A 141,041-nucleotide genomic window follows, 5' to 3' on the forward strand; every position below is an offset into this window, starting at 1 on the left:
TAGATCGAACAGTAAAGCCACCACACTGCTGGTTGCTTCAGGACACTTGGACTGGGTCACAGGACCCTCCCTATGCAGAAATGAGACCCATAGTGGACCTGTAGTGTTAAAAGAGCAGCAGTAAATAATAGCAAGAGAAAATTAGAGCAATGGTTTGTGTGACTCTGTATCAGAGCTCACCCACCAGAGCCTCCTTCAGAGCTACGCTTGGTTTTGCAGACCTGGTTCCTTCCTACCCACTAAAATTTGTTTTCAGCCAAAAACTGCTAATAAATGTAATGCCTTAAAATAGCAGTATAATGTACACAAATGCTTGTAAGCTGTACACGCCCAGTCACAGTGCTACTTCTCAGGCTGCTGCTCTGCTAAATATTAGTACTTTTAATGATTTATGTGGTGTCACTGAGCTGTGTGACACTTCACAAACATGTAAGAAGACTGGTTCAACCGTAAAGTCAGAATAACTTCCTCGGTTTCATGAACTGAGGTAATGGGCCTCCAGGGGAGGTCAGTCCACCTGGAGAGTAGGTGCAGACCTGCTTGCGGACAAGACCCCCACTAGTTAAGCATTAATTTCAACAAAAGGCATTACAAGAATTTTCCTAGAATAAAGAGACTTTTCCATATGTCTTTCTGAACTGGGTACTGAGAAATGCAGCTTACAACTCTCTCACTTGAAGAAGCAAGTCCGGTTGTTATAAAAAGAAAACCAGTGCTGAGTTGGTCTTTTGCATTGCATCTGTGAATGTACAAGATTATAGATTAATAATGTGAAGAGGAAATTAAGCTTGATAAGGCTAATGACATGAATTGGGGGCAAAAAAATAAATAACCTATTGCAAATACTTACTAACATGACTAAAGCAAGATCTACTCAGTATGTACTGGCAAAGCCCCCCAGCATGCGTGCAGGCGCATGAACGCACACACGTGTGCTGCATTTTAGACCAGTATTATGCATTTGATACAAGCACAGAACGAGTTAGACTACAGCTTTTTCCACCTAGAAAATGTTTGCAATTCATTCAGCTGCAAATGAAAGGATAGAAATTGAAATGTCAAGGAGAAACTTGATAAAATATTAAACAAGTCAATTTGTTTTCAGCTGACCCCTTCATTTTAGTAAAGTATATTTCACAATGAAAGGATGTTGCAAATAACAAAAAGAATAATTTTGTTCTAAAAATGGCCATCTTTTTCATTCTGGCATTGTTTTCATTCCCTTTGGAAGGCATGAAATTTAATGCAAATCAATGCAAAAACAACCATTAAATTGGAACTCTGAGTTCTTTAACAGCAAACTATTTTTCTGAACACTTTCCACTTAATGCTTTACAGCTGTTGCGGCCAGACAAGTGTTAATTTAGAGGGCAAGCCAGAGCTGCTCTGGGAGAGCAATGTTTGGAAGTGAACTGGCAGCCAAAATAGGGTTTAGCACCCCCCTGCCCCTCTGGCTCCCCCCACCCAGGACCCTCTCCAACCCCCCTGCTCTCACGGCTGCCCACAGTCAGGGCTCACCCAGGGCTGTCGCTGCGCCCAGCTTGGCTCCTAGCACGGCTTTCCAACCAGGGTGGTCTCTCCTCCCTCTCCCACCTCTTTCTTCAAGTATTTACTGGAAACATGTTTGCTTGGAGGGGAGGGCTGATCCTTTTTCACACAGAGCTCCCCTCCCTTTTCCCAGGAAGTGTGTTCCTGAAATCATATTTTATTACAGATAAATAAAACACTGCTAAAATTAGGCTCAGAAAGTGAAGTAGCAGGGTTTCTTGGCTGTACTCTTTCCCCTGTGTGGTTGTTATCTGCTCCAGAGAGCTGCCACTGGTCGTTAGGATCCCTTGTTAAACCAGTGGTGCTCAGAGGCAGCCTGTGTCCCTGTTTCTGTAATGAGGTGCCTTTGCAGAGATTTCGCCTTGCTTCTGTTATTTCTGCCATCCCAACATTTTTCAGACACAGTTCAATCTGGTTTCAAGGTATGCTAACCATAGCCTCCAGCTGCCTCTAGGTAAAAATCAAGGCAACAATATTTGCCAGTAATACAAAGGTATTCTGGATAGTTAAAAACAAACTCTACTTTAAAGAACTACAGATATACTTTACTCTACTGCCTGACCAGAAAGCAAAATAGCAGGTCACATTCAGTGTAGAGGGAGTGGTGTTCAAAGGGAAACCAAATCCTACCTTCATATATACACTGACAGACTCTGAACTGGCTGAGGTTACCCCTCAGGACTGAGATTTTTTATTATAATACATAGACCAGTAAAATACCAACTCAGTGCTTCACAGATGATAAAAAAGCAGTTAAAATTCTAGAAATTATTACAAGGAATTAGAAAACAAAATCATGTCAGTATGACGGTGTAGCAAACTGTGATTCAGCTGCACCTTCAACGCACTGCAAATCTGGTCTAGCCCCCATCTGCCCTCATGGTAAAAATGGTACCTGAATCCTAGAGAATGCTTCAGGTACAACATGGATTTAAAAGAAAAAAAAAAAGTATACAAAGGTATACATCAGACAAGGGATGACTGAATATATTAGGGACTCCTCATCCTGGAAAAGAGGGGGCTATGATGAAGGTGTACAAGACCAAGAGTGGTTGGAGAAACCAGGTGGGGATCCACTGTTTGAGAAAAAACCTGGGGGCATCGAATGGGGTGGTGTCAGGTTTGAATGAAGGTTAAGCACACTTACTGTACAATGTCTTGGATGTTAAAAACTCTGCCTGGGTTAAAACTGAAACCAGACAAATTTACAGAATAAATACATCAACAGGTGTTAGATGCAAAGGAAATCCCTGAAATCAAATTGCTGGGGTGTGAGTGCATTCCTGAGCTTGCTTTCCCTGTCCCTCTGCTCCTCCCCAGCTTTCCGCTGTAACCGAGAGGTGATGAGACTAACTCAACCTTCAGGCTGATTTACTCTTGCTGGTTTTAAGTCCTTTTTGGTTTTATGTCTTTATATTATACTGCTGCATAGTAACAAAGCAAAGTCTCCTCCAGACCGACACAAGCATTTCAGTGAGTTTCCCCTGCAGTAGCAGTATCAGCAGCAGCAGCAGCAGCAGCAGCAACAGCAGCAGCAGCAGCCTGGTGCTGAGCACAGAATGTCTCGTGTGAGCCCGGCAGCCACCCGCACCAGCACTGCCTGCTCTGGTGCCTCTGCACCCTCTACTCAGTGCCCAAAGAGCTGCAAGAGCCCTTTGGAAGGTTTAATTACATCCAAAATTCATTGAAAGTAATTTAGGCTCTCACAGCATTTTCACAAGCCATTGTGTTTCCACCTGCTTGGTTTCTGCAGCCTAGGGTACGGCATGGAGTGATGCAGGCAGCTTGCCAGTACCAAAATCAGGCTGGCCCAGCTGGAGGCTGTGTTTTCCTGAGCCTCGGGTGAGGCTCTGGCTCTGTGCTTAACCTCTGTGCCATGATAATGCCCAGGAAGAATGACTGCAGTGTAAATTGCAGCATTTGAAGTCCGATCAGGATTAATTCATATTGCTGATGCACCCAGTGAGGCCAGAGAGCTCCCAGTTCATGCAAGAGGCAGGTGATTTTGACTCTAAAATCCTGGATAAGTGGTTGTGGCAGAGAAGATACCAGTGACCACCAGCTCCCAAGCTGGCTGCACATCTGGGTGTCACCAAGCATGTGACAACAGCCTAGGTTGCCTCAGAGAGCTTCAGCTACATGGCTACAAGCAAGCAACAAAGTTTCATCTTCCTTAATTCTGAGTGCCAGTTCACCTCATCTAGATTTAGACCAGACAAACCTTAGGTAGGAGCCCAGTCAAGCTCCCTCAGGGCATGAATGAAGCCTATGAACTCTGGGAGCAAATGTTTTCATAGGCAACTCAGTCTTCCAAGCCCAGCAATCCCTTCCAGATATTTTTCTTCACTATGCAAGCCTTTTCCATCATTTTTCCACTTCATGCCATCTGCTTAGTTTCTGCTGGTTTAGGGGTGGGTTTTTTCTGGGCTACAGAGCTACCTCTACCTGCTATGGAGGAGGGATTCCAAAGTCTGGAATGGTACCCTGGTAGCTGGAGCTTCAGGGGAAACTACTTGCTGGGTCATTGCTATGTGTGCACTGGCTGATTTGCTCTAACTACTTTAAAATATTGACCAATTAGCTTATAAAATTAACATGATTAGAGTTGCATTTTCTTCCATAAGAGAACAAGTCATATTGTATTGCTAATAATAAGGCAGGCTAAAAATCTGTACACAATTCTGGGTGGTTTTCTCACATTTTATTCACACTTTGAATCTGTTGCCTCACTGAAAAGATGATGAGATTTAAGCCATTGCTAGTTACAATGCATGTGTGGACAAATACTATTTTTATAGAAACAAGATCTTCGTTGTTTTGATGTTGTTTACTGGGGTGTTTCCACTGTGGTCTCCACTTAACCTTGATACTGTGCAGTGAGCCTGTACTCTTCTGTTTCCTCTGAGCAGAGCTGCTTCTATGCCTTACTGCATCACAGCCACCAACAGAAAGTGAAAGCTTTGCGAGCTTCTCTAAGCCATAAGAGCTTCAGGACATTTATCTTTCTCTTTTGCTTTTCTAACTGAGATTTCACTCTCCTCAAAGTAAGTGGAGGGAGAAAATGGATAAGTTACACAAGGCGCTGGATTTCTGCATCCGCCACCAGACCATTCTGGGTTACAGCATTGTGTCCCTGCTGACGGCTGCCAGCGAGCACATCTTCTCATCTGTGGTGTTCAAGTGTCCCTGCAATTCTAAGAACATGCTGTACGGCTCCGTCTTCCTCATAGTGCCTGCCTTCATCCTCTTTCTGCTTGGCTACATGGTGAACGCCAGGACATGGCGCCTGCTGACAGGCAGCTGCCCCCCGGAGAAGCGCTGCAGCTGCAGCCCCTGGGGAGTCTGCGCCCGCTACTGCCTCATCCTGGTGCCAGTGACAGCCAAAGCCTCGGTGGCCCCCCTCACCTGGATCGCTGTGGCCCTGCTCAGAGCCAGCTTCTATGAGTGCGCAGCCAGCGGGAGCAGCCTGATAAAGAACCTTGTGTGTAAAGATAAAGGACAAGAGTGCCACAAGCTGATGGTCAAGTTACCCTGCGATGAGAAGTTATCGGAGAAGATATCGAGTGAATTCCTCGCCCTTCAGGCACAGTCCCAGGTAAAGCCTCACCACTCTTCACCCCATGGGCTTCAACCCTGGCTGCTCAATGAATGGTTGTGCCTGCTGGGGACTGTAAACAGTCCTCTCTCATGCTATATAATTTACAAAAGTACATGATTAGCAAAAATTCATTAGCAAAAAGACACTAACAGAAAGGTAGTAAGTGCATATTTATGCTTTTTACTGGGTTTGCATGTTTGCATGGCAATTGTTTGGCACTGTTATTTACAAAACCTCTTTCAAATCTGGGCAGGGAATCAGCCTAGAGACTAGGACTTTCCACAGCAAGTTTTCTTCTCTTTTAACTTAGTAATGGTGCGAGTTCTCTTTTTCTACTTTTACCCCTCTAAATAACTCAGACTTTTGTAAATAGACATTAGCTGAGGGGAAGCTGAGGTCACGAATAAAGAAGAAGCTGATGTCTCCTTGCAACAGAGGCCTGGCAAGTGAAACAAATAAGGACAGCTTGTTTGACTACAAATCTCAGTGCTTGAACCTATTAATAATTTCACACTTGTATTCTCAAAGAATGGTTAATATAGGTATCTGGCTTGTTAAAGTTTTCTTGAGCTGAAGGAAAACTGCATAATCAAAACAATAGCACTTGTGGGTGGATTTTTTTTTTTGTTTGGGGTGAAATGAAACCCCAAAATTTTGGCAGCACTCCAGTTTTGTTTCCAGGTTTGTTTGGTTGTCATCTTAACTCCAGTAGAAAAATCAGGCTTTATCACTTTTTCTCAGGAAAACATAGTTAAGGGACTTAAGTTTATAAGAGTATATAATATAAGTTTATAATTACTTGGACTTGTATAAGTCCTTGTTTAGTACAAATTTGTTAAATATTTAGCATGCTGCTTCTCCAAGAAAAAAGCTGTAAAGGGGCAAATTCTATACCATTGAATTCAGGTAGGGTAAGAAAGGAGCAAAATCAAGGCAGACTGACTGTTACTGATACTGCAATGGCATCTAAAGAAAACCCAACAGTCAAACAAAACCAGAAAAAGTGTGAGAGCATTTTTATTATTGTCCATTATTTTTAATATGTGATCTACTTTCAACAAAATTAAGAACCAAAAAGGACACAAACTCATTTCTCTTTAGCATTCAATGTTTTTCACTTCAAAAAAAAATCAGCCTGAGGTGAAAGGGGATGCTGTGAGATCTCTGCCTGGAGCTTCCAGCTAAGTACCACTGGGTACTGGAGGGACCAGCATCTACTAGAACACCCGCTTTAGGTGGGGCCTCAGACCTATCTAGGGATGTTAAAATCATGTATAAAACAAGAATGAATTTCCATATTCCATAGTCAAATCCATGTCCTGCCTACCAAACATATAGGACACAACTTTTCCTGTGTGCTGTGGCAACTGGCTATTTTTTGCAGGCTCAGACATCAGGGAGAGGAGGTACTTTCCAAGAGCAGATAAAACACAGTCAGTAGGTCTAATTCGCAGCACCAGAGGTGGACAGGGTGATTCTGCACCCTCTGCACCATAAATCTGACCATAACTGTAGAATCTGCTGGTCAGTATATCTTTGGTCTTAACTTCAAAGTTAAGAAAGCTGGATATAACTGAGGAAAGAACTTCACCTTGTCTTTCTTTTGGTATTCATCCTCAATCCAACAAGATCAGCCCAGGGGTGCAGAAGCTCTGTAAGTCTGGCTGAATTGTGTGCATGGGATCCTCTCTTTCCACAGCAAGAAGATTGTTACAGGCACTCCAGGGTGTCTTTTCTTACAGTTTTTTGTGGTTGTGCTTACAGTTTTTGCTTCAATGTTAAGTTCTATACTCCCACATATGGCCATGCAAAACCACCATTAACCCATCTATCTCTTTTCCAAGCTGATAGGATGGTTCCTGATAGCCAGCATCATGACTGTGGCACTGATTTCAACATGTATCAGCCGCTGTTGCTCCCCGGTTAGCTATCTTCAGCTCAAGTTCTGGAAAATTTACTTGAAAAAGGAACAGGAGCTCTTTGAGATCAAGGCTCAAGAGCATGCAACCAGGCTGGCAGAAATAAACATGAATTGCTTTTTTGAAGCCACTGACCCAGCACCATTTCAGACTCCCAGCAATGAAGACTGGCGGAAGGTTTCATTCTTGTATACCTTCAATTCGCAAGAGCAGTATTACAGCATGATACACAAGTACGTTAATACAAACAGAGGCAACAGCGTCAGATTCGGGGAAGGACATCAGAATCCCCCAGGTTTAGGATTTGTGGATGAAGAAAATGCAAGCGAATCAGGGTTTTAATGAAACAAATCCTTTGCAACACTGGCAGTATTTTAACCCTGCTGATATAGGAAAAGGCTTATTCTGTGCTCTTACTGAAGTCTGTCTGAATTGTATGTAAAATCTGATAGTTGTAACCCTCAGCAGATTTGTTTTTAAATACACTTTATTACTTTTGCTTAAGTATATTTCAATAAATACATCTGTCACGATCGGAGCTTTCATATCTTGTTGTTCATTAAGAAGAGTCACATGTGTAAAATAATCAACATCCACAGAGACGTCGGCATGTACTATGTCAAATTATTACCAAACATCTTAAGGGCATTTGGCAACTGGAGTGACAATACCAAACCATTGTACCCGGCAGTATCAAAGACACAAGAAGGAATGGAAGTTTTGATCAGAAATTCAGCTTACTTTATAAGCTCTCACTTGACAATATATCTTTTGGTGGAGCAAGCTGTAGACTAAAATATTTACTTTCAGTCAATTAGTTTCTCAAGGCAAGGACCATATCTTTTAAAATCTGGGAAGCAATTAGCATTTTGGAACTACCTGTGTGTAACAAAGGAGTCCATTGGAATGACTTCAGCTGCTTATCAGTCTGACTAGATGAGCAAAGAGATTCCAGCCATTTTACCCCTACCTGCTCAGCAGCTTTAGGTAATAACAGTGAAACTAAAAACTTCCATGGTGGTGAATTTTCTCTACCACTGCCTGATCTTGATCACCTTTTGAAGCAGGCCTACTGCTCATTTGCTGTAATTGTAAGGCTCTTTAATGGAAAAAAGTAGGCAATTGAATGCTTCAGGGAAAACATACCAACAATAAACTTCATGGGTTTATTCCATTTATATATTTTTCTCTTTTTTTCCAGAAAAATACATAATTATTATGGGTTTTTTAAAATATATATTACATATAGGATTTTGGCCCTGGCATCAGTACCTAGGCTATACCTGGATGTCCCTGCCAAATACAGTATTTAACTTGATCCAGAATGGAGTCTAAGTGCAAATTAGAATGTCTTGAGAGGTTAGGCTTATGCATAACTTGGCAGTATAGGCGAAGCTTATATCAACAAACATTTATAACACAGCTACATACTTAAGGACATTATAAATCTGCAATCCATATTAGCAAATAATAATGTTCTTATCAAAGAACATCTAATTATAAGAAACAAAGATACCAGTTTTGAGTGAAGAGTGATAAAGTTCAGTTTTTCTCTGAAAAGCCTTTTTTACAGAGCATTTTAAACAGATGAGTCAGATCGTTTGGTCCAGGCTGTCCTTTCATTCTTCACAGAAATCTTCTCTTTCTAGACAGTAAACTAACTTGGAAACTATTCAGACAGACAGAGAGGAATCCCATGAAGTTGTTTGTTACATTTTCCAAGGAAGAAGGAAGGGAAGAGCCTATTTTAACTAGCTGAATATAACTAGCTTGGAAGCTTCATTCTTATTATAAACTGAAAATAAAGCATATAAAGGGAAAAAAATTAATTCTGTATATAGAAAAGAATTTTAAAAAGCATTCATTTTGTCACAGAGTCACTGACTTCCTGAGTGCTCTTTTCCTTTCAGAAACTTGATGATAATAGAGTAACAAGTGTCCAATTTGTTACTTGTGCCTCCAGGAAGCATGGTTCAGTTAAAAACGTTCTATTTTACCTCTCATATTGAAGAGTGCATTTGTTCATTGACGTCTGGAGAAAGATAAATCTACTCTGGAATGTCGTAAATGGAAGGGAAACAATGTCCTGGCCCCGTTGCAATCAGTGCCAAAACATTCCTTGACACAGTGGGGCCAGGCTTTACCTTAGAGATATAATAAAATACTTCAGGATAGACCGAAAGCCTCCAGGAACAAGCCATGCCTTATTTTATTTCCTGATGAGAAGCTGCGGTGAAAACATCTTCAGAATATGTGTTAATCCCTTCAGCTGCCTCTGGGTGGGCTTTTGCCACTTCCCACTCACGGTCACAACTGCCAGGGTCATTACCAAAGCCGTCTCAGCTCTCCAGGGAAGACACAGAGACAGCACTTCTAATTAAAATCAAGGAGCAAAGACTTCAAATGGAACTGCAAGACATATCTTCAAGTTTGCTGGCAGTGATGGCAGTCTATTTTTCACAGCTAATATGACTTTTGGGGGAAGGAAAAAAATTATATCTATGTATAAGGGTAGAAACAGATGTTTATATACTGGTTTTGTATGCCGTCATATTTGAATTTTGATTTTTCCTCACCTTTATGTAACACTCATATCTTCTGTATGTAATTACATTTATAAGGAACGGAATTTCAAAGAGAAGCTTCAGCACACTTGTGAGTGCTTCATTAGACACATTCAAAAGAAGGGCCTACACTAAAGTAAGACACTGAGGAACACTGTGAATATGCTACCAAGCGAGACAAGCAAAAAAACTGTATGTGCATAAGGTAGCTAATGTCAGCAACTAATGGTAGTGTGGGTCACTGTTTTTTCTATTGTTTATTACCATTTTTCTACCTAACATTTACTTACTTCACCTTTAGAACACAATGGACAAGGTGATCCAGCGTAAGAAGAAAATACAAAAAACACTAACAGCAAAGCATGTGTGCATTGAGCATGTCTGCCCAGCACCGAGCTGAGCCAAGAGGAATGATTGCTGCATGACCAGATGCACAAGCGGCATATGACATGAGTATGAACTAGCACCCAGCCTAGTCTGGCAGTCTCATGTCGCCTCTTGGCTTGATCTTAAATCTGTGCTGCCTTGAGTCGCTCAGGCATTTCTGCTATGTACTCATTTTCATGGTGGAAATTTACACTTCAAAACTTACCGTGTCCAAGTAGAAGTAAAGATTTCCTTGGGCTGTTTATTCTGAAATGCTGAAACCTAAAGAAACAGCTCTGGTGTCTTACATGGTCTATCACTGCAATGTTTGACACTGAAGGAAGGGGAGGAAGCCTTGGCCACACCAAAGCCAGTGTGGCAAGACTGCAAAGGCCCCAGGACGACACTAATGGTCCTTGCCTTAAAAATGTATTATCCATCCCTGACTTTGCTGGCTAATGCCTGCAGGCAGAAAATCTTTTAACAGGCGTGAATACACAGAAGTCAGCCTACGTGTCACTGCAATGCGGTGACTGACGGTTTTTAACTGGCACAGACCTCGACAGAAAATGTTACCATAGGTGTGTGCATGCACACACACACCTGCGTCCAAATCTAATGCAAGAGAGGTTTAAGTAAGAATCATAGAATCATGGAATCATTCAGGTTGGAAAAGACCCTTGGGATCACCGCGTCCAACCATCAGCCCTACTCTACAAAGTTCTCCCCTACACCATATCCCCCAACATCTCATCTAAACAACCCTTAAACACATCCAGGGATGGTGACTCCACCACGTCCCTGGGCAGCCTATTCCACTGTCTGACCACTCTTTCTGTGAAAAATTTTTTCCTAATGTCCAGTCAGAACCTCCCCTGTTGCAGTTTAAAGCTGTTCCCCCTTGTTCTGTCACTAATCACCTGTGAGAAGAGACCAGCACCAACCTCTCTACAATGTCCTTTCAGGTAGCTCTAGAGAGTGATGAGGTCTTCCCTCAGCCTTTTACTTCTCGAACTAAACAGTCCCAGCTCCTTCAATCGCTCCTCACAGGATTTACTCTCCAGGTCCTTCACCAGCTTTGTTGCCCTCCTCTGCACTCGCTCCAGCACCTCGATATCTCTCTTATATTCAGATGCCCAAAACTGGACACAATACTCAAGGTGTGGCCTCACCAGTGCAGAGTACAGGGGGACTATCACCTCTCTACTTCTGCTGGTAAGAGAATTGTATCTTACAAAACAAGGACAGTATAGGCTATTCACTTTCAGGAGAACTATAAAAAGAGAGAATATTTGGTTGGTAGGATGTGGCTGGAAAAAGGAAAAATGGCCACTGCCTTGTAAAGAACCTTTTTGTGATCAGCCAAAGGTGCCACATGCCCATCTCAGCCAGCTGAGCATAACCAGCAAAAACTGCACTGAGGGCTCCTGCACAGGCAGTGAAATCAGGCAAATTCCACAAGACCTTTCAGCCCTGATCAAAAAGAAATATTAAAAACAAATAGGGAGACTTGTTACTGGTTGTAACACATTGTTACATGTTGTAACTAGTTATTGGTAGCAAATAACAGCAGTTGGGCTGAGCCCAAAGCTGGGTAATGAATAGCTTAGCTTTTGTTCTGTACAAAATTGTTCTCTTAAAGTTCCATTACACTGTGCCAGCACTGTATGACACTGCTAAGACAAATGAAGGGAGAAGGATTATCATGAGGATTGTACAGATCTGGTGGGAATGAACCCTGCTGCCCCCAAGGTAAGAGGTGCCCCTCACTTAGCAGGATTAAGAGGTAAACAGACTGAGGGAAAAATAGGAGATGAGGGGTACAAATCACAACAATAAAATCAGAGTTAACTCTGGGCTTCACTGAACTGGGGGTTTGTATTTCAGTTTAAAACAAGCGCTTTGGTTAGAAGAAGGTGAGCTGGCTTCGTGGATAGGGTACTGTGCCAGGATTTGGGTTTTTGTCCAACCCTTACCCAGGTATCTTGCATTATACCAGACAATATTAAACCCTTCCTATAACTCAGGTCTCTGAGAGGCTGCTATTTCTCTACTTTCCAGTCATGTTGTGGTAACAAGTCCACTGCCAAGGGGAAGATGTTCAACAGCCAGTGATGAAGGCCAGGTAAGAACAGACACAACGACCAGCAAACCAGTTGTGTGGCAATCTCTGAACTTTTATTCGAGTTTCCTTAGATGAGTACAGATCCACAGTGACTATACATAAAATACACCATGCTTTGTTCAGTTTAGTCATAAAATCAGTGTTCTTGAAGAGAAGAGTGACTTGAAAAGGCCCATAGGTTGAAGCAACACAAGCATTGCTGCAGTTGTCAGAGTGCTGCAGCCTGATGTATGCGCAGGGCGGAACAAGCAGGCCAGCAAAACCGCATGTGGGGCCAGACAGAGCCATAATGAACCAAACCGGCTCCTGGCACCAGTGAAGCTGCGTCCCTCTCTGGTTTCAAACGGAGCAAGATGCCTGGTGTGGAGGACAATGAATGGCAAATGATTATGCATCAAAATAGGCACCTGACAGCAAGACATTGCATACAGGAGTCACAGCAGATGAATTCATTACTCCTAACTACAAACAGCCAGGGAAATAAAGCACCTGTTAGCAACTATGCTTTGAAACCTTACAGACACTCAAACTGGGAAAAGGTGGTCATGTTTAGTTGAAAACAGTTGGTATCTGAATAAATATTTTGCATCCAGCATGCACTAAATACTGAGATAAAACTTTCATTGAGCTCAAGAGCATGGTTATGTGAGAATGAAGGGCAGGTCATTTTGATCTTTATACTGATACCTGTGTCATTATAACTAACATTGTTCTCCCCCTGCTCTGCCCCCCGTTTGCTGCCTGGCTCTCTGCACCTCTCAAACATGTGACTGGTGCAGTTGGCTCAGCAAAGCCATTTTTACCCTGCATGTCTTCTTCAGAAACAAAAAGCGCATGATATCCCTCAGCAAGCATTTCTCCCAGTATTTTTTTCATTTATTTCTTCTGTGCTTTCTGTCTTCAGCCTTCCTTAAAAATGTAATTCCTATTTCTGTCACAGCATCTCCCTTCAGCCTGTCCTGGAGGAAGGTAACTTCTGCTGGTAAGTGAACCTAGAAAGAATCAGATCTGATCAGTTAAGCAAAGAAATGCCCAGTTTTTCCCCTCCTCCAGTATAAAGAACTTCTCCTCTCTCTCTTACCACAAGGGGACTCCCTTTCTCAGCTTTCATAAGAAATGGATTTCTAGATTGTTTTAAAGTATCTTTCCCAAATGAGTTAATAAAAAGGAAGTTTATATACACTGGAATTTGTATAATACATTACCCTTCATTTGAGTGCTTTGCCTTCTTCCAAGAACTTAAATTGTGTACTTGATGATTTTGTGATCACAAAATTTCCCAGTCATGTACTAATACTTATAATATTTTTGTTAATTCCTCCTATATCAGATACTATAATTCTGAGACTGATGCACATATATAATACTTGTACATCTTTTGCTTTCTTGAAACGTAAGATATATGACGAATTAGACACTGACAGAAAGATAAAGCAGCCCAAAAGTTATCTTTCAAAAAATGCCACAGAAGCTCCACAACTTAGTGACTTTCAAATGATGCCCTTTGTTTACTTTTGTAAAAGTCTTAAATTTAAGAACAAAATTTGTAACGCCATCTGATACACTTCTGATGCTTTTAACATTATACTCATCCACACTTTGTTCTCCCTTTCAGCAGGCACTGCAGTAACCTGAGAATATTATTTATCTTCACATATTTGTAAAGAATCATGGATGGCTATTACCGATTACACCTATGCAGGAAAATGAGATGGGCTCAAGGAGCAGCAAAGTCATCCAGCATGCCCCCCTGGCTTTCCACATTACGTGTTAGCTGGCTGCCCAATCCCACCTGGATTTTGCACCCGAGTCGGCCACGGAAGAGCCAAGCAGGGACAGTGTGGAGGTGAGCCAACCTGTGTGCTTCTCTACCTCTGGATCCAGGATCTGTCTGGCCCTCTTTTATTTAGATATAGACATTTACTCTGAGAGAGGTTAAACACTACTAAATTTCCTTCATTTATCTGAGCAAGTGGTTTTGCTTTCCTGTGCCTCTGCATATTAACAAAGAATGGAGAACACTGATATGCACTTCCTTACCATTTCCAAGGCACCTCGAATCACCCCGCAGAGGAGGTTACAGTAGCAAAGCGATGCTCGTTCTGCTGGCAGCTCCTCCACAAAGTCCACCAGTGGGTTTTTGTCCAGGATTAAGGAGAATTCATTTCCTGCGGCACTACTGCAGCTCACAGTAGGGGTGACCCCGAGGTACATCTTGAAAGCAACCTGCAAAAGGATGAAACTCTGCTGCTTGAATCTGTTGTGTGCAAACAGAGGTGAAACTTTAGGATGCAGCATTCTCATTCTGTAGACCAGCTTTACCCCAAGAAAATAGGGGGAAGGGCCAGACAGGCTGGAAATCAAACTAGATGTCTCTTCTGTGATGAGAGTCAGAGATGTAAATCTGGAGCTATAGGATACTCCAGGGAAGTATGGCAGAAGGCTGCTTATTCTGTCTTTGATGTTCCTACATTTACAACCCCAGAGTGGTTTCACTGTTATCACTGGTCTGCTTTCAGTCATGTCACACTCCCCTGGGACCACTAGCATCTATGTTAAGTCCTTCACTACATTGCCGGCAACTTTGATAATCACAGCTCAAGAACTCCTGCAACTGATGAGTGTGTGTTTTTACTCTGATCTCCATCTGCAGTCACAAAAAGAAACAACCACCCGCCAAGAGTAAGACTGCCAAGACTGCAAACTTGATGATATAGAGCATTGCTTGCTTTCCTTCCACCACCAATGACGTTACTGCAAATGTACAACATCTGCTCTGCTAGTGGAAGGGTCCCCTGTGAGCACGTTTCTCCAGACAGTGACATCACGGTGTTATCTAGACAGGGCGTATGCAGGCAGGCTAGCAGCAGGCTGCTCTTCCTCTGGAGAGCTCTCTCTCCCCTGCTACACCACTACAGACTGCTACAAACAAAGATAAAGTGTCTTTTTACCTCTTTAGTGAGTGTCAAACATGGATGGTTTCCAAGCAATGATGGCATTCTTTATGAACCGGAAAACTGCTGTAGGTTACAGTTTTATGGTGCTGCTGACAATGGGAGGTGAACGTCTGTTTTCTCTTATTGCTTTCAGATGCCCCTGCAGCAATGAAAACTTCAGGTACGGTTTGGCATTTCTCTTCTTCCCAGCTTTTGTTTTGCTAATTATTGGATATTTCATGAATCGCAAGACCTGGAAACTTTTTACAGGCTGCTGGGTGAATCCCAGAAAAGTATTCCCCAGAGGGAATATCTGCCATTTCTTTTACATCTTTGGACAAATCACTTTAAATGCTCTGGTAGCGCCAGTGATGTGGCTTTCTGTGGCTTTGCTCAATGGGACTTTTTATGAATGTGCCATGAGTGGTGTGAAAAATCCTGCCTACCTAAGTGCAGTTTGCCACAGCAAATCTACAAAGTGCTTTGAAGAGCTACACAAGGTAGCCTGTGACAGAGGCTCCATGGTCTTTCCAGAAAGTGATGAACTGAAACGAACTCTTCAAGCACAGTCCCAGGTAAGAAAAATAAATAAAGAGCGTTATGCAGTTTGTACTGTCTCTGTGATTTATCTGTGAAAGATTCCGATGTCAGGTGCTAAGATAAAACTATTGGTTTCAAATAAGCAAAGTTTTGTCATGATGAAGCCTTGCAAAACACAATCAATACACCTGTTAGTTCAGTTTGAGCTGTGCCATACTTCCTGTGGGTCCCCACTGACAGCAGGATCAGTAAGACCAGATAACTTAAATCTTTCTTCCTGAATGAAGATTGCTCTAAGGAGAAAAACACTGGATTGTTTAGGAGGCTGAATTAACAGATGTCACCCCATTAAAGGGGTCTGTCCTATTAAAAAATCCATATCACACTCTCCTATTTTATACCATCATGACAACTGTAATGAAAACTTAGGTCACTAACAGCAGAAAAATACTGGAAAATAAGATTTCTGACAGATTTGTGACTGCTTACATAACATGTTTCTGTTTGTGTTCCTCATGTTAATGATGCCAGATGACAGCATGTTTTTGTCCTACTTGGAGGAAGGAAGAAACGCTAAAATAAAACAAGCAGAACATGCAAAGCTTAGATCGTATTACATTTTACTATATTCGTGTGATACAGTTTTTCTCAGTGCCTTGTAAGGTAAATAAACTCAGAGACAAATAAATCAAAACAAAGGAAAAAAAAAAAAAGAAAAAACAGGCTACAGAAAATGATGGAAAGATGATTGTTAGCAGGAAGGAAAAACACTCTGTGGAGCCAGCAAGTTTTTGTCAAGACAATTTTTTCCATCTGGAACCATTTCCTCCCCAAGAGCTGGTTTTATTTTCAAGTCCTCATGCAAATAGGACTGGAATGCAGATAAAGCCTGCACAGCAGACAAATAATTTTATTTGAGAGTTTTAGAAGGAAATAACAAATACTGCTTAAGACTTTAAGTTGTATGTATAGGAAATACTGAAAGACCAGTGTCTCAGTTTATAGCATGAGAATACAGAGGTTCATTCTCCAAGCTGTAAGAAAGTGAAAAGCTGCTAAAAAGAGCAGTTTCTCAAATACCCACAGAAATCATCAGCCAGTACAAAGTGACTAGACAAATAAAAGAAAGTGAAGCTATTCTTCCATACCAGTCCATAAGAATAATTGTTTGTCAAGCTTCACTGTTTCACATATTTCCCTGAGGAAACTTTCTATATTCTCTCATCTTAATACAGATATTTACTGGCAGTTATTTTTTTAACATCAGTGCAAGAGTTCACATGAGAAAGGTTACAGCTCTCCATATCATCACCACTAAAGCATGGGAAATCAGTTCCAGTTTCTATGGGTCTTGAAACCTAGCAGATTCGTTCCACACTGGAATTTGTTCCACTGTTTGAAAACAAGTAATTTTTTTGCAAATGTTTCACATTGCAGTACAGTAGGTGGCTAAAACTATTGGCTAGGCCAGTGGCACCAGGCATGAAAAAATTGTGTTCACACCTCTGCTCTCCTTAGAGGAGAACATCCCACAATAACAATTTCAAAGCATATTTTTCCACCCTCAGACCTTGCTCTAATCCTGGAAGTAGCTCTTTCTTTTAAAATGTTCTTAACAGAATTTTGTCAAAGTCTGAATTTGCTACAAAAAAAGTTGAGTGATGCTGGAAAAGCATATTTCAGCAAAAACAAAGTTCTCTGAAAACACAACAATGATTTTTAATCAGTGTGTAGATGAATTGAGCTCTATTCCAGTGCCAACACAGACCTGCCAATGCACACGCTATTTCTTCTTTCTCATGCACTCTCCTCCCAGCATTCTCACAGGATTAGGCAAGAAGGTAATTTTAAAGCAGTTTTGACATAAAAAAATATTTTCCACTACAAAGGGCTGATTCATTAAAGACAAAAAAGTTCACAAGAATAGCATAGATTTCACTGAATCTCCTGATAAAAGAATTGGGGATTACTTTTTAAATTTCAGACCATCTTTTATATTTCTGTTACCTAATTAATGCAGTTGTTGGTTTGTTTGGGGTTTTTTTCATTAAAAAGAAGTCTGAAAACAACACATCTAAAAATGGTCACAGTTTAAAAGGTTGATTGAGCTGGGACAAAAGTTACTTACCTTTTTTGGTTTTGTAGTTCATCACAATTCAGAATTGTGTCTTAATCCTGATTTTTCCTTGTGCAATTTTATTTAACGCTTTCAGGAGATAGAAAACCATTTACCATCTAGTGATTGTGATATTTTATTCTCCCTAGGCACTTTTCCCTTTGTGTGACAGAATCCAGTGAGCCAGTCCAAGACACTACATGCCAGATGGTTATAGTTTTTCAATAAACTCTCATCAATATCCTAAGTTACCCAGATGCTACTCCTGATCTCAGGTCCACTGTGTTTTCTGAATAGCTCTATTCAGCCATAACATTATTTGATTGATCACTTAGACCTCTCTTAGACTTTTCTTCATACATAGTCTTGTAGTTGAGGTCTGACTCAAGATCATCTGTCCCTGAACCTGCCATTGCCGTTGCACTGGACATGTCTGTTCAGCTGTTGTTATCTGTGTTCCCTTTGTTGTAAAATAGGATGGGGAGGCAGCCAGACTCTAGTAAAAGCCAACTTTTCTTGAGTGTTTTATCTTCCACTGTAAAAATCAACCAGCTTTTGCCTTCCTGAAAAGAAGACTTCAAAATGAGTGCTACTGAGAAGCCTCAATCCTGACATCTTCTGCTTCCCTTTGGTCCCCATATGGTCACTCCATTAACACCAATGCCAGGCACTGAATGCAAACTGGGATGAGACGCCCGCAGTGGGGTCCCAAGAGGAGCAGCAGGCCCACTGTACAAAGTGTGGTCACTCTGTCAGACACTCTTGATTTAAGTAGCATTTTCACTTGGGCCTTTTTAACCTGAAGCTCCTTTCTTTTGTTTTCCCAGATTTTAGGCTGGTGTGTGATAGCTACCACAGCTCTTCTGTCCCTGCTAACCACTTGCTGTGCCAGCTGCCAGTCGAAAGTCAGCCACCTCCAGCTGCTGTTCTGGAGGGTGTATGCAGAGAAGGAGAAGGAGCAACTGGATCAGATTTTCCAGCTGTATGCCACCAAACTGAGCGAGCGAAACCTGCAGTGCTTTTTTGAGAACAAGGAGCCAGAAGAGTTTCCCCTGCCAGATTTTCAGGAATGGGAAGCTGCTTCCCAGCTCTACTCTTTCAGCAGTAGCAAACAGCATTACAGCACAATTCACAGGCTAGTTGAAGAAGGCCCAAAAGAAATCAAAGTGGAAAGACAGACAGTTCTAGACTTCGTAGACAGAAGGGAAATAAAATAGATCAAATACATTTTCAGCTTTTTAGTATCTTGATAATATAACATACTTCTGGCTGGTTTCATGTCTATGTTTTTTCACAATGGTCTCTTTCTTCTTCATGACATTCTCTCCCAGTTACAAACTTGCTCCAAAAGGATGGAATGAAATTACTTCCCTACATCAGTGAAAAGGCTGCAGTCCTCCATGGCACCCAGGGTTCATGCTCTACTAATGTCACTGGCTCTGGATCAAGAGCTGACAGCAAGAGATGAATATTGACTTCTACAAGAGGGTTTTACCTATACCCTATGTAAAAGGAGCTATAGTATGCTCATCTTACGTAAATCACAGAATCATCTACGTTGGAAAAGACCTTGAAGATAATCCAGTCCAACCATTAACCTGATATTAACAGTTCCCAACTACACCATATCCCTAAGCGCTATGTCACCCCTACTCTTAAACACCTCCAGGGAATGGGGACTCCACCACCTCCCTGCGCAGCCCATTCCAACACCTAACAACCCGTTCTGTAAAGAAATGCTGCCTAATATCCAGTCTAAACCTTCCCTGGTGCAAGTTGGGGCCATTACCTCTTGTCCTATCGCTTGTTACTTGGTTAAAGAGACTCATCCCCAGCTCTCTGCAACCTCCTTTCAGGTAGTTGTAGAGGGCGATGAGGTCTCCCCTCAGCCTCCTCTTCTCCAGACTAAACAACCCCAGTTCCCTCAGCCGCTCCTTGTACGACATGTGCTCCAGACCCTTCACCAGCTTCGTTGCCCTTCTCTGGACACACTCGAGTAATTCAATGTCCTTTTTGTAGTGAGGGGCCCAAAACTGAACACAGGAGTCGAGGTGCAGCCTCACCAGTGCTGAGTACAGGGGTAAGATCACTTCCCTGTCCCTGCTGGCCACGCTATTTCTGATACAAGCCAGGATGCCATTGGCCTTCTTGGCCACCTGGGCACACTGCTGGCTCATGTTCAGCCGGCTGTCAATCAACACCCCCAGGTCCCTCTCTGACTGGCAGCTCTCCAGCCACTCCTCCCCAAGCCTGTAGTGCTGCTGGTGGTTGTTGTGGCCGATTTCCAAGCCATTTGCAGGTACGGTATTGTTTTGAGGCACCAGTGGTCACTCAAGGCACCTCAGTGTCTGCACCCAGAACATCACGGATGGTCACAGTGATCAGCCCTGGTCTTCTAGTCCCTGAGACATCTGCCTGGGACATGGGGCAGTGACCTCCATTGACAGTGAGGTGCCAGGTAATTTTTTAGACAAATCTTACAGCCAAAGTGTAGGGTACCAAGAGCTTGAAACTTTTGTGGTTATGTTAAAAAATAACATGCTATTTTGAAACATAATCAGTAGTTGTTAGTGCTTTGCTACAATAATGAAAATGTATCAGTGATATTTTGCCTCCATAGAGTACTTGGTATTATCTTCTCCAGCTGAGAATTTCTCTTTGTACAGGTGTAAAGCTCCTGTTCTGAGTGGATTTCGGGCACTGGGTGCATCCTGTAGAGCTATGTAACACTGTTTGTACTGGGCCTGCAGCCATTGTATGACAGAGGGCCTGGAAGGAAATTCCACATTTTAAGGCAAGAAAATATTTTTGCAGCAGGCTGATTTTCATTTTTCTGAATATATTAGGAAATTTGTCTGGAGCAAGAGGAACTGTCAGAGAATACAGGTGAGGTGACTGCATGATCAGTGCTTCTGCGCTTCACCCCAGAGCCCTATGCTTTACCTCACCCACTTGGAATTCATCACGTGGCTCTCACACAGGGTGTCCAGAGTCTCTGCTGTCTAAAAGGAGAACAAAATTTCTGCCAAGTTTCTTTCCCTGGGGTGAATGGGCAGGCTTTTATGCAGCATTTTACTGCCAGTCTCCCTGAGACTGCAAAAAATCCTATTTCTCCTCTGCTTGAATCAGGCTCTTAACAACAAACCAGGGTACTCTGCCCAGCTGTTCTCATACTCACTGCACTTCCTCAGCAGAAAAAAATATCTATCTGCATTTACAGACCATCACTCTTTTTAAAAATAAATATCAAGAGCTAATTCCACTGTCTGCTTAGAATTTTCTCTGTGTGTTTTGAAGAATTTGTTGTCTTTGAGCAAACGTTTTAAAGTTTTTTATTCCAGCTGACCCACCCTGCAGCAGACTTAGACATGTTATACGCCTAAACGTACCTGCTGCAGCGGAAAGCAGAGAGGCAACACTGACAAAATGAAAGCCACAACAACAGGTATGTCTGACACCATGTCTGGCATATATGAATTTTTCTCCCCAGGCTCCTCTGCTGGTATAGCAACTATCTAATTCAAGGGTACATGTCCGTTCCCATTTGTCTGCTTTTCTCTCTCTTTATCAGAGATGTCCCAACACCTACTGCCCAGCCCCAACTTGCCTTCTCTCTACATGCAAGGGGAGAGGAGATACCACCTAACAGGATGTCCCCCTGCCTGGGCCAAACTTCCCTTCCCAAAGTCATCTTTCCACCTCCTTCCTCACTAGTACGACAGAAAACCAAAGCAAGTTGGGATGCAAAGGGGAGGATGCTAAGTAGGTCAATGAGCTGATCAAGGAATATGGGAAACAAGTGGGTTGATGGAAGGATGAGATCTCAACCGTGATATAAGAGCTGGGACACAGATGCAAAAGCATAGCTGGCAGAGGTGGGAAGACAGAGAGTTGCCACTTTGGGTGTTTAGCACCCTCTTTTTCATCAGGAGAAAGTTCAAAGCTCTGCACCTGAGTATTCAGGACCACCTGAAAAAGGAGTGTTTCCCAACCTGGCCTCCTCCTTCACTGTGGAGGAGCAAAACCAAGGTGCATTCTCTTCTCCTCATCTTCACCCTGCTTCATGTGTGCAGGTAACTCATGTTGAGAGTGTCTCCACCTCCAAGAGCAGCTGCTGAATACTTAGGGCTGCAACATGTACGTGGCAGGAGCCAAAGTCTCACTCTGACCCTCATTCCCAGGGCTGTGTTACTCTAACTCTGTTGCCTTACCAAAATATTTGTGACTTAATGCAATTGCACGTGGATGCTGGTATGCTACAATAAAAAATAAAAGCCAGTTTGACCCTATGTTTTCAACTGGAGTCTGGTTTTGGCAAATTTAACCCTGCCCTTCAAGCTATCGCAAAAGCTGTTTTATATCAACATTGTCCCTGAAATTTCAGCAGCTACCATGGCAGCTCAGAAAGAGGCGAAGACTACTGTCAACACTATCGAAAACAAACTGGGGAAAAAAAACCCAAACAGCAGAATCAACATCTTCTCTTGGAAAATTTAGATTTTGCATTAACTCTGATGTATATCAAAATACGAGTGCACAAATAAACAGGAAAAATCTGCTCAATTCTCTGTGCTTTGTCCCTCAGTTTACTATTTCTTCTCTGTGAGAACCCAGTTTTCTCATTTAGATTCTCTTAACTCTTTTTCCGCTACACATCTGCTGCTCCATCAAACTTTAAGTCTTTCTTACAAGAACAAAAACTGGTTAACTGTTCTAGGCCCTCATATGCTTTCAACTTAGTTTCAGCTGTACTTTGCATTATGGTATGACAAATCTGCCCAAATTCTATTGTTAAAATTTCCTTTGTAAAAGAGAACTTGCATGGAAACTATGCAAAACCAGTAGCTGGTTTGCAATGAAGCACCAAATTAAGGCAAAACTGCAAAGCTATAAAGTGAAAATTGTAAAAATGTCTCAGCAGAAAAAATAATTTAAGTACATAAATAAGTAATTCCATTAATAGGTATGAACATTGTTTTCGAAACCAGGCTATGACTGGACAGAAATTCCTTTAAAACTACCATACACAACTTCTCAGAGAGTAAAAACAATCTTTCTTTGTGACTCCAAAAGACAGGGAAGTAAAAAGAATGAGCGGTTTTGAAAGTTGCATCCATAAATCTGTCTCATTTCTACCTATATGAAATGGAAGAAAAAAAGAATATCTGTTCTTTTTGAGTACATAGGCTCAGCATCAAAATGACACCCATATAAAGCAAAATCTCTTGAAAATGTTACTTGCAACTCTATGGGATTATATATTGCTTAATGTCAAACAAGAAATCTATGCAGTCAGAATTAAAAATGTACCACTGCCCTTTTTCAAAGTCTTAACCATCTCTTTCAAGCAGCAAGAATAAAATTCATTAACATTTTGATGGTGCTTAAATACAATCTAGAATTACTGAAATAATTAGGAGGCTGCTAACTTATCCCTTTATATACTACTGGAGACTTTTCACTACAAAACATTGTATGCATAAGTAATGTTGCAAAGCAAGAGATAATAGAGACTGTTAAAGAAAATGAAACCATGTTTCAGATAACATAATAACAAGATTAATAAAGGACTAGAATTAATCTGCATAGAAGGGGAAAGGCAGCCAAAATAAAATTTTTGCTAGCATACTTTTCATTCTTAGTACTTTTCCACAGTCAGTGTTTGGGAAGAGCAAGATGCTTTAAAGGTCTTGCCATCTGTTGCTGATTCCATGTGCTCACAAACTTTTCTTTACTGTTTACTGTGCAGCACTTCATATTTCAGTTTACTGTCTACCACTTAGCACAGCAACCTGCTGTATGCATTTCCCTCTCACTGTTGAGATTTCAAAAGCAACATTCACCAGCTTCGTAAATTCTGCCAGCTTCTGTCAGACTTTCAAACTGCCCGTATGTCAATATATAGGGACCTTGTGTGGCAGGACCTCCCAAGGGAAGGAGAATCACATCTCTTGTCCCACAGCTCTGGGTCTGGGGGTGACACGGTTGGATTACCCCAGTGCTGGTGGTCCCCAAGGGCCTCTCTAGAAGCAGCTGCAGAGATATAAATTTGCTGCATTCATGGGATACTGAGCTTCCACCATAAAGCCCATCTCTCCAGCCACTGCTTTTCAGGGATATATCCTTAGGCACAGCACTGTATTAACACAGCTATGGAGCTTGTGAGCTCACTGTGGACCAGAGGTCACGGCCCAGTGGCTCCCACCTGTAGCACACACAGACACCTCCTGGGGCATGGTGACTTTGAGCTATAGAAGGTAACATTGTTCTAGCATTAGATCTAAATCCAGAAACTATTTTTTATTTGCACCTCTTTTGATCAGATCAATGATGCTAGAGGTCTTGTGAGAAGGAATTGAAGTAAGAATTAGATTTTGTAGGATTATAGAGCAAAATTATCACCCTCACTTCAAAAGCAATCCTCAGTTATAATTAGATCCAACTTCTGAATCCAGCCTTGGACATTACTTCTTCAGCTGAGCTTTGTTTCCTCAGCTGGTTTCCATTTTCTTATCCCAATTTGCCAGTGAGCAGAAAGACTACTTTTACATGGCCTGCTTTATCTTTTGTTATTCTACCCTGACTGTAACCATGCAAAGTCACAGCACCAACATGAGAAGTCAATGAGCACCATGGGAACTCAGTGTAGAAGGACTCACTTTGACCTATCATCAAAGCTTGTTGGCCCTTCTCCAGTCCAGTATAAACTAGCAGTAAATTCCAGGCTTTGCAGTCTCAACACATAGTTGAAGTTTTAAGCCCTCAGTCACTGCCTTAGGTGCATCTTTCCTTCAGTATTTATTTCTTAATATGGCAAACTGGCTCTGTACTCCTCATTTTATGTTTTTTCATTTGCTTAACCTCTTTCCATTTCCACAGGGAATACCCAGAGCCTAATCTTACAGACTTCTCCTTTGCTTTCCAAAGGACTGCATGATAACAGCTATGTTTACAGGAAGTTTGGCTCTAACTACTTGAACTGCTGAACTGCCTTAATTACTTTAACTTTGAACTGGTTTTACTCTATATGCCCACCCTCAAACAGATTTCTACCTCAGAAGCGTTAGTGCAGTTAAATATTTAAGTACCTTCTCCTGGCTGAGAACACTACTGCTGAAGAGTTAAAGAGATCATGTAAACAGCTGTGTAATTCTGAACTGATAACTTTAATAGTGTATTTGCAGTTACTTGCTGGGTCATTTTACATATGCTTTGTTGATATGTGCCTCCGACAAATGTGCTTGGAGACTATTTAAAAAATGTTTTGCCAAAGAAATGTGAAAATGCTTTCCATATCACATTTTGCCTCAGAAAGGTTACACTCCTACTACAGAACTCCTTTTTTAGTTTGCTAAAAATAGTCTTTTCAAGAGACTGTGTGCTTTAAAGTTTGTTCTAATCTTTCCAAGTGATTTTATTTCTCTCAGCAAGTCTCTTTTGAACTAAAACCTGCAGAGAAATAGTGTCTTCTTCCTTACTTTGATGGTTAATTTCACACTGTATTTTGTTGAATCCCCTGTACTTAAGAATGATGGTTCATCTGCACTAAAGCATTTGTAAATAAGGGAACCATGAGTAATAAGACCCAGAAAACCAGATATCTGGCATATATGTGAAAATCCAGACAAAATAAAATACAAATACCACCCAAAGAATAACATAAAAGTGAACAAAACCATGATTTTGCAGCCTGGTATCATTCTTTTAAAGAGACAGTGTATTTTAATACGGTGATTGAAATGCTGCTTGTCTCATGGTTTTCATTCAGCTGCTCTCACTGTCTCCAGTGGATGTCCTGCCTGGTTCAGCTCCTCCAAAGGAGGAGCTTTGTTACACATCATCCTGATCTGAGACTCCAAAATACACTTTACTTCAGGAAGAAATTTAGTTTCCACTCTTCTATGAGCTAATGGGATCTGGCTGGTTTTTAGTAATGTCACCTGCTTCTGCTTTAAACTTTGGCAGATCACGGTGTATGTGTGTGTTGTGCCTATGTGCACTTTATGGCCCTACCAGCAACAGCAAGTGCAGAGGTCCTTTCTGTATTTCTGTAACAGCCATCAGTTTCTCTATGACAAGCATTTTGGAGTGATAACTTCTGTCCCTCCATTTCAGTCAGATGTAACGTAGGTATTTCTGACATGGTTAATGTGAGCAGGATCACACATCATCTGATAACATCATATGGTTATGTGCGGAAGAATGGCAAGGAGATAGGCAATGGAGGTCAATACAGCTGTTTCCCAGATTCTTTATAATAAATCCCTTTATGCTCTGTTAAGGCAACAGAGATTTCTATTTCACATTGTAGCATATTGTTGCTTATGTTGTCCTTGGCTGGGTTTCTCCATATGTGTCCACCTGCAAGGCTATCCACTAGCCATTGTGTCACCTAGATTTACTGTGCATGCACATTCTTACATAAAAACTTCATGAGCCCACACCATTGCTCCGCAGTGCCTTGGACCTCCCCACTTGCTGTTTACCTCACTTGGGTAACTGTTGGGGAACCCCTGCTGGGACGCCGAGATAATAAAAGCCTTTTGATCATCTTTGCGTGTATTGTTTGTGTATCCGACCCTGCTTGGGTCCCGTAAGGTGTCACTGCTGGCAGAGGCCAGTCCAGTGTCGCTGCCTGGATCAAACATCCATGTACACTTTGAACCAAGATACTCCTGTATAACCAGCACATACTGGTGCACTGTATAGAAAGCCTGCTCTTTCCCAGTTCTTCAGCCAGCAGTTAAACATAATAATGTTCACATTTAGTTGATGCTGCTGGTAATTCTCAAGCAATCAAAAAGTCTGTCAGGCATATTTTTGTCTCCTCAAATGAGCCAGTGGAAATGAGTCTCAGTTCAATTAACTGATGCCCTGATCTCTCCTCTTAAAACAAATGACTACCTAGCAAACAGTTCTTTGTTATAAAGTGTGGTTAATTTTTGCCATTGGGAAAGCCCAGGCATATCTTCACTGGTAACACTTCATAGCTGAAAATCATACAGGATAAAAGGGATCATTCGCCATTACCTGAGCAGGTATTAGTCTGAGCTAACTCAATATTTACAGTGACTCAGCAGTCTAAAGGGGCTGGATGTCCTATGGATTTCTCTTTAAGCTTCCCCAGGAAATCTGACTTGCCCATGAGGGCAAAAGTACATCTTTAGAAGCCTGTGTATTGCCACTTAATTTTCTCCTAGGTCTTTCTTGTCTGACAGTAGTGTGAAAGACTAATCAATAAAAGGGAAATTTCCATCAAAGAAGGCAAAAGTAACCACTCTGATTCTATCTTTTTGATTTTATTATTAGAATTGTGGGTAGTGAGGAAAATGTTCCTCTCATTTTCCTTTCTTACAGTTCTCTGCCGACTCTTCCTTTTGCAGAAAATTCTGCAGTTTATTCCTAATATTATCAATTTAAGGTTAAAAAACATCTAAAATAATTATGGAGATGCTGAGGAGATTCAGATGGAAGGAGTAAGAATATCAAATTTTAAGATCCATATGAGATGGTTAAGGTTTATGTTCCTAGAAAAAGGAAAAAAGTGAGGGAATATATGATTTGAAGTTTGTTAAAACTGGATCATTTTTTGTTGTTTGCTGCATTCTCTGGCAAGAGTAGAAGAAATCAGCTTAAGCTGCAACAAACAAAAAGAAACTTTTTAATTCTTCTAATGGCAAAACACCTCATAGGCTACTAGAAATTGAAGAATTTTAATTTCAGCTTAGCAACTGACTTTAAGGTCAGTTTAGGTCGCGGGTTGGCAGCCTTTCACAGGTGATATCCCATTTTCTGTCCTCAACTCAGATATAACACTATACCCATGTGAACCAATTCTGTGGTTCTGACAACCCTTTGTGGTAAACTTACCACTGTGGGTTTGTCAAGACCATCCGCAAAAGTCTTATCTCACTAAACATCACATTTTTTTGTTCTGTTGAATGTTGGTTTTTTTCCCAGCCTGACGTAGCACTATGTGTCCTGGTTCAGCTAGGATAGGGTTAAGTTTCCCCAGCAGTGGGGGGAAGCTCTAGCCGGGTTATTCAATACCATGCTGACGTCACCTCCTGGCGCCCAAGCGCGGGAGAGTCGGTGAACGCGTGTGTTATGCCATCTCTCTGTTCTCACTGCTGTATTGGTAGATATCTTGCTCTGTTCATTGTTATTACTGTTATTGTTATTGTTGTTGTTTGTTGTGTCGCTGTTGCACTGCTGTATTAAACCTCTCCTTATCTCAGCCCCGGGGCTTTGTATTTCACTCCCTTTGTGGGGGAGGGGCAGCAGCCACATGGTCTCGGACCCCGGCAGGGACTAAACCACCACACTATGCTACAGAGGTAGAAACTGGTGTCTCCTCTCAAGGCCAATCTCTGTGAGCTACTAGTTGATATGAAGTTGTAGATAAGGAAAATGCTGTACTTCACCCAATGGAAGCATGGGTGTGATTGTGGAGATGAGTGGTTTTTGATAAGACAATTATGATATAGCAGAAAATGTAGGTAACTGTTCTGGAGCAAACTGATAGAGGAGGAGGGAAAAGCTAAGACCATTGAAGCTGATGAAGCTCTAGAGAATGTAAATCTTATTTACCTGTGCAATCATGTCTGCAGTTTCAGAATAACTGCGGCACTTTTTCATGGCTGAACGAGCTAAAAAATCATCAATCAGCCTTACACCAATGCCATATCCCCTGAGGAGAAAACAAAGAACATTAACATTCAAAATAGGGAACTTCTTTCCACTTACCATCTCCCTAACCTGTCTCTTGTGCTTTCTCAGCAAAACAGCTGCATGTTCCTACATGAATGGCTTTGAGGACAACAGATTTTGCTGGTCTAGATTCTTCTTCCTACCACATTTTGCAGCACAGTGGGATTGCTGTTCATGTAGTCATTTAAGGAATCATACTCCTTTAAGCACAATACTCCTGGCAAGGACAATATGAATGTTGTTTATATACACACTGTCTAGATATACATTTATATTTACACATATAAATAAATATTAGATGTTAGATATATGAGTACAATGTATGAATAATATACAAATAATACACCTGATTAATATTGCTTTGTCACTAAAAATAGGACAGGGTGACAGAGCACAGGATTTTCTTCATTCCTCTCTGATTCCCAGAGTTCATCTCACACTGTCTCTGTCAAGGAGAACAAAGCAACTGCCCCTTCAGGTCGCAGCATTCACCTCTGGGCTGGTACGGAGTTCAGCAAATCCTGGGCAACCTCATCGCAGCGTTCAGGTGCCAGGAAAACCCACAGGAAATGGACTCACACCTGATCTCTTTCACTTTATCCTCTTATCTCTTCACCTCATTTTTCATTCTTCCTCCACAATTGCCTCTTTGTCTTTTTTCTAACCTGTTCTCTCCATCTACTAGTTGCAGAAACAATCCAAATTTGCTAGTTAATATACAGTTTCAGTATAACACCATCTTCATTTTGTATTTAAAACACTACGGTTTCAGAGAAATTAAATAAAAAAGGATGGAAGTTAATGGAATTCTTTTATAAAACAAATATTCATGCCTAGCTCTCACATATTAACAAAGGTCAGTAACTACAGTGTGCAAAATAACTATGCCTCCAAGCATTTTTTGAAACAGGGAAAGAGATTGACACAAATGTTATCAAAGAATGTGAATTCAACTCAGAAATGTTTCTAGGGAATTTTTCATTTCCATTTACGTGGATGTTGGCAGTCTCTGCCTGTTTGTCAGAGGCACCCTCAGTGAAGCAGCCTGAACTCGATGGATTTTCTTACTGATTTTGTACCATGTATTTGAAAAGAAGCCAAAAACTGATCTGATGTCTAATGTGATGACAGGATCAAAAAGTGGTTTTGGCATCATGAAGTTTAAAATTGCAGTATGTCATGCATCAGAAAACAGTGAAATATTTATTTATTGCCTAAGTATCAATATCAGTAATGTTGGTAAATATGTCATCAGCAGTTATCAAGTCATTTATTGGTGATGTACATGACTACTTAGATCCTTTTCAACTTTTATGCCTTAGATTTGCAAAGTCAAATGAATAATAAATCAACAAGTGGCTATTTGGCAACTGTACAATGAAAAACATCATTCTCACTATGGATTATATATGTACTAATATATAGACAGAGATCTAAGAATACTGTTCCCAGTTGTCACAGGTCTGCTAAACTCTAAGGTTCCTTCCTCGAGCTGAGCTGTTTTCATCTTCACAGAAGTAAAGATGGCCATACTGTTTTAATTAAACCTGTCATTATTTTATCAAGTCTTTATCAAGAGAAAAACAAAAAGATTTTATAAAACCAGCTACAATAATGAAAACACAAGAAGCAAAATATGTCTCCACATCTTCCAAAATTACCGTTTAGTAACTTCTATCATAGCATCAGAAATAAGTCTAAACTTCTTAAATGTATGATTTTCATCAGAGCTGAATGAGGGATTAATATCAAAAAAATACCCAAGGGATGTTGCCCCTTGTTAGTCAGTGAATAAATTATTTTTCCTTTTCCCAATCAATAATATTTTTTCTCATTTCCATTGCTAGCTATTGGACTATAGCTTGTTTGCAAGCTTTCAGATTAATAGTAAAGTGGTTAGGTATTCTGTCCACTGTGATTGTTGTAAATCCATTTTGCATGTCTGTTTTGCCTGAAAACACAGGCCTTATTCTTCTGCTGAAGGTATTAGTATATCTTCTTGTTAACCAGCTCAAAAGTTGTTTCTTGCTTATTTTCTCTGATATTATTATTTTTATGGTGATAACGCCTAGGAATCTCAGTCAGGATGGCAGGCTCCTATAAACATAGGAGCTTCATCTTCCAAAGAGGTTATCCATGTAAAAATCAGTTCCTCGTTAACCACCTGTGCCATCTCACTCATGGCTCTATGGGCTTTTAAAGGCGAGAGGCCTGTCTGTCCCTAACCCAGGGAGTGGGGAAGACAGACAGGCCTCAGGGGACAATTCAGAGCTCCCAAATCAGACACCTGAATTACACCCCTGGGGAAGGTGACTGACTACAAAAAGATTCTGCCTATTGACTGAGTCACCTAAGCCAAGTCCCTACAACCTGGAGTTGTGACTACTTCTTAGCTGTCCAAGTCACAAAACCACAGTGTTGCTAGATGAGGGGGAGGCACAAGAAGGCCACAGAAAGGCATGTTAACGAGAAAACACCTGTAAAAAAGAAAAAGCTTGTCTAGTTTGAAATAACATGGGTATGAAGAAATAGGAGAGTTAACATGGAAGTTGAAAATGAATACATGGAAATAGGAGACAAAAATTAGAATTTTATATTATTAGTTAGCTTAACAAAGGACCAATAAGAAACAAGTGTAAGCTGTCAAAACAACCCTCACACTTTTCTTCTGAGAATGCAAAAGCTGATTGTTGATCTTCATTCACGATTACTGTTATTTCTGTTAACAGAATATTGAACCTTATCCCCATAATCTCTGCAATTCTAGACAGTGCTGGAACTCCTATGATAACAGACATAAAGCTGAAAGGTAACAGACAGGTGGAAAAATAGCATTATCGATAAAGTTGATCATTTAAAGCAGTACTTACATTCTATCTAAACAGGTGTTGACATCTTCATCTTTTTCATAGTCCTTGCACAGCTGGGCTACCAAGGCCCCATATGTCAGTACAAAAAGTTCTCCGCTCTGCCAGAAAAGGTGGAAAGGGAAAATGAAGCAAACTAGAATCAAACATTTTCACACTTTTAGGCTTCTACTGTATTAAAAGCAAGCAAAAATAACATTTCCATTGTCCATGGATGTGTAATCACTGAAATCCACAATTCAAGTGTGACAGTCTGACTTGATCATCACCTGAGTCTCTGTGTAGGGATTTTGCTTGTCAGAAATACCGTTTCTTGGGATACAGCTACTTTCATCAGGTACATTCTTGCATCCAAGATTAATGATAAGTTTTTAGTTGCAGGAGAATAATTGAGGCAATGAGCTATTAGTCCTTTTACAACAGGAACAACAGTATATACACTGCAATTCCAGTTCCTTCACAAACGTGTGGTTGATCTGATTCAGTTCATCAGCGTCTTTGCCCCCACCAAAAAAAAAAAAAAAAAAAAAAAACATTAGCTCAGAATAATGAAAAAATACTGTAATTCAACACAAGTGTAAAGAATAACAAGCAAAGTAGAAAAGAATCAGCCCCATTGAGATTTCCCCTTCTTTATCAGACTTTACAAGTCTGAATCACTATCAATACTAGTTCTCCAAATGCCTGTGGACAATCTCACTGTGACATTATTTCTGTATCTTAATACAGAAGACATGGTGGGTATGGCTCCACCAGATGAGCAAGGTGAAGGGGATGGATGAGGATTACAGCCACCTGCCCAAGGAGCATGGAGAGCAACTGAAGAGGTCAAAGGCATATACTTGCACAGATCCTGTCACAAGTACTAGTCTGGGTTCTTCAGCTGTGCACCAACCTAGAGGAAAGTCTTCCTCCCTCCCTCCCCTGCCAGATCACTCTGTGGCACTGCAGAATTGACTATATTTAGCAGGAGTAGCAGCTGGCCTTTAGGGGAGAAACTCGGTTGACTCTCACTAAACTTCTTGGACAGGAATTAATTAAAGAAAGTACTATAGGCCTGTGTCATGTAGGCAGACTAGTGGTGCTTTTTGTTTATAGCTTGTGGAAAAATAATAGTGAATGCCAATAAAAACAATAAAACAAATCACACAAGGAAAGGAAGAATGGCTTCCTTTTCCTGCTTCCGTTGCATCAAAAGCTCAGAGTTTAATCAATGATCCCATTTTAACAAGTCACTGTTCAAAATCTTAAGGAGCATGGAACCATTTCCTAAACTTGCCTTGGTGATAACTCCTGATTACAATAATATTGCACATTGACAAATTCCCATTAACAAGTTTTTAATGGAGTAAATGGATATCATACAGGTTCTGTATTGTTCTAGTCTCAGCAAAAAGTCTGTGCTGTAGTAAGACAAATACTGTAGAGAAACTTAAGCATGCTATATCAACATAATTATATTTATCAGTCACTTTTGCAATCAGTTGGAGTATTTTTCCCATAAACATATGTATATTAACTTTATATTATAGTCTCTTTTTTTCAGTGCAGATCTCTGTCATCTTTTCAGAAATTGGCACAACCTCCAGTGCTCCAACTCCTAGCAAAAATCACCATTAACCATCCAGACAGCCCTAAGGCTCCAAGTTCCTGAAGAAAGACTTGAGTGGAATTGAACCATCCAACAAAGAACAGAGATCGCTTTCTCTCTGTGTTTCATTTAATGACTATCTAACCACAGAGGCACATAAACTTACCTGGCATTTTTATCTTTTACCATAACTCTCTCTAAGCACTTAGACCTCTGCTTCTGAACAGACCCCAGTCTCAGGAACTTTATCCTCATCTTTCCTAAATCTGTTCAGAATCTCAGCACTAGGGATAAAGTAAAAAAATGCAGTTAAGTGGCCAGTGAGCGAGACAGTCACTTTGGTTTTGTTACCAGTCTTTTACAGTTGTGTATGTTCTCTCTTCCTTACTAGCAACTTCCTCTCTCTTCAGTTTGTTATACATATGTATACATATATACTTGGGTCATAACTATACTTTTAGATGCAAACATATTCTCTTCAAGACACAATACTAGTGGTGGATTTTCAAACCACTGTGGCTTTATTTCTGCATTATGGAACTTTGGTTTTTTGGACTTGTCATAAAATATTCCTAAACAGTTAGAAATTTTTAACCACAGATAGAGATTCTGAGGAAACTTTCTATCTAAATTTTTTGTATTTAGACACACCACTGCCAGAGAACAAGAAGGAGAATAACAGGTATCTTTAATGGCACGAAATACTGCTTTTTCGTGACCATGAAGTTTAAGAAGGCCTCTTAGGAAAATCTCACATGCAACATATTTAAAATAACTGCTGGAGCTTTAGGAGAATGTGCATGAAGTGCAGAAAAAGAAGGAAGTTTTGGTCAATGTAACTTCTACTTGATAGAATTCTGTGCTATGTGATCAATGCTCAAAGCCAACATTCAAAGACAATGGTTACAGTTTTACCAGTTTCCCCAAGAATCAGATTTTGGCCTTAAAGCCAGATGTTGAGATCCTGTGATGGTGCACTCCCTGTGCATAGAAAAATTGCAACATTAGGAGGATGAAGAAGGATCCCTGCTCATGCAACATAACCCCCAAAAGAAGACATGGTCTGGTACGCAGAAGGCACACAGTGGGTACCAGATATACTGTTCATGAGCTAGAGATGTGGCCAGTGCAGCTTTTTTTCTCCAAAACAAGAACAGTGTTGGCCTCAAGGATCCATGTTGAGGGCAGGACCACCTGAAAATCATTTCATGTCACAGGCAAGGTAGCGAGATAGACATGAAGGCTCCTAGAGCAAATCTCAGTATTACTGCTGAGTCAAACAGACTCCAAGTTCTGTGGAGAGGCTTTTTTATGTCAATGCTTAATAGATGTCAGCTTGTGGGCAGCTTACAAGGGGGTCCCACAGTAGCCATAAATGCTGTCAGCGCTTCTGTTCTCATGCTGGCAGACTCATCCCCATCCTTTCAGTACTTTGAGGGTATTCAGAAACATGACTGTATAAAACACAACAATACAATAACAGCTTATTCTTACTCCATGCACAATTTTAATCGCACATTACAAAAATGTCTTACTATTTTGTGGTTCTCCTGCTTTCTTCCCGGTGGGCGAGACATGTTGCTTGTGTAACACCTGACGTACTTGATTGTCAGTTTATGTCTTGTCTTCCTCAAGCAGCACAGTTTTCTCTCAATCACTGTATTTCCTCTTTCCCTTCTCTAAAGTTTTCTCCTCTCTGCTCTTCTGCCTTTTGCATGAGATGTGTTTGCTGCAATCTGTAAAGCTGCTAATGCTCCTCCTATTGTGTACCAAGCCCTTTGGGAGGAATTTGACCGGCAACAGATCTGTCCCTGTATACAACATAAATAAGCACTCCATCCATAAGAATGATTTGTAATCAAATACACAGCAAACAGCCATGAGAAGTCAAACAGGGCAGCCCCAAGAGATTCACAGGTCTTAAGTTTTTAGGGACAGCAAATTAATTCTGTTGTTTGTCTCAGATTTTGGTGTTTGGAGGGTTAAAAAAAGCTCCCTCTCTGAGGAAAAAAAACCACAGTTGCAAGATACTGCTGCATAAGGTAATAAAAAATTGATCATTTTCAATTCGAAGGAGTGAGTCTTTTGTCAGCTCTGACTGCTTTAGTCTGGTGAGTTCATGTCTGCCAAGGCAGCAGCAGTATGGGTTACAAAGCACCACTACCACCATGTTTCTGCAAAGCTATCAGGACACATCTAGAGCACCCAGATTCCCAGAGGAATAAACTGTGGACCTGCTACAGCTGCCAGCTTGTGCAAGTGGCGCTCTCCTTAATGGTGTTTCTAGGGGATCTTACGTCATTCTTAACCTGTGATAACCCCTATTTGTAAACATCCCTGCTATGAACATCCAGGAAGGTTCATCTTATTTTTTTGTTTTCCCCTGAGGTAAATTTGGCCTATTCTCTTAGTTTACATTTGCAGTAAATTTAGGCAACGGTCACTAGTGAATTTAGAAATTAATCAGATAGCTGTCTTTCCTTTTAGGACTTATCTCTGCATATATTCCCACTGAGTCTTCTCAGGAAAGGAAGTAAAAATACATGGCCTCATCTGAATGCTATGCTGTTATAAAATTTCAATTAATTGATTCAGTGCTAGAGTAAAATCACAGGTACTTACTACTCCAGATACACAGAAAGCAGCAGATGTGATTCATTGGGGATAAGAAGGATTCATTTACTTTAAAATATGGTAGTTTAAAGTTATGACACAATTCAACAACAAAAAATAGGACAGATAAAAGGATTTTCAGCTTTGTGAGGATGAGAATCTTTAACCAAGTAATAAGTGATAGGACAAGAGGGAATGGCCTCAAGTTGCACCAGGGAAGGTTTAGACTAGATATTAGGAAGCATTTCTTTACAGAACGGGTTATTAGGTGTTGGAATGGGCTGCCCAGGGAGGTGGTGGAGTCCCCATCCCTGGAGGTGTTTAAGAGTCAGGTTGACATAGTGCTGAGGGATATGGTGTAGTTGGGAACTGTCAGTGTCAGGGTAATGGTTGGACTAGATGATCTTCAAGGTCTTTTCCAACCTAGATGATTCTATGATTCTATCTGTGGAAAACATAGTCATCCTAACAGCTTTCATTTTACACAGAATGATGAGCCGGTGTTGACAACTTTACAATATAATAAGACTCTTCCACTTTTTTCTGGGCACTTTTCCGGCCCTGTAAAATCCAACTCCATTTTATAAGTGAAACTGTTGTAGGTATTTCCCATATCTAAATTGAAATAAATTATAAAAGCCCGACATTACAATTCCCTTGATAGTTACTTGCATTTCTAAATTGAGTCTGAGATGGGTTTGTTTCTCAGATTGTCTCTAACTGGCGACAAGCACCAAATAGGTCTCTCATTGCAAGAGATATCACATATTCCATAAGTAAGTGTACTGCATTGCATTTTAAAAAGCAGCTCTAAAAGATTGTCATTAGCATAATTTAACTGAAGTGAAACCATCATAAAGCACTTAAGGCTACCCATAAATAGGCACCTTTTTTTTATCAAGTTCTGAATACAAAGATGAATTACTTCAGCCTGCATTATTAATATTACAATCATGAAGGAACATTGTGGACCAGACAGTGCAATGAATGGTAACCACACATCAGCATTGTGTGGCAAATACATATGTGCACACGTGTATACATGTAAATTCACACATATAATACGATGTATCAGGTAGAACGTACTACATTCTGAAAGGTTTGCACGTGACTGAGAAAGTGAAGCTGAAATGGTGTATCCAAATAAACTGGGGATTCAATGGCTCCAGGGAGGGAAACAAGTCAATGATGGACTGCATCCACATCTTCAGGAACAGAACAAATCCACCTTTGTAATACCCAGGAAGGTTGGTCTTGCACACTGCTTGTGCACTAGACTCCACCAGTTCTCTTCATTCATATTAAACTGAAAAAAAACTACACAAAATATCTCCTGAAGTTCAAAAGCATGCATAAAAGTGTACACCAGCACCCTGTCTCTTATAGTGGCCTGGTTATTAGGCAAAAGCTGAAACCTGTAGATCTCTTTAGTAGTCCAGTATCTAAGGATTTTCCCAAACATGAATATCCCAGAGCAGAGAGCAATATAAAGGTCAGTAATGAATTAGGTGTCAAATGCCTAAAAAAATACCTAAAAAAGTTCTTTGAGCCAAAACAAGAACACACTTGCAACAGAAGATGGGTGTCCAAGTTAGTACAATACAGGATCAGGCTTTTGTTTGCTCTCCTCTCCAGGGGAGAGGAACTTCTCCCTTAACCAGGCCAAAGAGACCGTGAAAATGACTTGGCAGCCTGAAGCCAACCTGCAACCAGGCAGAACACAGGACGTGGGCAGTGCTCCCCTACACTCCCACAGGAAATCTGTCATGCAGGTACTGTCATAGGATGCTTTCTAAGATGCACAGGCAGGCTTGATATTCATGCAAAATATAACTCAAAATGCAGCTAGAGGAGGCACAGAACGTCAGCCTTTTGACTGCTCAGTGATGAAAACACTTGCGCAGGACTGGAGAGACCAGGGTTCAGTCTCCTCCTACAAATATTCAGGAAGCAACTTTCAGATGGAAAATAGAAGAACACTTCCCTCTTTCTCTCTACCTTTTCCTGGCCATTAGATAACAAAATCCTAATTTTCTTCTGATCCAGTAAATATCTGAATCCTCTCTGTGGGGCGGCTAAGTACAACTGGTAGAGCTATGGCAGGAAAGCTGGAGAATACAGCTTCTTCCCACCACAGTCACACCACATCACTAATAATAACTGAGCTCTTGGAAGAAAGAGATGAGTGAGTGAGTTTTGACAAGATCGGGTGGAGAAGGGAACTGAAACCAATCTCTCCATTTTTCCATGGCTGCTTTATTTCAATAAAAAGCAAACAAGAGAATATAACCTGCTTGCTTGTGTATGGGAGGATAGGAAGGTGTAATATGTTTTCCAATAACCATGGTTTAAAAGAAAATGACAAACCATTCTCAGTTCTTCAAAAAAAATCACTGACTCTCATAAGTGAGGTTCCTGGCAGTGAATTCAAGCTGACAGAGCGCTGCAAAACGACAAGCAAAACTGTGGCTAAGGTTTGCCCATGTATCCTGTTTGCCTCAGACATGAGCTATAAGCATCTCTTTGCCTCAGAGGCAAGCCAGCTGTCACCTCAGGTAGTGGTATGTTGGATTGCATTCAGTTGTTACTCTTCCTAGGCATTGGATAAAGAGCCTAAATGTCTGCCTCAAGACTCTGGGTTCCTCTGCAAAGGCAAGTACTTAAAGGTCTGACATGCTGCCCAAGCTCTTAATGGAATCCAAGCCTGTATTTTGTTCTACAATAGGATGATCCAGCAGGATTATTTACAGCACGACATGAAAGCAAATGCCAAAGAAGTGACAATGCAGCACTACAAAGTTGTTGTATTGATTGTATAAATTGCCTCATTCAACAGCCTCAGGATGACTGTGAATATTTCAGTGTTGCACATCTCTTCAGTTTCACATCTAATCTGTTTCTTGAGTAAACAAGTGATGCTTGGGAAAGCCTTCCTCCCTTATAAACAAAATAAGACATGGGTTCCCAAAGAAAGCTCAGCAGCAATCAATCAGAGATTTTAAAATGAACTGAGGCATAAAACATATCTTTGAAATAATTCTGTAATAGCCTGTTGGGTTAATTTCACTGAATTTAAAGCAGGTATTTTTTTTCAAAATATAATGCCACTAGTACAAAAAAAAAAAGTTATTGAAGATCCTCTGACAGTGAAAGAAAATGAAGATTCAAAATGGCAGTGTTCAGACAGCACTGGGATTTTGTTGTGCTACTACTCTGCGCAAACAACCAAGAACTTAACAACAGGTTCCAGAAAAGCTGTAAGAAAGTGCTGCTGGATGTTTCAGCATATTTCTCTATCACCTTTGTGTAATAGTGTCACATAGTTTTGAGAGCCAATTACCAGCAATGACCTTGTTTGTAGACTGTGACTGAGGGTGAGACAAGCAGGTGTCCACCTTAACAGCGCACTGGAGGAACAAGGTCTTGCCTAGTATATAGGCAAGGCGTGTGTAACATGCCATCCATGTGTATAACAGCTGTGAGAGTGTCTCTGCCATCCAAGCAGATACCAGGCACTAAAAGTACTTTTTGAGCTGAAAGCTATTATTAGCAACCTTCTCTGCAAACGGAGAGAAGAGGCTGTACAGTTAGACACTATTATATCATGCCACCAAGTCCACACATGATGGAGATAGCCATCTGTAATGGGAAGACAATTTTCCTCATAGACTTTCTGGCTAATTTTTTTTTTCTGTTCTTGGTAAAAATGTTTATATTACAGGCAGTTAGACCTCTCAGAACTTAAACACAAGTATTTGCATATTCAGATCAGCCTGGGGTATGTAATGTACAGCACTACTGGATAACATGACCGTAGACAAAGTGTGACCCGGAGAATATCATCAGGAGTGAAACGTTTTAAATTAAGCTCTGTTTAAGGCTTGATTTGTAAGAGATGCTGAAAGCTCAGATCATACATCCCAATATTCAGAAACCAGCTCCAGAAATGTTTAACTGAAAAATTTCTATCTACCTCTGTCCACAGAATGAAATTGATACATACAGAAAATCTCAAAACTCTGGATCACAAGCATACTATATAAATATCAGTTATTATCATGGGCACATCTTAAACTGGCTTGACACCGTGTGAATAGCAGATTACACATTACCCCAAAAAAAACTTTACAAAGGAAACATTCAGCACTGTCTGGAAAAGAGAGATGCTAGGTTTCTTGCCACCTACAGGTGAAACACTAAAATCCTCATGGTCCAGCAGCTAACTACATCTTGGACTCCAGAGTCTGGAGAGCAAATTGCCCCAGAACCAGAACTGACATTAAAACATGAACAGAATTGGGATTCCAAACTCTGTGCAACTTACAGAATCTTTTCTGGTTTTATTTTAATGTTGAAGCATTTTAAATTTTAAATGCTTCATTTTTTACAATCAGTCCACTTGGCAAAGCTTTGTTTGGTTGTTTTTTAATGAAGAACAGTTGAAAGCTCTTTTTTTTTTTCTTTTTTTTTTTTTTTTTTCCCCCTTCGTCCCACACCATGCTTCTTCTAATTGCCATTGATTAAGAAACAGCTTGCCAATTAACCCTGATAGCGTAGTCATCAGTTTGATAGCATTGCCTGTCATCCAAAAGGTAGGGAGAAATTACTGTCAGTTTCAGACAATTAGCAAGGGGCTGGCAGAGCTCACAATTGCCTAAAAGCTAAATGTTCCAGAACCACTGAGATAAATTATTGAATCAGTTAAAACACATGATGGGATCTTTTAAGTATATTTAAAGCTAGCAAGCAAGCTTTCAGCTGTTATAGAGTAGAATCAAAAATTAGCAAGAGGAAAAAGAATAGTAGGGCTCTTTGGGGTTGTTTGGGGTTTTTTTTAAGCTATTGGAGTTTGTTCTCTTTTAGTCTGCTATTAACATTAGTTAAATATAATTAAAAGCTAGTATTAACTTAAAGGAAAAACATCTGGTAAAGATTAAGACTGAAAATGACTTTCCTTCCACAGTGGTTAACTTTTTTAAAAGGCAAAGAGGTTGTTATTGCTAATGCTATAATTGCAATATTGACAATTGGTGGGCAGCAACTTTTCTCTTTTTTTACATTCAGCTGTCCCTGTCACGTTGGGCAGAACCTTATCTATGGGCTAGCTTTCCTAGGAGTTCCTGCACTGATCCTTCTTGTTGTTGGTTATGCCCTGAATAACCAGACTTGGAGGCTGGTTACAGGCAAAAGTTCTCCTTTTCAGGATGAGACTACACCAAACCGGTTACTGCAATGCAAACTGATCTGCTTTGTCTTGTGCAGCATCACTGGGAGAGCCCTGGTTGCTCCAGTAACATGGCTAGCAGTCACCCTAATAAATGGCTCATACTATGTCTGTGCCATGAGTGAGTATGTCTCTGTGCATTATTATGGAGCTAATCCTAATGTGACTGATAGCGAACGCCAAAGGATACTGGCTGAATTTCCATGCAGTCAGTTAGTTCCTCCGGAGCTGACCCGGGCAAGAGATGAAGTGATTCTCCTACTTCGATACCAGTCACAAGTGAGTAGCTCATGTTGCTTCTGTTGCCTGCAGACCTGATGATGAGAACTGGAGTTAATTCAGCAGGCAAGGTGTTAGGATAAAACAGGATCGGTATCTTCGGCCTTGAGTGCCAAATCTCTGTGTGTTTTGAAGCCTGCTTTGATCCTGTAAGTGGAACTGAACTTTAGGTATATAAATTTATATATATATATAAAATACTATGTCTGGCTGTCCCATTTGTTATCTGCTACTGGAGGATATATTCTTCCTTGTGTAGTATCTTGGAAAATACTATCAAGTAAGACAGATGGAAGTTCAAGAGCCAGGGAGGGTATGAAGCTTCTGCATTCAAGTGTAAGAAACATGTGACTAAGGGGCCCAGGCTGCAAGAGCTCCATGTGAACCAAATTAAAATCCTGTTTTAATTCTCAATTCTCTCTCAATTCTAAAAGCTTACATATTGGGTAAATAATAGGGGGAACATTAAGTTGTCACTTCAGAGAAAATAGGTTTTAAACAGGCTAGAAGCTAACATAGGCTAGGAATTAGATGGCTTCTCTTCTCACAACAATAGCTGCGGAGGCAAAATCCTTAACAAATTGTACAACAAAACTTCCTTAAACTTGACAGAAAGAAGTGACTTTACTACATGGCTACCTCCAGTAGGCAGGAACTGGCTTTGATGGCAACAGACCCTTACCAGGCCTATACCTTAACCTTGTTATTCAGGAAAAGCAAGTAAAGATCATCTTATGGAGTTTCTGATGCTCAGAATTTACCACTGTGAGTATTTTCAGCTATAACAGTTTTTTCTTTTCTTTTTCTTTGCAAGGTGGCTGGCTGGCTTCTCATTGCTGTGGTAGTCATCACTGTGTTCCTGTCCTACTGCCTGGCAAGCTGTTTCTCCCCACTCAGCTTTCTACATTTCAGATACTGGAGCAGCTATGTCCATAATGAGCAGGAGCTCTTTGATGAAGCGACAGACCAGCACTCTAGGCTCTATGCCATGCAGCACGTAAGGAAGTTCTTTGGCTTTGTCCCAGGAAGTGAAAATGTAAAGGAAATCCGTATTCCATCTCTCCGAGAGTGGCAAGCCATTTCTGGACTGGCCTTTCTAAAACGAGTGGATGAGGAGCACTACGACTACAGCCTCCTCCATGACTGGGCGCTCAAGGAGACTGTAAATGGAAAATACCTGAAGACGGATGAAGACCCTGTGATCAGAACACAGCCCTGAGGGTCCAAGCCCCCGCTGACACCTTGCAGAAAAGCAGGAACACATCCAGCTCCACATCAGGCCTGAGCTCTCTAGAACTTCCTAATGCCTTATTACATTGATATATAAAGTGTGTGAGCAAGTACATTTTGTTCTTGTAGTCCTTTAGCACATGCTTGCAGACGCCTTTCCTAATGGTGTCTGACTTCTGTGGGATGGGATGGTCTACATCTAGATTAGGGTGAGCTCTTTCAAGCTGCAGCTTTCTGCTTCCTAATAGTTGTGTTAAAAGGTTGAGTATGTACTGGGAGGAAAAGCTATTCCCAAATGCTTTTTCCTTCCTCCCATTAAAAAAATCTTTAAAAATTAATAGCTAGACTTTGATTGGATCCTATGAGTCAGCCCATTCTGTACAGAGCAAAAGCAGATATCTAGCTTTATCTTAGTGACCCCTAGCAGAAGTGCCTTATTTCTCCTCTTCCACATCTTTATTGTATTATGTGCATAAAATATACTGAGCTAACTACGAGCTAAGTCTGTGGCTACAGCAGCACAGAAGAAACATAAGGGGAAACTTCAGCAACAAAGGCTGAGTCTAGATACAGTGATGAGAAAACTTTCAATTCTGGTAGTGAGATAAAATGCCCACTGAGAGGCACAGGATGGAGGGGGGCAACAGGTAGCAGCTGTATGAACAAACACTTTACACATGAAAAACTGAGTTCAAATGTATTCTGGCTGAAAGCACTGGCAAGGTTGGTCCTCCTATTCCTTCTAGATATACCTCAAAATCTCTCGGGTGTTTGTGTGCTTGCCTGCTGTACAAATAGCAAATCAGGATAGGAAATAAATCTCACTGTGCAGTAAGGTTTGATTTGCGTGTGGAAAACTTACAACTTGTTTATGGGCACAGTTGTATGACTATTACTGTGATTAAAACTACAGAATTTAGTGAAAGAAGGCTTAATGATGTTTTTGTGTTAATTCAGTGTGGCATGATGTGATGTTACTGCACCTCATCTCCTTTCTAACTCCCTGTGCAGATGTTTCTAACGGGGGAAAAATGCATACCATAGTTTCTCCTAATGCTTCCTGTACTGCCTTGCTGTGTACACAAGGACAGACAGGTGTGTGCTACAAAGCCATATGCTGTATTATATGATGCTATCTGCTGTTAATAAATGACCCCAGAGTGTTGAAGTGAAAGAATATAATTTAGTACATTTTACTAGAAAATGAAGGAGCCAGAAGTAAGTTAAATTGCAGATCTTGGTAAAAGTGTTTGGTTGTGAAGATTTAAACTTCTGAATAAAAGCAAGCACTTCAGCAAATGCAAACAATGTATGTGCTGAATAACTGGAGAATGATGCATATTTTACATAAGTGAACAAATTCTTACAAATTCCCACATATGTATTTAATCTGAATCCTAAACTTTCACGTATGTGGTAGGTTGACCCTGGCTGGATGCCAGGCGCCCACCAAAGCTGTTCTATCTTCCCTTGTTTTATAGTACCAGTATAAAATGATGCAATATTTGCAGCTAAGAGTGAGCTGTCAAGTTCTTTTAACTTCTTGCTAAACTAACTTATAAATTAAACTTCATGTTTTGCTATTTTGTACCAGTTACTATTTGCACTGTACATTCTTTTATAGCTTATAATTTAAAATACTGAGTGGAAGTACTAGCTCTATCTGTCATTGTGAAGTCAGCCTGACAATATACAAATAGACTATCACCCTGTTAGTGTCTATTAATTAATAGTACTAAATACAGCTGTAGTACTGTAGGTGATTTGGTGTATTTTCCTTCACTCCTCTGTTCCCTGAAACATATCATGGATTGGTAGTGGAGGCACAGCTTTCAAAAGAATTCATGATTACAGAGAAATCAATGGGTTGTTACTGAATAGTCTAACTGTGCCTGCTAAAACCTGAGTCATCTTACCCTAAATCAATTTAAAATGGCAGTTTGCTCACTTGAAGTGAAGATTATTCTGTCCATGGAAAAAGTTTTCTGGAAACTCTGAGCTTGTAAAATGCACCTGAGGGAAAAAGTGCTGGCTATACCCCCAGGAAACTGATGCACCTTAAAATTACTCTGTGTACCAAGTACCTATCAGGGTTTGCTGTTGTTTAACCCTCAAGAGTCTTAAATTCATCCTTGCAGGTAACCCCCAAGTATGGGAGCTCCCAATGTTGCTAGCCTTGACCACTCCTGTACTTAAATAATGCTATCGCTTATGCGGTGGAACTTCTGAAACCACCGTGAACGTTTCCTGGAAAGTTTGCAGGTGCTTTTTAACTCCAGACTGTTACCACCAACTCATTTTTCCAGCTGCTTCAAACGAACTTCCAGTCTCAGGCTGAGACAGCGTTCAGCTGCCTTCATGGCACCCTTCTGCTATTCCTAGAGCAATAGTTTTGAAGCCCCTTCGGTTTGCTGCCATCTGTAAATTTTCAATTAAAGAATCACGAATAGCTAATACCTGCCTAACCATCAGCGCACTTTTTACAGTCACTCCGAAGGCTGCCTCTTTAGGTGGGAGCCCAGGCACCTTCAGAAGTCAAAGTAATGGAGCCTGACTACCTCACGTATTCAGAACACTGCTGCTCCCCGCGCGGGGAGGGGGCAGCCAGGGCAGGTGTGGCGCAGATGATGAACACGGGGCTTCTTCCAACGTGCCAGCTACAGCTGGGGCAGCACAGCCCGGTCGTTCTGCCCCCAGAGCTGAGCGCCAAGCACCAGGTACTGGAATGGACGACCAGAGGGCGCCGCACTCGATCACTCTTTGTGAAGGCAACCGAAGTTAACCTCTCCCTGCCCTCAAAACCGCTTTTCTGCCGTTCAGCTCGAGCGCGCCCTCCCGCCCCATCCGAGGGCGGCGCTGGCCACCACCCGCCCGCCTGCCTCCCCGCCTTCCTCCCCTTCAGCCCAAAGGCATCCACCGCCGATCGAGGCCGGGCGCTCGCGGGGTGGGGGTGGGGGACGGCGCTAGGCATGCCTAGCCGATGCCGGAGGAGGAGCGCGCACGCGCGGGCCGGCGGTGAGTGGCGGGGGTCGGGTCGCGTCGCGGGGGGCCCATGGCCGTTGGTGGCGGCGGCGGGCGACGATGACCGACTACAGCGAGGAGCAGCGCAACGAGCTGGAGGCCTTGGAGTCCATCTACCCGGACTCGTTCACGGGTGAGCCGCGGCGGGGCCCGCGCCTCGCTCCGCCGCGCGGCCGCGGCGAGCCGGTCTGAGGGAGGAGCGGGAGGCCCCGCCGGGCGGCAGCCGCCCCCTGCGCCGCGCCGCGCGCCTGCGGCCGCCTCCGCGCTGTTAGCTGCACGGGTTCAATATTTGTTGGTGGTTTTTTGGGGTTTTTTTGTTCTTCCCTAGGCGGGAAACTCAAATCGCTTGACGGCGCTTCACGGCGGGTAGGCGTCGGTCTGTGCTGGCGGCGTGGGCGATGCCCGCCTCAGCAGCCGTTCACGCCGTGGTGCAGCGGCCCGGCGTCTGAGTTGTGGCTGGTGGAAGGATGCTCTTTGGGGAAACCTTTCAGAGGACGCGGCCCTAGGTGGAAATTGGGGAATGGGCTTGCGTGCCGACCGGTTTTTCTCTCTGGGAACAGCTTCTCGCAACCATGAGGCACGGGATGTTTTGGGGTACTTAAGGATGCTGGTTCCTCTGTAAGTGCATTGCCAGAATCTGGCTTATTCCGTTGCAGATCTATGGTGGAACAAAGGCAAGCTTTAATTTCCAGGCGCAGTATGTGATATTGCTAAAACTTTAATATGATGGATACATTGGTTCGTCAGAGTTTAGGACTTCTTAGTTACCATCAAACAATTAAGAGTATCAACCATGCTAGCTAATCCAGCGTGATTTGTGGTGCTCATCAGCCAAAGAATTTTAACAGTGGAAAAAAAAGTGCATTTTCAGTTTCCTTCCTGCACAGTATCTACTCTGCCCGAGGTCCTGCAGCATCTTACTTGGCAGTAACTTCACCACACCAACATTTGCCAGTACATTTGCCCATTGCTTTAATCTGAAAATCTTTTAGGTTCTTCAGTTTTGTGTTAAAGGTATATTAATTTGTCTCTGGTAGTTGGGGATGCTGAATCACTGATACTCCTAGAAGTAATATACCTTCATATAGTCTCTACTCTGATGCTTACTCTGAGTTACTGTTCATTCATGTGATGCTCTTATGCCCAAAAGAAGAGGAAGGAGAAAAGATGGTGGTAGTAGTAGTACATTAGCAATTAGGCAAAATTCAATTAATACAGTGAGAGCATATATACTAGATTGGGCATAGTTTATAACAGTGATACAGAGCAGTCCTTATCTGAGGATATGGTCTGCAGCCCACAGTTGTGCGATGAGGTTTCTAGTCAGTAAAATTTTAGATCACAGGGCTTACATTTTGTGCATCTCTGTAGACCCACTCATTGCCTGTCTTCTAGCTGCCTCATTTGTGCAATTTTGTTCTAGTACATTACTTGGGTAGTACATTCTTGAAGGAAATCACCATTTATTCCTTTTTAGTTTTAAGAAGCCTTTGTTACATTAAGCTGTCCTAAATATAGAAATAGGTGCACACATACTGTAAAAAGAGTCCAGGGTCAAGAGTGCACCGAATGTTCATCATACATGTCCAGTGCAATAAAGCAAATCAGCTTTGGGAGCTTTCTGCACACATTCAGTGCATGAACATAAGTCATCTGATGGTAGGTAGATTTGTACTTTTTTGAAAAGTGAAACTTCCGAAAGATAAACTTCTTGGTGTTGTTGGATGTTAGTGCTCTCATTCAAAGAGCACTCTGAACATCACATCATATGGAAAGTGGCTGTTAATTGAAAAGGAGTAAAATTAATAGGCTAGAAAGGCCTTTAACACTGTATCAAGAGCTTCCTTGCTTAATTAGTCCTTGAGAAGTTCAGTTTTAATGATGTGAAGAAATAGTTGTCTGATTTAATGGATCTTTCTCTGTCCCTTTTTTTTTTTTCCTTTGAACAGTATTGTCAGAAAAGCCAACGACTTTCACAATCACTGTGACATCTGAAGCGGGAGAAAATGATGAAAGTAAGTTGATCGTATCTTAAACATATATAGGATGAGTTTCTGTGCAAGCCTAGTTCTGTCACCAACGACTAGATACACCTCCACTTAAGTCCTCTTAGGGGCCTGATCCAGCAGACATTCCTCAGAAAATGTAGTTCAAGGATTCTGGTGATCTGTGTTTAGTTGACGGAAATGTTGAGCGCTCTCACTAGGACTACTTTCTGACATGCTGCATCTCAAATGTTTTGTAGCAGAGCTTAAAAAAGTATGGGTTATCATCATCCCCGTAGGAGCTTACAGCTGTGTTGAGGTGGGTTTTTTTTTTAGCAACTGTACATATACCAGCCACATGGGAGAGTTGAGTGTGTATTGTGAGTATGCAGCCCTTAAGGAGCAGTTCCAGAGCAACAAGCTGTGGGTCCCAAGTCCCTGTGTATTTCTTGGGTATCAGTGGTTGCATGGGCTTGTTGTAAGCAAGTCTTGCTCCAACTAAGTTTGAGAGCTGCTCTTCTGGGTTAAGGTATCAGAAGAAAGAAACTGGTACTGTCTCCTTCAGCTTTAAAGGCGTGAGTCCTGCTCAGAGCACGTGTCTGTGTTGAAGAGTCTGCTGGGCTGCCAGGACTGAGAGTCTGGAACTCAAGGAAGACTTCTACCTGGCACTCTGGCGGGATGCATGAAAGGAACCAGATTCTCTTTTGCCTTGTTTCCATATTATCCTAGCTCTGGGTGCCTTCAGGTTGAATGCGTTCTCCTTAGGCAGTTCTCTGCTTAGTAACTTCTACTGGACATTGTGTCCTTGTCATATGATTTATGTGGAGCCTGGTACCCAACACAGAGGTTGATACTCCGGCCAGACACACAGAATTTAAAGCATTGATATACTGAGGTTCTCTCTAGATCTGTTGTTAGGACTCTTCCTCATTTTCTCCAGCTTTAAGTGGTATGTGAGGGGGGAAAAAAGATTACTGCTGTAGTACCCACCGCACCACAGAAAGTTTTCCAGTCTTTGTAAAGACCTTTCAGACATTAATAGCCTGTGACAGTTTATGTAAGGTTAAACTTCGTCTTAATTTCTCAGAACTCTTGCACTTAAATCTGTTCATATAGTTTTAACATCTGTGTAAGGTGACTGTTCCTTTAAAGTAATAATAGTTTATATTTTAAAATCTTTAGGCTGCTGATGCATTATATAGAGTTATCACCATAAGAATATGTGTTTTTATCTTGCAGCTGTCCAAACAACCCTTAAATTTACCTATAGAGAAAAATATCCTGATGAAACTCCACTTTATGAAATTGTCTCACAGGAGAATCTTGACGATAATGATGTCACAGACATAATAAAACTACTAGAACAACAGGTAAGGAAAATAGAATATCTCAATTCCGCTTGATACCACTCCACACTTTAGCCAGAATTTCTCTTCCACATCAGTTGTTTTCTGACATATGTGCTACTGATTTGAAACCTATTCCATACTGTAGGGACTGACTTTGAGGTTTGAGTTGGGTGAATATTGTGGAGGTAAATTATGTTAATGAGGTAAAATACAGGGCTAATTCAATGTGCACAGGTGTGATAATGAAATGGCAGTCCATTAGGGCTTCCCCTCTCTTGCAGTTCTAGCTTACGGTGAATTTGTTTTAACCGTATATATATAGTATTTGTGGAAATAAGTCACTTTAATTTTATTTGGAAAGATTAAAAAATGCTACATTGATTTGTGATTCTTTTAAGTAACGTAACTATGTGGGGAGGGATCTCTTCAACTTTTGGGATCAGTGAGAGTGCATTGTTAAAGAATGAGAGGGAAACACTTCCTTGGTTTCTGGAATTCTTGACAAGAACTCCCTGCCTTAAAATTGCCATAATACCTTCAGTAGTAATTCTTTCTTTTCAAGAATAAGCCATTTCGGAGAGATGTCCTGAGTGACTGTTGTCTCTTATGATTTATGATACTCAAATTCTGGAGTTGTATTCATACTATAGGTTTTGTTTTATTCATGAAAAAGCTTTCCAGATGTCTGGAAGACAGACATCTGGAAGGCTTTTTCATTCTTCATCTTCCAGATGTTGATAGCCTGAACACAGGTGTTCAACATTGGTGTTTTGCTGCACACCCATTTGGGGAGGGGTAACTTAACTGGATTAACTGGCCAATTGACTTGAATTTTACAGTGAGCTCTTGAGACTGGTGCAGAGTTCTTTATCTGCATTTCTACAGCCTACTGCTTTCTAAACATACTTAAGCATTCATTGCTAAAGCTTGGAGGTTTCCTGTTTGAAGTTGCCTTCTTTGTGTTGTAGGCAGAAGAAAATTTAGGAATGGTAATGATCTTCACTCTAGTCTCAGCAGTACAGGAAAAATTAAATGAAATAGTGGATCAAATAAAAACACGAAGAGAAGAGGAAAAGAAACAGAAAGAAAGAGAAGCAGAAGAAGAAGAGAAAGTACGTAAAATAATGTTTTCAACTAAAAATTTCTTGCTTTTTTTTACTGTGTGGGTTTGATGCAGGAGCAATTCTCAGTTACAGTGGGAGAGGAACATCTATCCCAAAGTTGATACAATTAAAACTTAAGGACTAGAAGATTCTGTAGTGCACTTAAGCGATTATTTTTTTTCCCTATTTTCTAAAGCAGTCTTTTCAGAGACATGTTGCATGTTCACAATCCCTTCTAGCATTACTTCCTAATGCAGAGGCAGGGATTTTTCCCCAATGAAATCAAAGTTGCTGTAGCCAGTTTTTTCTTGAAGAGGCAAGAGGGGATGGGGAGCAAAAACGGGTAGAATATGGCATGCTGCACACAGGCTGCATGGTCTGAGGAAGTATCTTTTCTTTGGTAGACTGAGTGGGTAGGGTGGAAGCAGTGGGACCAGTCTTCAAAAGGGGTTTGTCCTCCCTGCACATGTCCTTTCTACCAGCCACTATGAAATAGTTTTTCCATTCATGGAGTGTGCTGTGGTTAAGTCCAACTACTGCGTCTTCACTTTCTTCCTCAGAAATAGCTAGAGGGCGACGGGACTTGGAAGGTTCAGTATGTCTGAAAATGGCAGAAAAATAGCTGGAAGAAAATAATTCTTTTTTCTGTCTCAACAAGATAGAAGGGTTAATGTATTTTAATGGAAAACATTTCAGTGTAGATTGCACTTAAGAGTTGATAAGAAGTGCTCCTACTTATGGATAAGTGGTGTGTTGCTAACTATTGCAGTGTAGGTCCAAAAGTAGTACACAGGGTTTTTCCATAAGAATTTCTACCTCAGTACAGCACTCTGAAGGGAGAGTCCCATGACAAAAACGAGTAAGAATGTGTTCTTTGTATATTCAGGGTTAGAATTAATTTCTCAGAATACTTCACAGCAAGCAGTGCTTCTGTGATGTTGTAATTTAAATAACTAAGAGAACACTCACCTTCACTGATAGCTTTGCAAGTTGTGTTTGCAGCCTTGTTTTCTGTTCTTTCAGCAACGTTTTCATGGCACTCCTGTTACCATTGAGAATTTCTTAAATTGGAAAGCAAAGTTTGATGCAGAACTCCTAGAAATAAAAAGGAAAAAGATGAAAGAAGAAGAACAAGCAGGCAAAAATAAATTAAGCGGTATGATTTAAAACTGGTCCTGAAGTTTTTGCAATGTTACCCGACTATAACAGCAAGCCTAAAAGTAATTTTTACACTGAAAGATGATGGTAATAAATAAACTCTTAATGCAGTGTTTGATTATTGTCCTCCATGTCACATGAAGTCTTTCTGAGTGCTGATTTTGGGCTAAATACAAAGCTAATAGATTCAGGATTTCTGTTGAAGTCATTAAGGTTCCCAAACTGTGTTTAAGCTGCTTCAGTTTTGTGCCAGACAGTATACAAATGGGACCTCTACTGACAAGCATTGTTCTGGCAGAAATACTTGGGGTTTGTTAAGCAACAGAAAATCTACATCGGACAGTTTATCGATTTGGCCTTTATTGCACTGGATCATACAGTGACTTCAGATTATTCCAGCGTATGTGGGAGTTTGGGATGCTGTTGCTAGACTGAAGCAACACAGGCTGGCTGCTGCATATGGCAAGCTTACAATAACTAGTGAGAATGGCTCTCATGTTTTGGGGAAGAGCTTGTCATAGCAGTGGTTCTGGGCCCTGTATTTTGCAGATCACTTTGTCCAGTAGAAAGCAAACTCTGTATCCAGTGGGCAAAATGTGGAGGAATTACTTTTCTTATGAGAACCTGTAGGTAAGAATTAGATCTTGGGCATCCTCCTTCACATTCCCCATGGCTTAACTTTGGACTGGTTCTCCTGAGATGTTGGATCTACTTTTTAACCTGATTACCTGAGAAAACACGACCAATGTGATCATGCTGTATCACTGTTATCTTTTCTCCTCCCTTCTGAAGGCTTTTGAAACTTTTGGCTAGTTTTGATGAAATCTGACGGAGAGATGGAAATTTTAATGGTAATAAGTTTCTTGAAAAGCTGTACAGGGCAGGGAACATGCTTGATTCCCCTCTGAAGGGAATGCATTTGGGAATCTGCAAAGATGAGATAGCAGAAATCAGGCTTCTTCTAGTTTTCCTGTTCTTAAAGTTATTGTTAGCATAGTGTGTCTGTCTTCCTCTATACAATGTAGTCTAGTTTATAAACTAAAATTAGGCTTATTCTCAGATGTCATGAGTGTAACCCCAGTAGAAGAAAAAGGCGTTTTAAATGTTTTAGTATGAACACCAACCAGTCTTGTCAGCAGAAGCTTGCATAAGCAACGCAAGTATAGATGGAAGATGGGTAGTTTATGTGGAAAGAGTCCTGAGCTTTTCCCCTACCTCCCAATTAGAAAGGCTTTACTTTGCCTTGTGTGATGTTTCCTTCACAGATGTGTGTGTGTAGGAGCTGGTGATTTATGTGTAGATCCAAGTTGCTTTTTGAATGGGGAGGATATATGGAAAAATATGGAGGAGGCAGCTAATTTCCGTTCCAGTTCCCACAGAGAATTTCTTGTGAAATGCAAGATGAGGACTAAAGCAATAAGGACTGAGCAAAGCCTGTGGGGCAGTATGGTGTAGATTTTCCCACCCCCCACTACTGAATCCTTAGTAACATTGAAGTGACTATAAGAAACAGCAACCCATTTCACATGTAAGAGGAGGAAGCCTGTTGGTGTGGAAGAATCCTGAATCAATAGTCAAAAAATCAGAATGCGGAACTTACAGAAATGAGCAGCTTAAAAAAAAAAAAAGACTGCTCAAAAAGCCTAAAATACACATGCTAACTATTGTTGCCTTAGGTTGATAATTACTTCAGAAATCTACCTGCTTATATGTTGTTTTTTATTTCTAGGTAAACAGCTGTTTGAAATGGATCACAACCTCGACACCTCTGACATCCAGTTCTTGGAAGAAGGTAAATTTCCTTTTTGTTTCCACAACTGAAAGACAGTGGCTTAAAATAGGTCAAAATTCCGAAGCAAAATCTGCATTATATTTCTGACTTAACATCTTACCTCAGCATCACTTACACATGAGAAGAACTTTCTAAGAATTACTGTTTTGTAGATTGAACAGAAGTGATTTTAAACAAACAAAACATTTTCAGGATGCTAAAGCATATTTATTTGCAGTTTTGAGCTTGAGTTGATCTTATTTTTGTTGCTTCTAATCAAGTATTTGGACTGGAAGCAAAATCAAAGCCAAGCAAAACAAAAAAACCCACAACCAAACCCTGCTTTTTCTCTTTTTCTAATAGCAGCCTTCTTAACTCTGACTTCAGGCACAGATCTTGAAGTTCTGTTTCCTTCTCTCTGAACCTCAACACCAATGGTAAACATCTTGCAGGTCAAATTAAATGCTGTTTGCCTCTGTGCAACCCAGTTCTTTGTGGTTTTGTCCAGATTTGTCTATTATCTTGCCAAAAATACCTGACCTGGTGCCAGCTGAAAATTTTGTAAGCCTGTGGAAAATCTGTTGGAGAGAAATCAAGTAAATCTACTTACAGTCACATATCTGTTTAATTTTCTGTACTGCTTTTTAGTATCCTAGTTTAAAAAAATTATGTTTAAGTTAAGGCAATTCTTTAATGTAGCTGCATTGTCTACTGATATTGCAAAGCACATGCAGAAGAGAGTCAAGAATTTTCTCTGCAAGTAATAGTTTAAAAATAAAAAAGTTCTTTATGAATATTAGTGAGCATGAACTTGAGATGGCAGTAATGGATGAGTTGAGTTTCGTTTAGTTAGAGGCATAATTTAACCTTACTCCAAAATGCCTAAAGTGAAGATGGGTTGTTGACAGAACGTTTGGCTGTCTCGAGGGAGGAACAGACCTCTGTATTTGGGCTCTGTGCCCAAATGATTTGGGATTAATGTATTAATTTTTAATCCTGTTGCTATCAGTGATTAAAAACTCCTGTTCTTATTGCTGTTTGCATTCTATCATAAATGCAGCAGGTTACTAACTGCAGTTTAATATTACAATACTGTGTAATAAGTAATACTAATTTTCACAGCTTAAACAGGGTAATGGCATTATCGTTTAGATGGAAGCAGTTCTAAAGAAAGGCTCTTAAAAAATCCGGTGAAAGAATAGAACCTTATTCAGTGGCCAGGAGATGTCGCTGCTGATACACACAAATAAAATAGTAGTCCTCAAGTTTCATCCTTAGGTCAGCAGCATCTCTTTCAGAAGAAAATGTGAAAGCATGCAGAGCTTCATCTTGCTTTTAAAATTTAAATCTGAAAGCAAATGTATGTATGTAGGCATATAAGTGGTGTGTAAGGGTTTTTTTTTTAAATAAAACATGTGTGTTTCTGTGGCTATGATAGTTGTAACTATTCCAGCTGTGAGGTCCTGAGCTCCTACTTTGACACCTGGGAGAAAGTATCTCTTCTTCTGGAAACTATAAATGTTAATTTCATTCTCCCAATGGGTTCTGAGGTCCTGTGTGACGTTTTTCTTGACTCGGTTTTGGTATGAGGAAAAAAAGCTTCATTTTAGTTGTAAAAAGATAAAATGTGACATTTCCTTTTCCATATCTATTTGATATATAAAAAGCCAAGTAAGTTCACAGCTACCTACCTACATTGAAGAATGAATATGAAAAAGTGTTGTGTATTTTGTTGTTCAGATGTTTTTCTGCTTGGATGAAAATAAGTAATTTTTCTGTTCTTTGCAGCTGGTAACAGCGTGGAGGTTGATGAATCTTTATTCCAAGAAATGGATGATTTAGAGTTGGAGGATGAAGAGGATGACCCTGACTACAACCCTGTTAATTTAGATAGTGATTAGACTTTTTTTGAACTGGCTCTGTCATCAGTATGGACATATGTAAGGAGAGAGGGGCAGGCAGGAAAGCCACAGCATCTGTGGTTTTAGTAATGTGTATTTTTTCTTTTTTCTTTTTTTCCAAAGAAAAAAACCAAAATATTTTAAATCCAGGAGAATGGTCTTCTGATGACTTTCATCGTAAATAAATTTACTTTAATATTACAAATTAAAAATTTGATGAATAGTTATCTGTCTGAAAATGCTATTCTATTTTCTCTTATTTTTTCCTTCCCACTTCTGTAATATACCTTGAAGAGATGTGACAACGAGCAAAATGGAAAGATGTTACAGCAAGTGCTAAACGCATTGCATCTGAAGGCTGAGCAGCTGTTCTGCTATCTTCCACCTGGGATATTATACAGGGGCAGCTTTGGTGAATAGAAGGGATCACATACTATGCAGGGGGGTTTTCTTGTTTTGTTTTTTCTTCTGTGGAATTTTATAACACTTCGAGTCAATTCTGGTGCCCCAGCCTATCAGCTGTAGATAGGCAGCACTAGTCACCTTTTAAGAAGGCATAGACTTGTTAAAGTTTAATGGAAAACATTTCCATACTACTAGAGTAAAATCTTTTGCTGTAGTCGAGGATCATAGTTTCAAAATGACTAGTTCAAGTTTGTAGGGAAAAAATCAGAATGAGATGAAGTCCTCTTAAAAAGTTTGGTTGATTTGTTCAGAGAGGGTTGTGGGGGGTTTTTTTTGAACTTGTGCATCAATGAACTTCCATGGGGGGAAAAGAAACCCACCACCCTAGGAAAATTAATTTGCTTTTGGCAACAGACTGTGTCAAAAGACGTATCAGTGAAGTGCAGATTACAGTACCAGGATTTACAGAGTGCTTATAGGTTTGAATGTAATGGATGTTGTTTTAGAAGCACCTGTTGTCAGCCTATAAAGGTTAGCACAACGTACAGTAAAGCTACACATCAACTCGGGGATGTTGACCAGCCTGCAGAGTTGCTTATGGAGGTTACAGCTTGATGTTAGACAACTCCTCACTTCCCACCTCCAAAAAAACCCAAAACACTGCGAGAACTGTGGTGTTTAGACATGCTGTGTTTGAGGCTGCTTCAGCTAGAAGGATGACGGTATGGATGAAGGTTTCAAAAGACAGCTCTGGAGAACCACCAGGCACCTCAATGATTAAACACTGTGTGCTGAATTTTGAAATACTGTTAGTAGACTGCCTTAACTGTGCCAGCTTCAGCCTTTGAAGAGGGTTGCACTAAAGTGTCACAGTGCTTAGAGAAATAATAAATCTATGAACTTTAATATTTGGAAATTCCATGTTCAAAATGAGAAATTTAATTCCGGAAATAATGGTGTATAAGATTCTCTGCTCATATCACTTGAGAACATCTGTTTGGGATGATCTCCTTTAATGTGTTTCAGTAGTCTTTTTGTATTAAAAATGAATGAGTTTCTAGTAGATAGAAATAAATGTTCAAGTACCCTGTAAATACTTTTATAAATTAACCATGTGCCTTTGTTCCTACTGTCCTCTATTTGATCTTTTTAGTTTTGGCTACTGTGAACTCTAGACAAGCATCTAGGTTTCAATGATGACATTGTATGTTTCAAAGCAATAAGCAGGATCTGTGTTCCAGCAGAGTTACCAAATATATTAAAAAATTGTGAGCTAATGTGATACTAAATCTGACTTTTCCAAAGATACGGTTGGACTAAAAGCTTCGTAGTGACTACATTCAGCTTCCTGTGTAATTACTAGGATGCTTTAATTTGCTCTTCAGCACTGAACTTAATTTGCTTCTGGTTATGTCTCAATTCAGCTGCATAAAAAACATTTACTCCTAAGGCTGCTTTCTCTTTTCAGCTATGTATCTTTAAAACTGGTGTTTTTTTCTTAGGAGGAGTGAATTAGTTCTCTTTAAATCTGGACTGAATCCAAGAATGCTGTGTAGTCTGCAAAATTTGGTAATCTGAGAAAATTTTCCAAGTGGGTCACTAACAAGAATCATCGATGTATGAAAAAAAGTTTCTTGATAATGGTATTTCTAGATTAATGAGATTTTCTAGTCTGTTTTCACACTAATATATTTATTGGTTTTCATGCAGAGGCTGTATAGTTTAAAAATGTTAAAACAATGTCAAACAAGTTAAAATGTGAAAATGTGTTTTCACTGCTACACGTTATATTTCAAAGCAGAGGAAATAATAAGGGTTGAAGTGACAAAAAATTGCGTAAAGTCCATTCCTCCAAGTCCTTGCAACAAGTTTCAGTGACTCAATCTGAACTTCAGATTTGTTTAGCTTTGTTAGCAATTAACATCTGTGAAATAAAAGGGAATTTGAGAGTTAAGCTTGGCTATGTTTGTGTGTTTTAGTTTGCTGAAATGGGCTGAGATAAGGGTTTTTTGTTGGAAGGAGTTTAGGTATTTAAAGTTTATTTACGCACTTTGGATTAGATTGAAGTCTAATTCATATTAATGTAATGAGATTCCATCAATAAACTTTGATGGAATTTTAGTAATTCAAAATCATGCTGCTGACAACCTTGCTTGTATCTTACTTTTAACTCTCTAAGTCCAAAGCGTACACTTGTAATGCATGTAGGGAGATTGTTATGAGTTGCAAACTGTACTGCGACCAGAGCCAATTTAGTTTGATTATGCTGAGCTGTTTGAATAGTTGGTGCCTGACCTCAATTAAAATTCAGAGGATGGTGCCCACCACATCAAGATGCTGTAGGAGTGCAATCTCAGGTGTGCTGCAAAGCCTAGGATTTTGCATCCAAGTTATGATTGCATTATGGTCTGCCTTAAAGCAGACAAAACCCAAGGGTTGTAAATGGGGGGGGGGGGGGGGGGTGGTGTTTGGTTGGGGTTTTTTTTGCCTCCCTTCATATTTTGGCCAAAAATGGAGAGCTTGAAGTACATTTCCTGGGAGGAGAACCAACTTCAGTCTTTCTACTAGGAGATTTATAAACATCAGGCTACCTCCAGTTTTTAAACTGTGTGGTTGCCAAAATAAATTCAAAGCTTGTTGGACCAGACAGGTAGGCTGTGCCTGGACCCAAGATGCTGATACCTAAGGAGCTGTCATGTGAGTGCTCTCTCGTGTGTGGCAGAATCTGACAGGGCCTGAAATACGTTCTTTTAATTAGCCCTTCAGCGCCTTGCTAGTTGCCTGGAGTAGGAGGGAGAGGGAAGAGCTTTCAGGTTCATTTCTTTGACAATTGCTTTTATTGCCATGAACTTGATTTTACTTTGCGCTGCATGTTCATGAAATCTACAATGATAGAGTGAGCTGATACCAGTGGGCTGTGGTGTACTGTGCAGCGTGAGGTTTATGTAGCTTTTATTACTATGCTGGGACTTCCTGTCATTGCAAAGAGTAAAGATCAAGGTTCTACTTGTAATCAGGAGTTCTGTTTGTACTTAGGGCAAGCTTGGCAAAAGGCCTGTGTTAGGCTTCTGACTCTGAACTAGTTTTACCTTTTCTGTGGCCAGGGTAAATATGTACAGGTGAAAAGATCAGTGGTCCCCCTGTTCAAACTCAGATGTCAGGGAATGGTTACATAAGTCATATAAGGGTGTTTGGTTTTTTTTTTTTTTTGTAACTTACTTTCTTTTTATCAGGGATGCAAAGTTCCAGATGGAAAGGTGATCTGACTGTACAGTTGAAGGACGTGGAAACGTTCTTCTTGTAGACTAATTATATGAGGTCACCTTTGTCTAATAGAAGCAGCTAACTGTGTAGTGCATGAAGTAACTCTGTCCAGAAAAAAGCAGGTAAAATGTATCAGAAGGTGGGTTAGATGGACTGAAAATGAGAAGATCGAGCAGGTCCCTTAGGACCAGTGAAAGAAGCAAAGCAACAAAAAAGGCATTATGTGAACTGGAAGGATATTTTATATTTTTGAAACAGTGTTATGGGTAACCCAAGGTTAGATGCTCTTTGTCAAATCAAAATGATTATTTGGAATGTTTTTTTAAATTAGAAGTTACATCCTGCTGTGGCTGGTTCTTAGAACATTGATTCAATACCAACCAAAAGTGGTCACTGTAGTTTGTTGATGTAGACACTATAGCAGGAAGCAGGGATGAGGGTCCAAAACTTGCCTTCCCCACCAGGGAAGTTCAGTTGGTGCCTGAAAAAAAGTGGGAACAGTTTCCTCCCTCAGATCATATGCTTTGCCCTCCTGACTGAGGCTGTGCTGAAAGAGATTATTGGAGGGGAAAATGCTAGAGATGTATCAGAGACTTAACCATGTGTACATGGGGAGGAGAGGAACTTCAGCGCTAGTCTGTGAGTAGTTTCAATGGATAGAGTTGAGAAATATGCAGGAGTTGGACCTCCCTTTGTAAGCAACATAAAAGGCATTAATGTCTACAAAGGTAAATATATCGTAGATGCATGTCAGGAGTGGAGCTGTTGAACTTGCAAATGTTTTTGAGTTGTTGATAGTTAAAAATCTTGAGATGTGTCACTGTACTTACCTTCTCAGAGGAAGCCCTTGGGCAAGCTGCTGCATGGAGTTGAATGATGGATGGGTTACCTGTGATAGTGAGTCAATGAGTGTATGAGGAAGGAGATAGTCATAGATAGCTGGTAGCTTTTTACATCAGTAGCTCTAGCACATCATCAGGTATGATAGAGTGGATGTTCACTTAAAAACTGCTGTGACTATGGCTTGTGGTTTTTCTCAATATTTCAAGTAGCAAATTGTCAGACATGACCTTGATAACCCAAACAAACAATGCAATGTAGTGTTTCAGTCAATGAGCAACACCAGAGAATGCAACATAAAGGTCACTTTAATAGCAAATGGTTGAGTATTGGTGTTTACCAAGGAAATAGAAACTCAAACATATCAAAGCATAACCATACCCAAGCTGATCAATCTTACAGTCTGGACATTGAAGGTTCTACCAAAAGAAGCCTCACAAAATGCTTAAGTGAAACGTTTTTCAGAAAGCTTTTAACAACACCAATCTATCCTCACCTGATTGTCTACAAATAAAGCCAATGAAAGAAAAATCACACATGAAGGAAGGGAATAAGTTTATTAAGAAACTTAATTAAAATACCTTGTAAATTTACAAACAGGAAACTGGTGGAATTGAATAGCTTCCTCAGATAACTCACATTTTGTGACTGAGTTGTCATCATTATTATTTCTATAACAGAGCTGAAAATGGATGTATTTTCTTAGCCAGAACTTCAGATATGTCCATTCAGTGTAAACATCAAAGGATGATGAAACTCAAAACCAGCCTATATTTCATCGTTAATATCCCAGATGAATTTGATGGGCAGGGTCTTCATTTTCTCACTAAGAACTTTGTCAAACCTTTCATTCTGTGCCACTGTCATGATGTTTTTCCAGTCTCCAACAGTGCCTGAGGAAAGAGGCAGTAAAGGGAGGTGAGAAGCAGAATGTGCATCTCTCCAAAGCCCACGGCAGAGTGCTAGTCTTGGGAAGCAATTCCTAGCTTCCTCAGCATTTCCCTGTTGCTGGCCTGCTAAGTGAGGCTCCCTGTGCTCTTTTGAGAACGTGCTTCCAAATCTAGGTGCTGTGAATAAAACACAGCATAGACCTATAATCCTGACTCCTCATAAAGTTATTAAACTTACTTGTTCTGTTGTTTTACTGATTCTTTTGAGCTCAAAGAGGAAATTATTAAAAGCAACACCTCTTGTTTTTCTCTCAGTGCACCACTCTAATCCCTCGAGGTTTCCTCCTACACTGAATGTTAGGACACCTTAGCAATGCCTGGGAGCCCAGGGATGCCATGTATGGACTTGGAAGGTAGGTGGTCAAGAAGGTCTATGCTCACACAATCAAGGTGATGCTTGCCTTGAAAAGTAAGAAACAATAAAAAAAAAAAAAAAAAAAAAAAAGAGTTATCTTACTCCTGGTTGGGTAAAACCCTTAAATCCTTTCTTGTATCTGACAGGCCTGTACAATCACATTAGAATGAGTAAAACACTAACTTTTTATTATCCTTAGGAAAATAAGGTCAAATCACTGATGCCACAACAATAAAACTGCTCTTCTAGACCACTAACCTGAAGTCTCCCTCTGAAAATGGGGCATTCCAGCTGAGACCAGAAACCCTAGGTTCATCTCACACCAAGAAGTGTGGGATTAAATAGTTGTAGCATTGCACTGCTTCCATCTTACCTTTTCGTAGAAAACTACCCTTGTTTTTTAGTGCGATATCATCTGGCAGGTTCTCATAGTTTGCCCTGGGATCTTTTCGCATGTTCTCAAATGTAGCTTGTCTCACAACACTGTCCACTTCCTCTTCACTCAGCTTCTTGCCTAGGAAGTTGCAGATCTTCAGCACAGCACTTCTGAGATCCTGCAATAATGTTACTTTGAAGAGTCTTGATGATGCAAAGAGCTAGATGCATACAGTAGTTGGAATACAGGATAATAAGGGACGTATATTTGGGTGCAGAACTGACCACAATTTTTGTGGGAGAATAGTCTCGCTTGCACCAGTTGAATACTGGAGAGCAGTGATGCTGTAGCTCACTGCAGCAGCGTGCCCTTAGAGATGGGGAATTCTGTGTTCTGCTCCCCATGTTGCAAACTCTGCATCTCTTATTAGATGCCCTGGCAGTGTCACCCCTGGAATTGCACCTGTCACTGCGAAGGCACTCAACCCGTGGGGGCTTTGTCAGTCTTGTTGTCCTAGCAAGGGTCTCGACCTGAGCAACCTGAGGCTCCAAAGTGTGAGAGACCAGTGCAGTGGCATGTGACATGGGCTGCACTGCTGTGGCTGGGGCGCTCTGGGGCTTGCTCATGAGGAGAAGGGCATCCACCTTGGAGAAACGAGAAGTTGCACAACGGCATGAGCAGCCACCAAGCAGGAAACATCTAGTCGCAATTTGAGAGCTCCTCAAGCACTTTAAAGCCTGCCTCTTAAGCACTTCTTTCCTTTAGTGGAACTGTTCCTATGAGCACAACATTCCTGTTGAAGATAATTGTAAAAGTCTTGTTCTTGACTATGTCAGAAAGGTTTTTTTGGGGTGACAGTGAAGATAACTTCTGTCATATTGGAAAGTGTTTTACCTAATAAGTGTCTAGTAATTGATAAGACCTTGAACCAGTGAGAGAAATTACTTCATCCTCTCAGAAGTCTCAATCTGAATCTACTCCAAAATGGATTAAGCACTTTCTGATATAAAGTGTAATTATTAAAGAGCTGTCTGAAAATGCACTCAATATAAGAAGAGAATATCTTTAATATAGTGATACTAATTGACCTCACCTTTTTCATTTCTTCATAGGTAACAAAGAGTATATTGAAATCTTCTGCATGACTGTACCAGCCTGCCACATGATCCAGCCACGAACTGGCAAGTACTTAGGAAGGGAAATTATTAAAACAAAAAAATAAAGAGAAATACTATTAACAACTAGCAGTAAAACAGTAAAATTATCGGTCTTTTGGGTCTTTGAAAGGGTTTTTTAGAATAATTTTTTTTGATCATTTGGGGAAGCTTCTCACAGTCTTTGTGACAATTCTCCAAGCTGACATGACAAATGCCCTTTGGGTTACTAGGAACACTAGTAATCTGAACTAATACCTGCAGAAGCAAAAAAACTACTTCTCTATCTTTGCTATACAGTGTCTGTCTTATGGGTTCAGCTCCACTAACCGAGTGCAGAAAGTGTTAAGAGACTTTCAGTCATAATGGTTGTATTCTGAATCAGCATCCAGTTCAGATAAATTAAGCAGCTTGCATGTTGTTGTGGAGCAGCAAAGCCATGACTATGCTACTCCCTTTGGACCAGCTTTCATCAGAAAATGATGTCAAGCTCAGACAGCCTCTGCAGCTTTGGATTCAGGTTACTGCATAGCTGAGGATTCTGGTAATTGATATTTAGTGATATAATTAATCTCCATTCAATCTGAGGTCATAGAGTAGGATTTAGGCTCCTTAGTAAAAAAGACATCCTACCTTTACCAGCTAAAAATCTCTCCATAAAAAGATTAAAATCTGGTATTTCCTCTAATGTGGACATGTATTTGGAGAAGTGGTAGTAAGAAACCATAACATCCTTAGGGTTCCTGGTAACATAAATAATCTGCAAAACAATAAGAAGACTAGTCTCAGAGATATTAAAGGACTCCATTACCCCGACCATCAGTGCATTTTTCTGTACAGGTCCCACTTAAAATGCGTGAAAACCATTTGAAGGTGACAATCACATTAGGTGAATTCTGGATAATGTAGTGCTGTCAATTTGTTTTATCGGCGGTATTTCTGTAGTTGCAGTCATTCAGTGGCAGCAGCTAAATCTCTTCCAAACTTCACTGGTACTGTGAAGAAAATGGTGAGCATATTGCAGTTTCCCGTTACACCTGTATCTGTGAAGAAGGTAACAGCAGCACTAAGAGCTTGCCTCCATAGCCCCTGTGGGCAGAGCTCTGCCACAGCTCCTGCTCACTCAACCATGGGAAGCCTGACATCAGAAATAAGGATGGAAGGGGCAGAAGTCATCGGGACCACTATAAGAAAGACTAGCAGAAGTTTGAGATTCTTCACCAGGCAGCAAAGTAACAATTTGCTGTAAGGAAGCTAAGGCAATTCTCAGTGTGCTGTTAGAAGTATATATCCCATATATATCTTCAGACTTGCCCATATGTCCATGTTCTGTCAGTGAACCTTAGTGTAGTATCTTGGTTATACCTGTCTCTAAGGAGGCATTTTCCATGGGTGACAGGGCCTGAGCTATGGCACAGTTCACGATGGAGAGTCCTATTTAGAAACTCACAGTCCTAGGAAGCGAGAAAATGCAGTTCTCACATTCCCTCCTACCTACTATAGGCCTGTCCTACTCATATTTTCAGTGTGGGAGACTTTTTTTCAGACTTATAACTTCACTGGAATAGGACCTTTTCGCAAGGGGAAAATCAGTGCAAGTCTTTGACCCTGGCAGATCCTCCTAAAATGCATCACCGCTCTCTCTAACAGTGTTGGAGCTGAAAGGAAACAGAAGAAATGGGCTTTAGAATGTCCCTGACCTCCCCACATATACAAAGCAGGTGATATTTATTCCAAGACATGGAGAACTGAAAGAGGAAAAAGGTAGGATTTGGACCAATTCAGTGAGGCAAACTGGCATGATTGGTTTTAAGGAAATTGTAAAAACAACATCACTTACACGTCCTCTTTTGTTTCTCAGGTCTCTTGGAAGTAAGTAGTAAGGCAGGTGGGTGGCAAAAACACGAGGCGAAGGAAGAACTGTATAATCCCTATTTTTTGTCCTGTATTCCAGCCATGGGATTCTTTCCATGGTCTCCACATTTTCTGTTCCATTACGGTGGCCTTCATGAATTATTAAGCTCAAAATGTTCTGAGTCCACACAGTTCCTGAGAAGGAAACCTTTTTATTTGAACCTTGCTTGATTTTTTTTTTTAAATTAAAGATAGTATATTGTCATAAACAGAGCCTCTGCACTGCTATAATGAGGTTTAGTTTTTGAATACAACTACAACTTCACATACTGAAGAAAGCAAACATTCTCGTGGTGATTGTTGACTGCAGAATGGAAGCATATTTTTGTTTTGTCCCTTCAGAAAAGCCAAGGAAAGTAACTAAACCTTCAGTTCCTTCACCGAGTATACTCAGCTTCCACACAAATTATGTCTGTCCTCATCCTCTTGTGGGACTATGAATTGCTGCATCTCTGTGGACCACACACCTAAAAATACCTCATACTGAGTGGATTTGGAAAAGACCTTTGCTTCTAGAACTCCTGCAAAGTGTTGTGAGATGTCATGAAACAAACAGCAGATAACACCATGTTTGTAAAGCACGGATGAGCCCCACAAAGCAAATGTTTGTGGCAAGAGGGTCTCTAAAGTTCCTTGGGGAAGATCTGACTCCTGAGTCACAGCTGCTGGCAAGGATGATCTAAAAAGGCAGGATCCTGCAGGTGGCTGACTGCTGTGCCAGTATGTGTTCATGTGCCAGCTGGTAATGGTGGGAGACAAATCCTGAGTGATTAGCCCACTTGGGCAATGAGCAGAACTGTTTAACTCCAAGTCCTCTGGCCTTCTCAGCCCTATACTAGTACTGGTTCCTTTCCCCTTTTATACCATAGGCCTGTAAAGATGGACACTTGAGAGCATTCAAACCAATGTGGAAGAGCACTAAATTACTGCTGTAGGTTACCCTGAACAAGTACAGAGAAAGGAAGGCATCTGAAACTGAAGCCTTCCCCTTCCTGGGAAGGAAGCTCTTCATTCTGGAGATTAGACTGTAGGCATGTTGTAGATATAAAGTCACTGGGCAAGAAAAAGAAATATCCCTAGGATTCACAGGAACAATACCTAGTGATTTCACAGCTGTGTTGACTGTCTTGCTCTGCTTGGCATAATCAAGCTGGACAATTTTTCTGTGCAGTGGTAGAGATTCAACAGAAGGATTAGAGGGTACCTTAGATTGATAACTGGTGAGGAAGAAACAGGATGGTGGGGCATGATAGAGGGAAAGGTGTGAATGAGAGAGAGATGACATTCTGTGCAATTCATAACTCAAAATCATGTTCCAACTCCTTCCTGTCCCAGGGTAACCCATCAGTTTGCAACATGAAACTCCTACTTCCACAGATGTGCTCATCTCAGTGCCATAACATCTTTACCCCTTAAACACTGCCTTCTTGTCCTCCCTCTCTGCCTTACTCAGACAGCTCACCCCAGTGCTGCCTGATGATGAGCTAGCATTTCCTGGGCTCCCAGTCCCCTCTCTTTGTTGTCCACAACCCCTTCACAGGCTTCTTGTATCACATCTACCTTCACTACGACCACACCTGGTGCTCCCTGCCACTCCTTCTGGGCTTCGCTTAAGAACGCCTTTCTGCCTCAGGCACTTTACTGAATACCTGAGGGAATAGTGAATTCCAGCAAGGTGTTCAGTGACCCTAGGAAAAGGACATATGCTAACAAAACACCAGTTATGTTGTGCAAAGGCTGCATCTTGAAGGCTGCTGAAGAACACCAAAGGGTAATGGCAGAGGTTTCCAAGAGCACAAACAGCAGAGGCCTTGGAAGTACAAGCATGGATTGGTACCAGAGATGTCAAGACTTTAGTAATAAATCGCTGCTTAATGCATGATCAAGTCATTAGTTACTAGTAACTTATGAAATGCAGTGTTGAAAAATGGATAGACCAGTTTTAAAGCATCAAGTGAACCTGTATGGAAACATGTCGAGGCTTTAGATCTCCTGTAAGATGACAGTGAAGCCAGCTGGTTGCTCAGTTGCATTTACTGCAGAAATAGGAATGCAAAATTCATCACACTAGTGTATGTATGACTATGTGGGTAAATAGTACTTCTTTGTCCTTGAAGGGCTTATAGCATTGACTCACGTTTGCTCTGATCTCCTGCTTGGTTGCAATTTGGATGCAGCAACCCCCAAACCACCTTCCATGTGAGCTCACAAATCATTTCAGATATCCCACAATTATCTCCAACACTCATGCACCCAGCCCTACCAAAACTATATATGTGTTTTGTGAGGTACAGGAGGTCAGTTTTGTTTGTGTGTAGCTTGCTCTGAGTACACCTACAAGATGGAGTCCAAGAATGAGGTAGACCAATATGGTTGGACACAAGCAGGAACCTTGTGTCTGGCTGTTCAGGCCATGGCTATGCAGGGTTTATACTTAATGCTACACTGCATATACTCAGAGATGATTCACGTCTAAAAGAAAAACTAACAACCCTAGGTACTTCTAAAGTTAGATGGCTGAATAAAGGCAGATTTTTCCCCCCTTTAGAAACAATTCCATTCTTACCTGATTTTGGGTAAGTAGCTATAAATATGTCACTGTCTTTGATTTCAAAATCCTCCAGGGAAGCTACGTACTCAGGTGAAGTTTCTACACTAAAATAAAACTCTTTGTATTTGAATAGATATTTTTTTGGTGGTTCCATTGTTAATCTGTTGTTAGAGGTGAATAACCTGCAATGAGAAAATACAAAGTTATATCTTTTTTAAGATATAACTTTATATCTTGTTATATCTTGTTCAACAAACAAAGAGCAATTCAAACAAAGATCCAGTGCTGGAAAATTTAGCAAAATGCATTTCAGCAAAATTCTGGAAACAATACACTGAAATTTAGCTTTCAAATTTTTCACAATAATATTACTTGGGATACATTTCTAATGAAAAAAAAAAAGAAAGGTGTAGAGCATTACCCTTTATTCATATACAGATGTATGCTACCTGCATGGAAAAACTAATGTAACTGAAGGCAACCTATGTAAAAATCATTTGTCAAGATTTCTGTAGGATCTGAATGACTATGAAGTTTTCTTTGGGATGTCAATAGCTCTTGAACAGAGCTAGCTTAACTACCAAGCTCTCATTCTGGATTTTGTGACTGAAACTGTGTTCAAAATGTCTTATTACAATTTCTGCCTCCTTCTACTTATTCTCTGTCTCATTACTAATGTTTCTCCCATAGTAAATATGGAATATTTCTCCCTGCAAACTAGGATGGGTAATCATGAACATGTGTTTATTTCTTGAACATGTCTACTGGTTTCATGAGATTGTGTCTCATTAGCACCATTGCCATATATTTGCCAGAAAAAGACATTAACTGTCATTGTTGTGGTGACGAGGGAAGAACAAATGCTTGGGGAGATACAGGCAGAGTAAAAGAGAGACTGAAGAGAGAGACTGACTCTTGTAGCTGAGCCAGAGCCAAATGGAGCATCTAGGTTTGAAGGTTTTGGTCTGTGTCTCTTCTGCAGTCTTTGAGCTGAATGATACATCCATGGATTTCAGTGAGCTTAACATCCCAGTCTCTCCCTCCCTGATCTGTAGATGAACTATTTATTAATACCATTAGACAATGTACAAGCCTTGGCAGAAATGACATAAGCAAGCTCACTTCCAGACTTGGATATCACAAGCATTGTCTTATGTGGGTTAAAATATGTTTGGAAAGAGAGACTTTTCTATCTGGAATTTCATCTAGGTTTCTGTCCCCTGATTTCCCTTTGCAATGTGACCATTCCCATCTCTCTTGGACTGCTGTGTTTACATTGCTCCAACATTGGGACATCACCCTTGCTCAGATTTGTCAAATCAGCCAATTGTGCAAGACATACCGGCCAAGTGATCTGAATTCACCACAACAGGCAGACCTTGGAAACGAGGCTGCCGATCCCACCTGTAATCATTAGCTCCTCTCCAGTTCGTGTTCAGCTTCCCCTTTGCCTCCTTGGCATGTGAACCCCCTTGGTCAGGTGTGTGCCCCCCACCTGGCCCTGCGCCGCCCCACTGCGTCGCCCCAGTGGTGCTGCCTTTGGCGGGAGCGCTGCCCTTGGGCCCGTGCAGCTGAGGACATGCCCTCCTGCTCGGACACCTCAGAAAGCACCCAGGCAGCGCTGCTGGTGTGGCTGCTCGGGCTGGTTGACAGGGCAGGGGAAGGGACACAGTGGCCACTGCCATGACCGGGGACAACCACTGCCCACCCTGCCCCAGGCAGAGGGGGCTGAGTTACCTCCAGCAGCCACAGAAGGACACATGGATGTCCCTCAGATGTGGCAAAGGCTGTGGCAGGCCCTGATCTAAACAACTCCTTGGGCATGCAATACTAGCAAGTTTTAAGACAAACATATGTCTTTGTTTTATTAGATTAATCAAACTTAGTTTCTCCTATTAACACCCACACTTGGTATTGTTAGCCAACAAAAAAATCCTTTGCTTTGGGAGATGCACGAGCTCAGTTCTACTGTCAAAGATTCACGACCAAAGAAATGTGGCTGGATGTCTCCTTCCTGGGAGCACTGGCCCCTGTGCTTGTGCTGCCTTCCCTCCACCAGTGCTGGTGGCATGGGCCATGGCCAGGGCAGCGTGGGGAGCAAGGGCAGGGAGGGGAGGGAGGGCAGCAAGGGGAGCCACCGCTGTGTGTGGTGAGGGGCTGCCTGCCTCATCTCATGGTGACAGGCACCGCCTGCATCAAAGCCTGTGAGGTGCTTCAGCTTCACGGCAAAGCCTGTGCTTCACCGAGTGAAACAGCCCCCAATGAATCAGTGCTCTAAATGGAGAAAAACCCATGTTTAGAAACAAAGGGATTAGTACAGTTTTAAATTCAAGTTGTGATACCAAAGCTGGGGAAGTCCTAAGAGCACAAAGATATGGAGAAGGAGTGAAAAATGTTACTGATACAGGAGGAAGAGCAAGGAATTTGTGGAAAACAAAAAGTGGACACATTCAATGCACAGTATACAGAAACCTTCTTGATCTTGTTCTTTCAAAAACATGAGTTTTTACATTACTTTGGAACAAAGGTTATTGCACTGCTTGTTTCTTACAGATGTGTGAATATACCATGAAAAAATATACCATGGAAAAAAAGCCTTGCCCTGTTTCCTGGAAAGCCTATTCGTAATCCGCTGTATACGATGGGAGAAAAATTAAACATTCAGGTATGCTCATACCAGCCAGCTATGCATCTCAAAAATGTATCTCAAAAATCTATCTCCAACAAAGGTGTCTGCCAGTTCATCTCCTAAATCCACAGTGTCTATGCACTTTTACTCTGCTTAGTTAATTATCTCACAGCTACAACTCCAATTTCTTTGTGAATGATACAGAAAAGCCCATGTGAGACTCCAATTCCCACACCAGCAGTGAGATAACTCTGCTCTGGACAGCCGTCTTCCTCTCAAGCACGGACCAGCTCTAGCCCCTAGCTCTCTGCAACTCTTACTGGCAGTACATGCCAAAATGTTCTACAAAAGAGTTCTATGTACAATTATTATTTTACTGAGAGGGTAATAGAGCATCATTTAACTCAGAGATCTACTGTTCTAATAATTTCAGGCATACTTACCTCCCCTGTTCTCTGTTCGGTGCCCACGGAGACGTGTGCTACTACTTCCCAGCTCAATGAATACAAGTAACTCTAGAGATGAATACGAGTAACTCTAGGGATGCCTGAGCCGTCACGTTTCCCTTTTAACTGAGTTGTGAACCCACAGACACTATGCTGGTTGGCTTGTTTTCAATATTGGCTTATCTTTAACGCAGACAGAGATTAGAAAACTAATATAACTTGCAAAAAACTGAAAACAGTCCAGAAAGATTTTTGAAATTATTTAAATGCTCATTCTGATTTCTGTTCCTCCTTTTTTTTATCAACAGCATTATTGAGGAAAATTGGAGAGGGGCAGAAGTGAATAAAATCTTTTGGTTTTTGCTACGTTTTGGGGTTTTTTTCTCACCTTTCACTTCTGCTCAAATTGGTTTTTATCTTCAAGCAAAGTGTGACAGTAGTCCCAAAGAATAGCCTGAATCCACTACTCCACTGAAGTAGTTGATCAGACCATTTCAAACTGATCTCAGCCATGAGCCTGGAATAAGCTGCTTGGGTTAGTCACGTGTATGGTTGTGTTCATGTTAAGTTTTTCTGTGAGATATTTTATAACTGAAATTAAACAATGCCTAAGACATTTCTCACTGAAACCTGAACTTCAGCAACATGACAAAGAACATTTTGTTCCCCAGTTCTGCATTGTGTTTTGTAGAGGATTACTTTTTAACCTGAATCAAATCCTCAGATAGTCCCCAAACTTGCACAACCGATCAGTCAGGTTGATCAGCATATGAATGAGCCAGAAAGAGGAGTAGGGTTGTGGTTTTTTTCATCACAGAGCAAACCCTTATGGTGAAAGATTAAGCCTGTTCTGCTTTGCTTTCTGCATGCCAATCAGGCATGCCTCTAATATTCTGTAACTGCAATTTCTATTCTAAGTGTTTAATAATAATGACAGACAACATCTATTGATCCCAAAACTAGACAGGGAGGTGCTCCACCAAATGTTCCAGCCCTGGCACACTGCTCTGAAGAATCCAAAGAGTAACAGCTATGGTCCCACATCAGCTTTGTGAACTAGCTGGAGAGCTTGTTGACAAGGTGTGAGTTAGGGCAAAAATCAATATTTTCCAGTGAAAAGAAACAGTGTGTAAAGCCATTTGGCCTCTGGACAGATAGTGAGTAGGGAAAGCATATGAATCCTAAGGATATTGTAAAATGACAGCATCCCAAAGTTAGGATTTGTCCCTGCTTGTCAGTAACCCTGAACTACAGTCTATCTGCAGTTAACTGAACATAGGTTTCATGTGTATTATCTTTTTTGGGATAAATAGTCCATCTGCTGCAATATTAATAATTAACTTTGGGATCCAAATACCCAGCATATATTATATTGCAGGTGAAGTTGCACACTGTTCAGTGGGGGACTGGAAAAGGAGATGTATGGTTTATTGTATAATTTAAACAAAACCAATGTTCTTGGTGCTATTAAACTCTTATGTCCTTCTCTGGTTGTTTCCTCTGGTACTTTGCACCAATACATTTCTGTTCATACTAATCATAGTTCTTTCACAATCCTCTACAGTGACAGCAAACTGGTGTAGCTCTGAAGTTCCCTATACAGACAATAGACAGGTCTCCTGCCTACCTATACTGTAAAATTAAAATGTAAAGTAAATGCCTAAATAAAGCACATGGAATTCCACAATAAGTTTCATATAAGTTTTTGCAAAACACATTCAAAATGTCATAGCAAAAAAAGGGCAACTAAATTAGACCACTTCAATACTCATTTTAGGAATCTGCGTAGGAACAGACTGTTGCCCACCAACTGAGGAGAAAAGAGAAAAGATTTGTAAGGCATTCCTTTATTTTAGACATGCCTCAGATACTATTATGTATCAGTAACATCTACTATTGACTCTTACTGCATAAAATCCATGCTGAAGATACATGGTACCTGAATTACTAGAGAAGCTTCTCAAAAGTTAGCATTACCTGAGGGCCACAGTCGGTGTGGAAAGCTAAATGTGAATACTGTGTCTGCTCCTTCCTACAGGATTTCTGTCACTGGCACACTTTGCCTCCCTCTTTCTTTCATTCCTGTAATTCACAACTGAATGTGTTTTACCTGTGTATCTTGTATCCTAGCTCCCAAGTTCAGCAAAGTGGCAGGGGGATTTTAGGTTGCCACAACAATTCTTAAACACCATGAAATGGATTTGTCTTGGGAAGATGAGGTGTTTGGACAGTTTTGTTTGTGTATCCCCACTAATGCACCAGAGCAAGATTCCAGCAGAGTTGCTTAAACAAGTGCTGTTAATCTGAGGGTACATTTTTTCTTTCTCTGAGAGACAGTTTTCTCTCTGATAGCCATAGTTTGTGTTTTGTACCCAAAATTTTCTAGCGAGAAAGAGGGAAGAGTTTGGTGCATTTTACATTGCAGAAAAATGCAGAAAAAAACAGTGAAACTGAGGCCTGAGAAGCTTTTGAAAGAGTTACAGGGATGGTGTCAAAGCCAAACAACCCCAAATGTACATGCTGCATAGTGGAAATCACACACTTTCACATACCAAGAGTGGCACGTGAAAAGATGTTGCCAGGGCAAAGTGTATAGGCAGTGACAAAGAAGATTGGGTTAATTTTCCTCAGCAAAGGGTAGAGAATGGTGAACTAAAGAGCTTTATTAGTTGGTGAAATAAATTCTGAATTTTCTACTATTATGTGTATTATTTGCACGTTTTAATTTGCAGCTATGTGTTACTTTTCTTCTGGGAAAACAAAGTAATGAACATAAATTTCAGTGACTTAACTGTGGGCAAGCTGTGAGTACTTGCTCCAGGACTCATGTGCTCCAGGGGGTATGTCAGTAAATATGAATTTCCATGCTGATGCAAATGGATCAAAAAAACCCCTAGAAAACAAACTAGCCCAGCTAAAAAAATGTGCTTGATCACCCTAATATTTTTCAGTCTTTAGATACAAAGTCATTTTACAAAGTTAAGCTCACAGGAAATGGGATGAATCTTGAGTAACACCTTGGTAAGGGGAGTGGGAGAAAAAGGACAGGAGGTAGTCTAGAAAATATAATTTTTGTTATACTTTGCTAAATTTTTACTAGATTCTGACCCCCTGCTTCAGTACATTACTAGTCAATGAAGGTCAGGGTTCTCAAAATATATAAAATGAAGAATAGTATCAGCTATTTAAACAAAGCAGACTAACAGTCTGAGCACAGGATTCCTCTCTTCTAGTTTCAAAGATAGTGTCTTCCTTTTGACTATGAGGATTTGACTAGTGCTGCATTATAACCCATTTTTCATAGGTTCTGATTTTACTGGGACATCAAAGTCATAACCAAACTCAAAGATTAATTATTTACAAGAGTGTGTTAAATTCTGAATGGAGAATCTGAGAACATCATGCCCATGAAAGCAACCCTCAACTGGAAAACAGCTTTTTAAAAACTGTAATGACTTTTTTCCAATAATTTAATATATTAAAATCCACTAGGGTAAGAAGAAACTGAGAGGAATGTTAGAAATTATAAGCAAAAAATTTTGTAAAATATGTCTGGCCTAAGACGTGACAAAACCAATGATATGACAATAAAATCGCCTTTGAATTAGACCTAAAACTCTCTCTTTTAACAAAGTCTAGCCACTTATTTTGGCTAGAACTGAGCATTGAACTCTCCATTTCATACAACACTATGGAGTTATGTCCTTGCATTTCCTGCCTTACAGTAAAATATGCTTGTGGTCACAGTTATCTAATTCACATTTGTGTGTGCGCGCACATGTTTTAACAGAAATTAAAAACCAAAAAAACTTGAAAAGCCCAGGGATTGAAGACCATGATGTTCTCTTCCTTAAGTTGGAATCTCAAATCCTTCCAATTGCTTTGCATGACCAGTAGCTGAAAAGCATTACACCATCTACACAGTTTTTCTGTATGCATAGCAAAAATTATCAACTAGATACCTTATTACTTCTGTGTTGGCTATTCCCCTCTAAAATTTCTGTATCTCCTCCACAAGTCTCCACCTTCTCAAGAACCATTTAAAGTGTTGCTGGCTTACACTGTTGTAATAGTGTTTGCTTAACCCTGTTACACTATCTCATATTCAAGGCATTTACGGCTGTCTTTTACAGCTCTGCTTTTCTCCTTTTAGCCTGATTCAATTTCTGCTATATCAGCCTAACACTCTTGTTTGCCATTTGAATAAAAACCTTTGTCCTTCAATCTGTTTGAGAAGACCTCGTAGTTTGCCTTGGGATCATTTTTCGTATCTTTGAATGTAACCTGTTCCCACCACAGTCTCTGGTTCATCTTTTGTTCAGATTTTTTTCTTTAGAGCTGTAGATTTTCAACACAGCATCACTCAGATGCTGCAAAGGAAGGAGTAGATGGGAACTGGAGGAGTATACCATTAAACATCCCATTATACTCCATTCAAGACCAGGTTTATCAAGGCACTTTGACATTTTACCTCTCAGTGCCACTTTGAACAATGTTAAGTGCCAAAAGCTGTATTTTGTAAAGAGGAACTCTTGATATCTCTAGATTAGAACCAATTCATAGAAAAATCTTTGTACGCTAAGTCTGTCTACTTTGAGACTATTCTTCTCCAAATGACTGCTGGGCTAATGCTGAATTTGTTCTTTAAAATCTTCAATTTTTTTTCCTCAAAATTCTACAAACTCTCCAGTTTGTTAAACCACTGCAAAGGACACAGGTTTTTTTCTGTGGAATTTAAGCTAGGATGTCACAAACCCACAAAAGTCAGAGCTGTAATCTTGTGGCCACTAGCTGTCCATAGAGGAATGAAAAATATTACCCCGCCGTAAACTGCTGAACATCTAGGAATGAGGACAAGACTCTGCAAGTTTTTCACTGATAAGCCTTGCACACTGTGATCCCACTTAGAATATGATTTGTCCTATGTTATCATGTAGCCAACAGTCCAGTAAAAGTTGCAGCTCATTGCCTACATTGCACTGTAAGTTTGAGGTGAAAGGTAAATGAGAAAAAACTGTAGTGAAAACATGATACGAAATTTATCCCTGTGAGGAAACATACTGCCTGAAAAGTGCACACAAAAGAAAATTTCAAACTGCAGATAACAGAATTCACTCCATAGCCCTGCTTCTGAGGATAGCAAGGGAAGAGACTGGAAAGGTGACAAAAATCCTTATTTGTTTATTATGTCACTATCATGCAATTATTTTTATCAATTATAGCTTATTTAATTATTCTTCTGTTACAGATGATTCACATCTTTTAACAAATATATTCTTTTGTCACCACTGCCTAGTTCATGGATGGATCATATCATGGATCTGAGACTGATACAGCCATAGATATGACTTCAAGTATCCTCTTCCTTACCCTCAAGGGAATTAAGAAGGGGAAGACAATGAATATCACTTTACTTAACATATTTTATCTAGTTTTAATTTGCTCACAAAACATAATGTACAAGAGACTGAAATATATTAAATGCTCAAGTAAGTAAGAGCTATTGATCTGAATTACATAAAGTTTTTGGGAAAAAAGAATGGTAAGTAACAGTATCAAATTAAGAACCAGGTAGTGACATTTACAGAAAAATTTTATTTGGGGTTTAGACATGGACTCCTCCTTGCACTCTAACACTTCCACAAGAAGAAGGAGGATGTGAGATCATTCCTCACCACGTCTGTCACCCCACAATCTTCCTTGCTTGTCGGTGCAAAACTGTAGGCATGATGCACCCAAGATGTAGGTGGCTTTGTACGTTTACATAGCTATATGAGCTGCAAATGTGAACCCCCTGGGATTTATAGTATATAGATACACAAGTAAACCCCCTGGCAAAAACAGTTTCTTTATCAGATGACAGCCAAAAGAACAGTGCCTTGAGCTGAAACTTTTTTTTGTCCATTTTGTTTTGTTTTTTGTTTTCTTTTTTCTGTTGTCAGGCTCTGGAGGTGGAGAAGGCAAGGCTTCAAAAGCTCCTAAATCCACCATTCACATGGAGGAGGAGTTTATGCTGGGAACATGTGTTAAGGACGAGGGCTGATAATGCATTATCTCTAAACAAGTTGCAGAAATAACATTCTCTCCTACCTCTCCGCTCTTTCCTTTCCTGAAGCTAAATGGTAAAGCAAGTGCATAGCTAATAAATGAGGTGATGGTCCACGTTATTTAAAATAAATCCCTACCATAGATTCTTAGCCTTCTTACCCTTAGCCTTTCTATGCCTTCTCTTCTTTGGAAAATATTAAACTCAAAATATTCTGAGCCCACATAGTCTCTTGAAAGAAAATAAAGGCCTCTGAAGGCTATTTTACAATCATATTATTTATTTAAGTGCAATAATACTTCGTAAGCACATCTTTTAACAGCTACCTTTGGTTTCAGATTATGTAAGTCAAAGTACACGTTTAAAGGTAAAGAAGTGATAAACACTTGAAATTAATTTGTGCCGCTGGAAAGCATTGTCTTTTGGTAAACTATGACAGTACTGCAGGTCAGTCATGGCCTCACCTATCATCTGACAAGCATTATATTGCCAGCCTCCACAACAGGGCAAGAGTGAGTGACAAAGAACAGTTTTCTCCCTGATTTCTCTGTATGCAGAAGTATCTCTGTACATAGTGCATGGAATGGGTCACCGATACATACGATATCTTCTGTTTTAAAACATTTGAAAATCATGTTTGATTTAAAGGAGCTTGAAAAATATTGTGGACTGCCATGGACCAGCTGGTGTGATTATACAGTCAGAGCTCAGCATAGACCTTGAGACAGCCAAGGCAGATGAAGGATTGTATCTAGAGGATACTACTATTACACTATATTCCTCCCAGTGCTGACCCAAAGGTTGAGCACTTGTAAAAGATTGAAAAACATACTAGGAATAAGTTGAATTCAAAACTCAATAGAGGACATAATTTATTTTTCTATAACTCCTCTGACTTCTTCCTAGCAGAAACTGATGTCCTGGTAAGAGAACATGTGAAAATGGAACAACATTGTTTATAAATCCTCATGGAAGAAGAGGGAAAATAAAACAATCTTTGCTTTTCATGGAAAGCTCTGGTCCCCCTTGTTGTGGCCTTGTGAGAGGAGTCTGTGTGCTTTGGGGTGGCAGCTGCTGTGAATGTCCCTGCCCACCTCTCTTCCATCTCCTGGGAAGATGCCATCACATGTCAGAGGCCAGGCTCTTGCAACATGAGTCACTTTATAGCACCAAGATGGCTGGAGGGCAAAGGCACGGGCACTAGGAGCCTTTGCTAGCAAGACAGACACTGGGAGTAAGGCACAACAAATAGATGCTCTGTTTTCTGGTTACTTCTTGTAAAAGAAACTCCAAAACTGTTTGCTAGTCATCTGAAACTGTGACATTCCAATTTTTGTTCTTATAAGTAACAGTCACCACTAAAAAAGACCAGGGAGGAACAAATTCCAGAGTCCATCAATGTAGAGGCCATCAATTAATGTATGTATCAGTTGATATAAATGTCTTCTATGGGTCTAAAAGAACATGATCAACATGATCAACTTCTTCTCCCTTAAACTGGTGAAGCAAATATCCTTTGCCTGTTCAAGTCCCACTTTTTCAGCAGAAGGAAGAAGTAAGTTTGCCTGCACTTTCAAGAATTAGGCACTTTATTTCCTCCTACCACTTTTCTCTCATTCAGCATTAAGGACCTTTAATGCTCAGGTGACCTTTGTGTCATCTTCTGTCACCCTCTTATCATATTCTTCATCATGCCTAAGACAAGTTCCTTCTAAATACCTACAAAACAAGATCATTTTTCTTCTTTAAATTCCTTCTTCAGATGATCCTATGCTATGATACCTGTAAACCACTTGCCAGCAGATGGACAGTCATTGCTGTGATCATTGTATATCACACTGACTAATTTTGTGTCCTTATTTCCTTCTTCTCTGGGACATGGTTATGTCCATCTATTGTTCATTGGCTTGTTTTTAGATTGTAAATGCATTAATCTTCTGTGTGTGCACTTGTTAGCATTCTGGACTTTGCCTAGGCTTTTAGGCATTCCTTCAGTATAAATTCATAATGTTTTTTATAATGACTTGATAAATGAAATGTCAGTAGTAAATGTTAATAAAATGCAAACTTTGGACATTCTTCCTCCTATCATACCACTGGCAAAACAAATGCATACACCCAACTACACTGGCCACAGTTGAAAGCAACAACATACAAGACACTGTTGTGATCTCAAGAGAGAGGAATGAGCATTCAGATGGAGATGTAAAATGGAGAAAATGCCATGGAGTCAGTCACCCTACTACTGTGATCAGAAGAAAAGCAGGCAAAGAAATAAATCAAAAGAATGCTGATGCATAAACATACAGAGAGAGTTTTTTTAACAGAACCGACAGCAAGTTGTCAAAATGACCAGTCTTTATTTTTTTTTTCTTGTAATTTCCAGGCAGTATCTGAAATTTGCATAAAGAAAAAAAGGGACCAGAGTCAAAACAAGCAGGATCAGTATTCCTAGGTTTTACTGAAACCTATGTGTAGATTACAACTTCTGTTGTTCTGGCAATAGCTTTCATTGTACCACTATCAACACTTTATTAAGTATTATCTCAGCTGCTTATGTGCTTTTGGCACATCCGGTTGTAAAAGTAGCTTAATGCTACTTATTGCTCAATACTTTCTTCATTAAAAAAAAAAAAAAAAAAGAGTAATCCCCGTGCATACACTAACCTTTACGCTGATCTAACAACGAGATTGCCATAACAAGGAGAGGAGGAAAAGGAAATAATCTAATGTATGAACTAATGTGAACTTGTGCTATGTGAGTTTCATAAACCAGGTAGATCAGTAACAGGGAACTGCTGCCATAAACCACAGCCATGTAGCATTGGGTTTTTTTTAAGATGATAGGGAGAGGGAAAGAAAAAGTCAGAGGGAAAAGAAGAGTTCTGGAGATAAAGATTAGAGAGAAGGAATTGCAAAATGGTTAATGTTAGAGGAGGTTTTAATTTATTTTTTTACTTTTGGGTTTTTTACTGAGGTATATAGAGAGGTTATTTATTCAATTTAAAAAAATATATATTTTCATAAGATCCCATTTCTGGGATTCATTGTCAGTAATGGATGTGCTGCATGAGAAGCAGGAAACTTAAGGCAGCAGTTGCATACCAATATTTTTGTCCTTCCTCAAGCAAGCGCTTTATGGTATTTCCTCTCCTTTTTATTTAGGAGAAACTTACTGTTTTACACAACAATAACTGCTTTGCTTAAGTGACAGTGGATAAACCCTTCTCTTTTCTCTCTTCAGTAAATCCTCTGGATTTGATTTCTCTAACCTGATTATGCTTTTGAAGGAATGAATAAAGAAGACTAACTGATGCTTAAATTTTGTATAGACACAGATAGTCTGCAAGAAAACTGTTTTGGTTTTTAAACTCAGGGAAGATATATTACCCCAAAACATTAATTAGATGTAATTTAGAAACAGACACAAATTCTCCATGAGGATGAATTTATCATCCAAGATGCTAGAATAGGCAGAGATGAATGCTGACTTTGTGCTGACACTACAGAATAATGAAACACTGATGTACAACACCTGACAGCTTTTAGGAAATAAATGCTTCCCAACTGGAACATAAGCCCTCTCAGCGCTTGCTGCTTAGCAATACATATGGCAAGAAGAATCCTGGTTTTATAATTAGGGCTCAAATGGCAGTGGTTCCTCATAGTAACACCCTTGTCTAAAGTCTTCATCTCTAGAATGTGACTGACATTAAAAAAAAAGCCCTTTATTTGCTGTGCTTGCATGGAAAACACAGTGTAATCCATGCAGTGTTGTCCGAACATTCTCTGCATATGAAAACTGTTATGAAATAACCATGAGATAGAATTAGAACTTATCACTTCTATCCAGTCTACAGATGCTTCCTGCATGACTCCTTGGGATGTCGCCATGTCACCTGTAGAAAGGAGAGGAAGAGTACTGAAGTAAAATCATAGAAGACATCCTGTTCAGGTGAGGTCTTGTCTGCGCAGAGGAAATCACCGCCTTCAGGGCTGGAGGGTGCAATGAAATTCACTGCTACATAGTCCAAAAGAATAACTACGATGTGTTAGAATTGTTTCTGTGAGAAAAACCTAGGGGCCACCAAAATCCACATTTTTCACTGGAACCTTCAATTAGGAACACTTAATCTGAAAATGCCTATCTATAAAGCAGTGTGAATTAGAATTACATACTAGAATTACTAGAATATTACTAACATACTAGAATTAGATGACCTGATTTTCAAAATAATGTTCACATTAAAGTCTCTGTAAGTTCTTAATATTATAGTATATAAATAGTATTTGGACAAGTCATATATAAGATAAATTGAATATAAATAGACAAAAATGAAACGTTTTGCCCCCAACATGTTTAATTTACAGAAAGTTTGACATTGTTCTCAAGGAGAAATTAACATGTTTTCAAAATCATGGTAAAACAGTTACAGCTTCTGAAAAACCCAAGTGGCAATTATCACAATAATCACCTGAAGCTTTTCTTGAGAGTTAGTTTACTCCATGTAAAAAATAAACCGCTTCAGTACTCTATAGTAGATTCAGGAGGCCTTTCAGCAATGTTTGTGTTGTCTTGCACAGGTTTGCAGACACTCCTTCACTGGTTTTTTTGGAAAATAGCTTAACACCAGCAGTTAGGACCCCCAGCAATGACAAGTCTCTGTGATTTACTTCTGATTACAAAAGTGCACTACTACTCCTGTTGCCCTGCTGCCTGGGAAAAGCAGATCAAAGACCTTGGAATTTTGGGAACACACCATCAGTTTCTTCACCCAAGCAGTTAACCAAACATTCAGTGTCTTGCGAATAGATACAGTCAGGATCCTGTTGTTTCTCTGAGGCAATTACTTGCAAAGATTAAAAGTTCCGCTTCTGTGAACCCAGGAGAGTCTGACAATAAGAGGCAACAGCCCTTAAGCCGTTATTTTAGTTAGCATTAAGTCCAAATGCACTCATTCTCTCTCAGGGCAAACTTTTGCTAGTTATTCAGTCTAAGTCAGTCCTGGGTCTCATTAGGGTTATTTTCATGTTTTGTTACCCCACTGCTTTCTTTCCAGTGATGCGCAGCCAATGTTTGAAAGTTATCCCATTACCCTGCCCCAGCTGCAATTCCCTGAAAAGGCTGTTGTTTGTCATACCATGATTACCTTGGTTGGTCAGACCTTTACATGGCATTCCTGGGGTCAAGCTGAAACAAGTGAGACACCAGGAACTTGACCTTAATAAATCTGTCATTAGGCTTGTGTTGCTCTGACACTCCCAGAGTGCTTGTTAAAAAAAAAAAAAACACCAAAAAAAACAACCCAAAAAACAAACACGCCCAACAAATCAAAACAAAACCAAACACAACAAAGTTTATCGGGATCTTGGCATAAGGTCATGCTTACACAAGGAGTCAAGTATTTCAAATGGTTGGTTGCTGTTTGGGTGGTGCCAGGAATCATCATTGCAAGGGTCCTTGCAGAGGCATCTTCAGCTGGATCAAGTAAGATTCCCACTCTTCTGCTCTTATAATCTAGCTGCTCTATGGTGATTACATAAGAATCAAACAGCACATACAAGCCAGTACAAAAAGATATTTTAAATTTGGCACATTACAGCATTTCACTGAAACATGGGCTTAGTCCCAATGGCAGTTTGAACACGTAAGCAAAGAGCTGGGGCTGAGCTGCAATTCCTCCTTCTTGGGCTTACGCATCCAGGCATGGTGTCACACGGGTGAACATGCTCAGTCTGGAATTAGCAGAGCCTTAGCCAGGAACAGACGCAGTTAATCACAGCAGAGGTGAGGAGACATGCAGAAGAGGTTGAACTGTATCTTTGAGAGTTTAATGGTCACATGGCTGCAAAACCTCACATGGCATAAGAACATGTGTCACAAAGACCAGGGCTAACTGGGAGCTGATGGTCCCCCAGTTCCCAGGAACTCTGTCCCTAGTCTCAGACCCTCCAGTGTCCTAAATATATATAATCTTTCATAGGTTATAGGCCACTTCTACATTCCTACTGAAAGAATTTTCATAATTAAAATTTACTTTCATGCCCGTTTCAGAAAAAATAATTGATTTATGGGTTGTAATATGTTGAAACATGGTCACGTTTCACTACTCCCAAAAATAACTAGTTCTTATTGCCAGAGCATATCAAACATGAGGGAAATAGGTTAATGGTAAGACTCCTACACCTACATCTAAATGTAAACATGTAAGAGTCTAAATGAAAGGGAAGTATCTAAGCTCTAGTTACAGTAAATGGATGCTATGGCATTATTCAGTTGCTCAAGCAAGGGCATCTAGTGCTATCTGCAACACACTCAACGACCTCTCCCAGCCTCTACCTGCCCTGCTGGAGAGGCATGACTCTTGCACTCAGCCAGAGCAGTGTGTCTTAGAGTGCCTCAAACACCCAAAGATACTTGTTTCAGCAGACAGCTCCAGTCTCTTATATGGCATTAACCCTGCTCAATAGAGGCCCTAGACAACAGTCAGTTCAAACGTCCTTTTAAGATGCCTCCAAGACCTAGGGGATATAGGTAATATAGGGATATAAAACATACACAAAAAGAGAAATTAAGGGTGAAATAAAGATGAAATAAAAACTTTTAAAAATATATTTTATTTATTCATGGTACAAAAGACATATTTTCTCCCTATACCCCAATGGATTGCCTTGGGTAACCCCTAAAGCACACGTGTCCCACTCTGGACATCCCACTTCCACCACTATGTTAGACAGCACAGCCAATGCTAACACTGATCCACCTCATAAGCACACATGTTCGTGTTTACAAGTGATACATCTAGAGAAGCCAGCTAACTGAAAAGAAGTTCAGTGGTAAACTAATCCCTGATGGAACAGACTGTATTGTGAAATCACTGAACTGTCTGTACTTAGCAAATAGTTGAGGGAGAATTTGCTGAGGCATAATAGATATTTGTTGATCAAATTTGATGAGAAATAGAGCATTGGCCTCAGAGGCAGCATAAATATATTTACAGAAGTAAACCACGACCAGGCACTCCAATAAAGTAGTTCCATAGTATCTTTATCCACTGCTTATTGACAGTTAACTATGGTGCACAGTTTGCTATGGGATGGTGGGTGTTACTTAGTAATTTAAGCAACTAAGAAAATACCAAATTACAAGGACTGTAATACTTCAGAGTTACAGATTCATCAGGATGACAGTTTTGACTGAATATCAAAACTAAATGTTTACTCCAGTGTTGTGCTGCTCCAGAGACCCCAAGCATTTTCGGAGACATGGTTTAGGTCTAGAGATTGTTGAGTTAGGGTCACAGTCCAGAAGTTTAATATTTTTCATTCAGCAAATTCCAGACAGAAGTGATAAACGCATCCTTTAAGGAATCTTCTCTGATGTCAAGACCTGAGAAGCATGGCAGCGAGCCTAAAAAAAGTGGGGAGAAAGAATAGCTTAATGAACGAAAATCCCACTTTAAAGATCATTTTCCAAATTAGTAGTTTAGTAAGCTTAACAAGTATAAGGGGTCATAGTTCATCTTAACGGGAGCTTTCAAGACAAAATTCTAAATAACTAATATTTTTAGATATAAATCAAATCTTTGAAAAGAGGAAAAAAATCCCCAAACCAAACAACCCCCCCACCACAAATCCCACACAACACTCTTCTTTTTACTGTGTCCTGAATTTTAAAGCTTTTGCAGTAGGAGGAAGATATGATGGCTGTGTTTCACTGATATTTAACATGTTCAAGGCCAGAAAACACTTAAGACAATACCTTATTTCAATATACAGACATTAAATAAAGTTGAGCAGGTGATTCAGTCACCCATTATTTCATAGTTTAAATAAAATTCTGTCCTGAAGCTTGAACATGCTGAACAGTGCTGATAAGACATCACAGAATCAGAACATGGGTCCTCAGAATCAATTTGTTAGTGTAGGAAAGAGAAAGCCTAAGAAACAAAACTTACATCTGACATTCAGCTGAAAACTTCTAAGGTCTTAAAAAGTTACAATGTCCAAAGTGAAACACGTGGATAGGATTTATAAAAATGCCAACAGCTCAAGCATGTAAGTTGCTCAGAGCTCTGTTTTAAATATATGAAGTTCTAACTACTTTCAGAAAGCAGAATGCACTAGTTCTAGTATCAAAGCTGAGGAAACACTGGATGGTTAGGCCTCAGTATCTGTACGTGTTGTTCTTCAACTATCAAAGGCCGATAGACACCATGTAGCTTTACAAAGTTGCAATAAAACCCCCTGAACATAATTTTGAACTGTGGATGCTTTATAAGTACCTTATATGCCCTCAATAAATTATTTAGGAAAAAATATTGTAAGAAAATGAAAAGGAAAAAACCACATAATTTACACGTGCAAACAGCTGCAAGCTTCATAAAAGATTTAGAAGTTGTCAGTTATATCAAGATGGCATGCATTTACATGCAAAACTTCTTTAGCCTTGATATCCTGGGATGACTCAATTCACAGAGAGTAAGCAGAAAGTAACAGAGAAGGAGGAGAGCAAAGACATGAAAAAAAAATAACCATGCAACCAAGAAGAGATCCTCTTAAACTTTTCATAGACATAAACTATTTTCGTCAATACTTACAGCTTTCTCTTCCAATGAGAGCACACCATCTACAGCCACTATCTGGTATTGCTTTTCTTTTAAGCTACCCACAAATCTCCGCAGTAGTTTGAGACTAGTACCATCGCTGTTTTGTTTTAGCAGTTTTTGCATTTCTTGGGAAGGACATCCTGGGTCAAACAGTAGCAAACATAAGGTTTTATTCTTCTTCTCTTCTATTCCAACAACAGTACGACTATGACCTAATTTCAAGATAGAGTTTCTGTATTTTAAAAACACATAAATCCCATTCCTTGTGGCATACTAATTTTCAGATCAAGGAAGATATTACTTGAAATTTGAATAAGGTAGTTATAAGCAAAGAGCAGATGTCAAAAAGTTGAGATTCAAGTCACATCGAGGTCTTCCACACAATAAAAATACAAACTTTAATGCTACTCTTACTAACTAAAAAAATAACAGGAAATAAAGCCATGCCTTCAATTAAATGAAGAAGGAATGTAAAATGCTGCTCTGAATTGCAGCTCTGAATATGCAGCTCTGTACGTAAATTAAGAAGGAATGTAAAATGCTGCTCTGAATATGCAGCACATACAAAGAAAGAGAATAGAAACGAGCATATTGTGACACTGACCTTGATGTTGCAAGTAGATAGGTGGTTTGGAAGTACACACTACCTTTGCACCACCTTCATTATCTGTAGAATAGTAATGCAAAACCCACTCAAATAATCGAGGGTGTGTACCCATAGGGCCAGTTGGCTTGTGAAAGTCAATGATTTGACACCTACAGAACATTTAGAATGAAAACAACAAGATTTCAAGCTGGTTGGTTGTTAAAACAACTTTTTCCACCTCTCAGTCCTTTCCTCCTGCACCAAGAATGCTTTGTAAACAGCAGTTACAGCCATCAAGTGGTCACTACCACCTTTTTTTTTTTTTAATACAGGAGAAGGGGACACAAAGCATGCAATATATAGTGTTCAAAACTGGAAGATTTCTTCTTTAACAAACACTCTACTCTGTTCAGTCTAACAAGAACTTGTGAAGCTTTCGATACACTAGAAAATCCAGTTAACAGCTTTCGGAATTATGCAAGTGGGTAGCTGAAATTCAGATTCTTCTTGAGAAGAAGCTTCTAGAGCAATTAAGTTTTTAATCAATGTTTGATTTTATGCATATGTGGCATAATTCTTCACCAAGTCTCAATGATCTACGTAGTTATTCAATTTAGGTACCTGCATAAGTAGTTACACAGCTTTATGCTATGCTAAATCAGATCTGTTTATAGGTTGGTTAACTTTAAAGCCCCTAAGGCGGCTTTGTCATTGCACTGTTGGCAATTCTGACATTTAAAGGTACAACACTTAAACCAGCACTTAAAAATAACAACAACAAAAAGCAATATTTACTTTATCCTGAGATTGGTTAACAGTGAATAAATTTCACACGCTCCTATCCATGCTTTGGAACCATGTAATCTGTTGTTGAAGTGAGATGCCCCATGAGGATCAAAGCCTTCTTTCCAGGCATCTTCAATCATGGACTGAATCTTTGGTATACTAGGAATTAGTGTAGTATCTGGAACAGAAAAGCTTTTGAATTGTGGTTACAGTTACTGAAATAGTCTATTAATTAAAAATATTCAGCTTCCTTTGTTGATGATACAAAGATGCACCAAAAGACCTAAAGGTAAAACTTCAGCCACATCATGCCTTGACAGCATTCACCCCTCTGATTCTTTCCACAGTAAAGATGCAGTGGTATAACAAGCATTTAATAGGTATCATTGACCTAGTAAGCCTTGCTGCGTAAATGAAAAGGTAAAAAAACATCAGTCAGTAGGTTGTCATCCAATGTATATGAAAAAAAAAAAAAGGCAGCGTTTTAATACCTCTCAAGCAGTCATTATACAAGCTGTTTTGCAACAGTGAGGAAAGGAGCATTTGGAAATTCCTGTAACCGCAACCCCAGCCTCTGTCACCTAAAGATGAGTGGAAGTGATCTACTCCTGTTGAAAGCCATACACGCCTCACATCTTTGTTTTCGTTCTGATAGTACTTGCACAATGCTTCAATGATTCCTAAAAGAAGACCAAATATAAAGATTATGATCTGTAAAATTAACTACAAAATTTGCCAGAAAAAGATTCTTTCCCCAGCTTGGAACACATACAGATTAAGACAATTTATTTTAAAACTTCTAAGTGATCCTACGTTGCATGTAGAACCCAAAACCAGTGGACACTGCACCTATTTCATTTCAATGGTCTTTGATGAATTTATGTACTACGAAGCTTTCAGAATTCAAGCTGCTACACAATATTTTAAATTAAACAGCTTGGACTACATTATAAAGTGTGATATGTGCAGGAACTATTACAATGAAAAAGTAATGTCACCAACAAAGCATTTCTATGTCCCTGCTACCTCCAGTACAACATCCCCTTAAAAACATGGAAATACTTATGCATGCTACATAATCCTTTAATTCCCCCAAAATTAATGAAAATGAAGGAACATGCTTGGGAATGCTCTCTCCAATTTGTATATATAAATTCTCAAAGGCTCTTTATTGCCATGCTATTGTGAAGACAATCTTTCCATAGCCATCAGAGATTATTTTCTGAATTTCTCTCTGATGTCTAAATCATTACCAAGAATGAAAACTTTAAATCATAGAATGCTTTGGGTTGGAAGGAACCTTAAAGGTCACCTAGTTCCAACCCCCTCCCATGGGCAGGGACACCTTCCACTAGACCAGGTTGCTCAAAGCCCCGTCCAACCTGACCTTGAACACTTACAGGGAGGGGGCAGCCACAGCTTCTCTAAGCAACCTGTTCCTGTGTCTCACCACCCTCACAGCAAAGAATTTCTTCCTTATATCTAATCTAAATCTACTCTCTCTCTGTTTAAAACCATTACTGCTCGTCCTATCCCTACACTCCCGGATAGAGTCCCTCCCCACCTTTCCTGTGGGCCCCCTTTAAGTACTGGAAGGCTGCTATAAGGTCTCCCTGGATCCTTCTCTTCTCCAGGCTGAACAGCCCCAACTCTCTCAGCCTGTCCTCATAAGGGAGGTGCTCCAGCCCCCCGATCATCTTCGTGGCCTCCTCTGGACCTGCTCGAGCAGGTCCATGTCCTTCTTATGTTGGGGGCCCCAGAGCTGGACACAGGACTCCAGATGGGTTCTTATGAGAGTGGAGTAGAGGGGGAGAATCACTTCCCTCAACTGCTGGCCACACTTCTCTTGATGCAGCCCAGGATACAGTTGGCTGCAAGTGCATGTATTATTTTCACTCAATACATTTTATAGAATAAATTGCATTTTACTTGTCAAGAACCAAATGGATATTTTGTAAGCTAGAACTACTAGCAGTAAGCTAAAAGACCTTTGAACTGTGGTCTTGGCAAGTAAAGACAAGGAAGGCTTTTGAAAGGGACACAGAAATGCATTGGCACTGTATTGTTGTACCAATTATAAAACATTTCAAAGAAAATGTATCAAGTAGATGCCTACTCCTCCCTGTTCTCTCATGAACTTTGCAATCAGATGAACACTGTGCTTACCTTGGACCAGCTTACATAGTACTACAACTAACTGAAACACAAGATAAAAAGCTACTGTAAATTTTAACAGTTACACTAGGTTATGAATGAATGAGTACTAAGTAGTGAACGACCATATGCTCAAGGACAACCAGCTTGTAATAAGACATTTGCATCTTTTGATAGATACTGTATTTGGGCCTTTAACCAGACAACTTGGTTCCAAGGTTCCATAGAAAAAAAGAAGAAAAAAGACAAAAAAAAGTCTTCTGGTTAGAATGAAGTCTAGAAACATACCAAGCTTTAATTTCCTTACTAGTTTAGGACTAAAATGGTATAGATTGATCTAGAAAATACAGATTAGAATTAAGATGCAACTAATATAAAACATACAATTATATACTTTGTTAAATACAGGTTTTGTCACTACAACCTAGGTCTAAAAAGTACAGTCTTAGTTGTATATAATTTCAACATTTTTACCTGAGGTCTTTGTTTTCCCATCATCTATGCCAAAAGCCAAACATTCCATCATGTCTGCTTTTCTCTTGTGATATTCAAAAGGCTGCATCCTTCCTCTATCAACCTCCCTTTCCATATTCTTTAGGAATTGCTGCTTGTAGCCTCCAGAATTATCCAAGCCATATTGTCTCTGTTAGGGATGGAATGTGCATTACTTAAATCATATTTTTTTAAAATCCACATTTAGTGATTTCGAGAAGCTGCATGCACAATCAGTAACTTTGGAAAATAGTGAATTGTGAGACATAAAAACTTCAGCTTTATGACACTTTACAGACAAAGGCCAAGCTTCACTCCTCAATAGGAACATGGGACTAGGAAAGCCATACCTGGAAGAGCAGGCACATCCCTCTGCTCCCTCTCGGGTAGAGAGCCATCGGCAGAGAGGCAGTCAATGGCCAGGAGGTTGTGAGAGTGGGAAATGAACTCTCAGGCTGTCAGGTGGGAGGGAGAGGGAAGCAGGCCCTAGCAGGGGAGTGGTCACTGGAGCAGGTGATGGTAACCAGGAAGAGGATAGCCAGGATGCTCAGGGCCCCAGGTACTCTGCCAGGGAATACGCTCCAGGCTGCACTGCAAGGCAGAGCACCAGAGCTGGGTGGAGCACAGTACAAGGCAGCAGGCATGCCGGGCCCCCGGTTAGAGCAGCAGGGCGTGTGCAGGGAGCCCCTCGCCTCAGCCTGAGCCAGCACCACTCAAAGCAGTAAAGCCAAGTAGCTCAAGGCAGGCATGCCCCGCACCCGTGCAAGGATGGGGGCTGCTGAGAGCTTGCATTTGCCTGCAACCCACTCCTGCACCACTACCTCAACGCAGCCTGTCTGACTGCACAGGTCTGACCTGGTACAGCTGTTCCAGGCCATTACAGTTCCAAGATACCCAGCTTCTAATGGCAAAACTGTTCAAAATTTTACCATTTATAAATAATACTGTACCTGCAGCTTTTTAAATTCTTCCCTTTCTCTCTTCTCCTCCTCTGATCTCTGCCGTTTATCTTCTTCAGTTTGGAGCCGTTGAGCCAGTTCTAGATCTCTTATGTTTCCACCTACCCAGGGATAACATTCCAAAGAGAGAAGACTTGATCAGGAAGTTAACAATGCTTTGATGGATCATTTATTTAATTTTTAAAGAGTCTTTTCTAAGCAGACATACACAAACACAACTGGGCATTACTTTTAGGAGCTATTTTGAGCTATTAGCAACAAACACTAAACAGGACTGACTGCATTCAGTCTACCAAGACTCAGACTCTTGACTTGGACAAAGTTTGTGCAGTTACAGAAGCAATTACTTGGCAAATAATGCATGTACCTCTACTACTAAGACAACAGCTTTTGTTTCCTATGTTTCACTTAATTGTTAGTGAGAAGTCCCAGTTTCTTGAATGCCACACACTTATTAGCTTCTAGGATCATTGCCAGCAGTCTCATAACAAAGTGACAAAAACAAATTTAGGATCAGACAACTGGATAGGGAAAAAAGAAGTTTTCATAAGCTATAGATTTTCAGCTCACCACACTGGAATGCATGACTCTTAAATTCCATGTATGTAAACCTCCTATAGAGCTAGAAAACAAAGTATAATATGGCTGTCTTTTAAACATTTTTCACTCCAAGTGTTAGTTTTGGCTAACATACAGTGCATTTACTTAACAAGCATGCACAAAGATTTCTTTTAGCATATGTAATTAAGTAGAGCACTTGGGCAAGTGACAGGACTTGCTATTAGCTATGTTATCTTCATTATGTATGTGTCCAGTTCTCTTTTTAAATAAGTAATTATTTAGTTTAAATTTTGTCTGAGATTCTATACTGCAATGTGCAAATAATTGGAAATGCTTTCAAGTATTATCAAGCCTGTATCCTTTCATGTACCTTCTGAAAAGCTATGTTCCTCTAAGTGCAAATCCACGTGTTCTTCAAGAATCTGAATGTTTGTACATGTAAGACTGCACATTGGACATTCATATAGCTGTTCACTATTTTCTGTGTCTGAAAAAGAAATGCAATTTCTTGATTAATGCAATTCCTTGTTTTTGTGAGAATGACCCTCCTAAATTGATATCCAGTCTACAATAAACACTCAGTAATGAATTTTGTGTTGCCACTGAAACTCCCCAGTGAAAGGCAGCAAATTCTAAACAGGTGTTACTCTCTTAACCACTTAAGAATTTGTATCTAAATATCTGACAAGACATATTTTCCTTCAATTAATCAAGTTTTGCCCCATATAGATCACAATTTGCTATGATAATACTTGTATTAAGAAATGTGGAGTCTGAAATATCAAACTGTTAATCAAAAGATCCGTCCTGCTAACAAAAGAACACTTGCTTAAAAAATTTAATATTCATGCAGTAACACAGCAGTTGATGGGCAGAAAGGACGAAGTAAAACGTGCTGTCATTCTTACTTTGTTGGTCTTTCTGCATCTCCTCAAATAAATATTCTTTCTGCAGTTTTAGTATTATTATTGAAGAATACCAAATAAAATAGGTAAGGTCCAAAAGGACTTCTGGAGATCATCTAGTCCCTAAAAGCAGGGTCAAATCAAACAGGTTAAGTTACAAAGGGCTTTTTCCAGTCAGTTTTCAACTAACTCCAAGGATAGACACTCTACAAGTTCCCTAGACAACTTATGTGACCACTCTCACAGTAAAAAAAAAAGTGTTCTTGTGTTTAAATGGCATTTTCTGTATTTCAATTTGTGTCCACTTCCTGTTGTCCTGCCACTAGGAACCACAGAGAAGAGCTTGACTCCATCTTCATTGCCCTTCTTTTGCGTCCCTGGATTTTACTTGCACCTTCCCCGGTTCACAAAATACAGGAATTAATATGCTGTGTTAGCTGTTTCTGGAAAGCATTTGCCCAAGCTAAAAGTTCATGACTGGCTGGAGGGAAACTTGATAGTATAATAACCTAAATTCACCAGCAACATTTTGCATAACACTGCAAACATATAGTTTCCTGAAATACACTATGTACATTAAAAAAACCAAAACACCCTTAATCCAACTGTTTTTAAAATAGGAAATTGGCATGCAGGCAAGTATGTTATTTATTCAAGCTCTGCATTATTTATACCCACAGAAGTAAGATATTATTCAATGCTAAGATCTGTTTTATGGTTTGTTGGTTTTTTTCTTAAGAAAAACATATTTTTAATCACAGACTATGCAGTGTGGTTGACTATACTGCCACATTCTGCATCTTCATCCTCTCTAGTTTTTCTTGTCAGTATACAAAGCTTGTTACATCAAGAGTGTTAGTCTTCTAAGAGAATTACCCACTAGCAAGAGATGCCATTACTAAGTTTCTGAAATAGCTACCAGCAACTTTGGACAGTTCGTCAGAATAAAATTCTGACCACACTTAAAATAAAACAAAGTTGTCGAATAAATAACTGTTTTCCTTACTCCAACTTTATTCCCCCAAACATATCCTTGTGATCTCCAAACCAACCTTTAGTACTTCAGGATACTTTGGTGCTGGATCTTTCATAAATCTCTATTTCAAACTGAAAACTGCCTTTCCCTAATGCATACTGCAACTGCTCAACATGATCCTATCAAAGATGAGCCTTCAAGAGGCGGTCAAGCCTTTGCGACCACACGTGCGTCCAACAGGTAAAAACCACCTCCTTGTCACACAAAAGCTTTACAATTTACTTTCATTGATACGGATGGTGTATGCTGGGTGTGCAAAACACTGCAGGTTCGCCTGCTCATCTGCATTAGCGTTCTAGTGCTGCTCGGGAGCAGGTTTTCCAAGTGGCACCCCCACCGCCTTCACCCACTGTCCCTTTCTAAGCGACTTCTTCCTACCGCCTTCAGGCGCTGCCCCTTGCCGGCACCCACGGCCGGTCTCGGAGCTCTCCCGCTGCACCCGCCGGGATGAGGACACAGGCGAAGGGCCGCGCAGGCAGCGCCCCCGACGTGGTGTCGTCGCCGCCGGGCGGTCGGTCCCCGGCACACCGGCAAAGCGCCGCAGGGGGGCTCTCCGCTCCCCGCCCGGGCAACCACGGCCAGTCCCAACCCCCGCGGGGCCCGGGCGCGACGCCCCCCACCGCTGCCTCTCACCTGTGCCCGGGGCGCCCAACAGGTGCCCGTGCCGCGCCCTGACGTGCGCCTCCAGCTCCCGTCCCGCCGCCTCTCCACAGAACGGGCACTCGGGCAGCCCCTCGGCGAGCTCGGGGCGGCGAGCGCCCGGCGGCCCCGGCTCCGGGTGGGCCGCCTCGATGTGCCGGCGGAGCTCCTCACAGCCCGGGGCGGTGGCGACGCCGCAGAGCGGGCAGCGGGGCTGGCGGCCCAGGTGCGTGCGCCGCAGGTGCCGCCGCACCGCCGTCTCCGAAGACAACGCCTGCCCGCAGACATCGCACACCAGCATCGCGCCGACCACGGCCACGGCCACGGCCACGGCCCGCCCCAGGAAGCGGAACGATCGCCCGGCGCCCTCAGCTTCGCCGCACGCCCCGCCCTACCCACAGCCTGCTGGGAAGGGTCGTTTCCTTGCCCGGGCAGGGTGCCTGTGCGCGCAGGGCCTGCTGGGAACGGAGGGGCCCGCCCCCCGGCCAGTGCGGCGCGCGGCGGGGCGGCGTCCGCCATCTTGAATTGCGATCGGCTGCCGGTGCCGCGCTCCGGGGCGGAGCGGGGTGTTCTCGCTCGGAGGGCGGCTGGGCGCCGTGCGATCTCCGCTTCGATGGGTAAGAGCGAAAGAGCGCTGAGAGCCGGTGGGTAAGGGCAGGAGCAGGACGGGTCGCGTCCCCCTCCGGCGCGGGGTGCGGTGCGGTGCCCCTTGCCGTGAGGCTCCCTGGCGCAGGCCGGTCTCCTGCCTGCTCGGGGTGGCTGGCAGCAGCGGGGCGTTGCCGCGCGCGGCAGCTCGGTCCCCGCCAGGAGGGGCGATCGGTGCTGGGACGGGGTCTTCCCGCGCTGTTCCCCACCGTTTCCTCAGAGGGCTACCGTCCTCCCGCTCCCCTGCCCTACCGCTGGTGGAGGGGACCCTCCTCAGGGCGTGTGTGTGAAGAGCTTCGCCAGTCTCCCTTTGTGGCCGGGGTGGGTGTCCTCTGGGCCGAGCAGCCAGCAAGGGGACTTGCGGTCTGACCGGGCCCTGCACCAGGCTCTTGGCCGGTGCGAAGCCAGCGGGCGGCGTCCGGCCTCCCCCGGCGCTGCCGGTCGGGGAGGGGGCGGCGGTGCTGCAGGGCGCGGTATTTAGGGAGCCTTATGTAGGCAGGGAGAAAAAATCACTATTGGTATGATAGGCCTTAGTCTAGGCACAACAAGTGGGCGAGGTGCAGGATGTGGTGGGTGGAGGGACTTAGTGTTAAAACGAGTGTAGTTTTGCAGAGCAGAAGGACAGGCTTCCTTGGATTTAGATGCAGAAGTCGTGAAGCCTGAATAGATCAAGGACTGCCAGTCTTTTTGGCCTTAGGATGTGTATACCAAAATCCTTGTGAGGGGAATGAAGCTATATATTCATAACCTTTTCTTTTTGAAAACAGTTTGGATGAGACCTTCCTCCCAGTTGAGCATCTTTTGTAGAGCTGGTGACCTAAACTGGGTGACTTTGGATGCATGCTTCTCTTACTTGGTTCGTTGCTTGGCCTGACAGTTTTATTGGTGCAATTAAATTAGCAAGGCATGAATGATTAAGGAAGTGAGGATGCTCTAGGACTCGTTAAGCCAGTTGAAAGATTATCTTCTTAAACTGTACCTCAAAAGTTACATGACCATTACTAGAAGATTGCTTTAAATTGTGGCACACTCAGCATCGTGGTCCAGAGGTGGCAGTAGTTTACTAAGGTTCTTGTGAAGCAAATGTGTTTGGGTGAAATAGGCTGCTGAGTCCTTGTAAGTGTCTTGTTGATGTCAGCCTAAGTCTTCAGACTGTTTTCCTCTCATAGCTTGTGTTTATTGCTCAGCAGTCCTTGGTACTGCCGATAAAAGAAAAAAAATAGTCCCAGCATGGCAGTTGATAGAGAATTGTGCACAGCTCAAGAGCTGTAGTTCAGATGTTTTACTGTTGTGGAAGAATTCCAGACAAGTGAAGAGTTAGTGTAGAGTCTTAAATCATATTTTTGACAGTTACTTCTCAGATGAAGGCTACAGTTTTAACTTCCAAAACAAGCACCATGCTATTAACAATCTTTTTCAGTCAGTTTGATCATTTCAGTGACAGAATCATGTTTTACTACTTTTATCTTTTCACAATTGATATGCCTGCAATGACAGTCAGGTTCTAATCCTCTAATCCATCAAAAGAGCTGTTAATTAGAATTAGTGAATCATTTTATTAGTTTAAAATGGAAAAGAGTATGCCTGTCTGGGTGCTGCTGACCCTTAATTTGTTTTTCTGCATACAGTTTTAGAAGGAAATGCAGCATAACCTTTAGATCCTGTGTTATGTTTGTGATCCTGTGTTATGTATCTTAAAAAAAAAAAAAATCAAGAAACAATGTAGTAAGATATTAAATGAAGCAGCAATTACTGCAGGTTCTCTTCTTGGATTTTTCCTTATTTTTGAATACATTTAATGTCTTCATGAGAGGAGGAAACAAATTCCTTGTTGACAATCAAAATTTAGCAATGTAATGTTTTTGTTTATTGTTTCTCAGTTCAGTTTCATAAGGCCCATAATTTCTTTTTGCAGTATCTTATGCCCTTTAATGAAGTATCTCATCCCTGAGATGATCTGTAGTTTAATCCCCGGTTTGGAAATGCCTGTCTAGGCAAAGATTTTTCTCTGATTTCTACCTTAGAGACTTTTGTTGATGGACTGGGTATTGCAAGCAGCTGCAGGAATATATAGCTGCTGCTGTAGGTACTTTTGCAGTACAAGAGATGGCAGGTTTGCCTTGCGAGGTTTGGCCGTTTGGAGTAATTTTTCTTTTTTTAATAGACAACATGGCAAGCCCGGGTAAAGATAACTTCAGAATGAAAAGTTACAAGAATAATGCACTTAATCCCCAAGAAATGCGCAGACGAAGAGAAGAGGAAGGAATCCAGCTTCGGAAACAGAAAAGGGAAGAACAGGTAAGTATCTTGGTGAGCTGTTAACTGTTAAGTGCTTGTGAAGCTAAATTCAGATATATGACAGGACTTGAGCAGACTCCTCCTGTGGAGCCAAATCCAGAGCGCTGGGTTGAATGTCTGTTTTCTGTGTAGTCTTGGGGAGCATTAGGCACCTCTCAATAGGATTGTAAAACAAAAAAGTGAACAGAAGCCCTCTTAAGTCACTAGGGCATGCAGAGGAGAGACCTGTGTCTTAAGTTTCATCCTTAGTCTAGGTTTAAACATGTAAGACTGGGCTGAAAGGATGCTCTTATTTGCAGTAAGGATTAGAAACCTTGTATTCTCTTCCAGAGTTTGGGCCAAAGTTGTACTCTTAGAAGGGAGAGCATTATTTTCATCTTTGAAGCCATACTTCAAATTTTCCAAGAGCTTTTCTACAACAACTTAGCAAAGTGGCTACCAATTAGTGATCCCTGAACTATTATATATAACATTTACAGTTGTCCTCATTGAATTTTAGTGATCAGGGTACATGGAACATTGTATAATTTAATGATTTGTGGTAGGTCTTTTTACCAAAATGTTTAGTAGTTTCTTGCCAGGAAAGTAAGGAATGTAGTTTGTTTTTCTGCTTGGTCTAAAGTGGCTGAATTTGTCTCCCACAACCTAGAGAGTGTCCCAGGCACTGATCTACAGTCTTCTCTGAGGTGGGAATGCTTACCCTTCTCCTGGGAAAGTGGTGCTACTGCATGGAAAAAGAATTTAAATTAGTTGGGCCGGAGAGGTAAGAGTAAGAAGTAGTATGATACTGGAGCATTTACCTGTGAATGGGTAACTGCACTGCAGTTCCTGCTGAAAATTTTGTTTGTGTATTTTGCAGTAAATACTCCCTAGATATATTATGAAAGTAATAGGTATTTCCTCTCCCATGCTGACTGTTGTAACAATGAGAATACTGTTATGTTCTCCTTGATCTTAATTTGTTGGACTGTTTTTTTTCAGCTCTTCTTGAACTGGGGAGAACAAGTTTATGCAGGGAGATGAGACAGCTTTTGCTCCAGAAGAAATTGTAACTGGTAGATAGACCATGATCCTAAACAAAAACAGTTTATACGTTTCAACCAAGAGCTTCCGTGTCCTTGTTGAGTGCTAGAAGGAATGGCTGGTCTTCCAAAAGAGGAATGTTGTTTCTTCTTCCTTTGTGGGTTTAAATGCAATTAAACCTTGTTTACGTCCAGGATTGTGGTCAATCCAGAAGTGTGTTGAACAAGGGAGAGAATGGCTTGATTTAGGTTCCTCTTTGAAATATGGGTAGATGTAAACATGGAGTTGCTTTTGCAGTTTTGGACATGTACAGTAGCAAAAATCTAGGTGTCTGTAGACACATAGAGGACAAACCCATAAGGATTTAGTAGGACATTTCATTGTTATGCTTAAAGGCAAAATCTTAGTCAATGGACTGAGATTCTAACATTTATTTTTAAGGATACCAACATAATATTCTTAGAATTGTTAGTTACAGTAGTTGTAAGTGTAGTACTGGATTAAAGATAAAAATTTAGGTTTGGTTTCTAGAAGAAAACCGGCTAATGTGAATGTTTTGCTTGTATGCCAGAAAATGGAAGAGACACTCATTAAACATAGCATATTAAATACTACAGTGCAGGTATGTATTTTGAGCACAGGCAGTGTATGCAGCCAATTATAAAGTGATTTTTGGACATAGAGAATGTTCAATGTTACATAATTTAAAAGTTCACCTTGAAGCTACACTATTTTTTCTCCAGCTATATTAAAATAATGTTCCCATTTCAATCTTTCTGCAACTGCATATGAAATACAGGTACTGTTTGGTGGTCATGCAAAGCAGGTACCTATTATTTAGACCTTCTGTTGAAGGGAGGAATGCAGTGTGTTGAAACACAAACATTGTCTCTGTGTTGATGATTTTAGACTATAAACTAAAAAAGGAGAAAGTAGCTTGTTGAATACTGTTTCCTGTGTAAAAATAAATGCTAATTGTGAGGGATAAAGACTACAAGTAAAAAGATCTATGTTCTTTTTCTTACATATTGAAAAATGTATGGATCTTTGCTAATTAAAAGGAACATCAGTTTTTAAGTGTCTCTCTGAAGTGTTGCAGTGCAGTTTATCAGGATACAGATATAGCTGTGTTTTTCTCCTATATGTTCTTTAAACTTTCATATAGAATTCCATTTGCATGGGTGAGTAGAAAGGTGAGTAGTTGAAATACTCTGACTGTTTTGCTGAAAGCATTTCTTGAAGTGTATGTCATCAGTACCCACTCTATGGTAAGTTCTAATGTCTCCCAAAAATGCATTTTTTGTTTAGCTGTTTAAACGCCGAAACGTTTCTCTCCCGGGAAATGAAGAATCTATGGTAGAAAGTCCAATTCAGGATCCTGATGTCAGCTCTACTGTACCTATTCCAGAGGTAATTACTTTAGAGTGTGTTTACAATGTTATCTGTTAATGTGCATGGTACTAGATGTAAGAAATCTGCCTTTCATTTTTAGGAAGAAGTTATTACAGTAGATATGGTGCAGATGATTTTCTCAGATGATCCTGATCAGCAGCTCACAGCAACTCAGAAATTCAGAAAATTGCTATCTAAAGGTAGATAAATATTGCCTGACTTTTTTTTTTTTCATTCCTTCTGTGTTGTTACTACGAATTTTAGTCTTAGAGTCAGTTAGTTTTGTTTTACTTGAAAATAGAGCTTGCTGAAACTTCTAGTTCTGTTTATAGAGAAACTGTGCCAAGTCTCTTCCGACCTAATGGCTAAATACAGAAAGCTTCATTATTCTAATGTTAAGTCTTTCAGACAAAGTAACAAAAGCAAGGATATTTTGAATGAAGTGTCCAGGGCAGTAATCAACTGCACACTAACATTACTTACAGTACTTGTTGCAGTGATGCAGTTTCTGCTTCTTGTTCTGTAATTGAGGGGAGAAAAATTATATGGCTGCCAAAGAACAGTTGTAACTTGTTTTTGTTGAGACTGTAAGATATGCAGTCTTAAATTAATGCCAATATTGGTATAGCATATTAGGTAAAAGTATGTTTGGTCATTTAAAATAGTATCTAATCATAATTGCTTTTCCACTGACCTCAGCTAGTGATTGAGGGAACAGTGTTTTGTAATGTGTTACTAACATGCCAGTGGATAATAGTATATGTTACTATTATCATACATAATAGTGTGTTTACTAAATTGTAGCATTTTATGGAGATAATCCTGCAGTCTTCTAAAGTCAAAAGTTTAGCTCTTTCATTTGAGATTAAAATGATTGAATGCTAAAAATTATGATAGGAACTGAGAATCATATTCATGTTTTGTGTCATACTGAAAAAGTAATTTATTTGGTCTTTTTTCTTAGACTTACACAAATATGTTTGTTTTTATTCCCTAGAGCCTAATCCACCTATAGATGAAGTCATACAGAAACCAGGAGTAGTACAGAGATTTGTGAAATTTCTAGAGAGGAATGAGAATTATACTCTGCAAGTGAGTTTGGCTGGTACTGATTGGGGGTTTGGAATGGGATCAGAAATATCCAAAAGAGCTTTGGAAACCATGTGCCTAAAAAGAAATAATTTTTAATAACCAAATTATTTTTAACCACTGAAGCTGTAAATTTTAGTTGTGTAAACTGTCAGTTACTGCCACTGAAATTGTGACTTGACTCTTGTGACTTTCATAGTACTCTTTGGGGTTATATATTCAGCTGGTCATATACTTGGGTGTTGAAAGCAGAATGTGTTCAGGAGGGCTTCCAGAGTGGTGTATTAGGATCATCAACACTGATGTGTGAGCAGAATCTGTTTTATTTGTGTTGAGTATATTGTAGTACTTTACAGGTGAAATCTTAGAAAAGAAGGAAAAAAAAATACAGGAAACTGGAAGACTTGTATGAAAACCTCTTAGAAAATCTTTGAAAAATATGTAATTAACGATAGGAGAATCTAGTTCTGTCTACTTGTGGTAGCCTATGCAATAGCACTTAGGCCTTGTGTAAGTTCATACTAGAAGAATTAAACTCGATATAGAGTAAACAGAAGGGATTTCTACTGGTTAATAGAGATCTGAAATCTTCCTTAAAGTTAGTGCTGCAAGCCAAGCCTAAAAATAATTTAGATACTGAAGGTTCTTATTAAATAGAGATTTTGTCAATGCCAATTATTGTATAGAAAGTACAATAATAATAACCATTTTAGTAGAAAGGAAAAAAAGTTGGAAAATTAACCTCTGCAACTTTCATGACAAACTGTTTTTCACGAATTGTGAATTGGTTTTCATGAATTGTGAGTGGTTTAACGTGGTTGTCTTTGTGCTCCTCAACAGTTTGAAGCAGCTTGGGCTTTGACAAACATAGCATCTGGAACTTTTCTACACACCAAAGTTGTAATTGAAACTGGAGCTGTTCCAATTTTTATTAAGTTGCTTAGTTCAGAACATGAAGATGTACAGGAGCAGGTAAATGTTTTCTTGGGGTGTTTTATAACTACTTAAAATTCATTTATGAAAATATTTTTTGGGATATGTGTGGTTACAAAGGTTTTGAGCCCCGTTTGCCCATTGATCTGGCTCCAGGAAGATAAAAAATTTACCTTCAGTATATTTTTTCCCTCATGTTTTTTTTCCCTCTGATTCTTTCAAGTTTCTCTGAACGTGCTTTTTATTTCATGTTATTGCGTAATTTGAAGAAAGCACCTAATTTCTATCGTGGCATATTGTGGTGGACAGGATCTAAAACACCATAATAGAAATAATACAGTAGAAAACAATGTGAATTTTTTTTCCTAAGCTATCTTGCAGCTTTATCATTCTGCTCTTCCACCTTATTATGTTACAATCTTCATTAACATTTTCCTGAAATTAATTTTCTTTTGGTTTGGTTTTGGGGGTGTTTTTTTTATTTTTGAGAGGCTGTAATTGACTGGCTTTTATTTAGCATGTTTGAAAGTTTGTATAGTGAAAGTTCATGATTTAACTTTTTTATTCCTCATACACTGTTTGCAACTTTGAGCCAGTTTTAGTGAATCTATTACACATAGTGAGCGAGCATAACTATTGAAAAGAGTGCGTGTATCCTTTTTATTGAAAAGCACAGGAAGCAACATATTTTCATAACAGAAGACTTTCTTTCCTTGAAGGCATGACTGCCAAGTGTAGGTAATTGACTTTGTGTGACTTCACAAAAAATGCAATATAGAAATCAGTAGTCTTCTGAAATTTCATATTTGTAATGATACTGCTTTTATTTATTCTATAATATTTGCTATTAAAAATGTATAGATCTGTAAAAGTTGATTTGCGAGCACGTATAAATTCACGTGGGTGCTTTGCTTTTTAAGGCAGTGTGGGCTCTTGGTAACATTGCTGGTGATAATGCAGAATGCAGAGACTTTGTTTTAAACTGCGGAATATTACCACCCCTCTTGGAGTAAGTATTGTAAATTAATACTATAATTATAGTGTAAAGATATAGATAACTGTAAACTTCAACTCAAAATTTATTTGAAAAGAATATAGGCTCTTTGCTAAATTGAGAATGTTTCTTTCTTTTATGTTATATTGCTATGAATCTAATGTTTTGGATTACCTGAGCTTCATGCGTATCTTTAATTAGTCTATGACTGGAAGCTTTCCAATGTTTGCAAAGGGAGAGAAGTGTTACTTCGTAGGTATGAAATTTCTGTATTGTGCAGAACTCTGTGTTGCCAGAGTTCTGGATATATAGGGTGGGAGAGATGATTTAATTTACACTTGCATTAGTGTGATTCCAACTGGCTGGGCAATAGACTGGTTTCCCCACCTTTGTCCAGTAGCTCCAAGCTCCAGTCTTGCTACCTATCCATTTGCTTGTTGAGATGAACTGGCAGAGTAGTTGTTACATGAACTGTGTTACACCAGATTTCTATTCACTAGGAATAGCATTCCAGTATTTACTATACGCTTACAATAGGATGTAAGGTAGCATCATCACAGGGAAAAAATTTACACAACACAAATTTTGTTCAATTTATTATTGCTTCAAATAATAAAATGCTTTAAGATATTTGTAAAATAGCTTAGAATAATAGAGGAGACTGTGATTACCTGCCTCGAGGATTTAAATGATAAACATTTTTTTTAGACATTTTGGTACGTATTTGAAAATTAACCTGATTTTTCAGGTGTCGAATCTTTTGCATTCCATCAGCAAAGCAGTAAAGCGTTAATTTTTTTAGAAGATCCTTTAAGTTTCTAACTTTTTATGGAACTATTTTTATTAATTGCATTCTCTGAATGAAAACGTCAAAGTTAATTCAAGGGAGTGTTGCATCTTAAGAGGGTCTGAGGCCCCTTCTGAAGACCCTCAGAAAAGATTAGTTGAATGATTTTTTTCATATGAGCAATGGTTTACTTTTATATGCATATACTTGATTTGGGAATGAGATGTCCATGCAAAATAATCTATTCAGATTCAGGTATTCTAAGAAAATATTTGCAGTATGTAAGCTATGAAGAGAAATAAATTGAAACTAGTGCCCAATAATAGGATTTCTTTTCCTGATTTGAGGTGCTTTTGGTAATAATAGAAATAAAAAGACATACCTTTTCAATAAGAAATTGTTATTTTTATTATTGTTGTCTCTCTTTGGCAGACTGTTAACAAATTCAAATCGTCTTACAACAACTAGGAATGCAGTCTGGGCCCTCTCGAATCTCTGTAGAGGAAAGAACCCACCTCCAGACTTCAGTAAGGTATAACAAAGCATTTGTTTTAAGAAATCAGAAAGCTCAGGAAGACTTTTGCTTGTAGTATGTTATACCACACAGAATCTGGAGATAGAGTCAATTTTATCTTTTTTAATGTAATCACACTGTTGTCCATCTGTTGTATCTGCAAAAAGTCATATGCTTTGACACCTATCAGCAATGAAATTAAATGACTTAAAAACTTGAGATTGTATTTAGTCATTCACTGGTATGAAATGATGGACAAATAATACATTCAGCATTAAACCCCTTGGGGCTGTATTTTCTCCAGATCTGTTTCAGAGGATGTGAGTTAGGATTGAAGCTTTTTAAACATTTTTTTTGTTTGTTTTATGATTGTGAGTGCATGCTGCAGGATTAAAATTTTGAGTTTTCTGTCAGATACAGTTAAATCAGATTATGATGACAGAGTTGATTTGCTTGCATGCTCTCCCCTTCACTTCCTGCTGTCTGCAGTATGTGGTTATAAAGACATGAAAGACTGTAGATGCTAGTAGGAGTATTAGCTTCTTATTTTCAGTATGAAATTAATTCCTGGTAAGGTCAATGACATTAAAAGATTAAAAGAACTGAACATTGGATATTCTGGTAGAAGAGACTGAGGTTAAATGATCGTTGAAGAGAATCTGGAGAGAATTTACATGTCTTGAAATTTACCTCATGAGATAGTAATTACTGTCATTGCTACTTAATTCTTGGAGACATATTAAGAGGGAATTTCTGATGTCAGTTAATGGATCATATCACAATTGCTCTGCCTAGGTTATATCCTTCAGTAGTGTTTTGTTCTGGTAGTAAAAAACCAACAAGATTACTTGCTGCTTAAACACGACTTCAGTGGAAAAGGATGCCCTGTAGGCAGCTGCTAATAAGAATAACTCCTTTGCTTTTTGCCATTTGCAATAACATCAGTTGGACACGTAAAGGGGGCTGAATTGCATAACTGATGTAAGATAAAGAATTAAGTTCTACAAAGAATGTGAAATTCCCAAGCTGTACAGCTGAAACCTGTCAGGTTCCAAGTGGAGTAAAGATGGTCTAGTTCATTTGGCTCTGTCTGAGTGGACCTTGTAGGAGATTAAGGCCAGAGACTACACAGAATCACAGAATCATCTAGGCTGGAAAGGACCTTGAAGATCATCTAGTCCAACCGTTAACCTAGCATTGGCAATTTCCAACTACACCATATCCCTCAGCGCCATGTCGACCCTACTCTTAAACGCCTCCAGGGATGGGGACTCCACCACCTCCCTGGGCAGCCCATTCCAACACCTAACAACCCATTCTGTAAAGAAATGCTTCCTAATATCCAGTCTAAACCTTCCCTGGCGCAACTTGAGGCCATTCCCTCTTGTCTTATCACTCATTACTTGGTTAAAGAGACTCATCCCCAGCTCTCTGCAACCTCCTTTCAGGTAGTTGTAGAGGGCGATGAGGTCTCCCCTCAGCCTTCTCCTCTCCAGACTAAACAACCCCAGTTCCCTCAGCCGCTCCTCGTACGACATGTGCTCCAGACCCTTCACCAGCTTCGTTGCCCTTCTCTGGACACGCTCGAGTAATTCAATGTCCTTTTTGTACTGAGGGGCCCAAAACTGAACACAGTCATCGAGGTGTGGCCTCACCAGTGCCGAGTACAGGGGCAAGATCACTTCCCTGTCCCTGCTGGCCACGCTATTTCTGATACAGGCCAGGATGCCATTGGCCTTCTTGGCCACCTGGGCACACTGCTGGCTCATGTTCAGCCGGCTGTCAATCAACACCCCAAGGTCCCTCTCTGACTGGCAGCTCTGACAGTTGCAGTGAAAACTGAGGTCAGCTGTTCTTTGATTTGGTTCAGTGAATGTTGAGTCCTCTGTGAATACCTCTTGAGTTTCTTTGTGGTAAAGCAATTATAAATTGGTTATTATGAATAACCTCCAGTACTCCTACAAAGTCAGCAATACCAAAAAATGTTATTACTGTGAAATTCTCTTCCCTGAGTGATTCAAGAAAGCATCAGTAATTCCTGATCATCTGGTTACCTGTAAAAGTAGATGTTTTTTATTCAAGATGAACAATTATATACCTAATATAGTATCTCTAAATAAACAGGCTGTGAATCAGAATTTATCCAATTTGCCGGTTTGAATTGGACATTAGTTTAATCAAGAAGTGTTCCACGTAGGTCCTGATTCATTAATTAGCTCATGTGCTTTGGCAGTAAATAGTTTTATACCTTTATGCCTTTGCAGAACGTTCTCTGAAACTTGAAAAATACAAGCCACCTGATTTTATGCAATATTTTTCTTTAACCTAGGTTGCTCCTTGCCTAAATGTTCTATCAAGACTGTTGTTTAGCAGTGACCCGGATGTATTAGCAGATGCTTGCTGGGCCCTCTCTTACCTTTCAGATGGTCCCAATGATAAAATTCAAGCTGTTATTGATTCTGGAGTGTGTCGAAGATTGGTAGAGCTGCTTATGTAAGTCTTCACCAAATAAATGTTTTGCAGTGCTGTTAATATTAATGAATTCAAATTGAGTTGTTTTTTCTCACCTCAAGCCTGAATTTATTTTGTGAGAAGTGATGAACATTAATTCAGTCTGAAACCTTTTAAGTTTCTTGCTAGGTTGCTTGGCTCCTGGGATTTTTCCTGAGATTGACAGTGAAAAAAAGTTTTCTCCAAAGTATCTCTTACATTCTTTAAAATTTAATGAAGGAACTCATTTATGTGGAGGAATAGAAAGGTGAAGATTGAAGACCAAGCTTGAATTGTAAATTAATTTCTCAGCTTAGTTTTAATTTCACAGTGTATTTTGGTTTTTTGCCTTTCTAGATGTAGACTGCAATATAGTTCTGGGACTCACAAAGTCCAGAGGTGGGCTTGTGCCACTTTTGAACCGTTCCAGTATATTTGGTTTATGGTTCATTATTTTCCCAGAAAGGGAGATGAAATCCCTGTGTTCACACAGGGACTGCAGAGTAGGTCAGGGATAGTAGTTCCCAGCACTGACAGCTCAGCACAGTTCCCTGTGAAAAGCTCGTTTGTGTAGCTGTCAAGAGAGGGTGTGGTTGCTTTCTCTTCTGTAGAAGCTTTAGGTCAACTGAGTAGATTTCCTTCCCCCCACACCTCAGTTGAATCTGGGAATATGGGCTTGTACTGGCTTCTAGGGTTATTGATTTACAAAAGGGGGAAGTTCACTTACACCGGGAAGCGGCTAAGTTTTAGTGTACAGCTAGTAATGTCCCTTTTGTTTTTGTGGCAATTGTATGATGCAGGTTCCAGTATTGTATTCAATAATACTTGAGCTGGGTGAAATGAATCTGCTGGACAGATAGATTGCTCTAAGTTGTGTTGTTTCATAGAGATGCCCTTTCCTTGAATCAGCAATTCAGTTGCAGCTGTCAAATTTGGCTAAACAGGGGGCAAGTGTAAGCAGTAATGCAGTGTTTTCTGTAACTAAAAATTTAGCACCTGAAGTAAACCACTGTTCACTAAAAATGCAAAATTAACACTTGGTAATATCAAGCGATTTAATATTTGTTTCCAGGCATAATGATTACAAGGTGGTATCCCCTGCATTAAGAGCAGTTGGAAATATTGTTACTGGGGATGATATCCAAACACAGGTAAGACTAGATGATTTAAGAAAAAGTAATTGACAGGACAGAATTTTGGAAAAATTGTGACAAAATACATGTCCAGTACAGGTATCTGCATATGTCAGTGAAAGAGGCTCTGTACAAATCTGTATTGTTAATTTGACAGTTTAGGCTGCTATTTTAAACATCAAATTACTGCACGAGCTTTTTTTTTTTAACGGCACCGTGTGTAGTGGATTGCTTCATTCCTGTATGGTATTTTGACTATTGCTGCTTTTTTTTTTTTTTTTTTTTTCCCTCCTTAGTGGGGGGTTCAGTTTTTTATTATCATTCCCTTTTTTAAGTCTTCAAATACAGTCACATTTTTCACTTGTAAGCAACCATCGTACTTGATTTGTCCAGTAATTTGTATGTGATAGTCTTACTGATGCACTTATGCAATTTGTTCTAAATATTTATTTTTTAATTTTAGGCAGTTGAGTTGAGTTTGAAGCAATGCAGGAAATACTAAGACAGGTCCTGCTTTAAAGAAAATTGTGTCTAAAAGGCTGACAGAACTAGTGTAAAGAGAAAATAAGGAATTAAGTTAATAAGTTGTGAGCTCTATAGGAGAGGATTTTGCTAAGGAATTAAGGAGAAAACATTTGTCTCTTAAAAAACAAATGAACAAATACCTATACAATTTAAATTTATGCTTTTCGGTTATTCTAGCCTTAAGCAGCCTTATTTAGTCTTGCTGTTGTCAGTCTTCTGATCTCAACTTAATTGAGGGCAGATTCTTTCAAATTGCAGGATTGTCTATACGCATACTAGAGCCATTGAACACTTTTGATTTTGCAGGATGTTACCTATGATACTTTGTGTAATATGAATGTCTTGCAAAATCTTCTTTTGAAGAAATCTGTAAAGTGCTTTTATATATACATGTATATTGCACAAGCCTATATATATGTATATAGTACAACCCAATTTTTAATTCTCAAATTATTTTAGGTGATTCTAAACTGCTCTGCGTTACCCTGTCTCTTGCACTTGCTTAGTAGTCCCAAGGAATCTATTCGAAAAGAAGCGTGCTGGACTGTTTCTAATATTACTGCAGGAAACAGAGCTCAGATTCAGGTAAAGCCTGTGTATTTGTTAACTTGGTTGGTTTTGTTTTTGTTTTACTAGTTCACTTGGTTTTCCCTCACAAGGAGAAATAAGTAGATACTACATTGACTCTGCGTTATTAGTTTTAGTCCTAACTGTCTATAATTTGACCTAACTTAAATGTTTTTTTCTGTTTTGAAAGATTATTATAAATAACTTCATAAAATAATACTTCAAAAATAGCTGTCATGATTTGTACTAGAAAAACTGATTAGTTTCTCTCAAAGGGATTTGGTTGATGCTTATAAAACAAATGAAAGGATACTTCTCTTAGATCTGATATCAACAGTTGTTTTTTTTCCCTGTGGGAGCATCATTTATTGGTATGTTCTCTTAATCTTGTTCTGCGTTGTAAGAGATGTGTTAAAGTAATAAGCAATTTTTATTTCTTGAAAAATTGAAACAAAAAATCTTGCACAGATTAGTCCAGTGAAAAGTGGACAATTCTAGTGATTTTGAAGTGTTGAAAATTTTGCTTGAATAAAAAATCTGCATGATGTCATCAATACTGAGTTGTATTTCTTTGGAAACTACTAAATCCTGACTAGTGCTCCAGGTGTCTGGAGTTACCTGAAAAAAAGTTCTGGTTGGTAAAAATGAGAATTCTGAATCAGAGTACATGTTTCAATATGTTTGTTTTTTTTTTTCCCCCCCTCTACGTCAATCAGAGATGAAAATGATGTCATTTAAAATACATAATATAGTTCCAATTATAGATACTGTCTTTGTATGGAGACTGCAAATGCAAACAAAATGGACAAAGTGAAATTTTGTTCTGAGGCTTGATCCCAAGTTCAAAAACTCAGGTTTATGTCATACAGTTTTTAAACGGGCCTATCCAGTAAGCAGTATTCTGTCCCCCAGAGACATCAAAAAATAAGATATTCTGATGGCTGCTGCAGTACAATGTTGGAATAATTCTGAATTTCAGTTTAGCGTTTCTAGTTTGCGTGGTGCTGTCTAACAAAACATTGTTTGTTTTGATATCAACAGGCATCACTGACTCTTGTAGTGAAGGGTACTAATGTTCTTTGCGTATACTAAATCTTTATTAATTATCATAAAATACTACAATTTCATCTCGTAGGCCGTTATAGATGCAAATATTTTTCCAATATTGATCGAAATTCTTCAAAAAGCTGAATTTCGCACCAGAAAAGAAGCAGCATGGGCCATAACTAATGCAACATCAGGAGGAACGCCTGAACAGATTAGGTAAGTTTGTATATGTGACTATTTTCTCTGCCTTAGTATCTTCTCTAAGGCATTCTTATGTCTGCATTTGAATCTTGACAAACATAGTAACAAAAACCTAAACACAACTGTAATTCCTTGAAACTCTGAACAGGGACTAAACATGTAGAAATTCAGAAAAATGAGTGAAATGTATAAATAGATTTAATAAATTGACTGATACTTCTTTGTTTCAGCAGTATTATACCTAAAGCTTTCACAGGGTTATCTTCCAGAGTTGATATTATATTGTCAAACACAGTTGGAAGTTAGTGAACAGTTTCACTGTTTGAAAATGGAAAACTTAGGGAGAGTTGTTTAGAAAACTTGTGTAATAGGACTGTGTATTTGGGAATATACAGACTTGAGGAATTTTAGTGGTTTCTTCACGTATTTTAAACTCACTATTAGTATTATTTTAAAGCAAGTATCTAAACTCCTTTTTCAAAATTGGTTAACATTTTACTGTCGGCAGCTATTTATGTGGTGCAGAGATTAGACTTCTTGAATGACCAGAATAAAATACTCTCTGCTTTCTCTGAATACCATCAGCATAGTGATCAGTTTGAATCCGTAGTTGATAAATGGATTTATAAATGACAGTGTATTATTTGGAAGCCAGAACTGAAAGCTATGTGATAACTCTTCAGTGAATTTGGGATATCTGTCGCAACAAGCGCATGCTTATTTAAAATGTAAACAGTCCTGGTTTTCTTATAACCACTAAGTATTATCAGAGGTAAGGAAAGTTTGTTGGTGTTTTTTTTGCTATTATTTTGATTGCTTCCATGATGTAACATCTTAAAATTTAGCATATTTTAAATAAATTTTAATTAAAGATCTTCAAATAGTAAATGTGCATATAATACCATAAAAGTAGCTTCTCTTCAGAAAATACAGATATATTATCTGTGTCGTGAAGTTTTAGCCCTCTTATGTCCTCAAGGTACTACTGTCTAACTGCAGGAGAATTTAAAACCACTAAATAAACTATATTTAAGCAACCTTTTATACAGGGAAACATTACTGTCTTCATTTTACTTACACACTAGAAACAAGGACACAGGTTCTCACTTCCACAAGTTCATACACAATTTTGTGCAAAATTGGAAAAAGGAACAGGATACGCAGAATCCAAATATATTTTTTATATTTACAATTATGTCCTTCCCTTTAGATGAGGTAATGCTAATACCTTAATGGACTACTGGTATGTGGACTACATTAACACAGAGCAGTGTCCAGTGTTCTTAGCTGTCTCTAACGTGTTCACCCAATATTTTTGCCACTACAAAATTTCAAATGATTGAGAAAAGAACTTACTACTAAAACTAACTTTTTCTCTTATATTCAGTTAAGCCCATCTGAAGATCATAAGTGAGGAGGAGTGGAAGAAACTACAAATTCCACAGTCCACATTAAATTTTCTCATTAGGATAAATCAGAATATTTTTCAATTTCAGACTAAGCTTATCTTTGTGTTGTTGCATGTTTTAGATTTTTTTTTGTTGTTGTTGTTTCAGACACTTCTTAAGCAAAATTAAGGACCAATAGTGATAGGCTGCCATATCAGAATAAATGTGCTGGATTATCAGTCCTTCTTTTTCCCCCCACCCCCCTCTGTTTTTCTGCTGTTATAAAGGTATTTGGTAGCACTAGGTTGTACCAAGCCTCTTTGTGACCTCCTGACTGTGATGGATTCAAAAATAGTACAGGTGGCTTTAAACGGACTTGAAAATATTCTGCGTCTTGGAGAACAAGAGTCTAAGCAAAATGGAATGGGCATTAATCCTTATTGTGCCCTTATAGAGGAAGCATATGGTAAGAAATTACTTCTTGTAAAATTAGATACCTGAACTTCCTTATTTCAGGATGTAAAAACAAAACCATTGTGAACCATTTTGAAATTTGTAGGTAAGTTTAATGTAAGAATTACTTCAAGCATAAGTGGACATTAAAGTACATAAGTAATGTAACTTGAGAAGAGTGCTTAAATGCAGAAAACCTGTGGATGTTTTTCTGTGGTCAGTTTATGAAATGTCTCTCTAGAGAAACATTCTCAGAAATATTTAACACACAGGTGTCCTTGTCTATTGGAGCCATGGTTTGCATTAGTTTATCAGCCAATCCTATAAATACAGTTTTCTACTCTAATATATAGTCCTGTCTGGTACAGTTTCATTACCAACAGGGACGGAAGATCAGAGTTTGTTTTAGTTACTCCCAAAGTCTGATCACTTTTTAGCATAGTAAGTATCAGTAATAGCAAAATCAACTTCAGATCATAAAATTAAATAAGCTTGTACTTAATTTGTGAAAGTATATTCTGTTTCTTTTAAGAGTTGTTGAATTAAACCACAGTTTAAAGGCAGAGTAGCAAAACTAAAATTGCTATTTGTGGAATTTCATGACTAGACACTTTTTACTTAACAAATGTTGAAACTAGCTTATAATGAATCTGGCATTTTTTATAGAGGATTATCTTTTTGTAGCTCTGACAAAACAAAAATTGGCATTTGTGTTTCAGAAACTGCTAATAACAATTCTAGTTGACCACTTTATAGCTGATTAGATAGTACTAACTTTTCTGTAAAACAGCCTTTAAATCTGAATTCCCTGTTACAGAGTTTCAATTCTAAAATCAAATGCATACTTGGAGAACTTACTTTGCAATCTAACATGTAAAAGGAATAAATACTGAATACTTTAATGGAATTTATTCTGTTCCAGATCGTGAGTCTGTTCATAATTCCAACTATTGAATGTCTAGGTTCTTCTTTTCCTTTACCAGTTAAGCGTAGAGTGCTGAAGCTGTAGCGTATAAGTTCAAGTAGGGGAAGTAGCTAATTATATCACCCTCATTGCTTTGGCCTCTGTGGTCACCACAAGGGTTTGTACGAGCTCTTCCTAATCCAACTTAAGTGAAAACTGAATTATCTTGAAGAGCTAAAAAGGAGTTTTGAATCAACCTGACTGCCAAGCACTTAATTCTGCCAGCAGAGCAGAGGTTATGTTCTTTAGCTTGCAAATGATAAGCCTTATCCTTAAATTAAATTTGCAAGAAAACACCAGACTCTGCCCAGTGATGAATCCATAATAGGGGATAGAATTTTAGAGTTGGGAAGACTGAAAGAGTAAAAAAATAAAAGAAATGGAGATATTGGAAATTGCTATAGAAAACAGTTTTATGCTATGCTAATTCCAGACAGATTGTTTCTTTGTGGGCATGGCGTATTTCTTTGTAGATACTAAAGCTGCCTCCTCCTCCTTAGTTTAATTGATATTCTTTTAGCATAGTTTTAAAATTAGTTTAGACAGCAGAAAATGCTGCAGAAAATGAAGACCAGAAATACATAGGATAGGAAATTAAGAATCGATGATATCAAATAAATTGAGATACTTGGGATTGCATTTTTGTATCTAAGAAGTACCAATATACTATAAACTATACTATAAGCTGTTTCCCTGTGAATTCATCATTCATTTAAGCAACTAGATTTTGAAAATGTTTTGTTTTGAATTTAGGACTTGATAAAATTGAGTTTCTTCAGAGGCACGAAAACCAAGAGATCTACCAAAAGGCTTTTGAACTCATAGAACATTACTTTGGTGTCGAGGAAGAGGACTCCAGTATTGCACCTCAGGTGGATGAAAGTCAGCAGCAGTTTGTGTTTCAACAGCAGGAGGCTCCAATGGAGGGGTTTCAGCTGTAAACTACTGAAGTGAAGACGAGCATAAAACACTTGTTAGGGGTTTGGGTTGTTTTTTTCCCCAGAGGTCTTTTCTTTATGGCCAAAGTTAGACAAAAAGTTGAATATGTTTTGCAGAATTAGATGAAGAAGCAGCTCATGCACTTTTATATATTGTGTTAAGATAACAACTGTTCTTTGTTTTGTATTTGTGTTTTTCATTATCTCTTATGTACAGAAAACAACTGTGAGTAATCCTGTCTAAATTAAAGCATTAAATGTGATTTAACAAGAACTGTTAAGCTACGACTTGGTAGGATTTTAGGTAGTGGTTCTGAATTTTTTCATGTAGTCTCAAACTGCATATCAGCAATACAGTTACTGACAGTTGCATTTTTGGCAGTAGGCTTGACTTGCCCAGTCTCTATCAAATCTACCTCTTGTATTGAAGCAAAAACATTGCTTCAGAACTAAGGCATGAAATAAAGATGAGCTTGTAAGAAGCTGAATTGGAATGTGAAAAATATTTATTTAAATTGTGAAACTTTTATGCATTACTCACTTTACAACACACTGTTGGAATTTATTTGTAAAATGTATTTAAAGACATAATAGCTATACATATATAATGCTAATTACCTAATACTGAATATATGAAGAAGCTTTTCCTTAATTATGTAGGAAGAGAACTATTTCAGAGGTTTTCAAATTGGAATCAGTAGAGAGCTTGCTGGTCATTTGATGTTGGCTCTGTAATTAAAGCTGCTAAATGGCATTAAAGGTCAGCCACAAATACAGTACTTTGCAGTGGAAGCAGTTGCTGTAGTTACCACAAGAATGCTGCAATTATGAATGACAGAGATGGTGATTTGCACAGATTACCAAGCAGATGGTCTACAGCTGCCTCCTGTCAAAATGTGGTAACACCACTTTAGTTTGAGAAGCAGTGCAGTGTTTGCCTTTCTAGTACAGTAGCTTCTTAAAAGTTTTAGACAGTAGGTGTTATTCTTTTTGACCAAATACGCTACCGCCACTTGAATTGTTCTTTAAGTTAACTAACTCAGTTTTTTGCTAAGACAATAGAAATACTGCAGTGAAGAATGAATAGTGAATCACTGCTTTTCAGTTGAAGGAAAAGTTTGTTGTACTGTAAATAGCATTGAGTATGTGGACACCAAAATTAACTAGAGTTTATTGTCATCTAAATATTTAGGCTCTACAATATACAGTGTTTGCTGTTAAACACTAAAAGAAATAGAATTCTCATATTTACATTAACAATTTTGAATACAGAAAAATGTATGCTCTGCTTTGCCTTGCATATGAGTAGTGTTTCTGGTGTATTAGTATATCTCATTTGGAGAAATTAATACTTTGAGTTAATTTTCAAGTATGATTATTTTTTATTACCTGTAATTAATGTATTAACATCAAACACCTGGGTTAAGTGAAATCCTTGATGTATGGGAGCATTTCATGCTTCATAAAAAGCTGCAATTTAAACTTTAAATTACTTACCCCATGGCACTGTGCTTGTCACTAAACAATGTTTTAATGCACTGAAAAATACAGGTTAAAGGTGGTATCATTTACAGTACCATTTTATATTTAGAATTTTTTTTACATGCAAGTTAAGATTCTAAGACGTTTCACTTTGATGTTACAGCAATATATACTATATTGTAATTGAATGTGGGACTTGAAGTGGATTTTCTAAGATTAAATGGTCAGTTTTGACTAAGGTGTAACTGGGAGGGAAGAAACCTCTTTTTGAAGTCTTTTTAGTGGGAAATAGAAGTGTAAGATGTGTATATATAGGAGTGCTGTTACTTTATGAACTCTGAATAATGAGATATTTTAGCAAATGACACTTTAAACCTAGATTTGTACAGCATACAACAGTTTTGAATAGTGTGATAATAGTGAGTACAGCTGCCAAATTTTCACATAATGTTAGATGACTGTATTTGTGCCCTTTTTACATAGTTTTAGGTTTTCATATACTGACCTTCCTTACACCCCCCACCCCACCCCCCATCTGTTTAAAGTACAGGGTAACAATCATGGAAAACTACCAGGATTACTAGTAAATGCTGAATTTCAACGTTCTTCTAGTATAAGGAAATTATTCAGGTAACAGGGTATTCCATGGTTTCTGACAACCTTGTTTTGATAACATAACCAGCTGTGCCTGCTTTTTATTTGGAGAACCCTGTAAAAACTGCATTTATAAGCCTCTCTAAACCGAATCTGAACTATAAAAATCTTGATTAAAAGACTTGAAAATGAAGAAAAGAGGGGACATTTAAAGTATTATATGTGTTTTGAAAGAATGTCTTCATTTTTGTTAATATATTATTCTCTATGTGTGAATGGTCAGTGACTGCACTTTACACATTTAGATGAACTATGATTCATGCCTCATACATACAAAAGTAATGGTTTAAAAGGGAACTAAAATTGGTGTACTTTGGCTAATGAAAATCATTATTTAAACTCAACATTTGGTTTACCCTAAAATTGTTAAAAAATAATAATGAAAATTCTTCTTTAAAGGATAAACGTACAGGATGGCCTCCTCTTTTATCACTGGGTTTATATCACAATTCATTAAAAGCACATAAATGAACAATATAAAACCAGAGAGGATGAGTTAAGGTCAGCTCTGGTATAGTCATTTGCAGGTAGGGGTGTGAATATGGTGATGTTGCTTATGTCGATGAAACCAGTGTGGAGAAAAAAATAACTGAGAAGAAAATCTTTTTAAGTTTGGTATTTTACATGGAATCTGAAGTGCCCCATCAGTTACAAAGTCTTTAAAAATACAGGCTTCTGGGTTTTGTGGTTTTGGTTTTAATTAAAAGGGTACCATTTGTTCTGCTTAAATGTGAATACTAACTAGTTAATCTATGCAACTATGCAACGCATAAGATTTTTTTTTTTTAGTTCTCTACTCTTGATACACTGAATCATCTAATATTTTCATTGTTGCACTTTTGTCTGAGGACTGGTTCATACAGCTTTTTAATTTTCTAGTATTTGCTTTAAACACTGTTGCTAGCAGCAATCAGAAAATAGTAATAATGTTGGCACAGAAATAAGCTCTAGAACAAGTTTGCAACTGGAAAATATTTATTGTCGGGTCTGTCTTTAAAAAAGAATAAAAAAGCTAAAAGATGCACTATTGTCTTTCCTCCACAGTTCTCAGTTGATTTAAATTTATTAAATTGTACAACTGAGGATTTTTGTAATAGGTTTTCCAATTGATATGTGATGTTTAACTGTGACCTCAAGAGTTCACTGAAATCTGGAATGAGAAATTTCAGTTACTTATGGCACAATATCTGCATATAATGTGTGGAAACAAATACCTATACTAACTTCAGATAGTAATAGTGCATCTTTAAATCTAGGCCAAAGGCCCATTACTGTAACAGAACACATGAGTAGTATGCAATATTATGGAATGTTAAATCTCCAACTACCATACAGAAAACAATAAAACCTATTTTACAGACGTTTATTGTATTTATTTAGTGGTTCAGTAAGTGTGGCTTCTTAAACTAGAAAACACAAATGCCATTTTGAATACAGCCTTGAGGCAAAAATGCATTCAAATGGCTGATTTGTGCACTGTAAAACTATGCACTGTCTCCAGACAGAAACCTTTTTGGTTTTAAATAGGTTTTGTAAACACCTAACCAAACATACTTGACATTCTTAGGAAACTACCTCCTCTCCTGTGAAATGGATTACTGCTTTTAATTGTATGCAAAAAATCCTAACTAACTGTAATTATAGGCGTTAATTAATTGTAAGTATCTCTCTATTAAGAGACCCTCTGTTTCTTTTTGTGATACTGTAACTATCCTTGTTGGTTCCAGCGTGTGCAATACTACCCTTGTGCATTTATTGATGAAACTCACTAATCGCTCTCAGCAACAGTTAATTTTGCTCCTACGAGGACATTAGGCATTTTCTGTGAAGTCACTTTGTCTTCGACTCCGCTGCTAGTGCGGCCTCCTGTCGCCACTTGGCCTTCTTTGCCAAGTTCCAGCTCGTTAAGGACTCGTGACGTGCAGCAGCCTGCAGAAGTAAAACGTCTACTAAGAGCAGTGTAGGAGGAGTAACAACCCACCTTGGGGAAAGCTACCCTATCTTGGGAACAGCCAGCAACTCCTTCCATGTCAGGGGTGACAGGAACATGGGTTAGCTGCAACTAGGGTAGGTGTGAGCTGCTGCTGTTTGTTTAGATTTGTCTACTTTTCACAGAATTCCATCATTTTTAAGTATACTATGGGATAACTAGCTAGCACTGGTACTCACCTTTTTAGCTGAGGCAATCACTGCAAAACATGCAACAATTGAGAGTCCAATCATGATGTAACAAGTTTTAACTCGAGCCTTGTTTCTTGCCCTGTCTAGCATTTCTGGCCTGCAATTAAAATTGTTGAATCATTACAAACCTGTGAAGTATCTCTTCAAAGCATTGCAGACATAACATCACAGTTGAAAAATCAAAATAGTATTAGCTTGCAAAACAAGCAGCTCCAGCTTGCTGTGACTGGTTACGTACCACCCAAGAACTTCGCATTTTCCAATCCTAATCCATTTCCAATGGCAAAGCAATATTTAACAGATTTAAGCTGATTTTTTTTAAGCTAAAAAAAAAAAAAAAAGCTCATGCAATAAATATTTGCATTTAAATACTTGAGGTAAATACACCAGAAATACCTTAAGCTCTATTTAAACATAGTAAAAACTAAGGAGTTTTATATATTTTAAACAGATGGAGAAGTATATGTGGTGTCACCCAGATGTGGTGAGAGAGAGTTCCTTTTATTCAAAATTATGTTCATAATTACTGTCATATCTAACCTGTTTAGGGGGTGTTTTGTATGCTGTAGGCTAGGGACTTTATCTACTTGGAGAGGTAATTAAAACAGAGTTTGTAATACTGAGTTAGAGTTTTTAGCTCTAGAAAAGCAGCAGCTTTAAAGGGGCAGCTGATGTCAGCCTTCTCACTATTATGGGAACACACACCTAAACAAGAACAATCTACATGATAATTTTTGCTGGTCATCAAAGGCAGAAGTAATGAAAACTCCTGCCCTGCATCTGGCAGCCATTGCTGCCAGAGAGGCATTGTACAGCCCAGCAAGTTGCGCTGGTACAGCTCCTGTTTCCACCCTCCGTGCTGAGCCACCTGCGTACCCCTAAGAACCAGCAGCACCGGCAACCTCTGCATCACTACTGTGGTCTCAAAACTTCCAGCTAAGTCTTTCTCTGAGTCAGGCACTATACTTGGGAGTATAGTTTTTAAGATGTTCATTATATATATAATGCTGGTTGTGCACTATTTTCCTTTCATAAATCACATGGGAACGCTTTATAAAGATACATATTCATAAGATATAGAATATAAATATACATAGTTATGGTTTTATACATATATGTATGTAAAAAGGATAGTTGCATAAAGAATTGATTTTATTTTGCAAGTAAAGATCTTGTAATGATCTCATTCCCCAAAATGCCTGTAGCTTTACTTTAAGGAGGATGAGTGGTGGGATGAGGCAGAGCTGGAGTTTTTGGAGTGGAAGCTGTGTGCATGGCAGCCTGTACCAAGGCTGAGGGCTGCAGTGCGTCTCTCTAAGGCTTATTGCAATGGCAGAGGGCAAGTCTTATGGCTGGCTATGCCACACTACCCCCATCCCTGCCAACGCGCACACAAGTGCATGTTGTGCATGCCACGTTTCTTGCAGATGACTGACAGTTCTAAGTAACTGCTTTTCTTTTGTACAGCGGTAAACATATCTTTAAAACGAACCGCACATCAGACTAGCACATAAAATCATTAATCCACTAATCCATTTGTACCAACAAAAGCAAAACCATAAATGTTATTAGTCTGGCTTATTAGCCTAATCATCTTTCACAATGCACTAATTGATACTCTTCTGAACCAGATTTTCACCTTCTCCCTGCTTTCTGCCTCTGCTTTAAGGAAAACAGACCTGATTATGTTCTTCCCTAATTGCACATTAGGGCCTTTGCTACTCAATCCTTAATCAAGACTCTGGGTAAACCTCTGCTGAAGTCAATAACAGCTGTTTAAAAAAAACCCCAACCACAACAACCTTGAATAAGCACTGCACATTTCACCCTTAGTACAAACTACCTTCAGCAGCTAGCTTGTGTTCACAGGTAATAGTATCTTGCATTTTTTTTTTTAATAGTTAAAGCAGTGACACAGTTCAGCTTCAATGTTTCACAATTAACTTCTAGTGTATTTTTATTATCTTACCACTGTAAAAAGACTTTGTTCATCCAGAAAGCACAAAGTGGTGGCACTCACTTGCCAGGCCAGCTACCGCACAGAAATGTGTGATTTGTGTGCATGTATGTGTATGGACTGGCAAATGCATGTGTCTTTATAAACACCTCCTGACGACTTGAACAGCTTTTAGAGCTTCTGAGACCTGCCTGAACCTTTCTCTAGGGGAAGATGGTGAGACTAACACAGTGCAAGAGAGGTTGGACTGTTTAGAAAGCCACTGTCCAGCTCAGCAAACACCAGTGAAACTGTCAGGAAGCAACAGCAACAGGCAGAGGATGTACCTGTTGCTTGACACAGCTCTGTATGCTGCTTACACTAAAGGTACCACCCAAGACAGGAACATACTGTGATGATAAAAAGCAGTGTCCTGAAGAGAGACATCTAACACATCATCTAACATCCTAATAAAAAGGCAGCAGTTGGCATTAGAGGGGTTTCATGTGTTCCGTGACTGACCCCCTTGGGGGATATTAACTTCCAGCGAGTCAGAGAACCACAGAATCAGCGAGGTTTGGGTGGGAAGGGACCTTCAAAGATCATCTAGTCCAGTGGGTCAACAAGAATTGGAGGCTAAGACTATGTCAAGTGCTCGACTTTCCCAGTGGGGGATGTTTCTCTCATGACCTCCTTCTCTATTTTTCCTCAAATTCTTTAATAAATTATAATTTGTTGGATGTAATCATTCAGTGACAGTCAGCTCCCTTAGAACTGTTTATGGGAGCTATAAACAGAAAATATTGTTTACCAATAACATCCTTCTCTGATTGCACATTAGGAATAAGCAAAATAAACAAGCCAGTAAATAAATGTGACCAAGGCTCTCTATTCAGATGGATCTAGTTCTTAATCCCAGGCTCTGGGGACCCCAGTAAGGAACATTTTTCCATCTTAACCTCTAACCAGGACAGGAAATTCTTTTGCCCTCTAATTTGTTTCCAAGTTTTCAGTGTTGAAAAACTGACTGGTTCAAACTCTGTGGAAAAGCTTTAGATCAGGATTACACCACCTCTTTCCCTTCAGCTCCACGTTCCCCTTGGCCAAGGGCAGCGCAACTTACGGGATCCTCGAGGGAATCTCTTCTTCTGTCTTGAAACGTCCAGTCCAGAGGAGGATTTTTTTGTCAAACTTCGAAGGTTTGTAACTTGCAACCACCTTGTGAGCCTGCTCAGCTTAAAGATCAGGAAAAAAACACTTGGTCAAACCACGCGCTGAGGGTGAGTGATGGGGTGTAGTAGCGGTGGAAGGGGAAAACCCCTGGAAGAGTAACTCGGCCGTTAGACGCCCAGGTGCCCGCTACGCAGAGCTGTCTCCACGCAGCCTCCTGAATACCCCCGCACGCAGGGGGCGTCTCTGCGGGTCCGGTTTGACACCCCCCACACACTCCGCGGCGGGTGTGGGTAACCCGAGCCAGCAGAACGCCCGGGCCACCCGCGCTGCCGGCCCACCCGGCGGGTAGCCCCGGCCCCAGCCCCAGCCCCGCTCCGCCGCGCCCCCCCGATACCCCGGGCGGCGGCCCTTACCGCGGGCGGTGCCCGGGCTGCGGGCGGGTCCCCCGCCGGCGGCGGCTCCCTGCGGTGAGGGCAGGCGGAGCGGCGCGGCCGTCAGCAGCCGCCCGGGGCGGAGGCGCGCCGGCAGCATGGCGAGGGTGGCGAGCGGGGCGAGGAGCGGCGCGGCGGGACCCTCTGCCCGGCGGGATCCTCTGCCTCGCCAGCCCCGGCCCCGCGGACCCCCTCCAGCCGCGCCCCGAGGCGGGGAGGGGCGGGACAGCCGCCGGCAAGGGGGGGCCGGTCCTCCCGGGAAGCCGCCCCCCTCACCTAACGGCCTCACGAACTGCGGCTTCAGGACAGAAACTTCGGCGTTCGAGTCAAAAGTCGGTTACAGAAACAGCCGCGGGCATTCACGTTTTAGTGGGAGGGGGGCTCAAGTCCCGTAACACGGACCTGCCCACACCGCTGCTTCTGTCATTTTACCGCTTTCACAAGGTTCGAACGTACTGATTGGTTGTCATCGCACACTTTTCTGTTTATTTCAATTGAAAAACTTATTTTTTTGCGTTTCACGTCATGGACAGAGTAAACTTTTATTAAAAAAACCCAAATCAGTACAAACATATCCTTGAAAAAAAATATTCAGAGAAGTCAGCATGATAGCAGTGACAGTGTCACACAGTGTCTCAGCAGAAGTCTCCCTGATGCAGAATCACAGAATCATGGAATCATCTACGTTGGAAAGGACCTTGAAGATCATCTAGTCCAACCGTTAACCTAACACTGACAGTTCCCAACTACACCATATCCCTCAGCGCTATGTCAACCCGACTCTTAAACACCTCCAGGGATGGGACTCCACCACCTCCCTGGGCAGCCCATTCCAACGCCTAACTACCCGTTCTGTAAAGAAATGCTTCCTAATATCCAGTCTAAACCTTCCCTGGCACAACTTGAGGCCATTATCTCTTGTCCTATTGCTTATTACTTGGTTAAAGAGACTCATCCCCAGCTCTCTGCAACCTCCTTTCAGGTAGTTGTAGAGGGCGATGAGGTCTCCCCTCAACCTCCTCTTCTCCAGACTAAACAACCCCAGTTCCCTCAGCCGCTCCTCGTACGACATGTGCTCCAGACCCTTCACCAGCTTCGTTGCCCTTCTCTGGACACGCTCGAGTAATTCAATGTCCTTTTTGTAGTGAGGGGCCCAAAACTGAACACAGTCATCGAGGTGTGGCCTTACCAGTGCCGAGTACAGGAGCAAGATCACTTCCCTGTCCCTGCTGGCCACGCTATTTCTGATGCAAGCCAGGATGCCATTGGCCTTCTTGGCCACCTGGGCACACTGCTGGCTCCTGTTCAGATGCCCTGGACAGTGGAAGATTTTACATCCCTCCACCAATGCCAGAGCGCCTGCGGATGGATGGAGAAAGCGCCTCTCCCCAGGGGTGGGTCACGGCCCGGCGCCAGCTAAGGCGCTGTGCTTGGAGTGACGGCGCGGATGAGGAGTCTTCAACCGTTTGTAGCGAAAACCTCCAGTTATCTGTTTTCAGAAGCAGAGCCAGGGGTAAGCAGCTTTTTCTGAAAGCAAAGTGTTGAGTAGAGGAAGTCAGAAATTTGCACCAAAGTGAGTTCCAATGTCCTCGATATTAAAACTCTTTTTAAAATGCTGGTTAGACAACATTTCATTCTGGAAAGATACTCAAAAAAAGCACTTCCTTTTCAGTAAGTAGTCCCACATCAATGTTTTCTTACTCACACATGTATAGTTTCCATTCCAAAATTATTAAAGTAACAAAATGTCCTTATTATTGGTAAAACATCAAACCCATTCCAATCCATTTAACTCATACCAACTTGAAAAGTTTTTTTCAAAAAATCAATCTTCCCACATTCTATTTCAGAACAAAATTTCTGTTTGCATATGAGCCATTCTCTGAACATAAGAACCCAGCTCCCTGAATCAAAGCTCCACAGCAGCTTTCTCATGTCCTTCTAAAAAAAAAAACCTCTAAAAAGAGTATGCACCTCTTGTGCACACACCCCTGCCCCGAGCAGCTCTGCCCTATTTCAGAATGTTGTTGAGGAGATGAAGACACATCAATAGAAGTGACCTAGAGGCTGATACCGGGGTTATAGTCCGCCCATAGTTCCCTTGCTTTCTTCCTGCTCAAAGAGAGCAGCGTAGTGTCAAGCAGCGCTCCTTGTCTCTGGAGACACAGCTGGGAAGGGTAGGAAGCGTCAGCACATCTGGGCTGGGCTGCTCAGCAGCATACTTTACGTGCAGCATCCCAAACAATGCTATTAGTTGCTAGTAATGTAGATAACCCACATGTTTAGAGTTGTTGTAGTTCCAAAGGCCATTGGCAGAGCTGCAGGGAGGAAGCCTGGAGCTCGCATAAATGGTTCCCAGCGCTCACCAAAGAACTGCTGAGTGGAGAACTGCTCTAAATATTATGGGCAGCTGAAAGGCATCTGCAGAGCTAGAGCTACTGAAATCTTGATGGAAGTATGCCCTGGAGAAGAGAACTTGAAAAACTTTGTGGCCTTCACAGTATTCATTCTCTCTAGAGATATTGTATACTCTGTGATATCAGAATGCATCATTTATCATTATTAACAAAGAATGACAAAAAACCCCAAAAGGTTAAATAGTGGTTACATCCAGAGCAGCCTCCTACTGACCTCAACAAATGGCTTTTCCACACTTGACTTCTCTGTGGACAGCACTGTATTTGTGGACCATGTGTCCTCCCTATTGCTATTGGAGATGGAAAGCTTGCAGGTGGGCATATACATATGTTAGTTTTCTGAAAAGTGGTGTCGAGATCTTTCCAAAGTGAGGGAGCAGAGAGTGCTCTGAGCCAGAGAGAAGAGCTGACCCCTTCAGCCCCACATGGTCTGACCTACCAGGTCATGGCTCGGGGCGGGTCATGACGAGATTTGGCTCTGACTCAGGAAGATGATTCCCGTTCTGTGCTCTGGGGAGGAAAGTCTGTTTCAGGCCCATTTAATGTCCCTGTGCCTGCTAACAGGAATGGCCAGACTGCTGGAATGCTTATGGTTCTGAGCAGGGGGATGCACACAAATGCTCCCTTTAGTATTGTGAACCCCTATTTTCAGCTTTTTTTATCCTCTGCATAAGACAGCACAACCACCTGGTGTTCTACCTACATATGATCACTTGCTTCTTGCAGACAAGGCATTTAAAGACATATGTAATACAGCTTGGTACAGCATCTCTTTCTTCTGCAAAGTCTAGCTAGCAAATCTGTTACATCCTCTGAGCTCCACTGTTGACTCTGTTTTACGCAGAAGACCCAAGTAGCTGGAAGGGCAGACGTAGCATGCAGCGCTCCTTTGAAATTCTTCAATATGTGATGCCTTACCTTAAAAATACCTCCAAAGAGACCTTCATATTGCTGTCCCCACTCCCTATTCCTCAAGACACTTTCCTCATTGTCCTGTAGGGGGGATTGCCCTACCATACTTAGCTTTCAACCTAAAGGATGTTTTCAAGAAGCAGACTGATATCTACTGGGTGGAAACACTACACAGGTGCATGTATTTCTGCTCAAGGCCAAACCAAAGTTCATGGGGAAAGGTAAGGAAATTAAGTAAGCAAACTCAGTTTTAAATATCAATATGTCTTTAATCATCCCCCTTCCTTATACCTTCAAGACATGACATGCTCAACACTTTTGAAAACAATAAACAGAGGTACGACGTTTGAGCCAAATTAACTTTTCTAACCAGCTTAGTGCTGACAGTCATTGTGCAATGCAAGCTTTGCTTCTCTCTTTTGGGGCAAGACATTTTGCCTCATTAGCAGCCAAATTGCAGGAATTTTAACCTTGTTGTACATAATTTCGTATTCAGAACAGTACTTGTAACAACTGATGTACGAACAACATTCATCAAACAAATATATGTGCATAAACCTTCATTCTTCCAATCAGCTACAGAACTTACATTGTTACTCAACTATGTATGTGAATTGCACCCTTGCCATCCAAATGACTTTAAAAATGTCTTCACAGATACGTAGTACATATATAGTCTACATGTCACAGTAGTTTCATTGCCTGTGCCCATTGTTGAAATGTGATTTATAGCTTTTTTTAACAAAATATGAGTAAAAAAATCATATGGATAAGGGTTACAACATAGAAATTATAGAAAAATAGATATATTGTACATAGCAATAATACAATATGCTGGTATAACACCAAATCTACTGAACTGTATTTTGGCCTGCCACAATATCCAGTTATTCCAGATCTAAACAGAAGCATGGACAAAACGCAAAGAATTTAGCATTATTTCACAGTAACATGGTACAGAATTTAAAATAGTAAAGTTTCTAGGGCTTTATGAACATGGAAAAGTATTTTTCATGGTCCTGCATTGGCAACATAGCTCTGCAGTTTAGGGTTTGAAAAAGCTCTGTGGTACTATTGTCCCAACAGAAAAATTTCTCCTTCTCTGAACATGCCTTTTGCCTCTCATGCAGAAGGCACAGCATAGCTGTACTGATGGAGCTACAGAGCAGAGACTCATCCAGTGCAGCCCATATCAATTCATTCTTGTGCTATTTCTACGTATCAGAATGGTGCATTGTCATTTTCTTATTGAAAATAAGATTTTTTAAATATGTATCAAAAAAGGTAACATTCCCAGGATCCACTCATGCTGATCCTGGTTATTACATTATTTATGCTAATGAGAGGAATCAACTAGCGTTTATAAGTTTTGACGTTATACACTGACATCTAAGTTGTCCTCAACTAAGAGGCTCCTCTCTCCTCGTCCATCAGAGGAGGTGCATGAGGTGAATCAGTGTATTTCCTCTGAGTATGGGGGAAAAAAAGTAGGTGAATATACATATAACTACAGAGCTCCAGAGGAATTATTTAATTTTTAGATAGACCTGTCTCTAGTTCATTATCATCCTGGTAAATACAAGGAACTTTAGAAGGTACTGCAGCACTCATCTGGGATAATGTGTGTAATTTTGGGGAGGAAAAAAAAGGATTCACTGATACCAGGTGAAAAAGGTTACTTTTGGGTGCTCAGGAGAATGGAAAGCCTATCTTAAAAGTGGAGACTAAAGGACTGGACTTGCTTATCCTAGCAAACAAAGGCTGGGAGAGGGTTCTGTTTGATCTGTAAAACAGTGCCAGGTGAGAAGAAGAGCTCCTTAAACAACTGGGCATCAGATGAAAAAAAAGTGGGATAAACCCATATGTTCCTTCCTACATGTCTGTGAGAAATAATAATTTCCTGATGCTTCTGCCTCACTCAGGGAAGTGAGATTGCAGAATAGGTTCCCACAGGTCTACATGAGCGGGCTGGGAAAGGAAAGGAGCTGCTGAAGGGGACTGCACCTCATGGTGCCTGCGGGAGCAGGGGCTGGACTCTGCGAGCCAGGAAAGCCTTGCAAATCTGGTAATGGATAACTGCTTAAGTCCCGGAGGAGAAGGCATTTCATGTGGCCTGCTCTCCTTGGAGATGCCAAAAGGAAAGAGACTTGAAAGAGAAATGGCTCCCTAAGATGGCTTTTCATCTTCTAGTACTTTAGCCAGTCATATGCTGGAGAGTCTTTTCCTGGCCATAGTCCTTGCAGTATTTTTAGCAAGAACTTTCCCTTTTATTAGTGTCTGCCCAGGTGCTTGGGAATGACAATTTCCATTCACAGATATTTTCTCAGATTTACACGAGTCTGAGATAGTAGCTCGAGAGCTGGAAGACTTTGAATCCAAAGAAATCTGACTAACAGCAACACTGCCTGCACTCTTGGAGGAATATGTGTAAATCATTTTGAGAAAGGCAGATTTTGTGTTTGTTTCTTGCTTGTAAATGATGATATAGCACTTTGGAAGAAAAGTGCAGCAGAGGATTCCATAATTGGATATTAAAACAACGATGATCTCCACTGCTGGCAGGTATTTGCCAAATGTAGTTGCATAGACAGGGATAAATACAATCCATGCTATAAAGTAAATTAACATGCCAAAGGTGATGAACTTAGCTTCGTTGTAGTTCTCTGGCAACTTCCTACCTTTAAAGGCAAATATGAAGCAAATGAAAGCTAGGGCAGCAATATAGCCCAGCATAATCCCAAAAGCCACCATGGAGCCCTCATGACACTCCAGAATTATTGCTCTTGGGATTGAGAAATTTTGCTTTACAAAAGGTGTCCTAAATATTAGCCAGAAGGTGCAAATGATAACTTGAATTCCAGTGCAGGTGACTACAGTGGGAATAGGTTTATACATGCATTTCAGGAAATTCTGTAGCTTCGGATCAAAGCTGAAGGCTAGTAAAATTTTTAGTGACTTTATTAAAATACATGAAATGCAGAGTGCAAAACTTATACCAAAGAGGGCTTGCCTAGTTTTACACTTGAATTCTGTGGGTTCATCTATGAAGAAGACGGTGCTTAAAAAAATTAAGAAGTGGCTGAAGAGAATAATATAGCAGACAGTTAGACCTCCAGATGCCTTTACAACCGGTGTGTTCAAGTTTTTAGTAAATATTACACTAATTGACAAAATCAACACAACCCCAAAAGTGGAGAGGAGGAGGAGGAAAATGGCAAACCAGTCAGTCCAGGAGAGGAAATGGATTGTCTTTCTGTAGCATGTAGTACTGTTGACGGGAGCCCAGTAGGTTTTGTTGTTACATCGGTAGCAGTAATCCATATCTGAAAGCAGAAAAAAAGGAAGATAACTCAGAAACCCGAAGTAAATAAACTGCGAAGTGGATTATCGAGGCTTGAGATACGGGAGCAATGTGGGAAGGGATGCCGAGGGGAATAGACAGGGCTGATTGCTCCCGGCTATTGCTGTCGCCGTCCAGGCGGAGGAGCTGCAGGGCAGCGGTGGCAGCGGTGGCAGAAGTGGCAGAAGTGGCAGCGGTGGCTGCAGTGGCAGTGTTGGCAGTAGTGGCAGAGGTGGCAGTGGTGGCTGCGGTGGCAGAGGTGGCAGTGATGGTTGTGGTGGCAGAGGTGGCAGTGGTGGCTGCAGTGGCAGTGGTGACTGCGATGGCAGTAGTGGCAATGGTGGCAGAGGTGGCTGTGGCAGAAGGAGCAAAGGACGAAAGCCTGCCTGCTGGGAGCAGGGGCTGCCTCTAACCAGGGTCAGGGAGGTGACAGGGAGAACGAGCAGCATCCTAAAACTGCATTGGTCATCGCTGACCAATGATATGTGACCTGGCCAGAGCTCTGGACAGGCAAACTTTAACTGAAACCTGAACAATGACTTGAGAGTAGATCAATTATGTTACAGAAGTTGGAACTATATTTCTTTTGTTTACCTGTTTCAACAAGAAAAAACCCCAACTTTCTCTTTACAGATGTCTTTTGAAATGCAACAGCAAGAATAAACATTGCTTTAGATTGTTCTTTGAAAGGTTACTTCTGCTTTAAAATTCCTATCCTGTGATATGGAGAAATTTCACAATTATTTGAATTAAAAATACAAAATTTAATTCCCTTCTGCACTCTGGAGATTAAAAGTACATTGTACTGCATTTTTTTTTAAATTCCATCTCTCTCCTCCATATTTAATTTTCCCCTATAAAAAATTTTGATCAAACCTATAAATGCACCAGTGGTAAAGTATACATCAGATTTGATACTAGAAAATATTATTATACAGTTATATCAAACTTCGCAGTACTCTGTGTTAGGACAAAAAATATGCTGGTAAGCAAAATACATAAACCTTGAACTTCATAGACTCATAGGATGGTTTGGGTTGGAAAGGACCTTCAAAGATCACCTAGTTCCATCCCCCCTGCCATGGGACACCTTCCACAAGACCAGGTTGCTCAAAGCCCCGTCCAACCTGGCCTTGAACACTTCCAGGGAGGGGGCAGCCACAGCTTCTCTGGGCAACCTGTTCCAGTGCCTCACCGATCTCACAGGAAAGAATTTCTTCCTTATTGGAGTTGGTGTACTGCGGAAAGACAGGGAAGCAAGGCTATTTTTTGATGAGAGTCGGTCTCACTGATAAATCAGCCAGACTTTCCATTCTAACAAAGGATAATGCTAGTCAGCTGGAAAATCTAATTGTTTTAAGTTTTGTCTTGTAAAAAAGCATGTAAACCAAGTTTTATAGGCTGAACACTTGTATTTGGGAAACTGAGCATAAACAAATATTTTAATCCCATTTCAAAGTTATACCCAAGGTTGTCAAGGCACATTATACCCAAACAAAACAGTTGTATTGATGTCTAAATAAATCTTTATTTGGGTCACAATTCCTTACCTGTTTGATTGCTGTAATGGTTTTCTGGGCAGTAAACACATTCATAGCAGCATGTGTGTGGACTTTCTGTAACCTTTTTCATCTGTCCTGGTCTGCAGTGCTGGGAGCATGTTGACTGAACCTTCTGCAGTGTGAAGAGAACAAAAAAAAATAAATCAGCTCAGGCACAACAAATTACTAAGAAATGTTAAAATAAACCTCCAGTAATTCTGCAAGTTGCACTTTCTTTTTGCACCTAACATATTTTAGGGGAATCTGAAAATGATGCTGAAAAAAGGCATTGTAGACTTCATGCTTCTTGTATTTTGTCCACACAGTCAACAAATGACAGGATGGGATGTTATCTACCTGATTTTATTTTATGCCCCTGAATCATCTCTACCTTTAAAATTCAGAGCAAAGTGCCTCATCCAGCTTTGAACCTCGAATTTAGACTGCTGAGGATCAGCTCCAAAGAAAGCACAGAAGCATCTGATGGGGGATTCAAGTGGACTGCTTCACAAGTGACATCCTGAAACCCTGCTTGGCTGCTCTCAGCCCAGGGGAGACATCTCAGCTTGGGGGAGACACCTTGGCTCAGAGGAGACACCTCAATGGGTGCTCTGCACTGCAACTCTGATGTTTCTGACCCTCGGCAGCTCATCCCTGAGTCATGAAGCACCACTCTGGGGTGTGATCAGGACTTTCTCTTCAGGTCTGAGTTCAGGTCAACCTTCCAAAGACAATTTTTTGTAAAATGGAGAAGCAGTCCTGAGGGACACTGCTATTTCTTATTCCTCCAAGATGCTGCTTACAAGGAGGTGAAGACATTTCCTTCCCATCCTGGGCAGCGCCACAAAGAGGGACAAGATTTGAGGTTTTCTTCTGTCCTTAGCCTTTTCTATCTGCTGAGTCCACATGCTGAGACTTGATTTCAACCCACCTAGTAAGCAGCCTCTCCCTGTCCCTTTAGTGGTGAACACTTTGCAACACAGAGCTGCACAATGAACTAAGACCTCCACCCATGCACAGATGACAGATTATTGAACTGGAACTGGCCAGGGCCACACACTAGTCCAGCCTACACCAGTTCCAGGGCTTCAGGTGGTACCACCTACCTCAGACTCCTGTAGTCATGCTGACCCCAGCTCTAACTGGAGCAAATAATCCACAAAACTGTTTTTTTAACCAGTGAAGTCAACAGATATGAGCCTTTATGTACAAAATAAATGGTGGTGGTACATAAGAGAGCGGACTTTTACACATGGTCATTTTTAATCTTGAACCCCCTTTTCAAGATTCTGGAGTAGCATCCTTAGGATAGACATAACTTCTCATCTTCGGAAACCTCCTAGGAGCATTATGGAGAAATAACTCCATTTCAAACCACTGAGCCTGCTTACAGGCTAACATGCTTCTCAGGGTGCATGAAAGTGGTCAAATATACCCAGAGAGGGTCCTTTGCTCTAAAAGGAGAACATGAAATCACAAGTATAGCTGACACATACTTCAGTTGCAAATACTGGAGGGAGAAGAGAACATGAAACAAATTTCACATGTTATGTCAAGAAATTGAAAGCTACCTTTAAATCCATAAATTCTTTTTTTTTCTCTTCATCCCCAAAGATGAAGTCACCTTTCTCTGTGTCATATTCTGCCATAGTGGTGATTTCCATGTGGCCATCAATTTCTTTCCAAAGAAGTACATCATAACTGGTGCTCATATCTCCATTGGAGTCAAACTTGATTTCTTTATCATCATCAAGGATTGTAACCTTTTTAAGTTCTTCAAGGAGCTGAACATAGGTATAAGGAACGATAACATACATCAGTATCATGTCAGTGTGATAAAATCAATAGTTTAACATCTGTTTGATAATATCAAGTTAAAAAGAAATGTTGCTTTTTAGCAGTAAAAAAAATCTTAAAATTAAAAGTCATCTTTAAAACTGTTTAATTTGATGTCCAACATGGTATTACATTATTCGGACAATCCTGTGGACCTTAAAAATCTATTAATAAAGAAATAATCATTTTTTAACCCTGTACAATGTGTACAAATACTCATGTTAGTATTTCTTTCCAGCCTTGAAAATTTTGGTATGCTGATGGGAAAGAAAAGATTTTTGCTTGCAAGAATGAATGGCCTTTTGGAACTCCCCTTCTTTAAAGAACGACCATGAGTGATGCTCCTGTTGTTACTTTACTGTCACCAGAGTCAATCTGGGCAACATTTGCTTTCAGAGTAACCTCCCCCAGCGTGTCTGGAAATATCTAACATTGTTTTCAGCTGCGACTCTGACTGATATTGTGAATTGCAAGATGAGACTCAGAACTGTTAAATGAACAAAACATGCCAGTTTGCTGAGATGAAGTGATCAGTGACACAGTGGCAATAAACAACTAGGCCATATTTGATAGATGATAGGACACATCAGAACAGGCATGCTTTGATAAGGCAGCTGTCCAGGTTCATACTGCGACCCATTCTGTTCAACAGGGGAAAATTTAGGTCTCCCTCATCACAAAAAGACAGATCAAAAAGTTCTGTGTGAATTTAGAAAAGGACAGGTTAAGGCACATATAACCCACTCCCAATTCATGTGGAGACCATAGAAGGACTTTCATTACCTACTGTGCTTCTTAATTGAAGCAAAGGCTTTATCCTTTTGCAGGCCTAATGATTTTTGGCAACAGGGATTAATGAACAAGAAAAAAATCCAAGGTTTTAGTGAAAGGCTGAATTTAACTGCCCTTTGAAAAGCACACTCTTACGTGGATCCATTTGTGATATTTGTAGCATTTAACAACCATACTGTCAGTGTATTACTTCAATAGGCTTTAGCAAATGTATATATAACACATCTGGTGTATGTAACAATTTTTTTCATGTATAACATGTAATTTTTTTGAGAGTTCATATGCTCTTGCTGCATCTCTACCAATTATGAAGAACCAAAGTGTGCTTCTGACCAATATTGCATTTGAGTTGAATGTGTGGGACTGAATAGGAATTTTTTTATTGTACATACTCAGGCTAGCCATTTAACCTGTCTCTTCTCCACTTTTCCAATTTCTCTAACAATATAGGAACAACTCAAGCTTCAGACAGAAGGGGCTAGTAAGTAGCAACATTTTGATGTAACTGGTGGTTATTTTTCCAAAGTCTCTAACACCAATGACTGTCATTTCTCTGTATGTGGAGATGTGTGATATGGATCAGTTGCATCCTAAGCTTTATATACATATATATCCATTTCTAGAGGGTTTAAATTTAGTGTAAAGGAAATGTATTATGAAAACAGCACAGGGGGAATAACTAGCTCTTTTAGTTTTCTTCATGAGTTCTTAGCCTCTTAAGAGGTGGTCTGGGATTTCATTCAGCAATGGTGTAAATGCAGCTCCATACAGTTGCATCCCCTGTAGAGCAGTCCTGAATTTGTCCTATTTACATTTACAAATTCATGTAGGAGTCTGATTGTTACTGCTTGGTTTGTTGTTTTTTTTTTCAAATCACCTATCTTGGTTTGACCTGACCTGACCTAGGATAAGAGGTCAGAGCAAGTCAGAGTGCTTCAGTGGTTGTTTGACTTTTAAATGAACTTTTGTTTAATCATCTGAGTAAAAGTGTGTAAAAGTGAATACTCCTGGGCAGGTTCTTAGGTAAAAGGTCGGGTCAGGTTTACTTGTCTGATTTTTCCTCTTCTTTTCCCACCCGGTAGAGTTTGATAACAAGTTTGATAACACCCATCTCAAAGATTGTGTCTTATTTTCCTACTAGTCATTTCAGTATAAATCAAGGTCAAACAGAGGAATAGTCTGTTGCATTTTCACTTTCAAGTAAAGATTCCTTATGGAAGAAAATACCTGAATTCAGACAAAACAGAGATAATGGTGAGAGAGCGAGAGAGGAAAATTGAAACTCTTTGGTGAATGCTCCTATCCTGCAATATCCCCATCTCTCAAGAGTGCTCATTGCTTTGTATTATGGTAGTTTGCAGCAACAGGACCAACCACTAGTAGCTGAATAGCTGATAAGTCAATTGTAGATTGACTATACATTTTATTCTGTCCCAAATGAGTAGCTAGCAAGACATTCCAGCAAGAAGCCTACAGACTGGAGCCTTCATCCAACCTCGTGCCTACTCTGTGTGCTCTTTGGAGGTATGGGGGAAGTTTTAGGGTAGCTAATGAAGCTCAGCAGCTAAAGATTTGTTCTGCACCTGTGGAGTCATGTGTTTACAGCCATTGCTATTGTACCCATGAAGGAAGAGATGGTGGGTATGCAGCTACTCACCATCAGTTAGCTATCTATATGTGAAATTCAATAATCTTTCTCTATCTACAGCAGAACACAGCCATGGCTTAGCACCAGGAGCGTCTACATCTACATGGGCCAAAAAAATGAAGACAAATCTGAAGTCTAGTTCTCATCACTGCAGCAGTTAGATACTGCTGCTCTAACATACAGTTTGTGATTTCAATTGGTGAAAAAAAGCAGGAACAGGAATAAAAAGTCATTTAGTAAAAGGATCAAGCTAGTAAATCCAGGAATGTGAGAGCAAAAATGAGATGAAAGTTATGCAGAGAGAATGAGACACAAAAGAATTAACATCATACCTCCCAGGGAGCGAAGGCAGAGGGATCCTTGCAGTTTCTGTCTTTGCATTGCCCTTTAATGGCATGAGCAATGGCATAGACTGCAAGTATAGTACTATGGATAAATCCTGGTTCAATGTTAGCATTCAAAAAATCATCTCTCCAGATCTGATGTTTATTCTCAACATTTTGCAGTAGATCATCCTGGGTCTGGTTAGAAATGCACGTTTGAAAATCATGATATTCCAGGTGTGCACAGACTGACAAAAGCATAATATATTCACGCAAAAACTTGTTGTTGTCAGTGGACTTTTCATGAAGGTTTCTCAGAAAGTCTTGGAATGTGGACATGTCTCCACTTTTAAATCCAAATCCCACAATGGTTCCCAGCTGTCTGATATTGGGAATTGTACTGATTTTGACTGCAGCCGACCAGTTATCACTTGCAATCCAGATTTTATTTACGTTCCTCTCAATTGCCTTCTTAAATAGTTTGAGCACATGGAACTGTCTCATAAAGACAACAATAACATTTACTCTGGTTTCCTTGACAATCTTCTCAATTGCGTGATCAACTTTGGTGTGAAAGGTGTTGTCAGAGAGATAGGCAGGCAGCATTTCTTTAAAAGCTATGCAAACGTTGTTTGCCATGGCCTGGACCCCAAAACTCTCCAGAGCAAACCGCCCGTTGTCATCATCAGTGGCTATTACTCCAATCCAATTCCACCCAGACTCACAGATCAAGTGGGCCATTGCTCTTGTCTGATGAAAATCACTAGGGATTGTCCTGAAGAAAGAAGGAAACCGGATTTTGTCACTGAGGATTTCAGCTGATGATGCAGGACTGACCTAGGAAGAGTGAACAGTTCAGTTATGGAGGCTGTCTCCTCCAAAGGACACCAAGAGATCCAAAACTGCCACGATTGCTCTTTCATCCAGCCTGACCCAGGCTCCCTCCTCCTGTGAGAGAACATCAACAAGGTGCAGCCAAATGAGGCAGGTTCCCTCACCCTGTTCTTAGTATGCAGACTCATGCCCAGTACAAGTCCCATTATTGTCATCTTCATCCACATAATTACTTCAGTAAAGGCAGAGAATAAAACCTTTCAAAATGGATATGACAATTATGCTGGTATGAGGATTTCATTTTACCCTGTTCAGATACCACCAACATGCTATTCAGAACAAAATTTAAACACTGGAAGCATTAACTATTGTTTGAATTATTATTCAAATTGCTAATACCTTATATTTTGCAGTATTTTTCTGTCACTGAGTATATTAGTATGGTTCACCCACATATATATTTTCTCTCCAAGTTTTAATTATTATCTTTTAAAGGGATCGTTAAGTGTGTTAGAAGACTGTCCCAGAAATACAGAATGCTATAATTCTTTCCTATAAAAGTTTTATTACCTTTTTCTTGTGAATGTAGCTAGAAAAATGTAAATGGAACATTGTTATTTAAATCTCTCTAGCTTTAATACTTTTCTATTTGTTTGTAGGAGCTTTTTCCTCCACACTTAATATTTCCTACATTGCTTGACAGTTCTTAAAAAAATAAATCTAAGCTTTCCAAAATGAGAGTCACCTGTCTGGAGGGGAAACCAAATCTTGCTGGTGTCAAAAGGTTACAGATACTATTGATGAGAAAAATCTGCTGGATCACCTTTTCCATCTCTACGTCCTAATGCAGATTTGTTTCATCACTTGCCTTTTGATTATGTTAAAGTGTGGCATTTTAATTTTCATACTTACTACAGCTCCTGTGGTGGAGCTGGAGATCATAATTACTTCACACCATTGGAGAAGAAAAGATACAGTTAGAACTTATGTGTAACTCAGATTTTATGTCCTTTCCAGGTGTTTGGTTACTATGTTGCTACTTTGCAGTGAGGTAATTTATGTCAAATTGCCAAACCCAAGGTGCAACATAAGATGTTGTGGAAGTGGATCTCCTTTTTCCTTGTTTGTCCTAGCCTTGACCCCAACTCTTTTACAATGGTGAAAGTAGAAATGTAAGCACTGGTTTAAGTGAAAGTGTGGGACTATACTAGTCCTAGAGAGGTCAGAAATAGAGAAGAATGTTTTGGGAAGGACCAGTGTGCATCTAGAGTTGTATTCTTTCTCTTCTACAACTGCTTGAAGAGTAACAAGAGTAAAACTGTGGTTTAGACCAATATTCCTCACTTCCCTGTCCAAAGTTATAACAGATTCTAACATCTAATCTCTCTCAGCCAAGAGAGAATTTCTAGATTTCTGGCCAAATTTGATTTGGTCTTTTATTTTTTTTCAGTTTGAGATTGGGTATTGTCATATTCACCACCAGCCAGACTAGACACAATGGGTGTAACTTTGTTGCCTGATCAAAGTCCTTGAGTGTCATCCAAGGTACACTGGAGTAACTGGCAGAGCCATGCAGGACTGACTAATGGTGCTAGCAGCCTGACAACAGCCCAGCATCATCCTGAAATAGGACTCAGAGGCCTGTGCCCTGGGCATATCAAATAGCCCTTACTGCCTTTTTTAAGGCAAGTGAATCAAGCCCTCCATTTGGAGCTGCATCCCACTCCTCCTGATTTCCTTAGGTTAAGGCAAATCCTGCCCTGTAGCACACAGTGGCTTTTGCAGTCCCTATGACCTGTCCAAAATGAAAAAATTCCCTCAAATCTACCTGTGGGATTAGTTGCAAAGCCAACAGCCTTGAAACTGCCATCGACACTTCGGAGTAGCTGGCTCCAGTGACTGCCTTAATTCTTGGGACGTAGTCTGAGTAGTTACACTTGAACTCTACAACATCCTCGGAAGAATTGAGTTTAGACAGAAACCTCAGAGCAGATGCCATAGCTTTTGTCACTTCTGCACATGTGTCATAGATTTCGTAGCCCAGAGTAACTCCAGATAACAGCGTTGAATTGTTGATCATTTCAATAGCATGTATCATTGCAAGTGTCTGAAGAAAAATTTGAATTTCAAAGCTGTCAGGAAACACAGAAGTTTTATTTTAGTAAAATATTGCTGGGAACAGGCCAAAGAAAAGTCTGTTTTAGACATATCCCTTAGAATTTGACAACTACTGATAAGAAATGATGGATAGTATGCTTTGTGTCATTTTCTTGGGTTTTAGTGTACAAAACATTAGAAATCATACATTTTTGTCTCACCAAAGTGGTAGATTAAGCAAAATAAACACAACATTTAAAATACACCTGAATAAAAATGATTTTCTGGAAAAACAGGTACTAAACCCCAAATTTTCATGGTACATGAAAAATTGCAAGTGGTATCTTCATGAAACAACTGTCAAAGTAAGTGGAGCTGTTCCAATTTACTCCATCTGCCTGATAAACTTTTTAGAAATGTATTTACTTTCACCAAAAGCATGAAACAGAGAAAAAAAAGGACTAAATATTTCAGAACAGGAGAAAATATTTCAGAGGCTGAGGTCTTCTAGCAGTTGCATCGACATTCCTAAAATCCTCTCTAAACCTGATGAAGTCAGTACAGCTATTCCCTTATCTCCAGTGGATATTATAACAGACACTTAATCAGAACTGTGCTAGCACAAAATGTCTGCAATACAACCAATCCTTCTCTCAGTCAAGCTTCTCGAAAGTTTACAGATCTTGCAAACTAAATTAGATTTCAAATGGACCTAAGACAATTTATGACTCTGTAGAAAAATAATGGAAGACTGACACAATTATCAAATTTATCATCATTTTGAAATAAATCCAGATGGATACCTGCATGTCCAGCTGATTATTAGAGTCAGATGTGGAATTAAGTTTTGTGTAAAATTCAAATAAAATTTGAGTATTTGCACCTGTGTTAAAATTAAAGAAAATGCATATCTGGAATTCCTGGTCTTAGGAAATCATTAGTATATAGTTAAAAGAAAGTTCTTCACCAGGTTGCTTTTGCATTCTTTCCAGAAGAAATTGATGTTTTGAGTACAGTAGGATTTGGATCCAACAAAATAAATATTCTGATGCACAGTCTGAACTTGAATGCATACATTACATGTTGTCTATACAGTCCATCCTACAACATAATGCCACAATTACAATACAAAGTGTAATAACCACAGTAATTGTAGTAATAATTACAAAGTAGTTAGCAAGGTACTACCATACATTACAACTGATCTGCCTGTGTGTTGGGGGACATGCTTTAATACATGCTAAAGTAAAATGGAACAGTCTGCCTGTGTTCAAATCACATATGTACATAACAAATAATGAACAACTGCACAGCAGAGCGCTTCAGACATATAGCAACTAATTAGCACTTACGTGGAAATTAAATGATTGTTCAGCACAAACCTGCAGGGCTATTTGATTATATATGCAGATTGAAATAGGATCAAATGCTTATTCCCTTCCTCAGGCAGCCACACTATTTTTGCTGTAACTTTGCCATACTTTGTCATCTTGTACTAATTTACTCACAATTTATGTGATGTCCAAGGTCTTTTTAAAGACTAAGAAATGCAAGAGAACCAGATTTTGTTTATCCTAATATAAGAGGTATAGTCCTGATGTCAGTGATCTCTTCTTTGCTATATATGTAATTTCCAGTATTACTCACCCAGCACAATTCTGAATTACTGGCTTGATGGGAAGTTCTTCTGGATGCAGCATTTCGCTATGAACTGCAAACAACCCTCCAATAACAATGTCCCCCGGAGAACTGGCATCCACAAAGTCGTCAGTATTCTGGCAAGAGAAAACGATGTCAGTGCCGATCACAAAGCAGAGGATCAAAAAGCTAATGAATGCCATGTTTCTGTTTCACTTGCTCACTACCAGCTTTAAGTCAATTAAGTGAACTGCAGGGCCAGCAAGGGCTCCGATGTCATCTATAAACAGCAGCAAAGGAAAAAGGCTGCACTAAAAAATTAGTCACACCTCATAAGGTGCTTGTATTTGCTTCACTGGCTGAGGCTATTTTATTGAAGATACTAAAGCAACGCTGTCACGTAAAACGTGGGCTGAGGGGGTGTGAGAGTGAAGAGGGTGAGAGAAGCATAGATGAGTTTGAAAGGAAATGTTGAACATAAAATCTGTCCTGCTCTATACAAAGTTTTTTATACCTTATCTGAAACACATGGCAAATATTTTGGTATAAATTTGGGCTTGTCTTGAATGCCTTCCAAGTGAGTGCAGGGTGAGAACAAACAATCATGTAATATGGTAGTGATATTGCTGTGACCATATTTTAAGAGTCTGGTCCAAAGACTACTGAAAAAAGACCTCCCTGCCACAGTATGCTTTAGATCAGACTCTGGCCTAAAAGAAAACAACCCAAAACTATCAAAAGACTGCTTTTCTCTCAACCTTTTTCTTATAAGTTTTAAAATCTTTATATATAAATGGTTTGGATAAGCTAATATTCGTGGTTCTAATGCACACACAGCTCCTAGGGACTTCAATAGGCTTTGGGTCAGAGCCCACCTGGAGTACTCTGTTCATCTCCTGGGGCCCCCGACATAAGAAGGACATGGAACTGCTCGAGCAGGTCCAGAGGAGGGCCACAAAGATGATCAGGGGACTAGAGCTCTTCTCCTATGAGGACAGGCTGACAGACTTGAGGTTGTTCAGCCTAAAGAAGAGAAGGCTTGGGGGAGACCTTATAGTGACCTTCCAGTGCTTAAAGGGGGCCCACAGGAAAGATGGGGAGGGACTCTTGATCAGGGCGTGCAGTGGTAGAACTAGTGGTAACAGCGTTAAAATGAAAGAGGGTAGATTTAGACTAGAAATTCTTTGCTGTGAGGGTGGTGAGGCACTGGAACAGGTTGCCCAGAGAATTTGTGGCTGTCCCTTCCCTGGAAGTGTTCAAGGCCAGGTTGGACGGGGCTTTGAACAACTGGTCTAGTGGAAGGTGTCCCTGCCCATGGCAGGGGGGTTGGAACTAGATGAGCTTTAAGGTACTTTCAACACAAACCATTCTATGATTCTATGATCAGGTTTTGTATTTACAAGCCAGGCCATATCTGCTGCTGGTGAATCCGATAAGAACAGAGCAGTGGGAAAATATAGTATTAGTCCTAGTTTTCTGACAAGAGGGAAGCACGTTCTCTGATGGAGGACACCAACACATGAGCAGCAACTCCAGTGCTGTGGGAGGACTGGAAAGTAGCTGTTCTTGGCGCCACCATTCCCCTCAAATTCACAGGAATTGGATGCTGTGCCAGAAGGGAACTGAGGAAAAGAGAAGCAGAGGGCAGACTCTCAGCTTTCATAAACTCCAACCATAAACACCAAAGTAAACCTCTTTAGGACAGAAACATGACTGATGCTACTAAAACATACCAATTTACGTAGAAGACACAGATTTGACAATAATTCCTTTCTGTTCTTGACATTGGCTTATTTCTCTATTTTCTCATAATGGCTTCTTCAGATTTTGTTTCTTTTGGTAGCATCCCAAAGCACTCTCAAAAGAATGGGATCAGTCATGATGCTTATTTTCCATGATTGTATTATAAAAAATCTATATTTACATAGAAAATTTGAATCAGTGATTTTTTTCTGGCAAGCAAAAAAGAGAAATGAGATGTCTGTTACATATTCTTTCTGATAAGCATAATGCATACTATATAAATTATTTGAATTATTATATTTTGCTTTTTTTTCCTCACTAGTCTCTTTGTAGTTAGAATATCTGTTTACAACAAGAAATATTTCTTGCAAGAAATATTTCCCTAGTTAAGTTACCATTCAGCCTCTTCTTTGTTATAATATAACAGCTTGTGTTTCTTTCATCTGCCTTCTTTCTTTCCACATGGCATTCTCACTGCTGGGTCAGGGCATATAGTAAACATCTGCCTGCATTTTCTTTAATGTATCTGATCACATACATTTATGGACAGTTGATGATACCAGTTTATTCTGCTTCTGCACTGACTTGCAAAAATTCCAGTTATTCCAAAAGTTTTCCTCTTGACTTATAGTAGCATAACTGTAGTCAGACTCTGGCCCTGAGTTATGAGACATTCATTTGCAAATATTCATGTACTCATTCCTTACCATCCATGTAATGCACCCTAAAGCCTGGTTCCACATACTCTGGTGTTTCCTTTACCCTGACTTTGCATATAACTTCGAGTATAAAACTTCTGTATAACTTAGATGTAGTTAAAGCATAAGATTGAAGCTAGTCATTTCCTTAAGCAAGCACAAGAAATATTCAGCCATATGCCTTTAGTATAAAATGTAATTTTTAAGGACCTAACACTAACTATTGCATTAACAATTCAGTGGAAATACAGTACTGATAATTTGAAACATCAAATTTGTTATAATTTCCGATTAGAAGCAGAAAAGAAACTTTACTGTGGCCAGTCACTAAAGTTATTAATTTCTATAGAAGAGGATTTTACCTATAAACAAAAGTCCTTACTTGGTCACTTTAGAAAGTGGAAGTTGACAAAATAAACATCACATATAATTGGTGCATAATTTCATGTTATTTATAAAAGCACCACAAAATGAGGTGTGCTTCAAATTCAACTACATTGAGTTTACGTCACAGTGTAGAGTATTTTCACAGGGAAGGGCTTTTATTGTTATTATTTGTTTTCAAGATCTATCTCTCATAATTACTGCTAGTGATGAGAAGTACTTAGAAGTGTTACTGAGATAGCTCGGCCTAACCTAGTACTGCAGAATTAACTGGAAGTTTTTGCAAATACCCTTCTTCATTGACACTTAAATACCCATAGAAATAAGTGTATAGTACAAAATGTTCTTTGCTTAAAATTTAGTGACATATTATTGTAATATCGCTAGACTTTCACAGTTGTCTGCATAAGAGTATGTTTTGGGAGGCAGAATCAAGCATAAGATTCAGTGGAATTCTTGAAGTACCATCATCTCTAGAAAGCAACCCTTAATGGACTGTGCAAAGGCAGAAAAGAGGACCTATCAAACCCGGAGATACTCTGAGAGCCACAGATGAATTCTAAGAGTCTTTGGACTATCTGGTGGGAGACAAAGATACTCTGTTAGTATCTCTGTATGCCCCAAAGTTACCTGCTGCCCTGCCAAAATGGCTACTTCTTCCACATGGGCTTCAGTCTCCCTTTGAGAAGTTCCAGAATAAGTGGGTTTTGGAAGATGGTGACTTCTTGCAAATTCACAGTTAATAAATTTTTGGCAACAGTGCCATGCCTATTGAAAGTATCCACAATCCAAAATGTGCAAGAGAAGCCACAGGGACTTGAGTATGAGACCAAGTGAGTGCACCCTCAGAGCAGTGGAAAACTGTAAATAGACCACCTGCCTCTCCTGTCTTTGCAGCCTCTAGATCTGGACAGGTTATGGCTTTTGTGCAGAAGGAAGTTTTGCAAGTGTCAGTAGCTTGGTCAAGCAAAGAGAGACTATACTGTGCAGGAAACAAACACCAAGGTTTTGGCTGAACTTCTTTGTCCTAGCTGTGGTTTTTCATGGAGAAGTTAATGGGTTAGATTCCAAAAGGAATACTTTTTCTCTGAAGTCCATCCAGTGGGATACTCTTAAAGGAGAAAGACATTTTTCATCACTTTCTATTTTAAACTGCTTTTAATTGTGCCGTTTCCAAGCCAACATACAGCAGAGAGTGAAATCCTCTGCTGGGCATATGCAAAAGTTAAGGAAAGAAAGAAGAAATTTGGATAGCCTCACTGTTATTCAAAAGAGTGGGATAACCCCTCCTCACTCAGACAGAACCTACGCTGGCACAAGGGAGATTACACTGTTTGGAGAACCCAGCGGCATTCAAATAAAACCCCGTCATTTGCAGGGAAGCTGGTGCTTGTGTAAGTTAAGAGTGACCATCCCTTCTTGGATTGTT

General features: G+C 40.0%; 10 protein-coding genes across 21 annotated transcripts; 5 read left to right on the forward strand and 5 right to left on the reverse strand.

Moving 5' to 3' along the window:
- The first annotated feature begins 4,500 nt into the window (after positions 1–4,500).
- Positions 4,501–7,598, forward strand: CALHM6 (calcium homeostasis modulator family member 6). The gene is made up of 2 exons (XM_074864752.1): positions 4,501–5,143; positions 6,991–7,598. The coding sequence occupies exons 1-2, from the start codon at positions 4,610–4,612 to the stop codon at positions 7,405–7,407; spliced, it is 951 nt and encodes a 316-aa protein (XP_074720853.1). The 5' UTR covers positions 4,501–4,609; the 3' UTR covers positions 7,408–7,598.
- A 5,382-nt stretch (positions 7,599–12,980) lies between these two features.
- Positions 12,981–34,457, reverse strand: TRAPPC3L (trafficking protein particle complex subunit 3L). The gene is made up of 5 exons (XM_074862337.1): positions 34,416–34,457; positions 31,293–31,390; positions 28,303–28,402; positions 14,161–14,346; positions 12,981–13,112 (listed from the first exon to the last, which is right to left on the reverse strand). Exons 1-5 carry the CDS (start codon positions 34,455–34,457, stop codon positions 12,993–12,995), a joined length of 546 nt encoding a protein of 181 aa, XP_074718438.1. The 3' UTR covers positions 12,981–12,992.
- Positions 15,067–18,988, forward strand: CALHM5 (calcium homeostasis modulator family member 5). The gene is made up of 2 exons (XM_074864753.1): positions 15,067–15,631; positions 18,540–18,988. The coding sequence occupies exons 1-2, from the start codon at positions 15,092–15,094 to the stop codon at positions 18,927–18,929; spliced, it is 930 nt and encodes a 309-aa protein (XP_074720854.1). The 5' UTR covers positions 15,067–15,091; the 3' UTR covers positions 18,930–18,988.
- A 5,981-nt stretch (positions 34,458–40,438) lies between the features above and the next one.
- On the forward strand, positions 40,439–42,215 carry CALHM4 (calcium homeostasis modulator family member 4). Its single transcript, XM_074864588.1, has 2 exons — positions 40,439–40,996; positions 41,811–42,215. The coding sequence occupies exons 1-2, from the start codon at positions 40,439–40,441 to the stop codon at positions 42,213–42,215; spliced, it is 963 nt and encodes a 320-aa protein (XP_074720689.1).
- A 3,003-nt stretch (positions 42,216–45,218) lies between these two features.
- Positions 45,219–56,873, forward strand: RWDD1 (RWD domain containing 1). Its single transcript, XM_074862338.1, has 7 exons — positions 45,219–45,380; positions 47,197–47,262; positions 48,472–48,602; positions 49,550–49,693; positions 50,708–50,840; positions 52,572–52,634; positions 54,402–56,873. The coding sequence occupies exons 1-7, from the start codon at positions 45,308–45,310 to the stop codon at positions 54,512–54,514; spliced, it is 723 nt and encodes a 240-aa protein (XP_074718439.1). The 5' UTR covers positions 45,219–45,307; the 3' UTR covers positions 54,515–56,873.
- Positions 56,874–59,561: 2,688 nt separating this feature from the next.
- LOC141941779 (amine sulfotransferase-like) lies at positions 59,562–69,902 on the reverse strand. 2 transcript variants are annotated; one of them, XM_074864755.1, is made up of 7 exons: positions 69,787–69,902; positions 66,339–66,505; positions 63,699–63,907; positions 62,492–62,618; positions 61,798–61,892; positions 60,702–60,882; positions 59,562–59,916 (listed from the first exon to the last, which is right to left on the reverse strand). In XM_074864755.1, the coding sequence occupies exons 2-7, from the start codon at positions 66,475–66,477 to the stop codon at positions 59,792–59,794; spliced, it is 876 nt and encodes a 291-aa protein (XP_074720856.1). In that variant the 5' UTR covers positions 66,478–66,505; positions 69,787–69,902; the 3' UTR covers positions 59,562–59,791. The 2 variants fall into 2 exon arrangements, with proteins under 2 accessions (XP_074720856.1, XP_074720855.1); XM_074864754.1 differs by lacking the exon at positions 69,787–69,902 and adding an exon at positions 69,396–69,517.
- A 12,141-nt stretch (positions 69,903–82,043) lies between these two features.
- Positions 82,044–92,567, reverse strand: ZUP1 (zinc finger containing ubiquitin peptidase 1). Of its 4 annotated transcripts, none has more exons than XM_074862348.1 (9): positions 92,166–92,567; positions 89,962–90,078; positions 89,022–89,131; positions 88,054–88,222; positions 85,917–86,105; positions 85,435–85,603; positions 84,658–84,809; positions 84,045–84,193; positions 82,044–82,855 (listed from the first exon to the last, which is right to left on the reverse strand). In XM_074862348.1, the coding sequence occupies exons 1-9, from the start codon at positions 92,470–92,472 to the stop codon at positions 82,808–82,810; spliced, it is 1,410 nt and encodes a 469-aa protein (XP_074718449.1). In that variant the 5' UTR covers positions 92,473–92,567; the 3' UTR covers positions 82,044–82,807. The 4 variants fall into 4 exon arrangements, with proteins under 4 accessions (XP_074718449.1, XP_074718448.1, XP_074718451.1 ...); XM_074862347.1 differs by having other exon boundaries at positions 84,045–84,265; XM_074862350.1 differs by lacking the exon at positions 92,166–92,567 and adding an exon at positions 90,500–92,143 and having other exon boundaries at positions 84,045–84,265.
- On the forward strand, positions 92,567–115,048 carry KPNA5 (karyopherin subunit alpha 5). Of its 7 annotated transcripts, XM_074862341.1 has the most exons (15): positions 92,686–92,788; positions 93,584–93,672; positions 94,981–95,114; positions 97,446–97,547; positions 97,630–97,729; positions 98,527–98,621; positions 99,459–99,590; positions 100,472–100,560; positions 101,765–101,864; positions 104,176–104,339; positions 105,409–105,487; positions 106,454–106,579; positions 107,697–107,824; positions 109,485–109,663; positions 111,368–115,048. In XM_074862341.1, exons 2-15 carry the CDS (start codon positions 93,657–93,659, stop codon positions 111,553–111,555), a joined length of 1,632 nt encoding a protein of 543 aa, XP_074718442.1. In that variant the 5' UTR covers positions 92,686–92,788; positions 93,584–93,656; the 3' UTR covers positions 111,556–115,048. The 7 variants fall into 7 exon arrangements, with proteins under 7 accessions (XP_074718441.1, XP_074718444.1, XP_074718442.1 ...); XM_074862340.1 differs by lacking the exon at positions 93,584–93,672 and having other exon boundaries at positions 92,567–92,788; XM_074862343.1 differs by lacking the exon at positions 93,584–93,672 and having other exon boundaries at positions 92,567–92,788; positions 101,765–101,859; positions 104,270–104,339.
- FAM162B (family with sequence similarity 162 member B) lies at positions 115,040–119,582 on the reverse strand. Its single transcript, XM_074862351.1, has 4 exons — positions 119,392–119,582; positions 118,929–119,040; positions 115,858–115,966; positions 115,040–115,617 (listed from the first exon to the last, which is right to left on the reverse strand). Exons 1-4 carry the CDS (start codon positions 119,507–119,509, stop codon positions 115,519–115,521), a joined length of 438 nt encoding a protein of 145 aa, XP_074718452.1. The 5' UTR covers positions 119,510–119,582; the 3' UTR covers positions 115,040–115,518.
- A 3,404-nt stretch (positions 119,583–122,986) lies between these two features.
- GPRC6A (G protein-coupled receptor class C group 6 member A) lies at positions 122,987–137,215 on the reverse strand. Of its 2 annotated transcripts, XM_074864757.1 has the most exons (7): positions 137,117–137,215; positions 136,797–136,924; positions 134,881–135,184; positions 132,228–133,055; positions 129,191–129,403; positions 127,629–127,752; positions 122,987–126,061 (listed from the first exon to the last, which is right to left on the reverse strand). In XM_074864757.1, the coding sequence occupies exons 2-7, from the start codon at positions 136,847–136,849 to the stop codon at positions 124,941–124,943; spliced, it is 2,643 nt and encodes an 880-aa protein (XP_074720858.1). In that variant the 5' UTR covers positions 136,850–136,924; positions 137,117–137,215; the 3' UTR covers positions 122,987–124,940. The 2 variants fall into 2 exon arrangements, with proteins under 2 accessions (XP_074720858.1, XP_074720857.1); XM_074864756.1 differs by lacking the exon at positions 137,117–137,215 and having other exon boundaries at positions 136,797–137,061.
- Positions 137,216–141,041: the final 3,826 nt, after the last annotated feature.

The sequence above is a fragment of the Strix uralensis genome, chromosome 3 (genome assembly GCF_047716275.1).
Source record: "Strix uralensis isolate ZFMK-TIS-50842 chromosome 3, bStrUra1, whole genome shotgun sequence".
Lineage (NCBI taxonomy): Eukaryota > Metazoa > Chordata > Aves > Strigiformes > Strigidae > Strix > Strix uralensis.

Excerpts from the sequence above, each read along its gene's own strand:
- ZUP1 (XM_074862347.1), bottom strand. The coding sequence starts at position 92,472 with ATGCTGGTGTGCGATGTCTGCGGGCAGGCGTTGTCTTCGGAGACGGCG. Across the intron at positions 88,223-89,021 it reads AAGAATTTAAAAAGCTGCAG|AGACAATATGGCTTGGATAA; the intron begins GTACAGTATTAT and ends CATCCCTAACAG. Across the intron at positions 84,266-84,657 it reads TATCTACTTGCAACATCAAG|GTCATAGTCGTACTGTTGTT; the intron begins GTCAGTGTCACA and ends TCTTGAAATTAG.
- TRAPPC3L (XM_074862337.1), bottom strand. The coding sequence starts at position 34,457 with ATGTCTCGCCCACCGGGAAGAAAGCAGGAGAACCACAAAATA. Across the intron at positions 28,403-31,292 it reads AACACCTGTTTAGATAGAAT|GGGATATGGCATTGGTGTAA; the intron begins GTAAGTACTGCT and ends TTTTCTCCTCAG. Across the intron at positions 14,347-28,302 it reads CTGCAGACATGATTGCACAG|GTTGCTTTCAAGATGTACCT; the intron begins GTAAATAAGATT and ends ATCCTTTTGCAG.
- CALHM6 (XM_074864752.1), top strand. The coding sequence starts at position 4,610 with ATGGATAAGTTACACAAGGCGCTGGATTTCTGCATCCGCCACCAGACC. Across the intron at positions 5,144-6,990 it reads CCCTTCAGGCACAGTCCCAG|CTGATAGGATGGTTCCTGAT; the intron begins GTAAAGCCTCAC and ends CTCTTTTCCAAG.
- GPRC6A (XM_074864756.1), bottom strand. The coding sequence starts at position 136,990 with ATGGCATTCATTAGCTTTTTGATCCTCTGCTTTGTGATCGGCACTGAC. Across the intron at positions 133,056-134,880 it reads CTTTGCAACTAATCCCACAG|GTCAGTCCTGCATCATCAGC; the intron begins GTAGATTTGAGG and ends CACTCTTCCTAG. Across the intron at positions 126,062-127,628 it reads CCATTACAGCAATCAAACAG|ATATGGATTACTGCTACCGA; the intron begins GTAAGGAATTGT and ends TTCTGCTTTCAG.
- CALHM5 (XM_074864753.1), top strand. The coding sequence starts at position 15,092 with ATGGATGGTTTCCAAGCAATGATGGCATTCTTTATGAACCGGAAAACT. Across the intron at positions 15,632-18,539 it reads CTCTTCAAGCACAGTCCCAG|ATTTTAGGCTGGTGTGTGAT; the intron begins GTAAGAAAAATA and ends TTGTTTTCCCAG.
- LOC141941779 (XM_074864755.1), bottom strand. The coding sequence starts at position 66,477 with ATGGAACCACCAAAAAAATATCTATTCAAATACAAAGAGTTTTATTTT. Across the intron at positions 60,883-61,797 it reads CCTATGAAGAAATGAAAAAG|GATCTCAGAAGTGCTGTGCT; the intron begins GTGAGGTCAATT and ends ACATTATTGCAG. Across the intron at positions 59,917-60,701 it reads GGGTAGTTTTCTACGAAAAG|GCACTGTTGGAGACTGGAAA; the intron begins GTAAGATGGAAG and ends CTCTTTCCTCAG.
- KPNA5 (XM_074862341.1), top strand. Across the intron at positions 95,115-97,445 it reads AACAGAAAAGGGAAGAACAG|CTGTTTAAACGCCGAAACGT; the intron begins GTAAGTATCTTG and ends TTTTTTGTTTAG. Across the intron at positions 105,488-106,453 it reads GGGATGATATCCAAACACAG|GTGATTCTAAACTGCTCTGC; the intron begins GTAAGACTAGAT and ends AAATTATTTTAG.
- CALHM4 (XM_074864588.1), top strand. The coding sequence starts at position 40,439 with ATGACTTTCCTTCCACAGTGGTTAACTTTTTTAAAAGGCAAAGAGGTT. Across the intron at positions 40,997-41,810 it reads TACTTCGATACCAGTCACAA|GTGGCTGGCTGGCTTCTCAT; the intron begins GTGAGTAGCTCA and ends TTTCTTTGCAAG.
- RWDD1 (XM_074862338.1), top strand. The coding sequence starts at position 45,308 with ATGACCGACTACAGCGAGGAGCAGCGCAACGAGCTGGAGGCCTTGGAG. Across the intron at positions 47,263-48,471 it reads AGCGGGAGAAAATGATGAAA|CTGTCCAAACAACCCTTAAA; the intron begins GTAAGTTGATCG and ends TTTATCTTGCAG. Across the intron at positions 49,694-50,707 it reads AAGCAGAAGAAGAAGAGAAA|CAACGTTTTCATGGCACTCC; the intron begins GTACGTAAAATA and ends CTGTTCTTTCAG.
- FAM162B (XM_074862351.1), bottom strand. The coding sequence starts at position 119,509 with ATGCTGCCGGCGCGCCTCCGCCCCGGGCGGCTGCTGACGGCCGCGCCG. Across the intron at positions 119,041-119,391 it reads CAGCCCGGGCACCGCCCGCG|CTGAGCAGGCTCACAAGGTG; the intron begins GTAAGGGCCGCC and ends CTGATCTTTAAG. Across the intron at positions 115,618-115,857 it reads TGATTGCCTCAGCTAAAAAG|GCTGCTGCACGTCACGAGTC; the intron begins GTGAGTACCAGT and ends TTACTTCTGCAG.